We start from the raw sequence: 126,028 nt of genomic DNA on the forward strand, positions 1-126,028 counted from the left end.
GTCTTCTGAAGGCTTGGCAAGACCTCCCTTTCCTCTTAGAACTCCAGGAGTAGAGGGGAAAGTCTGCATGTGGAGCCCACATATGGACTACCCACACTCCATCAAAGAGATTTAAAGTCAGGGGCCTGTCCAGGGGCATCGTGGTGCCCAGGTCAAGGCAGGGCTAAAAGGCTTGGGAAATCAAACTGCAGTTTGGCTGGTTCCAGCTTTAAGGAGAGAGAACCGTTTCATGGTTCTGGTCTGAGCAGGCACACCAGGCTCAATGCCTGCTGGGGAGATCCGCACCCTTAGGAAGTGGCAGCTTTTGAACAAAAGATCTATGACTTTTAAGAGGCCTGTAGTCCCTCAGTGAGAGAACCGAGGAGGGACTCTAAGCCAAGTGCCCTCAGGTCTTCCTAACCCAGTCCCTCTTATGACTCAGAGATTTTTCTTTGTCCCATCCTGATTGCTCCTTCCCCTAGTGCCAATGCCATCTCTGCAGATGGGAACTCTTCGCCTCAGCTGCTTGCCCCCAGAGAAGCAGTTTCTGACAGAGGTACATAGGTGGTAGAGGCACTGTATGGAGAGGGTTTAGCATGGTGCCTGGCACATAGCAAGCACTCGGTACATGTCAGCTGTTATAATTAAGGCCTCACATAAAACCTAGACAAAATAGCCAAGGGACAACCAGGAATCAGACAATCTAACTTTGCAGCCAGGGTTTGCTCTCTGAGGCTCACAGTCTTTGTTCTTCCTTTCTCCCAAAGGTGGACATCAAATCAGGTCCCTCCCTGTAGGAACACCTTCCCCCTCCCCCACTCATTCCCTTGGACAGCATCAAGACCAGAGAGAGGCCAGCAGCACTACCCCCAGGATTCTACATCCTAGGCTTCAGCCATCCTCAGGCTGAGTGACAGTGAATATGACCAGTCCTTCAAAAGGAGACTCCACCCCCACAGGATCCCTTTGGGCCTCTGAGGGTAACTCTTTGCCTTCATTCCACAGGCACTTCCTGGGCACTCAGTCTGTACCAGGCACTGTGCCAGGTGCTTAGGATACCACAGTGGAAGAGACCCAGCTCCTGCCTACTTGGAGCTCACTATGTATCCAGGCCCATCTTCTCTCTCCCTGTTACCGCCTCCTCACCTCCATCTCCTTTCGCCCACCCTTACCCTCAGGGACCACAATCATCCCACCCAGAGAGCATGGGACAGCATGTGAATATACATACCAGCACAGACTCACAGCCAGTCAAGAGACTCACCACCCACTTTTAGGCTCCTCCCTGGCAGTGACCTTCAGAGACACACACAGCTGAGTCCCGGCCCAGCTGCAGGGTTGGGTCATCTCAGTCATGTTACTTGCTATCTCAGAGTCCCAGCTCCCTTGTTTTTAAGTCCAGTGGGGTGGGATATCATCATCTCTGGCTTCCCACTGTGAAATATTTGTTGAGCCTAAAAGTACGTACTTCTGCCTCCCCTCAGCCTTCTCAGATCCTGGCTTTCTCTGGGTGGATTTTATTTTTGGAAGCAGCCAAAAGCCACCTATAGTGCTAACTTTGGTGACTAAGGTGGGTGATGGTGCTGGGAGATGCCATGTTTGATCACAAATGGGGATGACTTGAGCCAGGCGCCAGTGGCTCACGCCTGTAATCCTAGCTACTTGAGAGGCTGAGATAAGGAGAACTGAGCCAAGGCCAGCCTAGGCAAGTAGTTCACAAGACCCCATCTCCAAAATAACCAGAGCAAAATGGATCAGAATTGTGGCTCAATCGGTACAGTGCCTGCTTTGCCAGTGGAAAACCATGAGTTCAAACCTCAGCCTCACAAAAAAGGGGAGGGGAATGGGAGAGGTTGATCTCTCATCTAGGCCCAGACTTGCCTAGCAAGCACTGAGGCCCTGAGTTCAATCCTCAATACTGAAAAAAAAAAAGGTTGAACTTACAGGTTTTTTATTTGTTTGTTTGTTTTTGTTTTGAGACAGGACAGGTATCTTTATGTTGCCCAGGATGATCACTTAGGGTCACTTGATCCTAAGTTCAAGTGATCTATCCTGCTTCAACCTCCAGAGATGCTGGGACTGCAGGCATGCACCACCTCACCCAACTTAGAAGTGTCTTGATCTTAAATTAAAAATCCATTTGTCTAGGGAGTTCTCTTCTCCTCTAAGGACCTTACAAAGCCCCCAAGCCCTTAAACTTCCACTCCTCTCCCCAGTGGCTCCCACAATCTCATGGTGCTGTGTGCTGATATGACCACCAGGTGGCAGTGAGGTTCTAGGCTGGAATTTTCATCAGCCCTCATTATCCTTGAGTGGCTCCGCAATTACTAAACAGCCCTCCCTGGGGCAGGCTCTACCGGTGGTCTTCCCAGACTGTAATAAATAGACAGGGGCCTCTGCTTGGCAGCAGGAGCCTAGGAGGCACATGAGAGTGATTCATCCCCAGGATTCCTGCAGAAGTCCTCTCCTCTCCCTTCCAGGCCCTCAGTCCTACAATTCAGGGACTTCAAACTCCTCAGTACAGCATTCAGGCCCCTCCTCCCTCAGGTCTCACTTACAGGCCCACAGCCTGTGCTCTGAGCCACCAGGATTTAAAGGAATGAGAGGCACAGTCCACACGTGCTTCTTGGCTGGGCAGCAGAGGGCGATGCTAGGAACAGGGTGTCCCGAGGCTCAGCCTGGAAAGAGGCCTGGACTAGCAGAGGGCCTGCGCCAGCAGCAGCTGGAGGTTGCTGAAGCAGAAGAGGCCTGTGGCTTCCTGTGAAGAACTGAGGAGCCATTTCCTTTAAGCAGATGGCTGGGGGGAGGGGTGAAAGATTAGGGAGCCTGGACTTCCTGGTTAAGAGGGAGAAAGGGTCCTGGGAAGGCCCCATGGAGAGGCTCAGCAGTCTTCTCTTTCCCTCTGGCATCTCATCAGAGCAGGCAGGCAAGACAGGCAGGGTCACGCAGGTGAAGCCACGCATTATGAAGCCACAGGGAAGACAGGGTAAGGAATAGGCTCTTCTCATTAGGTCAGTAAGGAAATGGAGCACTGATTATTCCAGAAAGCAAACCTAAGCGCTTAGCACCAAGTACCCAAGCCTCCGTACCCAACCTCAGAACCTCAGCCCTAAGGACTTGGCCTCAAACACCTGACCCCAGTTCCCAGCCCCAAGCCCCAGCTCCCAGTGGAGGACCTAGTGCCCAGTCAGAGGTTGGCAGGGGTCCAGTGGTTCTTCATCTGTGTGAACAAATGGCCCCACGGGACAGCTTGTCCCCAATCACTCTCCCAGGATGTATTTACTGGACTGACTCTTCCCCTGTAGTCAGCACCAGGGGAAATGCAGCCCAGCCATGCAAATAATATCCAAACACAAATTGGGCCAATTTCACTGCTTTTGTGCTGTGCACCACACACTTGCTTGTCCAGGGTGGTGCCAAGCCTCCACCCACTCATACCCCATTCATGGAGAACCAGATCTCCCCAACGGGGTCAGAAGCAGGAGATGCGGTGCGGGTGGGGGGAGGCCTCCTGAGACCAGCCTAAGGCAGAGAAGCAGGGGTTTGGTGTGGGGATTGCTACCCCTCAGCACTGCTGTATAACTGACTAAATCTGTCCCTGACTGGGCCTCTGTCACACCACTGTAGCTCTTGCCTACCTCTCTCAAGGGGTGGGGTAGGTGTGAGGAGGAGGAAGTAGTAGTGGGGCTGCACAGACACAAGTCACAGCAAATGGAGCAGGTGGTGGGGTGATGGTGATGCTACAGGTATTTTTTGGGGGGGAGGGTTTTTCAAGATAGGGTCTCCTGAACTATTTGTCCAGGCTGACTTCAAGCCATGATCCTCCTGGTCTCTGCCTCCTGAGTAGCTAGGATTACAGGCGCCCAAAGCTACAGGTATTTTTGGTGGACACCAGAACACAGCCACTGGTGCCCCTAAGTGGTAAGCATGAATTCTTTGAATTTTTTTGGTCGGTCAGGTTGATTTTGGTTGTTTTTTTGAGACAGGGTCTCACTATGTAGTCCAGGTTGTCCTCGAACTGGCGATCCTACTGTCTCTGCCTCCTGGGTGCTGGTGTGTGCCATTATGCCCAGCTCTGTGAGCATTCTTGCTTGCTTGCTTGCTTTCTAGTCAGTGCTGGGAACTGAACAGAGGGCCTCGCACATGCTAAGCAGGCACTCTACCACTGAGCTACACCTCAGAGTGATAATGAATTCTTTTATTTATTTATTTGTTTTTGAGACAGACTCTTGCTACATAGCTCAAGCTGACCTGGAACTCACTAGGTATCCCAGGCTGGCTTGGAACTGTCAATCCTTCTGCCTCAGCCTCCCAAATGCTGGGATTATAGGTGTCCACCACCACACCCAGCTAGCATGAATTCTTGCTCTAGTAGGGCTCTCACTACCCAGCACCTATAGCTACCATGAGCACCCAGATGCTGATCTGCAGAAGGGGCAGAGGGTCCTTACTCAGCCACAAGGTTTCATACAATCTCTTAGAACCTCCCAACCTAAGCCCATTCCTCCCTCAGTCTTCCCCACTGCAGACAGAGTTCTCTCCAGGTATGCAGGGGCCCAGGCCAGACCTTTTCCCAAAAGCTTTTCTCTTTGACTTTCCAATGATGGCTCCTTCTTTATTCTTCAGTCACTACTCAGATACCACCTCCTCAGAGAAGCCCTCCCTGACCAACTGTTTTAAAGTAGCCTTCTTGTTTCTTTCTACCACAATGGTTTCCAAACTTGTCTGTAACTAGAATCACCTGGGGGCTTCAAAAAATACTGATATCTGTGTCTTACCCATCGAGGTTGTAATCTAATTCATCTTGGATATAGACTGGGCTTTGGAATTTTAAAAAAATCCAGATAATTCTAATGTGCAGACAGGTATAGGAATCCCTCCTATAGCATATTGTACCCTGGTGTTTGTTTGTTTGTTTGTTTTGTTTTGTTTTTGCTGTTTTTAGAGTACTGGGATTTGGACTCAGAGCTTTGTGCTTGCAAGCAGGCACTCTACTGCTTGATCCATGCCTAGAGCCTTTTTTCTTCTGTCTGTTTTTGAGATAGGGTCTCTCTTTTTGCCTGACTGGTCTAGACTGTATTCCTCCTATTTTAGCAGTAGCTGGAATGACAATGTGTGCCACCATGTCCACCTTTTTCTGTAGGGATAGGATCTGGAAAACTTTTTGCCCAAGATGGTCTGGAACTGTGATCCTCCAGATTTTGACCTCTAGAGTACCTAGAATTACAGGCATGAGCCACCAGTGCCCAGCCATCACCCTGTTTTCATTCTTTGGCCTAAGGGGGAAAAAAAAATGGGAGCTTTGGTTACACCAAGAAGCAGGCCTAAACACCAGCCCCAATTACCCATGTTCAGGTCCCCAGTCTCAGAACCCAGATTCAAACACTCAGCCAAGGTTTTCCATATATTGACTTGTTTAACCCTTACAACAATCCTCTTAGGCATTCTTAGGATCCACATTTTACAGATGAAGTAATCAAGGCACAGAGAAGTTAAATAACTTCCCTAAGGCAAACAGCTTGATAGCTAGTAACAGGGCCAGGATTTGATCCCAGAGAGTCTGCCTTTCCAGAACAGTTTCTGGCAACCAGAGGGAACTCCATAAATAATTGTCCAATGAATGAATGACAATATTAACTTCCTTCTGCTTCACTCACTACCTCATTCAACCCATCAACCAGATTGTATCTTCTAATTTTTTTTTTTTTTGTGGTGCTGGGAGTTGAACCCAGGGCCTCAAGCATGCTAGGCAAATGCTCTACCACTGAGCCACATCCCCATCCCTAATTACTTCTTGAGTCTGTCCATGTCTCTCCACCCATGTGGTCTCCCTCTCCTCTAGCTTGCAGGTAGCAAGGTCCTCCTAACGGGTGTCCCAGAGTCCACTTTTGCTCCCCTGGGTCCACTCTTGTCTACTCTCCACACAGAGCTACAAAGGTCTTAAAACACAAAGTACCCTGTGGCTGCCCATCACGCTTAGAATAAAATCCTACTTCCTTACTATGGCCTTCAAGGTTTTAAACCATCTCTCCTGAAAAGCCTTATTACCTTGATTCCTTTCCCCTCTTTTACTGGCCCCCTTTTCCTTCCCAGAACCCTCCAGGCACCCACCAACCTCACTGCCTTTGCACAAACTCCTTCCTCTGCCTGGAACACTTCGTGCTTTAGGAATTCCTTCTCCAGGGACCTAAGTCGCTATCTAAATTAGAAGCCGTTGTTGCACCAGCCTGCACTGTATGTTCCTAGAATTGATCACGATTGTGATAAACGCCTGGTTGGTGTAAGCATTTTGTACTGTTAGGCTTCCTCACTACACTATCAATTCCCTGAGGACAAGCACAGAGTTCATCCTTATTTATCGCCAAGACTCAGCACAACGCCTGGAGCACAGAAGACGCACCCAATAACTTGGCTAAGTGGATGGACCGACAGATAGACATGGGTGATTGAAGAATGACTGAATAAACACATTTTAAAATTAGGAACCGATTTCCTTTATGTATCTCTTACGGCAGTTACAATGTGCACAACTCACATACATGAGAGTTATTTTCACTCTGCGAGAGCCCTGCACCCATTCCTGCCTAACCAGCGCCTTTCCCAGGCAAGACCACTGGGCGGGGCTTCCGGGACGGGCTGTGTGACGTCACACCGGGGCGTGTCTGGAGCTAGCCTCTGCTTTCTGATTGGTGGGCGCGGGAAGACAGCGGTCCCTCTCTTACAACGCTGCGGTCCGAGTGGGCGCGAGTGGGCACGGTGGGAGCGAAGGAGTGCGGCGGGACGTCCGTCGGCGTAAACAACCACGGGACAGAGCAGCCGCAGCACCAGTCAGCCTTGGTGTTGCCCAGGGGCGCGTTTAAGTAGCTGGCCAGGCGGAAGAAATGGGACAGCGGAAGGGACGCGCATTGCGGCGGGACCGCTCCCCGCAGCGAGTGGTGCAGAGGATGTGACCGAGCCTCGGCTGTGACCGAGCCTCGGCTGGTCACCGAGTGCAGCTATTTCAGCGACTCTGACCTCAGCGAGGAAAGTCCCAGAAACACAGCCCCGCCCTCCCCCTCACTGTGTGTGTGACTCCATTCCACCTCCCTCCCTCCCCCTCACTCTGTGTGACACCGTTCCGCCTTCCCCCACTCCAGACTTGTACCCAAAATTGCTGGGGGAGCTGTCGTCAGCAGACCTGGTTCTGTTTTTTTTTTTTTGGTGGGATTGGGGTTTGAACTCAGGGTTTCATGCTTACAACGCAGGCGCTCTACCTACGGCTTGAGCCACTCCAGTCCATTTTGCTCTGGTTATTTTGGAGATGGGGGTGGGAGGGGGTATCACAAACTGTTTGCCATGGCTGGCCTCCAACCGTGATCCTCCTGATTTCAATGGCTAGGATTACAAGGTCTGCCCCGGGCCAAACCCGGTTCTTAGCCCTCTATGACCCTGAACAGAGCGAGGCCTCCTGAACCTCAGCTGCTCATTTATGCCGTGAAGCCATACTTGGCTAATTGATAGTACGTGTAAAAGTTCCCTTCATTCCAGCACTCAGGAGGCTGAGGCAGGAGAATCTGGAGTTTGAGGTCAGCCTGAGCTAAAGAGAACTTGTACAGAAAGTACCTTGCACATACTAGTTGTTCCAAAGATGAAGGTTTGTCTTCCTGATCCTGACCAGGACACTTACTTACTCTAGCCTAGAGCAATTTTCCTTTTTTTTTTTTTTTTTTTTAATTTTGAGTGGCACTGGGATTTTTTTTTTCTTTTATTATTCATATGTGCATACAAGGCTTGGTTCATTTCTCCCCAAAAAGACGGTACTGAGGACGCGGCACTGGGATTTGAACTCGGTCTCTCATTTGCTAAGCAGGCATTCTTACCGCTTGAGCTACTCAGCCTGTCATTTTTTGTGATGGATTTTTTAGAGATTGGGTCTTGAGAACTATTTGCTTCAAACAGCGATCCTCCTGATCTCTGCCTCTTGAGTAGCTAGGATTACAGTGTGAGCCACCGGTACCTGGCTCTGTTTTGTGTCAATTTTTTTTTTCTGGTGGTACTGGGGTTTGAACTCAGGGCTTCAAGCTTGCTAGGCATGCACTCTATTTCTTAAATCACTGCCAGCTAGAGCAATTTCAATTAATGTCTGGGGGCCTCACTTCCCCTTATTCCAGGGCTGGGGGAGCTAAGACCTTTTGGGTCACTGAATTAGTGGTGAGTGAGACCAGGCTGGCCATGATGTGGGGGTGACCTCTTTCATGAACTCTCATTTTCTTCTTTCCTCACACATCCCTCCTACCCCAGCCAAGGGCCCTCTAGCCTTGTGACTTCTCTGAGGTTCCTCTGACAAACGAGTTTCCTTATTCTTCCTGAGGTGGCTCTAATGAGGTTTTCTAAAAGAGGGCTGAGTTCCCCAGAGGATTCCTCCTCCTCCGTCTTCCTGTTTGGGATTGATCTTAGGGGCTCATGCATGCTCCTTAGGCTCTCCAGGACTGAGCTACACCCTTGACCCTTCCCAGAGTTCCTTTGAGGTTTTAGTGTCTTCAGGGACCTTTAAGAGCATCCCAGGGCAATGTTTCTCCTAGTTCCTACTGAGGGTGGGTCACTTCCCTGCATAAAATCCTATGGCTCCCTATTGCTACAGGCCACTCAGTAAGACCTCATGGCCACGTATGGGTCTCTGGTCTCATCCAAGGTCCCTTCTCTCTCTCTACCAGGCTCTAGCCAGGCTGAGCTCTGTCAGCCTTTCCTCCAGATGTTTGCATCCATGCTTCCCTCTGCTGAACCTCTTCTTCCCTGCCCAATCTCTTCACCTTTCACCTAGCTGACTCCTTATCTTTGACCCTCAGGGGAAAGTGTGACCCTAGGACTGACTGTTCATCTGAGGACTCCTGACCCACCCTTCTCAGCCTTTCCTCCTCTTATCCTTCCCTCTGGCCAGACTGAAATTTCAGCTCCTTGAAAATGCCTAACAACTTCTTGGCTTTGCACTTTTGTCTCTGCTGTTCTCACACTCTTCCTTTCCTATTTCTCTTGTACTAGTTTCAACTCTTAGCCTAGAAGTCATGTCATCTAGGGAGAAGAGCGATGGGTTCCATGGCCAATGTCTGTTGTATTCAGCACAAACTTTCTTGGCACTATTTTTTAGGATGTAAGTTGCAGAAGAGTAAGGATGCTTTGTCACTGTGTCCCTCAATGATGGGCACAGGGTCTGGGCCAAAGTCAATTCTCAGTAGGAGAATTGTTGAGTGAATGAAGAAGTGGGTATTTGTCCAGTCTCAGCTTGCTTACCTCCAGAGGCAGGGAGCTCACTAATTTTTTTTTCTTTTAATTTTTTTTTAGCTTACCACTTTTGAAGTAGCCCACTCCATTTGCTTATCAGAAGGACTCCAACCCCTACCCACCCCAACCAATGCCCAAGAGATTCCGTAGAGCTGACCCAGAGAGAGACAGTACACTGTCTGAGGTACACAGTGCAGACCCAGGGCCTGCTAACCTGTCCTGAGGATACATGTGAGACGACCAGGCCCTAATAGGACCCACAGGTGTCAGAACTGGTCAAATGGCCCACCACCTGGATCTACTTGTAGCTCTGGGGTTCTCTGGGCTATCACAGCTCAGTTCCCCTTTGTCCAGGGTCAGCTGATCAGCATCTGCTGGGGACAGACATATCAGGTCCCCAGTCTAGGAGTGGGAAGGCCAAGAAGGAAGTGCACTGGTTGTCCCATTCAACTCCCATGCCAGGCAGGATACATTGTTGCCATTTTACTGATGTACAAACTGAGGTTCCTGGAGGGATGCTATTTACCAAAGGTCACACAGTGAGGCAGTGGCAAAGCCAAGCGTTACTTCAAAGCATGACCTCTTTCTCCTGTCCCTCAGTTAGTGCCTCTCACCTACCTGTCCCCAGACCCATTCTGCCCAATGCATCTTTAATCCTAATGGGTTTCATGGCTCCTGTTCCACACAGCTGGGTCCCATCCCTGGTGGGGACTCCCTCAACAGCTGTGACTCGGCAGTGGCTAAGGGCTGGCTGCATACCAGGAGTCATTGCTTCCTTCTGCACTTGGTCACTCCCTGGACTTCAGAAGGACCCAGACAAAGTTAGGCAGAGGCCAAGAAGCTGTCTTGCAGAGACCAAGCCGGAAACTGTGCTGGGCCACTTATGTGCTGTTTGGTCCTTAGTGGCTTCCTTTCCTTTTGAAGCATCACTTTGTCATCTGGAAAGGGGGCAAATTGTCCTTTGGCCTCCTCACCCTTGAACCCTCACCTTGAGGAACAGAGCCCTCCTCTGGGATCCCTGTGGTGGTAAAAATGCCACATAAACTGACTTTCTTCTCTCTCTTCCCTCCCCTCCATTCCCCTTCCCTCCTCTCCATTTTCTTTTATTCTTTCTTTATTTTTTGCAGCACTGGGGTTTGAACTTAGGGCGTCATGCATGCTAGGCAGGTGCTCTACCACTTGAGCCATTCTGCCATACCACCCAGAAGTGGGATATCTGAATGCATTTGTAATTTTAATGGTTTTCGCCAAGATGCCCTTTTGGGAACCTTTAGCAATTTTTGTTCATACATGTGACAGCACTCTCTGAGAACATTTGTGACAGTACTGTTTCCTTTAGAAATGCTCACAGAATATGTTCTGAACCTTCTGGACTTTTCACTACCCTGGTAAGAAACAGGACTCTGGTGTAGTTGTCCTGGTTTGCGTTTCTTTTGAATGAATTTGAGTTTCTTTTTCATGTGTTTAAAGCCATTCATATTTGCTTTCCTGGGAACTGTCAGTTCATAGCCTATGCCTGTTTCTATCAGGCTGTTGGTCCTTTTAATCAATTTCCAGGAATTCATTCTAAATTAGAGAAATGGCCCTTTGTCTGTAATCTGAGTTACAAATGTTCCCCTTGACCACCCCGTTTGTCATTTGTGGTTTTTACTTGACTTACAGTATTTTCCCATGCAGGAGTTTTTGGGTTTTTGTAGTTGACTTTACCAATCTTTTTTATGTCTTTATGATTTTTGAGTAATGAGTTAGCCTTTTCCCTGTATGAGATTATAAATACTCCCATGTTTTCCTCTAGTGCGTTTATGGTTTTATTTTGGGGTTTTCTAGCACTTAAATCTTTGATCCCTTTGGAGCTCATCCTGGTGCTCCATGTGAGCCCAGATCTACTTTTTTCCCAGTTGGCCACCCAACTGTCCCTGCACCATATATTAAAGAGTCCATTCTTCACTTGGAGATGCCATCTTTATCAACTACTAAATTCCCATGTGCAATCTGGTCTATTTTTGGACTTTCTATTCTAGTCCATTGGTCTGTCTCTGCCTGAACCAAAACCAAGTTGTTTAAATTATTGAGGCTTTTTTTGTTTGTGATGCTGGGAATCGAACCCAGAGCCTCACACATGCTAGGCAAGCACCTTATCACTGAGTTATACCCATAGTCTGAGGTTTTGAGTGCTACCATTTAGTGGTAGCAAGGTTGGTGTTGGTGTTGGTTTTCCTTCCTCCCTCCTTTCCATTGTTTTTCAGATTTTTCCTTGTATATTCTCATTCTTTTTATCTCTCTCTCTCTCTCTGTCTGTCTTTCTCTCTCAGGGTTGGGGACCCTCAGGAGATCTCATGGAACTTATACTCCAGTAGGGAACAGAAAATAAACGAGTAATTTCATGTCATTTGGTGGTGCTAAGAAAAGCAACCATAAACAGGCAAATTCTCAGAGGCAACTAGCACACAGCATTCAGCCCTGCAGCCCCCGAAGGCTCTGGATGAAGTGGACACCCTCACAGAGGAGGGAGGCCACACAGATACCTGGAGAAAGACAGTCCTACCAGGATGAGGACAAACACAAAGGCCTGAGGCAAGAGCCTGGCATGTTGAAAAACAGCCAGGCACAGCAAGAATGGAGCCCCAGAGGGGAGAAAGGAAGGGGATGAGGCACAGGGAGGGCCTTGGAGGTCACGGCATGGACACCAGCTGTTCCTCTGACACCAGGAGCTCTGAGAGAGGGTTAGTAGAAGAGTGGCATGATGTGACTCTGTTTCCACAGGATGGCTCTGGCTGCTGTTGTGTGGAGCACAGACGGTAGGGGTGAGGGCAGCAGCAGGGAGGGCAATGGGATTTGGGAGGGGTGAACGAACTGTACTTTGGTCTTCTTGTCCATCTCCTCCACTCACATGCTTTGTGAGGGCAGGCACTGAGCTTTTTCAGCTAAATGGGCCCAATGCCAAGAACAGAAGGCATGTAAATGCCTTTTGGGGAGGGAAGGAAGGACAGAGAGGAGAGAGAGGCACAGAGGCAGGGTCCCTGGAGAATGGTTTTGCAAAGGCCACAGAAAGCAGAGGGCAGACATGGCAAGAAAGCCAGTTCCCCAGCAAGAGCCAAGGCCACAGGGCCTAAAAGATGGAGGGCGCGGCCCCCAATCCAATGCCTGCCCAACCTAGACCTGTGACCCCCATCAAGAACCAACTTACTAGCCCAGGCACTGTGACTCACACCTGTAATCCTAACTATTTGGAGGATTGCAGTTCAAGGTAAGCCAAAGCAAAAAGTTTGCAAGACCCCATCTCAAAAAATGTCCGGGTGTGGTGGTGCATGCCTGTCATCTCAGCTATGCAGGAAGTGTACATAGTCAAGATTGGGCGTAAACACCAGATCCTATTAAAAAAACCAAAGAGCTGGTGGAGTCGCTCAAGTGGTGGAGCACCTGCCTAACAAGAGTGAGACCCTGAATTCAAGCTCCAGTACAAGGAGAATGGGACAAAAAAAAAAGGAGATGGGACAAGACTGCAGAGCCCTGGTATTTTGCAGGCTTTTGGGATATTTTTCTTTTTGAAATATATGAATGTATTATCTATTCAAAAATTAAATTAACAATTATTTTAAAACATAAATCATATTACTCTCCTCAGAAACCTTCCAGTGGCTTCCCATCACATTCATTGCAAAATGAAATATCCGCACTGTGAACAACCAGTCCATGCCAACAGAATGGGGACATTCCTCCCCAAACACCTTTCAGCTCATTTTCCCCTCATTCTCTTCCAGCCACACAGATTTCCAGGCATACTCCCACCCCAGGGCCTTTGCACTAACTGTTCTCCAACTTATATTCAGATCTCTAAGGGTCACCTCTGCAGGGAGGTCTTCTTTCATCCCTTTCCTGTCTTTTCTTGTCTCACCCTGAGAATGTCTCTGTTGACTGAGACATTCCCAGAGCGGAGGGATTGTGCTCCTGCAGAGTCCTCCCCCTAGCACAGAACCTCACGGTGGTCAGTGAACACCTTTTGAATGGATGAGCTGCTCTGCCATCATCAAAGTGCTGAGTATGACTTGTGGCCCACAACAGAGGTTCTGTAAATGTGACTTCCTCAGGACAATGTCACACTCTCCTCGCCCCTGCTCCTCCAGTAAGACCTCCCACGTAACCATGTGAGCTCCTCTAAGCTTGCAATTCCTTTTTCTCTCAGCTCTACTCTCTCCTTTCCAAGTGACCTTTACATTTGGCTGTTGGCCTAAGGCTGTGACATGTCTCCTCTACTAGACAATGGTTCCCTGCGCAGAAAGTGTGGAAACCATACTTGCACCTCACTCAGACACCCTCCTTTCCCAAGTTCAGCCTAGGAAGCTGCCTTCAGGGATCACTGTGTCATTTCCTGACTCTGGTAAGGAATTCCTCCTCGGGCTAGTTCCCCCTTTCTGTCAGTAAGTCCCTTCTGCAGTCTAACTGGAATCATTCTTGCTGCAATAAAGAATGTGTTTCCTCTTCATTTCTCTGTAATCTGTTGTTGGTTGTCAGGATTGGGGAGGTGACCTCTCATCATGGAGTCTCCAGTCCAAGTCCTCAGGCAGAACCACACTGGTCAGCTGTTTCACAGGAAAACTTTCCCTGTGGAATCAACAAGCCCTGCAGAGCTGCCAACTCCCCAGGATTATAGTCTATCAGGCGTAAGATGTGGTGGGCATGGTTAAGGGAGTTAATGAACCTGGATGAGAGACTGGCACCTATAACCTTGACAATGTTACTCCCATCTCTCCCTTCTTTCTTTCTTTCTTTATTTGCAATGCTGGGGATTGAATCTAAGGCCTTGTGCATGCTAGGCAAATTCTCTACCACTAAGCCACATCCTCAGCTTGCTTTTTTTTTTTTTTTTGCAGTCAGTTCTGGGGTTTGAACTCAGGGCCTATACCTTGAGCTACTCTGCCAGCCCTTTCCTTGTGATGGTTTTTTTTGAGATAGGGTCTCATGAACTATTTTGCCCAGGGCTGGCGTCAAACTGCGATCCTCCTGATCTCTACCTCCTGACTAGCTAGGATTACAGGTGTGAGCCACCGGTGCCTGGCTCAGCTTTCTTACTTTAGCCTTTCATTCATTAAGTCAGTACAGAATAAAAAAGTCAGAATCACCAACTGTGCTCAGCACTCCATGCTTATCTCCTAAGCCTCACTTTCCCTGTCTGTTACATGGAAGGTAGTGCCTCACTTATATATCCATTGTGAGGATTAAATGAGCTCATACACATGAGACGTTTCCCATATATATGACTCATAGCAAATATCCAATATGTTGGTTTTCAATTCCTCTCTCTCTCTCTCTCTCTTTTTTCAGAGCTGGGATTGAACCCAGGAACTTGCTCTTTGGAGGCAAGCTCTAAAACTGTACCACTGAGCAACGTCCCCAGAATGTTTCAATTCCATCAGCAAATCCTCAGAGATGCCATTCCTGGGCCAGACCCTCAAGGGTCCAGCAGTAACGGTCAAGGGATATTTATGTAGAAGTAGGGATTTACTTAAGAGGATCATAATCCAGGCCATCCTGGGCAAAAAGCGAGACCCTATCTCCAAAATAACCAGAGCAAAAAGGACTAGAGTACTAGCGGTAGAGTACCTGGCTAGCAAGTGCCAAATCTGAGTTCAAGCCCCAGTACCACCAAATAAATAAGCTAGTCCCACACCTGACATTAACTAAGAAACCACAGCATCATGAAAACTCATTGCCCCTAGCTCTGTCCTAGTAGAGTGAGCTGCCAGGCCATTCACCTTTGGGAAAGGGGAACATACCAGGTGTGGCTAGGGAAGTTGGCACAGTCCAGTAGAATGTTGAAAGCAGAGCCCAGAAGTTAGTTAATGTTGCAAATGGTGTAAGGACAGGAGTTGTCCCCAGGGGGGGCCTGACACCCCTCAGAAATGGCACCCATCTCTTCCTCTGCCACCCACTGACACTTTTCTAGCACAGAGTACTGGCCCCTAAACCCTGATTGCTCATAGGCTGCAGGAGTCCCAGGACCACAAAGGCAAGTGCCTTATAAGCAGGAACTGAGCAAGGACTGTACACAGGCTGAGAGGAGACCCCAGGGGTGCTCTCAACTTTCCCGGGAGTCCCACTCTTGGGAGAAGAAAGGGACTTCTGCCCAGAGGCAGAGGGACAGCCAAATTCATCTGATCCTTCCCTACACTGGATTTGGCCACTGCTAGGTGTCATTGACTTGTTGGCAGCAACAGCAGACATTGGTCTCCCAAGGTCATGGTCACTGGCATTGCCTTATAACCCATGCTATTTAACTGCTGTGTCTGAACTGGAGGACTCAGCCCTAGGGGGACAAGAAAAAACACAGGACCAGACTTCTAGAAATTCCCACCCCCACTCCAAAAAAAATCCTTAAACAGCAGACTCAGGGCTGACACCACACACTGTGCCACTACCATTCTCGCTCACCTCTCAAATATTCCAGCCCTCACTGTAAAAGACTCCAGCCCCCCAGTAACTATTCCTCTTCCCTCTGAAGTAATCCAGCCTCCCCCTAGAAAGCTCCAGCCTTCTCTATGATGGTCCAGCCTCCCTCTGGAATACTCTAGGTCCTCTCCCACCCCCATGATGCTCTAGAACCTTCTAAAATAACCCCACCCCCAGTAGGATACCTTAGCCCCCAATGTGTAATGCTCCAGTCATCTCTGAAGTACTCAGCACATCTCAGAACAATCCACTGTTAAACTTCAGCCTCCACTTAAACATTTTTCTCCCATTGCAACACTCCAGCCCCCCACCCACAAAATATCAGCATCCATTATACTCTGCACCCCACTTTAATACTGCAGCCCTCATTCTCATTGTAGTTCTCCACTTCCCGTGAAAATTATATAGCTGCTTCAAAACCTCCAGCCCTTCTGTAATGTTCTGTCCTGACCAATGGAAGGATAGGTGCCAAGGCCTGCCCAGAGTATACTCTGGTGGTACAAATCTGATTCCTGCTGGATTTCATGGCCTCCTAGTCTCAAAGGGCCCCTGGGTTGGGAGTGTAAGCATTGCCCAACAGACTGGCCTCTGAAAAACCTTCCCCCTTCCCTAAGAGCCCAACAAACCAGAAATGCATCAGCAGTTAACAAAGGTAGGGACAATCAGTCTCTGAGGGATGACAAAGTCTTGACCTGTCATGCAGACTTGCCATGAGCCCCTGAGCTGGGTCAGGCCCCCAGAAGCAGTACTGCAAGCTTGGCCCTGACCCTGGACCTGGTTCCCCTTTGTGCAACTCTTGAGACACCTGTCCTGTGGCGCCACTGGTGTGCTGATAAAAAGGCAGCTAAGCCAAGGCCAATGTCAAGCTGCCTCCGCCAAGGAGTCACTTTGACCCCACAGGGGCTCTGGATCATTGGGGAAAAAACCTGGATCCTGTGGCAGGCTAAGGAGAGCTCACCTGACCTGCTTAGTGTTTGCCAAGTGCTATACCCTGGGCTCCTCCCATATATGAGAGGAGTGTAGGCAGAGCCTAGCAAATTCCTGTCCACCAGGTGGTTGCACAAAAGGGGGTGTTAATGATGGGTTTTGCAACTGGAAGAAGCTGAGTTTCAAGTTTAGATCTGCTGTGTTACCTTGGGCAAGTCATTTTCTGTCTCTGAGTTACAATGGCTTCACCTTTGAAACAGAAATAATACCCTTAACTTGCCCCTTACCAGTTTGCTTCAAGGTTCAAGTGAGATAAAGACTACAGAATGAAGCTTTTGTTCAATAAATGTTTATAGAGCATCTACTATTTGCCGGGTGCTCAATCAATAAGGCCTGTTTTTGTTTTGTCTTTTTAATTTTTATTTATTTATTGTTTTGGTGGGACTGGGGTTTGAACTTAGGACTCCATGCTTACAAAGCAGACTGTCTACCACTTGAGCCACGTCTCCAGTCCATTTTGCTCTGGTTATTTAATTAATTTATTTATTGTGGTACTGGGGCTTGAACTCAGGGCCTTCACCTTGAGCCACACTCCACCAGTCTTTTTTTTTTTTTTTTTTTGGTGATGGGTTTTTTTTGAGATAGGGTTTCTTAAACTGTTTGCCTGGGCTGGCTTGGAACCACGATCCTCCTGATCTCTGCCTCCTGAATAGCTAGGAGTAGAGGTGTGAGCCCCCGGCGCCCGGTGGATGGTTATTTTGTGGTGCTGTGGTTATTTTTGTAGATGGGGGTCTCACAAACTATTTGCCCAGGCTGGCCTTAAACCATAACACTCCCAATCTCAGCCTCTCAAGTATCTAGGATTACAGGTGTGAGCCACTGGCACCTGGCTTTTGTTCACTTTTTATATACAGAGCCTTTCAAAATTCTTATTGCCTTTAACCTCCTCCTAAGAATCAGTTATTATTGTTTCAGTTTTATTGATGTCGAAATGAAGTCCAGAGTTGTTAAGTAACTTGCCTTAACACAGCAGCAAATTGTGGGTCCTAAATTTGAATCATGCTGCCTTTACAAGGAACCATAGCCCCACCACATTTGAAGAGGGTGGGGGTCAGGACTTTTCCTGGGATTCTGACAGGATCCTCATCTAATACCATTCCTGTCCCCCAGGAGTGTTAAAGAGGACCATAGGACCAGACTCTATGTAAGATATTTGGAGGTTGAAAGATGTCGGGGGGGCATCTTATCCCATCCTGTCCTGGTACAGATTAAGAAACAGAGGCTCAGAGACAGGCAGACACTTGCTCAGGGTCACACAGCCTGTTGGAGCTCCTACTTCTTATCCAGGTCAAAATCTTGCCTTCCCATAAAAGGCACATGGAACTTGCCCCCTGGTGGTGCAGGCGAGAAGTGCTCAAAGGAGATGGGCATGGTGGTACACACCTGTAATACTAGCACTTAGGAGGCTGAAGCAGCAGGATCACGAGTTTGAGGCCAGTCTGGGCTAACACAGGAAGACCCTGTCTCAAAAAGAACCAACACGAAAAGGGCTGGCAGAGTGGTTCAAGTGGTAGAGTGCCTGCCTAGCAAGCTTAAGCTTAAATTGAACCCTGAGTTCAACTTCTGGTGCAGAGAGAGAGAGAGAGAGAGAGAGAGAGAGAGAGAGAGAGATGAAGGAGGGAGGAGGGGGGAAGAGAAAAGAAAAGAAGGAAAGAAATTAAAAAGAAAAGCATATTAAGTAATATACACGATGACAGCTGAGTCTTTTCCCAAAAGAAATCTACACAGTTGCTTTGGTGGTGCTGTCTCTATGAAGTCTGTTCTAATATAAAACAGTCACCACATACCTGGCTTTCATTCTTTTCTGGCAACAACTTTTTAAAGTGATCACTCTATATCATAGAATGTTCTACAGGGTAAATGGTCTGGTGGTTTCCTCAGTATCAATTTACCATATTCCTCTATATGTTGATGTCTCTCTTGTCACTGGAACTTAGGTCTAGAGCAGAGCCTGGTGAACTTTTTCTGTAAAGGACCAGAAAGTAAATATTTTTGGTTTTGCTGGCCACACAGTCCTGGTTGCAGCTCCTCCTTGGCTCTGTCATGGTAACACAAAAGCAGCCACGCATGGTACATAAATGGAACCTGGCTGTCTTCCAATGCAACTGTGTTTTCGGACGTTGAAATTTGGATTTAACATGATTTTCTTCTGTCATGAAATATTATTCTTCTTTTGATTTTTTTCAATCATTTAAAAATGCCATTAAAGCTGGGAGTGGTAGCATATACCTATCATCTTGGGAGACTGAGGCAGGAGAGTTGCTTTGAGCCCAGGAGTTTGAGGCCAGCCTGGACAGCATAGCAAGAGCCTGATTCTTAAAATTCTTAGCTCACTGGCTACACATATGCTAGACAAGGGCTCTATCACTGAACTCCATCCCTGCCCTAAAGCAATGATTTAAGCTGAGTTACAAAGGTGCTATTTCTAGTTCTCACATTCCTCTTGTATCAGCTGGCATCTTTTTTTTTTTTTTTTTGCGATACTGGGGTTTGAACTCAGGGCCTCATGTTTACTAGGCAGGCACGCTACCACTTGAGCCACTCCACCAGCCCTTCTTTCTTGCTTTCTTTTCTTTTCTTGAAGAACAATTTATTTTATTTTCTCACCTTTCTGGAGACTGAGAAGTCCAAGGTTAAGGTGCTGGGGAGGTAGATTTTATTCTAAGGCCTCTTCCCTGATCCTGTAGGCAGTCACCTCCTGTGGTGTGCTCACATCTAGCTCACATTTTTCTTCAAAGAACAGCTTTCCCTCAACTAGGAAAGCGCTACAGCTCCTCCTAAAAGGTAGGAGACGTGTTAAATTCTCCAAGGGAAGATTTTTGGTTTTTTTCTTTTGAAATGAGAGGTTCTACAATAATGTTTGTATGCTAAGAGGATAATTCTCTGACAGGGAGAGATGGATGGTGCAGAATAGGGGATCACAGAAAGTGGGGGAGGGGAGAAGTTGGAGGACAGAACAAAGGATGGAACCCACCGCCCAGGCACAAATACAGGGTCAGTTTACCAAGAGAATCTCACCAGAGGTGGTGGTGGTAGTGGTGTGTGTTTGGTGTATGGGGGGGGATGGCTGGTGAGTTTCTTTTGCAGGCTGAGAGTTGTGGCCCTGTCTGTGTAGCAGGTCGCTTTCTCCTCTTCTCTACAGAAGGTGGATGTCCTATGGGAGGGAGTTTCCAGGTAAGCACCCTTCAGGGAGATGGCAGCGGAGTAGTGCAGTGTCTTTGCAAAAAATGACTATAGGATGGATAAGAGAAGCAGAAGTGAGAGGAGAGGGAGGGTGGGATGGGAATGAGCTTGCTGGGCTTTGAGTTTTGGTTTTGGTATCAGTTTTTGGAATTGGAACTGTAAAGGGAAAAGACTCGGTCAGAGAAAGTGTGGCCTCTTTGTTCTGTCATTTGTCCTGTGCCACATGGAGAGCAAGTGTCACACAGAGGACAAGGACTGGGCATGATTCCTATCTGAGTCTCTAACCCTGGGCCTGGCACCAAGCCGTGACTCAAAGGTTTGAGATTTGATTGCATGAATGAAGGAAGGCAAGTAAATGCTTATATGGCATTTCCTTGTAGCAAACATGAGTCAACACCTTGCTGATTTCTCCCAAGACTTTTGTGACATGGGCCAGTGGGTGGTGTGTGTGTGTGTGTACTATTATCCCCATTTTATGGATGATGAAACTGAAGTACAGAAAGGACAATAACCTGTCCAAGGTCACACAGCTAGGAAGAGGCAGACTTGCTCTACATACCCAGGCAGCCTGGGCCCAAACAGCCTGGGCTCAAAGTTTGTGATTTTAGGGCCCAAACAGCCTGGGCTCAAAGTTTGTGATTTTAACCAAGGTTATTCTGCATGGCTAACTGAGAGCTAAAAATTTACTGTCTCTCTTCCAAGAAGAGCTGGTGTCTCCTGAGGCCAGAGCCCTGATCTGGTTAAGACAGTAAAAAATTCCAGATTGTGATGGCCATGAAGGAGAAAAAGTGGGTGCTGAGACCCAAAACAAAGGGCTCTCCTTAGGTGAGGTGGTCAGGGAAGTCTTCTCCGAGGAGGTGGCACTTCTAGTGAAGGAGAGAAAGAAGTCAGTCCTGGGAGGAGCCAAGGGAAAAGGGAACAGCATTTAAGAGGCTCTGAGCCAAAAAGGCAATGTATTATAGGAATTGAAAAGAATTCAGTGTGGCTAAAGAGGATGACCCAAGATAGGAATGGATAGGTGGCAGGGGCTAGACACACAGCACTTGGGAGTGTATGACACGCTCTTTGGATTTTATTATTCTTCATTATTATTGTATTATATTTTTTATTATTCTAAACAAAATGAAAGACAAATCATTGAGAAGTTATAAGCAAAGGTCTACTGTAGGCCAAATGTATTTATTTATTTACTTATCTTTTTTTTTTTTGTGATACTGGGGTTTGAACTCAGGGCCTACACCTTGAGTCACTCCACCAGCCCTTTTTTGTGATGAGTTTTTTCAAAATAGGGTCTTGAGAACTATTTGCCCAGTCTGGGTTGGAACCTTGATCCTTCTGATCTCTGCCTCCTGAGTAGCTAGGATTACAGGTGTGAGCCATGGGCATGTGGCTTTTTTTTTTCTTCCTTCTTTTTATTTTTCTGGCAGTGCTGGAGTTTGAACTCAGGGCCTTCACTTGCTAGGCAGGACCTCTACCATGTGAGTTACACTACCAGCCTGGCTTTATTTATTTTACTTATTTCTTTATTGTTTGTAGTGCTGGGGATTGAACCCAGGGTCTTGTGCTTGTTGGGCAAATGCTCTACCACTGAGCCACACCCCCAGCCCCAACATGTATTTTAAAAAACAGAGGCAATTTTGTTCTTCCATTCATTTGATTATTCAGTCTTTGTTGCTCAAATTTCTTCATTCATTCTTACCTTCAAATACTTATTTTCTCACTGAGCTTTCATTTGTTTACATGTTAATGCCTTTGTTTCTTGGATGATCCGTGTATTTCTATGTTCCAAAGAACGTACTACCCTGTGCCAGGCCCTTTGTGGGCACTGGAGGCGTCAAAAGCCAGACTCAGCGCCTTGAGAAAAATACACCTCATGCCCAACCCCCTGGACCCAGTGGCACACCTTACAGGAGCTGCTGAGTGCTCTGCTGGGAGGGGGTGGCCATCAGGGGAAGGCCTCCTGGGGAGATGGCTTGAGCCAGACCTTGAAGGATGACAGAGCAAGTCTGATCGATTAGAGGATCCCCCAGGAGCAAGCACCCCTTCCCTTCCTCTCTTCCTTCTTCCTTTTTCTTTCTCTTTTTTTTTTTTTTTTTTTTTTGAGATAGAGTCTTACTATGTAGCCCAGGCTGGTCTCCAACTCAGTCCTCCTGCCTCAGCCTTCCTAGTGCCACCCCACCTAATTTTTGTTGTTTGTTTGAGACGAGAAATTGCTGTGTTGTCTGGGCTAGTGTCCAACCCCAATCCTCCAACTGTAATAATCCTCCTGCCTCAGTCTCCTGAGTAGCTGGCCTAGGTGTCAGGTGGGATCAGTCTCTTTCATCTCTGTGTTCCCTGAGGCTGGCACCTAACTGGCAATGATGTTTGTGAACTGAACATGTGGATGGATGCTCAGAGGGCAGAGGTAATACCGCCCAGCCAGGGTGAAGCTGCCCTCCTCCACTGACTCCCCTGTCCTCCTCCCTCCTCCCATTTTCCTAAGAGAGAAGCTTTCTTATCTGCATCCTCCACTCTCCTCACCCACAGTTGTTACACTGTGACACTCCCGAGCTTGAGCTTGTGCTGGCACACACAGCCCTGCACACCCCTACAGGCACATAGGAACACACCTGCCCGTGTAATGTGTTCCAGCTGTCCATTCTAAAACCAAAGTTGCCATGTAATCACCTCCACTCAACTGCTCCCTGACTTGTGTTTGCACACCCCTCTCCTCCCCCCACCACAACCCTACACACATGAACTTTACCAAACAACCCTCCCTCCACACCTCTTCCTCTCCAGACAGGAGGGGTTTCCCTGGCCCTTGGTTTAACCCTGAAGAAATAACATTGAGGGAAGGGGGGCTCCACTTGGGGGGTCAGGGATCCCTAGTAGGAACTGCGATAAAGGATAATACTCAGTTTTTCTAAAACTTGGGTGTGTGTCTGTGGCTTTTTTAAGGGCATGGTCATCCCCGAAGTCCATCTTCTGCAGTCCTGTGCCTTTGGTGCCCAGCCCCTGAGCAAAGGAAGGCAAGGCATGGTGATAGGATCCATGTGACTCTGGTGACAGCAGTCTGAGGTCAACTGGCCTTGACAATTTGGGAAAGGCTAATCCTGATCTGGGCCTCAGTTTTCCCAGCTGGAAAAGGAGGGCCGGGCTGGGGTGCTCAGTGATACAGAAAGCCCCTCTTAACCTCCGTTCCCCTGACTGTGAGAGGTAAGTCCGAGGGTGGGCAGCCTAGCCCTTTGAGGGGGTATTTGGGAAGGTTGTGTGTGTGTGTGGGGGGGATTCAGGTCTGGGGAAGGAGCTTGGGGTTCAGGGAGAGGGCTGCAAAGGTCTGAACCCATAACCCCAGGGAAGGCTGGAAGTGGGGGCGGGCGGGCCTGGGATCTGCTGGCCCCTCCCTGCTGCGGGCAGCTGGCTTGGGGCTGGGGTGTGACTGCAAATTCTGCGCCCCCCCCCCCGCCCGCCCCCAGCCGCAGCGGCCACGGCCACCGCCACCGCAATAAGAGAAGTCCAAGGTGACTTCCTTCTCCCTGCCCAGAGGGGGCGACGGGCAGGGACGGGCAGCACCCCAGTTGTCCCCCACGTCGGCATTCGTGGCAGCTGGGAGCCGAGACTGGCTTGCTCCGGGTCGGTCAGAAGCGGGTTCCCCTGTGACCAGGTAGGTGGCCGAGTCAGGTGGGGACTAGGAAAGGCAGGTGGCGTCCCGCCCCCGCTCTCCCGGGACCCTAGGGGAGATGAGAAGAGGGCTAAACCTGAACTTTGGGAGGAGAACTAAGGAAGTTAACGACCAGGGGACCCCCACTGAAAAGGGCTTAAGGAAGAAACTAAGGAGATCTCGATAATGATGAGACTAATAAAACTTGGGGAGAGGGCTGAGAATAGGGAAAGCAGACTAAAGCTTCCTCCCCCACAAAAAAAAAATCTGCCGAGGAAAAGGACGGAACCTGCAGTGTGAGATTTATAGAATTTGGGAAGAGCTGAGAGTTGAGGAAAGTGAATAGGAACCTCCCCCCCCTAAAAAAAAGGGTCGGGGGAGAAGAGTAAGAAAATGTGGAGGGGCTTGAGGGACGTGGGGGAGGGGACCTAGGTGGGGGTACTGGGAGGATCAGTTGAGGGAGTTGGCGGGAAGGGGGTCACGGAGAACGATTTATGGAGGATGCAGAGTTTAGGGCGCAGTTGCTGGGGTTCCAGGAAGGCTCCCTATTAGAAATCTGCAGAAATCGGGGTGAAGCCTATAGCCTGCAGGGTAGGGGAGGCGGCCGCGACTGCTGCCCCCAGACCCTTGCGTCCCCGCACTGGTGGGCGGGTTCGGGTCCGCGAGGAGACTCCCTCAAGGCGCGGGAGACGTGGGTCCCCGCTTCCTGGGGAAGTCCTCGGCCTCAGCACCGATGGGCCTCCCTGGGCGCCCCCGCCCCGCCCGAAGCCGCGGTCTGGGTCGGCGTTCCCCTCGGGATCCGGGAATTGCTGGCTGCCCCGACGGAAATCCTGCCTTTGACCGCGAATGCCCGCCAGGGCCGTCTCTATGGCAACCTGAGGGTGGAGAGGCTAGCTTGCGCTGGGCCACTTTGGGCTCATTGCTGGAGGCACTTTTGGTCCCTGCCGTCGTCGCACTTTGGGTCCTTGGCGCTGTTTGAGGCAATGGCACTCAGTGTTCAGGGATCCTGGTGGGGATCTGCAGCCTCAGAGTCCTTGGCTAGACTGGGTCCTTAACTGCTATGCAGGCAAGTTACAAGGCTTCTCTCGGTCTCCTTTCCCTCAGTTGAACTATGGGCAGAAATTATGCTTCCCTTATGTGAATCACAGAAAGCAGGTTGCTCAAGAAATTTATCACTGACCTAGTCAGCCTGACCTTCACCTCAAAACATGGAGGAGAACAAAAAACCTGGGTCTCTCCTCCAGGGACCAGCACACCGTTAGCAGCTAATAAATAAATGTCGGTGGATCTGTGGAGAGTCCATTCTGGGGAGGTCAGCAGGGTTCAGATCTGATTCCAACCCTCAGCAGTGCCATATCCAGTTGGCTGCTCTTCAGGCATGTAGTCTGTGGAGGGATTTTTTTTTGTGTGTGGGGGGTAGTGGGGTTTGAACTCAGTGCCTACATCTTGAGCCACCACTCCACCATCCTGTTTTTGTGGGTTTTTTTTTTTTTTTTGAGATAGGCGCTCTCTAACTTTTTGCTCAGGCTGGCTTCGAACCGAGATCCTCCTGATCTCTGCCTCAACTGAGTAGCTAGGATTACAGGCATAAGCAACCAGAGCCCTGCAGTCAGGCATCTTTTAAAGCCTTTGGCATCTTTCCAGCTGTGGTGGGGATGGGAGAACAGGGCTCTGTTACCACTTCATAGATGGGAAGACGGAGGCTTGAAAGTCAGTAGGGGCCAGGGCTCCTTAATGTGGGGAAAAAGGTAGTTAAGAGCTGAGGCCTGAGTCCCCACCTCATCCTTGGCCAAGCTGATGTGGCTCTCCCAAGAGAGGAATGGAGGAGTGGTGGAGGAGGATGTGGGGTTCAGGGGTTCATGACCAGCTGTTGCTCCTCAGTGGGGGCGAAGCTGTGGTGGAGGATATGAATGTGGTTTGGGCTCTGAGTGAATGAGCTTGAGCCTGTGAGCTTATGTGTGGTGTTTGGGTGTTCTTTGCAGCGCCCTGGGGCAGAGGTGGCAAAGGAAATTGACCAGATCTTGGCAAGCTGGGTAGGGGTCCCTGAGACTGAGGGAGCCAAAGCCCTATGCACACTGAGCATACCGGGCTGACCCAAGGTGCCCCCCGTCCCCAAAGGCCTGGGAGGGGGCTTCCTGTCTGGCCACACTGTAGAACCAAGACTCTTATTCTCTTAGCTCCCCATGGACCACTCATGGCTTCCATCTCCTGAAAATCCCCAAGTCCCATGCCAGGTGGACTTAAAGACTGCTGTTTTAGAGGCTGGTGGGTGGGTTTTCAGTGACAGATGGAAAACCACTTTTACCCACAAGAAGTGGAGAAAACTGAGCTAAAACCCTCAGCACCATGTGGAGAACAGAGCTAGTATGGCACAGACACACACACACACCCCCCTCACCAAGGTGTGTAGTTTGATGGGGGCATGTCTTATTGGCCCCTGGAAGGGGGTGAAAGGGAGGTGGGGGTCCGACATGGGGCTCAGTAAGATCCTTGGAGTCCTGTGGGTGGCAGGGCTCAGTGAGAGGGCTGTGGGCAAGTATGGAAGCCCTCAGTCAACAATCAGGGCTCTGTGAGGGATGGGGCTGCCTGCAGACCTGTCGGCAGACCTTTGACTGGCTTCCTGTCCCTCCAGCCCAGGCCTGCCCCTGCCTAGCCCAGAGCCCTGAGGAGAAGCCGGAACTCTTGCAGGATGGTGGTTTCCTGTGGCTGCCCAAAGTCCCAGTTCCTTTTTAGTGAAATCCCCAGGCGAGCTGGGCCCTCCCACCTCGCCTGGGAACTTCTCTTTCTTCTCAGCCCTGCCCAGCCCTGCACCCCTGCCCACCCCCACCCTGCTTTAGAGGGGCCTTCCTCAAAGGGAACTGAGGGAAGTGAAAGTTCTCTGAGCACCTACTGTATGCCTGGTGCTTTCAGGAGGTTAAGAGCATTTGATGCTCAGGAGTAACCCAAGAGGAAGATTGCATTTCTGTTTCGTAGACGAAACTGCATCTCAGATGGATAAACTGACTTGCCCAGTGTCTCAAGCCACTTGTCAGGCAGGAGGAGGATTTGAACCTAAATCTGTCTCTGGATCCTCCAGATACTTGGTGGGCATTGGGAAGGGCAGGACATTCTGTGTCTACATCAAAGCTTGGACATGACTTTGGAAAGTGTGGCCCTTGAGAAACAGTGGTTAGGCCTGGGGTTCCTGTGTCCAGGAGTTAGGGGTGAGTGGGAGGCAGGTTCCCTGCTGGGTGGCCAGCTGTCCTAAGACAGGGGTTCAGATGGCCAGGGACTGGATAGGAAGAATGACATTCATCAGTCAGGGACAGCATACTCCTGCTCAGGCTTGGAGAACACAGCCACAATGCCAGGAGCAGAATTCTGGACCTGAATTAATAGTCTTGGCTTTGAATCTTCTGCTTGGCTGTATGACCTCATGGCAGTCACTTACCCGCTACACGCAAGAGGCAGGTGGGTTGACGAGTGTCCCTTGGGGCCATGCTGTTTTGCTGCTTGTGGCTCCCAACCTAGCTTGGCCACTGCACACTGAGCAAGAGTTGCGTGTCATGAAGCTCTCACAGCTGCTCTGCACAGAAGGTGCAAACAAGTACACTGGGGCTCAGATGCCTTGTCATTCATCCAAGGCCACAAAGCTGGTGAAGAACAGAGCTGGGAAGCCAGGCCATGGTGGTGTATGCCTGTAATCCTAACAACTGGGAGGCTGAGGCACCAGGATCACAAGTTTGAGGTCACTCTAGGCTATGTAGTAAGACCTTGTCTCAAAAATAAAAAAACAAAAGACCCAAAACAACAACAACAAAAAACTGGAGAGGGGTACATAGGCCAGATGTTAAAGTGGGAGAGTATTGTGGCCCAGGGTTAGAACTCAGGGGCTGGTGACATGGCTCAAGTGGTAGAGCACCTGCCTAGCAAGCACAAGGTCCTGAGTTTAAACCCTAGTGCTGCCAAAAAAAAAAAAAAAAAAAAAAAAGACCTCAGGCCTGAGTCCTCCCCTCCACCCCCAACCTGATTTTGACTGTGGTGAGGCTCTGAGAGCTGATTCCTGTCAACCAGATGTTGAGGAAACCTATTTGGGTCTGGGGTAGAGGGTATTTGCAAGGCCCAGCACCAAAAAAAAAAAAAAAAAAAAAAATAAGCCCAAGTCCCTGCAGTGCCCAGCAGGCCATTGAGCTGCTCCCTTTCTGGTGTTAGCAGACAGCCAAGCCAAGTTCACTGCCTCTGAGAAAAGAGGGCAGATGGCTTTCTGTGTCTGGGCCATAATTAGGATTTAGAGCTTGTAGCACAGGGCCTGGCTCACAGTGGACACTCATACGGAGACAAACATTATTCCTTCTACTAGGACTGCAAAATGGAACAGTACTTGGGCTGGAAGCATGGCTCAAGCAGTAGAGTAGAGGTGAAGCCCTGAGTTCAAACCCCAGTACCATCCTCCCCCACCAAACAACAACAACAACAACAAAATGGAAAGGTGCTTAAGGTAGGCTTTGGAGCCAAAATGATTGACATTGTGTTTTGCTTCCCTTACTCAAAACATAACCTTGGGCAATTTACTTAACATCTTTGTGCCTCAGTTTCCTTATCTGTAAACTAAGGGTTAAAAATAAAACCTACCAAGGAAGGGAAGGGAGGGCAGGAAAAACAGAGGAAAAGAGGAAGGGAAGGAAGGAAGGAAGGAAGAAAGAAAGGAAAGAAAAAGAAAGAGAAAACCTGCATCAGAAGGTCACAAAATAAGACCACACACTGAAGTCACTTGGCACAATGCCAGCCACTATATAAATGTTTAATAAATTAGCACATTTTCACTAATAGTTATTGCAACCCAGACTTCTAGGAAGTCCACTAACTCCCCAGAGAATTGGCACACTTTGAAATCAGAACAAGAGAAGGGTGAAGAATGGGGGGTAAGGGGCTATTTTCATGCAGATGCTTGAGCAGAGAAGACCCAGCCTGCAGTCTCTCCCCCCCCCCTTTTTTTTTCTCTTGGTCTTTTTAGTTCTCTATTTGTCTCTGACTCTCTTTACCTGTCTTTTTTTTCTTTCTGTCTCTCTGATCTTTCCCTCCATTTTTATTCTTGCTCTGGGGATTAAACCCTCAAACTCAGGGCCTTGTGTATGCTAGGCAAGTGCTCTACTACTGAACCCTGGTTTTTTGAGACAGTCTTGCAGTGTAGCTCAGGCTGGCCTGGAGCTCGTGATCCTCCTGCTTCTATCTCCCAAGTACTGGGATTATAGGTGTGTACCACCACACCTGGCTTTTGTTGCTCTTCTTTACCTCACAGTTCTGTTTCAGCCTGTCTCTTTGCCTCAGTTTCTTTCTGGTGGTGACATGTTGCCACTGGCTCAGGGAAGTTGATTTTACCCATCCCTTCCCAGTCCAGCCTTCAAGAAGTCACTTTGATATTAAATCAGCTATGGTGGGGATATTTACACTATGTAAATCAGCAAATTATACTAATCAGGACCTTGTGGGTTGTTTGCTTTATTTTTCTGAGAGTCAGTTTACTAGCAGGCCACGCTATGTTTCTATTTGTCTCTGTCTCTCCCTTCTGTGTTTCTTTCTCTTTTTTTTTTTGGCAGTACTAGAATTTAAACTCAGGGCTTCATGCTTGCTAGGCACTGTACCACTTGAGCCACTCCGCCAGCCCCCTTCTGTGTTTCTTTATGTCTCTATATCTCTCAGCTTGTACCTTTGTCTCTCTCTCTTTTTGTTGCCTCTCCCTACCTCTTTCTGTCCTCTGAAGAACACAGTCACATGCAGTGTGACCCCTCCCTGTATAGGGTCATGCAGATACTATGTAGGATGTCCTGTGTTCCACATCCTTTTGCTCCTCAGTATATTGGTGCCAGAGAGCCCAGCCAGCTGGAGACTTGGGTCCCTCAATTCGGGGGTGGGCGGTGGTAAAGCCAGAGAGCTGCTTACCTCCGCTGCCACACTGTCAGCCTTGCCTTATCCCCAGCCACAAAGCTTTCAGCCTCTATCTCAGAGGCTGCCAGTCTCAGACCCTGCCCCAACACCAAGCATGGAAAATGTGGGGTTTCCCTGGGATGGATGTAGATATGGTGTGGCAGTGGCAGTATGCACTGGGGTGTTACTGGAAGTGGTAACATTGCTCCTGTATGTGGAGAGCTCCCTGTAGAGGAGAGCTCTGTGTGGGGCTGTATCTCAAGGGGGAGGGATATGTGTATCCTTGTGTATCACTCTGAGGGCTCTGCACTTGCAAATGCTTTCAGGAATGCCTGCAATTGTCCACCTACCTCTGTGACAGACAATGGAGAGGAGTGGTTGAGAGCTCAGATTCTGGATCCAAATGCCAGGATACATTATCTGTGTTACTGTGAGCAAGTGTCTAAGCCTTTCTGTGCCTCAGGTGTCTCATCAGTAATAATACCGGCACTCAGCTCCTTCAGATTTTCTTGCATGAGTGAGAAATGATGTATGTATGGTTATTCTCTGCAGCACTGTTGGTGGTAGGAAAAGATAGGAACCACCCAAGTGTCCATTGGTAAGGGGTTAGATTAGGTAGAGTACAGACCATCTACACAATGGAATGCCACTCAGTGATCAGAAAGAATGAGGAAGCTGGACATGATGATGCATGCCTGTAATCCCAGCATGGGATTGGGAAACTGAGGCAAGAGGAACTCAAGTTTTAGGCCAGCCTGGGCTACATAGGGAAACGCAGGGTCTCATGGCTATAATCCTTGCTCCCTGGGAGCCTGAGAACAGGAAGATCACAGTTCAATGCCAGCCCAGGCAAATAGTTCGTGAGATCCCCATCTACAAAATATCCAGAGCAAATGGACAGGGGGTGTGGCTCAAATGGTTGAGTGCCTGCTTTGCAAGTGTGAAGCCTTGAATTCCAACCCTAGTCACACCCAACAGTAATAATAATACTTAAAGAACAGGGTGGTTGTGAGGATAAAATGAAGTGGTATGGGAGAAGTGCTTAATTTAGTGGCAGGCACATAGTAAATGCTGTAAATTCCCTACCTGTTATTCTTGTGTTCTGCTGAGAAAAACTATATGACAAAACTGTTTTGGGGACCTGTGTGGATCCAAGCATAGCTCAGTGTACTGTTTGAGGTATGTGTTTCTCTTCCTGTGAGAAGACCTTTATTCTCACCCTGTAACCTTGCTTTCATATTAACCTCACCTCTCCTCTCACCTTCCCTGAAATCCCTTCAGCGCGGCCATGGGTACCGCCTCCCCTTCTTTACTCTGCCCTGGCCCTAACCAGCCTGGCATCCTGGGGCCTATCAGACACACTGGTTCCACCCCCACGGGAGGGGTCCTGAAGTGAGATCTCAGCTAGGCCTAGTGAACAGGGGCTATTTTAGGGCAGGCCTCTCACCACAGCCCGCCTCAGTTCACCACACATGGGTGTCACCCCCTAACCCCACACAGAAGAATAGTTCCAGTAAAGGGTGAGAGGGGCTGGGGGCTGGGGGTGGGCGGCTAGGATGCAGGTCAGGACTCTGATGTGACAGAACCAACTACAGGCAACTGGACCCATTAGATCTAGGAAGGCTTCCTGGAAGAGGTGAGTATGCTGTGCTAGGAAGGTCAGAACCTAGAGAGAAAAGGAGGAGGATATCCATAGGAGGAACTGGCCGGGGGGGGGGGGGGTCTGAGAGAAGCAAGTTGGAGGCCCCATCCCCAGAATCTTCAGTGTCCTTCTTGGGGAAACTGGGGTTCACTGGGTTGGCCCCACCCTACAATTCTCCATTGCTCTCGCATCTTAGGAAACCAAGCCCTCTCCCCAACCAGTTCCTCTCTGAGTGTTGCAATGGCAGAGTTTCTGAGCTGGGGGAGGGGAAGAGGGGTGGGGACCCTTGCTCAATGATCTGCCTGCTGAGTTGCTTAGAGAACACAACTACCAGGGAAGGCTTGGCTCATTTGGGGAGCTCCTCAGGGAACTCTGATGGCCCCAGCTCTGACCTGGATGTTTCTCTGATGTGGGGATAGGAGTGGTACTCTGGAGGTAGGTGTTCACTTTCACCCTGGCACCAGAGGTGACCCTGGGTCTGTTCCAGACTGGGTAGTAGAGTGGGGTTCCCGGAAAAGGCTTATTTTTAGGAGACAGCAACTTGGGGAGGGGGAGCGGTGAATGAGCTGAGCATGCCTTGATGAAAATGCAGTTTAAGAGATTGGGTTTAAATACAAAAATATGCGTGTCTGAGTATGCGGGTCTGTTAACCTGAGTGGCAGCCAAATGTACACGTCTAGGTCTACGTGTGTATTCGGCTGTGTTGTGCACTGTCGTACATCTGTGCTTGGTCTTGTTCAGAGCCACACTTGTGTGCGGTGATGCTGGCAAGCACACTCACGCGAGCATATGCTGTGAGTGTTGTGTGACTTTGCTGGGTGTGTGTTCATATGGTGGTGTCAGGTGGGAATGGGTGTGAGAGAGCTGGAGTGGGTGGTGTGTCCTGAGTGAGGGTGGATGTATTAAGTGTGCCAGGGGTGGGGTAGGAAGGAAAATGAAGGCAGAAGTCATGCTGGGGCAGAGCCCAGGGCTCTGGCTTCCTGAAGAGGGCAGGAGCTGGGCAGCTGGCTGGCAGGAACATTGGCAGGGCCATCGTCTTTCATGTCCTTCTGTGTTGCCTTCAGGTCTCCTGCCCCTCTCAAAGGACCATGCAGCAGCTCTATTGACCCCGGAGTAGGGGCCTGAGGGGTGAGTGGAGTGGGGAGTGGACTGAGGTTTTCAAGGTCAGGAAATGGGGTGGGGGTGGCCTTTCTGCGCCCCACAATGCCTGCTCACAGCCCCCTCCTCCTACAAGGGCCCTGTTGCTAGGTAACGAATGGGGGAGTCAGAGAATGAGGCAGCCTGAGAGGCCAGAGTCTGGACCCACGACAGGAAATGGCCTTGATCCCCCTCTGCAGGGATTCTCCAGGTGCAGGCTCGCAGCTCTCTCACACACTCACATACAAACCCATGCAGATACACAGACACGCATCCACATGGAGACTCACACATACCCACACATACACATGTACTCACATGGATACACACAGAGATAGACACATGTGCTTCCACACAGAACTGCATACATGGCCATAGTTGCACAGACCAAAGACACCTACTCACACGGACTTGCAGGCACACACACACACACACACACACACACACACACACAGATACACAGATACACAGATACACTCCCACAGAAACACACACACACTCATGGAGACATGCACACATAACTAAACACATGCACAAACATTAACACATACTTCTGTGCACACACATTGCCTGCACACACAGACACCAAGAGCTGCACACACACAAACACATTTAGAGACACACAAAGACACACATGCACAAGTACCTGAAGAAGATGCAGACCCATAAAAAACATATCAAAGCAATAGGAGGCAAAAATAAATAAGGACTGGCAGAGTGGCTCAAGTGGTAGAGTGCCTGCCTTGCAAGTGTGAAGCCCTGAGTTCAAATCCCAGTACTTCCCAACATAAATAAATAAATAAATAAATAAAACACAGCAAGATCCCAATGTTGAAAACCAGCCCCAGGGGGCTGGCAGAGTGGCTTAAGTGGTAAGAATGTCTGCCTAGCAAGTGTGAGACCCTGAGTTCAAACAATGCTCCCCCCCAAAAAAAAGTGGAGACTCAGTCAGGTATGGTGGGGCACATCTGTAATCAGAGCACTTTGGAGGCTGAGGTAAGAGGATGTCAAGTGTGAGGCCAGCTTTTGCTACATAGCGAGATCCTGTCTCAAAAACAAAGCTGAAAATGTTGAGATTTTTGAGCTGGCAGAGTGGCTCATGCGGTAAGAGTGCCTGCCTAGCAAGTGGGAGGAGGCCCTGAGTTCAAACTCCAATGCCGCCAAAAACACAAAAAACAGCCCCAGGGATGCAGACTTGAACAGATGGGGAGACAAGAAGCTCTACGGAGACACATCCTCTTTCCAAACACCAAAGCAGCTGGGAGGCAGACTCCAGGGTGACCTTACTTGGGAAGACCTTACTCCAAGCCCCTGAGTGGATGATTCTCATCTGTGTGTGTGTGTGCACACGTGCATGCATGTGTGCCTAGGATGGGGTGCCTGCCACATGCCTCCCGAATGAGGCATGTCCCCATTCTTCAGCAGGGTACCTGGAATGGGCTGCGTGTTCTGCAAGAAGTTGGAGCCAGCGCCCAAGGAGGATGCCGGCTTAGAAGGAGACTTCAGGAGCTATGGAGCCTCAGATCGATATGGCCCTGACCCCACTCAGGCCCGGCCTGCATCCTCCTTTGCCCACATCCCCAACTACAGCAACTTCTCCTCTCGGCCCACCAGCCCTGCCTTCCTTGATGCTGGTACCATCAAGGGCATCTCAGGTGGGTCTTGAAGGCTAGAGGCAAGGGCTGTCTGACTCCTGGGAGAGATTGGGGGAAGAGGAGATGGGGACTTCTTGGAAGCCTCCAGAATGATGTGGGAGCCACAGCTCCGCTTTTCAGCTCACACAAGCTGAGGATTGTGTGCACAATCCTACCCTGAAAGCCCAGGCTGAGCTCCTGTTATCACCGATGGCAGATGCTGGTGGCAAAGAGATCCATCTGGTCTCTTAGGTGTCACTTGCCAGGTGGGAAGTCTTCTTGGTGGGGAAGAGAAGGAGTAGACAACTTAAGAGGCTTCCAGAATGAAAAGGGCATGAAGCTATGTGTGCAATATCCCTGGGGGCCAAACTGTGAAATTCAATTAGAAATCCACCGGACTCCAAAGGAGACTGAATCTGTGTGTCAGTGGGGAGGAACAGCACCTGACTGGGGAACTAGATTCTGGGCATGCAGCCCCCTTGGCGCCCCATCCTATGCCCTATTTGGCTGAGTAGCCCCAACTCTGCAGGCACTGGGGTGACCCTGTTCATCGCCCTGTATGACTATGAGGCCCGGACAGAGGATGACCTTACCTTCACCAAAGGGGAGAAGCTTCACATTCTGAACAATAGGTAAGTGACCAGGTCACCTCTCTCGGCTCAGCTCTGGGCATGGCCTGGACTGGGAGCAGGATCCAGAAAGCTGGGTTAGAAAGCTCCAACCTAGTTGGGTACACATATGCATGATAATAGAAACCCTGAATGAGGGCTAAAGGCCTAGCTCAGTGGTAAAGCATTTGCCTAGCATGCACAGAGACTTGGGTTTGAGCCAGAGCACCACAAAGCAAACAAACACAACAACAAAAACCCTGAGTGATGACTGCTATGTGGGGAGAGGGAACGTGAGGAATTATGGGCACAGAAAGAACAACAAACATGGTTCCTGGAGCTGTGGTGAAGGGGCAGGCTTCCTGGAGGAGATTTTTAAGCCAAGACTAGAAAAATGACTAGACAGCAAAGGAAGAGGTGAGAAAAGAGAGGATGAGAATAAATGATGACTTCTGGAAACCACCAAGTGATTCTGTGTAGGTGGATCATAAAAAAATGAGATTCAGGACTTGGAGTATGGCTCAGTGGTAGAGTGAGGCCCTGGGTTCCATCTCCATCACTGCAGGAAAAAATTAAAATAAAACTAATGTGATGCAGAATGGATCGAGTAGAGGCCAGAAAGGTAGGCTGGGCAGAATCCAGAAGGCTTTTTAAGTTGTGCTGAGGAGTCTGGATTTAATCCAGAAGGAAATATGTAGCCCTTGGGGGGTTTTCAGCAGGGAAGTATCCTAGTCAGTTGTCCACTGTAGCCCCAAACTCCAGCCCAGTGGAGAAGTGAGAGGAAGAAGTCAGAAGGTGCAGGCATCCTCAAATTTATTCCTTCTTCAGGGAGGAGCCCTTCGGGGCAGTTACAGTGGCTATGGCAGAGAAGACACCTTCCTTCCTCCTAACCCCATGGATGTCCAAGGTCAGGGGTGACAGGGCCAGTCTCCAGCTGACCTTCTGTGTGGCCTGCAGGCCTCTGGCTGCCCAGAGGTTGGAGTTGCTACTGACCATCCCCTGTTCTGTACCTACAGTGAAGGTGACTGGTGGGAGGCTCGGTCTCTCAGCTCTGGACATACCGGCTATATTCCCAGCAACTACGTGGCGCCTGTGGACTCCATCCAGGCTGAGGAGTGAGTGGGGACTAGGGTGAGGCCAGCCCTGTGGACAAGACCCTGGAGTCCAAACTCCAAGGCTACCTCTTGGACAAGTCATTTCTTTACTCTGAGTCTGCCTCCTTATCTCAATTGTATAAGGTCTATTGTATAAAAAACGTGGGGCCTGGGTGCAGCTCCATGGCAGAGTGTGATTAGTATAAACGAAGCTAAACAACTGCAAGGAAGCATTGCTTGCAATTAATTCTTTAAGGAGGCGGGGAGGGGCCTGGTGTGTAGCTCCGTGGCAGAGCATTGGCATCAATGAAGTGCCTTGATTCATTTGGTTCTTACAATGATATTACAATATTGATAGCCCCAATTTACAGATGAGGAGACAGGCTTTTAAAAGCTTTCTAACGTCTATCTTTTGTGTACCACACACTATAAAGGAAAGACTTTGCAGAATGGGAATTCCCTGGACTTTGCCGTTGACCTATGGGGAGTGGGAATAATCAAGGGTGACTCAAAGTATGGCTCAAATAGTAGAGTGCCTCTTCAGCAAGTGAAAGGCCCTGAGTTCAAGCCCCAGTACCGCCAGAGTGACTCAAAATCTTGAGGAACTGAGTAGAGCAGTGCTAGTTGCTAAGATGGGGGATGCAGGAGCAAGTACGTGGGTTCTGGGGGGGCTTGTTGGATTGAGGTTCCTGGAGAGGAACAGCCAGGTGGAGCAGGCTGCCAGCCATTAGCCCAAACTTTGCTTGTGTCAGAGGCACTGCACCTGCCTGTGCCTGGCCTTGTCTGCATTAGCCCCTAATTGGTACTAAGTTTTCTTCGCTTGTTCACTGTGGCCCCTGCAGGTAGTACAGAGTAGAAATGCTAACTCAAACTGCATAGGAGGGTGAAGGAAGAGGGAGGCAATGAGACAGAGATTTGGGGGAAAGTTGCCCCAAAAGAGGAGCCATTGAAGAAGTGAAGAAAACTAGGACAGACCAATGCAGAACAGCCAGAGGGGTGAGAAGAACTTTCAGGAAAACAGGAGAGGGAATGTCAGAGGCTCATACCCCTGGACTTGGCAATGGGATAACCTTGATGAAAGATTCCTGTCTCATGGGAAGTGGGGCAGAGGCCAGATAGCAGAGCCTGGGAGGGTGTGGGAGGGGAGGAAGTGGAGGCCCAAGTGTGAAGTGCATTTTCAAATGAAAGCAAAGTGAGAAGACAGCTGAATGCTCCAGGCAAGATGGGATTTAGGACTTTCCTTTGGGGAAGGGAGAGACGTGGGCATGTTAGAGGCTGGTGGGAGGGAGAGCTGGGAGGATGCTGCTCATGGGGTAGGGGCACAGAGGGAAGTGGGAAGGATCTGGAGCACAGTGTCAGAGATCTTAAGTCTCAGGAGGGTGGTAGGAAGCATGAAGGAGAGGAAGGTTTACTATACCCAGGGCCGGAAGCTTGGGGTGGGGAGTCATCCTGGGTCCACAGCTTGGGCATGGTATCATGACATCTGACAGGTGCTTGGTGCAGGGCTGTGGTTAAGTGCAGTGTGGTGGCTAAGAGCATAGACCCTACAGCGACAGCTTGGGTCTTCTAGCATTACAATGTGGCCTCAGACAAGGTGCCTAACCACTCAGTAGCTCACTTTCCTCATCTGTGTAATGGGAGTTAATAATAGCCTTGTTAAGAGAAGTAAACCAATACACACATGTATAGAGCAGAGCCTCCCACAAAGTGCTATTCCTGTTATATTGGTTAGTAAGTAGCTAATGTCATGGGGTGGGTGAAGGCAGGGCTTGAAAAAACTTGGGAATGTGTCCTTCCCCTTCCTGTCTGCCCTCCTAGACACTCCCTGTTCCTCAAACCGTGCCCAGTACCCAGGTGTGGATTGACCATTCCAAAGTTCACTGAGACTTTCACCTCCCTTTATTTGAAAATTTTACTTCTTTTATTTCAGTCAAATGATCACAGGCATGGGTTGTGGCTCAAGCTTGTAATCCTAGCTACTTGGGAGGCTGAAATGGGAGGATCACAGTTTGAGGCCAGCCTGGGGGAAATAGTTCAAGAGCCTCCATTTCCAAAATAACCAGCAGTAGAATGGACTGGAGGTGTGACTCAAGCAATAGAGTCCGTGCTTTGCAAGTACAAAGTCCTGAGTTCAAACCCCAGTCTCACCAAAACAGAAAAGGCCAAAAAAAAAAGGTCAAATAACATGCAAGTTTTCTATAGTACCTGTGGTACTTTTACAGTTGGTTTAAGGCTACAGTTCAATCCCAGAAGGAATCGCCAAGAGAAAGCAGGAGGGGGTAAGGCCTGAGGTTGAAGTTGAAGTCTTTAGGACAGCGTCCACATTTAAGAGATTGTGGGGAAAAGCAGCAGTCAGAGCTGGGCTGGAAACAGTCAGAAAGAAAGAGAAGTAAGAGAGGGTGTTCTGAGGACCAGAGGAGGAATGAATTTAGGGCTGGGGGTGGAGGAAATGTCTGAATCATTGCTTGGGGTGGTGGGAAAAGAAGTAGGGTGAGTGGCAGAGGATTTTAGGTGGCGCACATTGGCCAGCCTTGTTGGCAAGTCACTTCCCCTTCTGAGCCTCAAGTTCCTCATCTGTAACTTGAGTACATGGGGAGTGTGACAAGGACTAAGGGACCCAAGGCACCTGAGTTCTAGTAATTTTTTTTTTGTTGTTGTTTTGTTGAGACAGGGTTTCACTGGTATAGCTCAGGAGGCTGACTTTGAACTCATGATCCTTGTGCCTCAGTCTCTTAAGTGTTGGGATTATAGGTGTGTACCACTACACCTGGCTGGGTTCTTGCAATTTTAATTCAAGAGACACCCAATGGGTAGAGGAGAAGCTTAATCTTTATTAGGCACCTACCGTGTGCCAGGCACTCCTCTGTGATCCTTAGGCCCAGACCGTGAAGCAGATGTACCCATTTTATAGGTGAGGAAATTGAGGCTTGGCTTGTGAGGATGACTGCCCAGGAGGCTGAGTTGGGGCTTAAAGTGAGTGTACCATGCTGGCGGCATGGCTCAAGTGGCAGAGTGCCTGCCAATCAAGTGAGTGTACCTTATTCTCGCCTGTCTTTCTCAACAGGTGGTACTTTGGAAAGATCGGGAGGAAGGATGCAGAGAGGCAGCTTCTCTCATCAGGCAACCCCCAAGGGGCCTTTCTCATTCGGGAGAGTGAGACCACCAAAGGTGGGCAGCACTGCATGCCAGGGCACTGGAAAGCCCAGGCAATAGAGTTGGCAGAGTGGTGTTTGGGTCAGGGTAGAGAATGGGATCAGGGAGAACCAAGACCAGCTCTGGGCTCTACAGATGTGGCCCTCAGACTTAGGGTCCCCAACCTTTGGGGTCTCTTTTTTTGCTCCCAAACTGAGGGAGAGAAGAGTGGCTCCTCAGTGATCCTTCCCCTTAGGTGCCTACTCCCTGTCCATCCGAGATCGGGACCAGACCAGAGGCGATCATGTAAAGCACTACAAGATCCGCAAGCTGGACACAGGTGGCTACTATATTACCACAAGGGCTCAGTTTGAGACGGTGCAGGAGCTGGTACGACACTACATGGGTAAGCCAGTGCTTCAGATCCTTGAGCCAACCCAGTGATGCATTGTGGCAACAGGGAGACTGAGGCCCAGAGAAAGGAAAGGTCTCCCAAAGTGGGAGTGACCAGGCTAAGACTGGAACCCACCTATGGAGATTCCCAGCCCGGCATCCTGCTCTGTGGGATTCAGAGGAAACTGAGACCTGGAGCTGCCCATGGCCTTGCAGCGCCCCCTAATGTCTGAGCAGGCGTTGGGCCAATTTCTTGCCTCAAGGCCTGAGTCTGTGGAAATTCTATGGAGCTTTTGTGTTCTCTTAAATAGCCTATCAAGGCACCAGGGCTGGTGGCCAGCATCACAGGGCCCTGAGCAGGGGTGGTCTGAGCTTTGGTGAGAAACTGGTTGTGGGTGGAGCTTGGATGCCAGGGGACAAGGCAGAATGAGGGTCTGTTAGGAGTTGGTGGTCATTGTCCAGAAGAGAGGTGATAGTGGCCAGATCAATCAGTGAGGAAGCAGAAGCAGGTGGTGATGGGCCTGACTGGATGCAGGACTGGCTGTGGGGTTGAGTGAGCATCACTGCCCGAGTTTCCTCCTTAATTGGTTAGGCAGAGGATGAGGTTCATGGAAGAGAGTCGGCCTCCTATCCGCAGCTTAGCCTCTAGTCCCCAACCCCATTTCCACCTGTCAAAATCCTACCTTATCCTGAAAGACCCCAATCCTTTCAGGGGTCATCCCTCCCTCTGGTTGCTACTTCACTCCCTGGGCACCAACATGTTCACCTGCTCAGTGGGCTGAATTGCCTTCTGTCCTGGTCTGTGATCTCCCCTGGCGTCTCTACTTACAACAGATCTTGATGGTCTGGTGCTGGGCTGGAGTAGGGGAAGTGTCCTGGCCTGACTGTGACCTCCCTCCATCTGCCTGCCCTCCCCAGAGGTGAATGATGGGCTGTGCTACCTGCTCACGGCACCCTGCACCACCATGAAGCCGCAGACGCTGGGCCTGGCTAAGGATGCTTGGGAGATCAGCCGCAGCTCCATCGCGCTCGAGCGCCGACTGGGCACCGGCTGCTTCGGGGATGTGTGGCTGGGTATGGAGGTCCCGGGAGCAGGGGCCAGGGGATGGGGCGAGGGCCTGGGCTGGTGGGGAGCGGGGCTTGATGAGTCGCGGACGCTGAGCAGGCACGTGGAACGGTAGCACGAAAGTGGCCGTGAAGACGCTGAAGCCGGGCACCATGTCCCCGAAGGCCTTCCTGGAGGAGGCGCAGGTCATGAAGCTGCTGCGGCACGACAAGCTGGTGCAGCTGTACGCGGTGGTGTCGGAGGAACCCATCTACATCGTGACCGAGTTCATGTGCCACGGTGAGGGGTGGGGTCAGGAGACTAGATCAAAGGGATGGGATTTGGGGCGAAATTAAGCTGGGCCGCCACTTTAAGGGGACTACGGGCAATGGGCGGAGCCCTAGGGTAGGTGCTGGAATGCGCGAAACCCCTGGAGTGCAGGAGTTGGGAGGGGCCAAGTTAGAGGAGGCGGGGTCTGAGTGGGGCGGAGCGTTTGTGAGGTGGTGCTGGTCAGTGGGTGGATCCGGTTTGGGAAAACCAAGGCAGGATCTAGGGTGAGGGAGGATCTTGGGTGCAGTCTAAGTGGTCGCGCCCAGGGGGACGCAGACAAAGACTTAACAAGATGTGGGCAAAGTCTGGCAGAGCCTGGGTGAAATACTGAGGAGTTGAGGCATCCTGGCGGGATCCTGAGAGGGGGTGGATCCACATGACAGGATTGGGAGCCTCAGGAGGAGGGCCAGGCTAATGTATCTGGGCTCAGGATAGGGGCAAGGCCTATCTAGAAAACAATGACCGGGAGCGGGGTCTTGCTGTTGATTTTTATGGCTCCCTCTCCCCAGGTAGCTTGCTGGAGTTCCTCAAGAACCAGGAGGGCCAGGACCTGAGACTGCCCCAACTGGTGGACATGGCAGCCCAGGTAAACTGGGCCAGCAGCCTTCATCTCCTAGACCTCCCTCCTGGTATCCTCCCACAAATCCCAATGCCCTCAAACACCTAGCCGTCCTCTGGAAGTGCTGCCGAGCTAACCACATCAGCTGTGAAGCAGGAAATGCCACTCTCTGATCACCCCTAATTATCCCCACCTGGAGAGTGGGTAATGCGTGAAAATGGTCCCTCATCCCTTACACAGGCTGTGGCGCTGTGAGTCCTCTTGAGCTCCCATCTCTCCACACCCTTGCTTCCCCACACCAGGTAGCAGAGGGCATGGCCTACATGGAGCGCATGAACTACATCCACCGAGACCTGAGGGCAGCCAACATCCTGGTGGGGGAGCGGCTGGTGTGCAAGATAGCTGATTTCGGGCTGGCTCGCCTCATTGAGGATAACGAGTACAACCCCCAACAAGGTGGCCTGCCTCACCTTACCTCCCTATAGATTCCAAGGGTCTATCATGGGGCCCCACATTCTCAGGAACCCTTCTCCATCCCTAATCATCCCAGACATTCCCATCCTGATGTGTATAATTCTGGGTTCAAATCCCAGTTCAGCCACTTACCAGTCATGTGTCTTGGGCAAGTCATCCAACTTCTGTGAGTTGCCATTTCTGACCTGTAAAGTGAAAATATTTAGACAACAGCAAGTCAATAGATAATTGCCAAGCACCTAGTATGTACCAGGCACTGCTATAATTCTTAGGCGTGAGCCAATGGAGTGTATAGAGTGAACTCTGTAGCCAGACTGCCTGGCATGACTCCCAGCCACTTGTAGGCTGTGTGAGCTAGGCAAGATACCCACTTTTCCTCACCTGCAAGATGGAGGCAATAATAGCATCTACCTTGTTGGGTTTTTGTTCAATGAGTTAACGCATGTATATCACCTAAAATGTGCCAGGGTTAGGGGTATAACTCAGTGATAGAGTGCTTGCCTAGCATGCCTGAACACAGGAAATGCTAGCACGTTATAAAGTTTTATGAGATATGCTATAATGTTAGGGAAGAGTCCAGCACTGTACTAGACACATAGTAGGTGCTGACGAGATACCAGGCCCAGGCCCATGCTGTCTGTGCCCAGAGACCTCTATGCTTAGGATGCCCAATGTACTCCATCCTAAAATCCCCATTCTCTTAACCCAGCTGTTCCCATGGACCCTCCTCACTAATTTTGCCTTCTCCTTCAACTTCTCCAGGGGCCAAGTTCCCTATCAAGTGGACAGCCCCAGAGGCTGCCCTCTTTGGCAGATTCACCATCAAGTCAGATGTGTGGTCCTTTGGGATCCTGCTCACTGAACTCATCAGCAAGGGCCGAGTCCCCTACCCAGGTGTGTGGAGAGTGGGAGGAGTGGGGGGAAGGACTTCTTATGTGCTGCTCCTGTGGTAGGGGCCAGACCCCCCTGACTGATGGAGCCCCACCCCTCAGGCATGAATAACCGGGAAGTGTTGGAACAGGTGGAGCACGGCTACCACATGCCATGCCCTCCAGGCTGCCCAGCATCCCTATACGAGGCCATGGAACAGACCTGGCGTATGGACCCAGAGGAGAGGCCCACCTTCGAGTACCTGCAGTCCTTCCTAGAAGACTATTTCACCTCCACAGAACCACAGTATCAGCCTGGGGACCAGACATAGCCGGATTGGGCATTAACCCCTTCTCTGGGGGTGCCCCCAAGCCTTGCCAATCCCCAGGGCTCTGGTCCCAAGCTTCCAGGATTAGAACCCTATAGAGTCCTAGAGAGGCTCTGACACCATCTTGGGCAACCTACTTGTTTTCTAGATGGGGCAAATGGAGACTAGGAGCTCACCTCTCCCCTACTCTCACCCCAAGCACTATCTAAATCTAGGGCCCCCTGCCCATTTCACAGATGGAGGAAATGAATGCTCAGAGCTCATCTCTCACCCATTCTGACCCCAACCACTATTTCTCCCCTTCCACTTAGGTCCCTACATGCCACTAGCCTGTCTCCTCCACTGCCCCAAAATGCTCACACCTGGTCTAGTTATTTATAAAATTGTATTTTCCTTCCCTCACTTTATCTCCTTTCCCTTCCTATCCTCCCCATCACCCTACTCTGGTCCAAGCCCCAAGAATTTGTCTCCTCCTCTCGGCTCTCTTGGGTCTGTAAGTTACAGATTCAGGGAACGTCTTGGACTCCTTCCTGTTGGCTGCATGCTCTGCTCCAGGACTGAGGTCCAGACCCAAGTTTGAGGGGGAGTATTGCTGAAGGCCACCAGCTCTCTGAATAGTGTGTGTTTATTGGTTATGTAAATAAGGAAAATGATGATACAAATCCTTGAACCATGAAAAAACTCCCTGAGCCTCCTTTTTCTTTTCTTTTCTTTCTTTCTTTTTTTTTTTTTTTTTTTTGGTGGTTTTAATGTTTGAATTCAGGGCCTCAAGCAACTGGTGCTCTACCACTTGAGCCACTCCACCAATCCTTTTTTATAATTTTTTTTTCTTTTTGGTGGTACTGGGGTTTGAACTCAGGACTGCATGCTTGCTAGACAGGCACTCTCCCACTTGAGCCACTCCTCCAGCCCCGCTGAGCCTTCTTTCAGAAGGTTTTGTGCTTCCAATAGCCAAACAAAACAGGTTTGGCTTTTGGGAGCAGGAGAGGAAGGTGAGAGAGTGGGTACCTACTACAGGGTACCCAAGGTGTAGAGTTTTAGGACACCCCAAAGTCCCATTGATTATTCCCATGTGACTTCAGAATGAGGTGAGAGATGGCCACACAGACAGGCAACTGAAAATAGCTGGATGGGGCTGTGCACAGTGGGTTTGCTAATTCTTAGCCTGATTTCAAGAGATTTTACCACTCATCATAGGAGATCCGGGACAACCTTAGGTCTCCCTCAACTGAGGCATGGGAGAAGACCAGAGCAGACCCTCTGTGGCTGTCAGATTCCCCCAAAAGGGCAGAAGAAAGCAGGGGACAGGGGAGAGGCCTGGAGATTGGTCTAGCTCATTGGATCTCACTAGGGGAGTCTATCCCCACAGAGCAGTTCTGAAGTAGTTTTGTTTGTTATGATGACTGGGAGCTCCTCCTGGCTGGAACCCAGAATGCTAAACAACCTGTAGTGCATCTGTGCATGAGAAATTGTTCCACTCTGAGGTCCTCCTTTAAGAAACTGGCAGCTGATGTGCCTCCCTGTGGAAACAAGGGGAGCAAGAAATAAGGATTCCCACTTCTCTCTATAGGAAATGTTTGTTGACCTTCTTACTTATTAATGGAATAGATGAGGAAGGAGTCTGGGAGCTGGAAATCATGGCTGCAGTTGGCAAGCAATTACTAGGTATTGGCTCTGAGATGGGCCTTTTGCTAAGCAGGACCCTGGGAACACAAAATGAGTAAGACCTGTCCCTGCCCTGGAAGAGTTCAATAGGCTGGGGGGAAATAATGGTAATAATAATAGCTCATTTTTTAAGTGTCTGCTGAATGTCAGATGTGTTTACATCCTTTTTCTCCCACCATCACTTAATGCAATGTGGAGCCTATTTCTATGATTAGCCCCACTGGTAGATGAGAAAACTGAGGCCCAGGAATTACATGAGATACCAGGATCACACAGCTGTATCTGACACAGCTAAAGCTCATGGTCTTTTCACTCATTGCTTGGAAAGGGAGTATATCTGTGTGTGATTGTTTATGTGTGTGTGTGTGTGTGTGTGTGTGTGTGTGTGTGTGTGTGTGAGTGTGAGTGTGTGATATTCTGCCTCTCTAGTTACTGAAGAAAGATTCCCTAGAAATCCCCCCAAACTGAGAGGCCTAAAGGAAAAGGGACAGGTGGTCAATGCAGATTGAGAGTTCCCTGTGCTCCATTGTTTAATGAGTCCAAGTGGCTGTTCAGACAGGTTGTCATACGGGTGGGAGTCTCAGATCTGCAGACAAACTCTCAAGGGCCAAGGCTTTGTGAGGGCCATAGTTTCTAGCTAGCCAAACTCACAAAAGCCTGATATATAGGCTGATGTGTAAGCAGGTAAGAGCACAGCTCTGGCATTGTAGTGCCTGGTGTGAATCCTGGCTCCCTCACTCACTGACTACGTGATTTTGTGCAAGTTATTAATCTCTGCAGGCCTCAGTTTGCTCATCTGTGAAGTAGCAATAAAATGCTCAATACTTGTTAGCTCTCTTAGTCACTACCATTTACAGAGTGTTGACTCTGAGCCAGGCTCCCTGTTAAGTGCATATGGCCATTTCATCCTCATGGAACCTAGGAAAGCGAAAGCTCTTCTGTCTTCTGTCTAAACTGAGGCATAGTAAAGTAAATCAACTTTTTTTTGTGTCTCTTCTTTTTTTTTGTTTTTGGTTGTTGTCTTATTTTGTTTTTTTGAGACAGGATCTTGTCCAGGTTGGCCTTAAACTCCCCCTGCCTCAGTCTCCCAAGTGCTGGGATTACAGGCATGATCACCATGCCCGGCTTAAATCAGCTTTTCAAGGTGTCCATGGCATAAGTGGTAGAGCAGGGGCTTATACAACGTCTTCTGTCCTTCAAATCAGTGCTCTTAGTCTGTGTAGTCTTTGTGAAACCAGAATATTCTTATCTGCCTCTGGGGCTGTGCCTGTTGTCTGGATGCCCATGTGGTTTCAGTGAAGGCCCAGTAAGGCAGTGAACCATCTGGAGTTCACCAGGCCCCTCACTGCTCTTCAGGAGACCAGAGCCTCCCTGTGTCTACCAACTCTCTCCCTTGGGAGCAGCTGGATGAATCTCTCTTGTTCCCCCCCACTTTCATATAACCTTCTGTTCCCTTCAGATAGAGCACAATGCAATTGATTAGGCTTCTGCTTTCTCAATTTCAATCACATCCTCGCCCTGCCTCCCTGAGATTACAGGCGGGTCACCTTGATTGCGGTTTGCACTGTTCACAAAACTCTTCAGTCGTTTACAAAACCATCTCTCGCCTCATTCACTCCCCCACCTGGCTCTTCTCCTCTGTGATGCGTGGATTTTACTGGCTTAAGACTCAGAGGGCAATTTTATTTCCAAGTTCATGCTGGGGGAGGAGGACACCTAATAGACTAATGCTGTGTGTTTCGCATGCATCATCTAATTTGATCCTTACAATGAGGCAGTGAAGTGAGATTATCACTATTTTACCAAAAAGGAAATGAAAACTCATAGGGGCTCTGACACTCGCCCAAGGTCATACAGTTAGATAACAGAGCCAGGATTTGAACCCAAAGTCTCATGCATCCCATTGTGTCACATTCTTCTGGCAGAGCAGCATGGGAAAGTATAATACTGACTGGGAACCAGGCTTAGGGAGGGCATGGTGCAGATAGGGGCCTGAGGTAGCCCCATTGGTGCTGAGGATTGTATCATAAAAGAACTAAGTTATTTACTATTTTCATGCACATTTGTTTTTTTGGAGGTGAGGTTGTTTTGTTTTGAGACAGGGTTTTGTTATGTATGCCACGTTGGCCTGGAACTTGCTAAGTAGCCCACACACCTCAAATTTGAAATCTTCCTTCCTGTCTCCTAAGCGCTAGGATTACAGGCATGCACCATCATGCCTGGCCAATTTACTCATATTTACTGATGTCACCTATAGGGTGGTCCTATCCAGAAAGCAGAACAGTAAACAGTTACCACACTTAGGGGCAAGGCCATCTGGAAACCCAGGGAGGTTTCTTGTGAGTATGTGAAAGAAATCAGTCTGGTAAAGCAACCAGAGTGAGGTCATCTCTAGCCAAGGGAACAGCGTGTGCAAAAGCCCATTCAGACAGGTGTAAATAATTATGTATGAGTGGGTTATGGGTGTAGATGAGGCATGGAAGAAGAAGGTTGGAGGGTTAGAAGACAGTAGAAGGGTAAACACAAAGGGCTATGGCCCCTGAGTCATTCGGGAAGTCAGAAAGAAATCTGTAGGGCCCAGGATCCACTGGGGGAGTCTCTCCTGAGTCCCACTGCTCCAAGATTGAACAAGGTGGGTCCCTGGTCCTTTCTAGTAGTTGCTTCCCAGGTTCAGAATGGAAGCCTCCCTCCCACCCACCAGCTATCTTGCACACGTGGCCTGGATGGTCCTGCAGCGATGTTTATACTCCCTCTGGTGGACACTCTGGGCACTCCATCCAAAAGTGCAAGAAACTTTTCCCCAGGTATGGGAGGGCCAGGTTCCTTCAGAAACTTCCCATTCCAGCACAGTTCCTGCTGTTAGAGAGCACGGTTTAAAGGTAATGGGGAAAATCAGTGGACAAACAGTCAAAAATGACAATTCAGGCTGTGCAGGAGAACAGGGGAGGGTCCTACTCAGCTGAGTAAAGGGAAGTCTGGAAGGCTTCTCAGAGGAGAAACTATATCAAAGTCAAAAAAAAAAAAGAGAAAGAAAGAAAAGTTGAGAGCATAGCTCAAATGGTAAAGAGCCTGCCCAGCAAGTACAAGGTCTGGAGTTCAAACCCCAGCACCTCTAAAAACAAACAAAAATTCTATGCTGGGCGCTGGTGGCTCAGGCCTGTAATCCTAGCTACTCAGGAGGCAGAGATCAGGGGGACTGGGAGTTCAAGGCCAGCCAGGACTACAGAGACCCTACTGAGAGAGAGTGAGAGAGAAGGAAAGGAAGAAAGAAAGAAAGAAAGAAAGAAAAGGAAGGAAGAAGAAAAGGACATTCCAGACTGGACAGAATTAAGTGAGCTCAGAGGCAGGAAATGGGACTGTGCAAGGAGTTACAATTAGGTAGTTGTAACTAGAGTATTAAATTGGAGAGGGAGTTAGTGCCTAAAAGTGAAGATGGTGAAGTAGGTGGGCTTCTGGTTCCCTGTGCATTTGGCTGGGATTCTAGACCTTGGGCAGTGGGAAGCCCTGTAGGATTTTGAGCAGGGGAGTAACACAGTCACATTCACTTTTTAGAAGGAACCCTCTGGTGACCAGCATGAAGGAAAGATAAGAGAAGTAGCAGGAGAGGGCCACCCTTTTGGGACACAAAGAACCACACCAGGTCATACTCATAACAAGGACACATAACTTTGACCAGGCTTGTGAATCAGGCATATCAATATGCTCTATGATACCTACAGGTGACAGTGAGGTCCCAAGCTAAGCATCCATAGACAGACAACCGTGCACTGATGTACAGTCAGACAAGTAACTTCATTCCATGAATAGAAAGAAAACCAAGGGCACACACTTACCTCCAGACAGAGAGCCAGGATCATGAACACCCTCCCTGATGGACACAGGAATTCACACACATGCAGTGTGGCTGTCAAGGGCCCTACCCTACCCCCCTCTGTTTTCCCCAGGTCCCTCACCACCTCTAGCAGGAACAAAGCTGACCTTTGCCCTGTGGCCTCTGGCCTCTCCTCCCACACCCCTGCCCCAGAGGGAGGAGCTGTTTGAAGTCTGGGCTGCAGCTGGGGTTTCCTGTTGCCTGGAGGAATGTGGGAGGAATTGTGCAGGGGAGGGGAGAGGGGCCAGCCCAGGAGAAGGGTAATGGGGGCCAGAGGGCCTTAGTCTCCACTGTGCCATGGTGAGGGGGGCTTCCTGCTTCCATGGTCTCTTGTGCTCCCCCACTCCTGCCCTGAGCTGTTCCCATCCAAAGGAGGGAAACCGGGGCCACAGTGGCTCCAGTACAATGGGCCTCTTGCTCTGGATCTGTAGCTCACTGGCTTAGGATAGGCCCACAAGCTCTCTAGGCCTCAGTGTCCTCTTCTGTGGACTGGGCTGAACCACTCTCCCAATCCACACTTCCCTAAAGCAGCCCCAAGAGTGGGGCCAGCCTCAGAACTTCTGTATTGAGGTAGGGTAGCATCTATCCTTACCCAAGGCTCACTTCACTCTGTGTGACCTGTCAGTTATTGTTATTATGACTTGAAAATCTCTCCAGCTTTCATAACCATGTGCTCAGTGAATTTTCTCAATAGTTCTGCCCCTATTTTACATACAGGGAAACTGAGATTCAGACAGGTTGAGGACACACCACAAGTAAAAGCAGATCAGGAGCAGGTGTGTCTGTGGCCTCTAACACCTGAGGCCACACAACTTTATCTTTGGACTTTCACGATACTTTCTAGACTCTGGCTATCCAGTTTATCCTTACACTGAAACAAGTGTTTGGAGTAAGCTGAGCCTACAAAGCTGTTGCAGGTTAGAAAACATGGGGTGCCTTCCTCAAATCCTCTTTAACTTGAACTGCAGAAGGTGACACGGAGATTGGACATTAGGTGGCAGCAGAAGCCCACAAGAAGACTCTCCATGGGCTTCGGGGGGGATCCCAACATAATTTGTAGGCTCCATAAGAAAAACGAGCCCCCAAATGACAGGGAGACTCTGCAGTGCTTGGTTTCCATTGATGGTCAACACCTTGGGGGGCTAATTATACTCGTTTCTTCTGGGGAGGGGACAGCTGAAGCAGCCTGAGGTGGGAGGGATATGTTTTTATTCCCCTCTCACAGAGACATGAACCTTCTTGCCTCTGCACCTCATCCCTTAACCTCCACCCTTCCATGCCGTTTGCAAACTCCCCTTTATCCCAACTTACCTGCGGTCTTTATCTCTTGGAAACACTGTCCTGTATGATCCCACCCAACTCTTCCAAAACTTGATTCAGACAGTAGTAGTTTCTTCATGACCTTTGGTGAAGGGAGAATGGGGGGGCATTAAAGAAAGGGGAATCTGGGCTTCTCCCACCCTCCTTAATATTAATGTCTGTCCTGGGGTACTAGGGGGGCAGATAGGGAAAAAATGACAAAGCCTCATTTATTTGGGATAACTTCAGACTTGGACTTTGAAGCTACAAAAGGTGTCAAATGACTTTGACCACTGCTTTTTATTAATATCTGACCTTATACTTCAGTGAATAAATATTTGAACCCAAGGCCTATCTTGAATTCAAGGAGAAACTGCTCCCAGATGGAGGCTTCTCCAGTTTTCCATGCAAGCCTTCATGCCAAATCAATAGGTACACTGTTTAGAGTCTTTCATCTCTCCTATTATGGCTGCACCCCTGCCTAGATCTCCTTTTGTGTCCTCTGAGGGTTCCAGGCTGTCCTATAGGAGGGGTTTGGGAGTGGTGAGGAAAATGGTGATAAGGAACTGCAGTTGGCAAAATGTCATCACCTGACTTTGACACATGCTGGCCATCACCCTGCTGGGCCAAAGGAGGAGTCAGAAACAGGCAAGCTGAGGACAAAGGCATTGCTGGAGGAACTTTAGATATGGGGCAAGGTGGACTATACCAGCAGACACCGGGGCAAGGAATGTCAGATGCACTGATGAGGTGCGGACCAGTGTAGGACTAGTCAGGGTTGGTGTTAGCAGACAGAGGACAGGACAGCAACCGTACATTATTCATCTCTGTGTCATGTCCCCTGCAAGCTCTGCATACCTCAGTTAACAATTTCGAATGGAAGTGCCAAGAAAGGAACAAACATAGGGAGAGGTCAGTCACACAGACAGAAAGGGGAGAGGTGGGAAACCCAGGGGTTAAGCGGGCTTTGGAGACAGCCAGACTCTGGTTCAAATTAGGCTGAGCTCTGCCACTTCTAATCAGGGGACCCGGGTTTCAGTACTCCCATATCTAAAATGGAAATGACGACAGTACAACTTTTGGGGGTTGTTGCAGGGTTCAAGGGCCCTGCGGTGCCCAGTAAATGGCAGTCAGGGTAGTTCTCCTTCCAGTGCTGTCCAGTCACCTCCCTGGGGTGCGCAGCGCACATTCCCATCTGTGGGATAGGCCAGGCAGGGGGCCCGGAGCCAGGGGCTGGAGAACAGATGTGACCTGAAGAGTAGGTAGGTGAAAATGCTGAGCCCAGCCCCCCGCCACAGCAGGAGCTCAGAACTGTTGCCTCGGAGTCCTGCTTGCTTTTGACACAACGCAATTACTCAGTCGAACGGGGGGGGGGGAGGGGGGAAACCTACGATCTGTGGATTATCCAGGACTTTTGCGCCTTCACTGCCTTGGAAATCTAGGAGAATGAGACATTGGGACTAAACCCAGGGCTCAGAGTTTGAGGGAAGAGGTCACCGAGTGCAGAGGAGGCGCTGGCTGGGGCTTTGAGGTTTCCTGAGCAGTCTTCTAGCCAGAAGTCCTCTCGCGTTACTCAGCAGCAAACATTTTCAGAGAAGAAAACGTCCCCAAGTTGAGCGAGCCGGTCCTCTCCTCTCTCCTCTTCCCCTTTCACATGAGTGCGACGCCCTAGAAAGTCGCAGCCCCCTTGGCTGGTCCTGATTCCCTATTCCACTTCCATTCCATTCTCAGACCCCGCCCCTCCACTCCCACCCGCAACCTCCGCGCAAGCCGAGCTCCCCCCACCAAGGGCCATGGAACTTGGGGAACACTCCTAACCCTCCGCGGGCATTGGTGCCCCTTGGTAACCAGAACGCACCCCAAGCCAGAGAAGCCTGGGCACAGAGTCCCCGCGCGCTTCGGGACGCGCCGTCGGAGCAGCCGGCGCCGCCCCGCCCGTTCCGCGCGCCCAGCGGCCGGGGTGGGGACTACAAGTCCCGGCGTGCCGCGCGCACGCTCCCCCCTGGGGTTCCGGATGGTGAGCGGTGAAGGTAAGGCGAGCTCGCAGAGGCAGCGGCGGCGGCGGCGGAGACGGAGAGAGGCAGGCAGGCAGGGCGAGGGCGAGAGACGGAGGGAGGGAGCGAGCGAGGCAGACCAGACAGACAGACAGGCAGGCGGGCGGGCAGAGCGAGCCACCCGCCAGGCTGCGCTCAGCCCAGCTAACAGCGGAGAGAGCAGAAGGCAGGAGGAGGGAGGGGAGGAGGGAGGAGGGAGGGAGAGAGGGAATCCAGCTACCACCACCCAAAGCCAGCGTCTGCTTTCTGTCCTCATTTCCTTTTCCCACCCAGCTCGGAGAGCAGAGAAAGGCAGAGAGAGCGAGAAATACAGACAGGCAGACAGACAGATAGACAGACAGAGAGAGCGGGAGGGAGGAGGGCGGAGGAGGAGGAGCAGGAGGACTACGCGGGGCGCGTTCCCTCCCAGGTTTGCAATTGGGGGGGTGGGGGCGGGGGTGTCCAGGGCTGTGAGAGTGTGTGTGCGGCTGGGGGAACGAGGGGGGCGCAGAGAGAGAAGGAGTGATCGAGGTGGATCGGGAGCGGGGGGCCGTGTCCAGCGGAGTTGGCGGCGGAGAATGTGAGCCGAGGCGTGAGCCATGCTGTCAGCGACGGCGGGCGGCTCAGGGCTCCTCTACGACTCCTCTCCCCAGCAGCCGGGCGCCCGCGTCGCTGCCGCCGCCGGAAGACAGACGCCCCCCAAAGCCCCTAGCTGGCTCGGACCCACGGAGCCAGAAGCCCAGCACTCCGGTGAGTGGCGCCTCCTCCTTAGCCCTAGACCCCTGCGGAGGACCGGCAGACCGGGCTCTTTTGTGCAGCTCACCGGGGGGGCCCCGCGCCCCCTGGTCCGGTCCGCCGGACCCCGTGGTTGCGGTGCCCGTGGTGCGGTCGGTCTTTGTTTCCACCGGGGCCCGCGGCTCGGCTGGGCTCGGCTCGAAGCCTGGCAGGCAGCGCCGGGAAGGGGGAGGGGGAGGTGGACAGGGAGGGGGGGCGGGGAGGGGGGGTTCTCGGGTTTCCTGGCCGCCCCGCGGCTCCCCCGGCTCGGGGGCGAGGTGCGCGCCCAGTGCTGCCGCGCACCCCCTCCTCCTTCCCCCTCCCTCCGCCTTTGGATTTAAAACTGCAATTTGCTTTCCAGCTTGCTGAGAATGGGGGGGGGGGGGGATGAAGGGGAACCGTGGGAGCGGAGAACAAGGCTGGATTTTAGGATCCGCGCTGGGAAAAGGGGAGACTGCGGAGGGAGGAGCCCCTCCTCTCCAACCCCCAAATCCCAAGGTTCCGCTGGCGCTCAGGGAGTTGAGGGGCGGAGACCTAATGACCCAGAAGGGGGTGTGAAGCGGAGGAGGGATTTGGGGGCGGCCAGGACCGTAGGGGTTGGGCCGCGTGCCCGGTTACCTGGCGAACAAAGTCGGCTCACTTTTGCATAAATAAATAAATAATCGCCTACCAATGCGTTTCCTCTGGGGCTCTGATTGAATGGGCCCCCTCTTCCCCAGGGGGTGGGGTGCTGAGTGACAGCTGTCAGACCCCTAGGCGGGAGCTAGAGGTGAGCTGCTGAATCTCTGCTTTCTGGCTGAGGGCGCCTTTCCCTGCTGGGTCTGGGTCCCCGGGCAGACCCAGAGGGGCAGGGGGCTGGCTCTGAGTCTAGGAAATAACCTTGTTTCCTGTTCTACAGGAAAAGGGACAGCAACCTAGAGTTTGGGGGCTGGGGATGAGGACTGATGGAGCTGGGGGGCAGGGTTCCCCAGCAGCCTGACCCCCCAGCCTCCTGCCAGGCAAAGGGGCCAGCTGAGGGAGGAAGGATGTGGGCCTTGCTGGCCGGAGGCGGGAGCTGGGGCTGTCCCTGAGGCAGGCAGCGGGCACAGAGCAGGAGGAGGGAGAGAGAGAAGCGGGGGCGGGAATTCTCTACCGCAGACCCTGGGGGCCAGGGCCAGATGTGGAGGGGTAGGGAGTCTCCCCTCCCTCTCAGCTTGGGGGCCCTGGGGCTGGGCTGGGAGGGGCTGAGCCTGGTGCCCTCGGTTCTGCACCAGTGCCTGACTGGCAGGGCCAGCTGAATTTGGGCCCAGGCGTCACCCTGGGAGGCACGACTGGGCTGCACCAGCCTGGTCCCTGAGCTCAAGGAGGGACCCTTGGGGGGCCTGTGCCTGTCTGGCTGGGCAGGCGTTTCCCGCTGGACCAGTTGGTGTCAGGCGGGACTTGGCCCCAGCTCCCTGGGCTGAGCTCAGGGTGTGAGGACAAGCTTTGCCTCCGGGTCAGGGTGGACACATTTTGTCCGCTGCTGCCATTGCCTCTGGCAGAGCAGGGGCATGTGCCCAGGCCTGGGCAGAGTCCTGCCAGGGGCATTTGGGGTGTTTCTATTGTTGGCTTGTTCCTGTTCATGTGGCCTGGTGCGTGTGGCTGTGTGAGCTCGGGCTGTAAGTGAAAGATTACCAGTCTGTCCACTCCCCCCCCAACATGGGGAGCAGGCAGGCTGGGTTGTGGTAGTGAGCTGTGGAGGGACCTCCCAGGTGGCATGTGTATGCTGCTTGCCACCTTCCTCCTTTGAGCAGATGTATATTTATTTTTATAGTAATGGAAAATCAAACTGGATAGTAAGTTGAATTCATTTTTTTCACCTGCTGTGTCAATAGTTGGAGTAACCCCCAGAGGCTAGTGAACTTACAGCCCCAGAGCTCCCACTTTTCAGAGATTGCAAAGACCAGTTAAGGGCATGAGTTTTGGGGGACCAGTGAGCACCAGTCCAAACCACTGACTCTTCTCCCTCTTGGTCTGGCATCAGGGCAGGTGCACAGGTGGGCAGGCATTGCCTCCTCCCAACCCCCCACCCAATACTCCAGGGTGCAATTCGACCACTCAGCCACCTCCGTAGTCAGTGCCTAAGTTGTGCCCAAGCCCTCAGGGACATTCTCCTGGTGGGCTTTCTCCCCCGCCTGGGCTCCCAGCCCACGTGCTGATATTTATTTTCTGTAGTAAAATCCATTTTTAATGCCGTTACTTTTGAAATAATATAGAGAGAAACAAATGTGATGTGTTTAAGTTGCCCTCTGTGAGTTTTTAATGTGATCTATGGCTGAGGTAGTGATGGAAGGAGCTGTTGGGCTTGGAGAAATTTGGTGTCATAAAGAAAAAGAGCTTGCTGTTTTATATGGTTGCTGGGCTGGGGGGGGTCTGGAGCAAGGTCGTGGGGGCAGGGACCCCAATACCCTCAGGTGCTGTGGAAGGACAGCTTTGCTTTTCCATTTTAGTGTGTGAAGGTTCCAGAATTATATTGTGTTGCTCCCCAGCCCTTGACGTGAAGGGGCTTGGGAGCTGGGGGCTTTGCTCCTCCCAATCTAAGTGCTTAGCTCTTGGCAGGGGGACTCCTAGAGCCCCCTACTGAGTTAAGCGGAAGTATAACTGTGGGGTGGTTGGATTTGGATTCTGAAGGAGATTAAGGGATGGGGTCTCTACCTAATTTTTGTGACTGTGCTGGAGGGTACTGGAGGGTTTGGGGCAGACTGTCCCTAGCAGGAGACATTTGGGTGGGGGGCTGCTCTGGTAGAGCTCCAGAGGGACATCAGCCTGAAGCACTGACTTTGACCCACTCCCTCCTGTATGCCTCTCTTCCCTTTTGGAGAGGGAATTTGTCCAGGCAAACCTGAGCTCCTTCATTTCCCCTTCTTCCCCCCTCCCCAACCCCAGGTCAAAGTTGAGTGTGTGTGTGTGTGTGTGTGTGTGTGTGTGTGTGTGTGTGTGTGTGTGAAATACAGAGCTCTGTGTCTCATGCCAGCCACCCAAGACCAGAGGGTGCCATGTCTGCATACCAGATGCCCAGACCCTTCTGATCTGGCTGGGTGAGGTCAAGCAGACTCACTATTATGGGATGGAGCCAAGCCCTGTCTCTGGGTCCCCAGGATCTCTTGGGACAGAGGGAGGAGGAGCAAGGCCAGGATGGGGTGGAGATGGGGACTGCCTGAGGGAGTAAGGGTAACACTGTTGCTAATGTCAGCAGATGGGCCCCCCAGAGAGAGAAAATGGGTTGGGGGGGGGAGTCCCAGACAGCCACATGCTGGTGAAGAGAGGAAAGATGGAGACTGAAGCTACTGAAGAGAGAGTAGAGAGAAAGCAGGCAAGAAGTATGGGGATCACAGGGCCCAGGCATATCCTGTTGCCTACCCTGTAGCCAGAAGTGTAGAGGCACTGAGGGTCTCCCACTCATGACCAAGTGTTGGGTTGGTTTTGGCAGAAAGATAAGCAGATGTCTCTAGGAAGAGGGAGAAAGGCAGGTAGGGAAGAGAGAGAAGGAAAAAAATCCCACAAGACAAGGGAGAACATGGAGAAAGAGGGATTCCAGGGATCTTGACTAATGTTCCTAGGCTTGGGGCAGCATTTCTCCTTCTTCCCCCACGTGTCTGGGAATCCCACTGAGTTCTTGGGACCTAGGGGCGGGGCCTAAGATAGGTAGAGCACTCGGAATGTTGGCTGGTACCCTGTGCCAGGTGGCACCCATATTATAAAAGTGGGGGACGTTAGTGCCCCAGAGATGCCAAGGGCATTATTCATTTGGGCCCCCCCCAAGCAGTTTGACAGGAGGGATCCAGGGAGCCACAGTTAAGGGTCACAGAAACTCTCAGCAAGGCCAAGCTGAGACCCAGTCTCTTGCACACTACCTCACTGTAGCTAGAGAATTGGAACAGCTGCAGGGGGCCTCCTGGGTACAGAGTGGGGCTGGAGCTTGGGGAGTAGAGCAGGCAGGCACCCTTGTGGCCAGAGCCCACCCCCCCCAGGGGAGGGGGAGGCGCTGCTGCCGGGAGAGAGAAGGAGGGAAGGGAGAGGAGGGGAAACAGTGAGTCAGGCTTCCATGAGCTGAGGATGAGAGAGCCAGGGCTGGGAGGGAGAGGGCAGGGAGAGCTGCTCTGAGGAGGGGTGAGGATGGGGGCCAGCTAGGGGCAAGGAGAGCTAGGGAGGAAGGCAGCCAGCCTCTGGCCCTGGCCAAGCTTGCAGAGAGTGCAGCCAATATGGACTTTGCCCACAGTGGGTCAGGAAGGAACTCCATTCTGCCCTATACCATCTGGTTCTTTCCTCGTTTCTCATTTCTGATCCCAGGGTCTCAAGAAGATGACAATGTTCTCCCATTCCATTCCTCTTGGGCCTCAGTTTCCCTACCCATTTTGGGATTTGGACTGTGAGCTTTTGGTAAGAGAGTAGGGAGAGTAGAGCAGCCTGGGAGAAGGTTGAAGCTATGGCTGTGCACTGGGGGCACTGTGGGAGCTAGTGCCAGAGCAAGGTAGAGCTCAGGTCTGTGGGAGCAGAACTCCCTATTCAGCCCTCTGTGTTTATGTCATTATGGTGGAAGCCGGTGGGCAGGCAGTGGGTGCTGAGATGGTGGGTGCATGTGTGTTTGAGGGTGGGGTACTGGCCTGGCAATGGTGGGTGGGCTGTGGGGCCTCAGAATGGCCAAAGCCTAGACTGGGCCAGGGTCTGCACATGCCCAGAACCAGCCTCCACTGTTGCTGGGAAGACTCTTGTGTGATTCCCATGTCCCTGTTCATAGCTGGGAGGTAGAAATGCCTGTGAAGCTGGCAAGAACTGCCTGTACAGCCCCTCATGCCTGGAGCTGGGACCAGAGCAGGAGAAATCCCCAGGGACTGCCTGGAAGGGAGGAGGGAAGGAACCTTCCTTGCTTCTGCCCAGCTGACAGGAAGCTCTGGTTCCCAGTACCTCCTTCCCCTGTCCATCTCATCTTTCCCATTGGCTGGGGCATAAGGACAGTGGTTACTGAGGAGCCCACTCCTGCAGGGCCTGGCTTTTGGGGAGAATGGTGAAGTAAGAGTAAAGGGAGGCCTCTGTTACCCCCTCCCCCATACACACATGAACAAACTCAGCTGCAATGAGGCCCTGCTTTCTCTCTTTCTGCTCTGGGGTCCTTGGCCTGGGAGCCCAGGGGAGGGGCTGCTTTTGCAGCTGGCTGTCCCCAACTCCCAGTTCAGCCCAGCTGCTACTGAAGCTTCTAGAAACTGTAGCTCTATACCCTCCTCCCTACCCTCTGAACCAGGAGACGCCTTTGCTCACCTGGAGGAGGGTGCCTTGGGGAGCAAGTGGGCACCCATAGAAGGACTAACACAGACAGCCAGACAGATGGGTGGTGAAACAGATGGACAGAGACACCCACGCACAGACAGACCGAGAGAGACGGACAGATGGATTGGGACAGGGAGAGATGGACAGACAGAGGTGCTGGCAGAAAGAGGAGTCAGAAAAATGGAGGGGCTGAGGAGAGAGAGACAGAGACTTAGAGACAAGACAAGAAGGGAGACAGAGTGAATGAGGACAGAGATGGGGAAGAGAATAAGACAGGAAGAGATAAAGAAAGGGGGAAACCCAGAGAGAGAGAGAAGAAAAAGGAGAGAGACTAAGAGCTACAAACCACAAACAGGGATTTGTTGAGAATCTGGAAGGTGTTTTCTGCTTCTTCCCTCCCCAAACCCCCAGGCCAGCCAAGTCTCCATTCCTTCCACCCCCGGCTCAGTTTCCAGCTGCTAAAGAGGTCAGGAAGAAAAAGGGGAGAGAAAATGAAGGCTTACAGAACCCCTTCCTCCCTGCTTTTCTGTTGAGGGGGCTGCTGAGAGGGCCCCCTGGACTGGTGACATTGTCTCCTTGTATAAATGCAAACCTACACTCACACCTGTACACATACATACACACATTTTGTAACTTGTAGGTCTCCACCCTCACTCTCATTCTGCATCTCACAGTATTACCTATGAACATGAACCTGGGCCTCCTTACCTGTCCAGGTGATATACACAGATCCTATCTTGAGGTCTCAGGACATAGACTCATACCTTCACACATACAGTGACAATCACACCTGAGCAGAGAGGGCCACCACTGTGACCCAGCTGGCAGGGCAGGGAGAGAGGGGGCCCCTGTCAGTCAATGGGCACCTTTGTAGGAAGGTACAGGTGGCCTGAACACAAAGAGGGCCTGGTAGGTTGGGTAGTGGGAAAGAAACATCTGAGAGTGAGCAAGGGTGTATGTGTGTATACAAACATGTACATACATGTGTCTGCCATAGTGTATGTGAAAGAGACTGAGCACATATGACATGGGGTATGGGTGTGACAGTGTGGGTGTGATAGCTACTTGTTAGATGTGGATGTAGATGCCCGTTTCTGCCGTGGGGGTGTGTATAAGATGGTGCAGAGCTGTAGGGAGTGTGTCTACGTGAGGGTGTAGCTGCAGATGTGAAGCTATGAGCCTGTTGCCTGGATTGGAGGGGTGTTTTCCAAGGCCCAGGCTCTACTTGAACAGGAACCCTCAGCACCAACACCTGGGAAGGGGCTGTGGGGCTCACAGGTGGGCACTGACCCACACAAACACCCAAGGACAGACTTGCCCGCCCCTGTCCTTGCCTGGCATCAGTGGTTTCCAAAGGAGCCTCCATGAGGACTGTGTGCTGTGTAGTTGTCCATCTCATCGTCGTTCCCCACCCCCACCAGCCTGCGCCTCTTCAAACAGAACGCCCTCCAGGCAGCTTTGTGGAGGCTCCTGCCTGGACCATCTGAAGGCAGATGGGTGGGCTGGGATCTGTTGCTGACCCCCAGGGAGTGAGGAGGCAGCTCTATTCCTGTGGCCTAGGCACAGGCAAAGACAGATGAACTGGCTGTCTCAACAGTCTCTACCACAGCACGGGGGCTCAAGGGGGCAGACCCCACTTGGGCTCCTGAGCAAAAGCCAGTACTCTGTCCTAAATCTCCCCAGAGAGCACCCACCCTCCCTCACGCTCCAGTCCTATCACCTCTCTGAGCACAGGACACCAATAAAGCCCCCAAATACCTCCTAAATATATAACCACCCCATGTACACATGACAGCTGCAACACCTTCAAACACAACTGCTAAACACACCTCCAAACACAGTCCCAGCACTTCCACACACACAACCGCTTGACATGAACACCTCCTTGACACCCACCTGCCTGACATACACACACAGCCCAGTACAGCCCGAGACTCAACACCAGAAACCCAGTTTACCCTTATACTTTCCCATACACGTACTTTATAGCCCACAGTGTCTGTTACCTTTCGAAATACAGAGGTTCTGCTCTCCAGCACCTTCCCAAACAGAGTCTCCTCACCCTAGTCAAACCACAGCCTCTCCTTAGTTCCAGCACCTTCCTGAGTCCATCAGTAAAAGTTGCAGGAACCTTTCCAGAGTCACTGTCCCAAATCCTTCCCAAACATCAAGTGGCATGAACAGTTACCTCTTCCCAAACATATGTGTATAGCCCTGGCTCTTAACCAAACCCTGCTTTTATGCGCTTTTATGATCCCCCTAATTGATCCCCAAACACCCCAACACACACACACACCCTACCACATTCCCAAGCATATTAGCTCCCTCTCCAACTCCAGCACCCTTACCAGATCCACTCAGGATTTGGCTACATCCCTAATACCTTCCCACACACACAGCTCCAACAAAGCCCCATGCACACACATTTCCCCCAGCTACAGCCTGGCACCCTACAAACACGGCTGCCCTATTCCTTTCCAGACAACCTACCCCCAAATGTGTGTGTGTGTGTGCACATGCACACATACATGTGCCACACTGCAGTACCCACTCAGTCAAGAATGCTCCCTATAAGCCACAACAATTTACCTCAAACTCACAGACCTAGCTTTAGTTCTAGTCTGTCTCCAACAGACAGTGCTGCAGAGCGTCTAATACCCTCCCCAGCATGCAGGTACACCGGCGCATTCTCCCCACATGTCCCTATGCCTCTAAGACAAACCCTGCCTAAGTCCCAGCAACACCCTAAACATAGAGTCCAGCTCTGGCTCCAGGACTGCTCAGCCTTGAAAAGGCCAGGGGACAGCCCTACACCTCTCCAGACACCCTGCTATCTACTGCTTATCCAAGATGTGCATAGCCTTGGCTAGTCACAGTCCTGACCTTTGAGTTCTGCACCCCATGACACCCTGTCACATACCCCGCCTCAGTTCTGCAGCCCTGGCTCCCACCAGTCACACATTCCAGCATACCCTCCCTCACCCAGCTCTCCCCCCAGACAGCCTCGCCTTTCACACACATTGCTCTCTCTGCTTCCCCAGCTTCCCCCACTTCCCAGAGCCTCCTCTGCTGGGGGAGCCATCCCCACCCTGTCGCTGCCCCAGGCCATTCATTCCTGGACAGTGAGAAGGCCGGACATCTGGTTCAAAGCTGCCCCTGCAGACCCTGGACTGTGGACAACACTCTGGCCTGGGCTTAGGGGCTTGGGGCCCCTTTGAGGGTGGGCAGAGCCCCTTGGCACCTGATCACCCTGGTCTCTCAGCCAAGAACTCTAAGTACCCAGCCCTGCCTGGGCTTTGGCATGTATATGGGGGCAGGGAAAGTTACCCCCATCCTGCACTTTTCAAGTGCTTGCCAAATCCTCCCCTCTTGGCTCACCTGAGAGGGACATGGGGTGGGGCTTCAAGGAAAGGGGTGGGAAGGTGATGACTTACTGAGCACCCCCCCAGATCCAGGCTTGTGGGGCTTGGTCTCCCTCAGAGTCAGTTCCGACAGTGAAGGTTACTTTACTAGATGCATGATTTTAAACGGAATCTCCACCATCTGTTCCACCCCCTAATTACACATGCACAGAATCCGCCTCAGAGGGCAGCGTGAGGGGAGTGATTTAGAGGCTGAGTTGTTTCTGCCTGCGTTAGGGCTGGGGATATGGGGGGGGGGTCTAGTATTACAGACAGCCCCCCATCCCATCTCTTTTCTGGGAGTCCCTGATGCCTCTTCTCTTACTGGGGAAGGCTTATAGAAGGGTTCCCTAACCCCCAATACCTGAAAGAGGGAGCAACTGCAGTGCTGTGGGAGGGGTTCCCAAGATGTCACCTGTGTCCCAGTCCAGCAAGTTCTGGGATCCAGGCTCCATTAGGCCCTTAAAAAATTCAGTGGATCGATCTCCTGCCTGTCTTTGTGCCCTGGGGAGCCATAGGCACTGGTTTATCCCAGCTGTCTGCCCACCCTGGAGGGTAGCAAGGTTTGGTGAGATAGGGAAGGGTCAGAACAGAGGTGGGGCAGCCAGGATCTGGCAAAAGAGGGCATGGGCAGGTATCACCAGGTATGTTTGCACATAGTGCCCACTCACCTTGGCACAGCTGGCATGCCTGACCCCAGCTGGAGCCATGGTCTGTGGGACTAGGTTAGCACCAAGGGTGAGAGGGGCTGAAGGATGTGGAGCTACACCCTAAGGATGGCTCATCTTCACCCATGGCACCAGACCTGGGCCCTGGCTTGGCGGTGGTGGCAGCAGCGCGACAGCAGTGGGCACACTGCAGTAGACTCTGGAGCATTCACTGCGGGAAGAAAGGGAGAGAGGTTGGGCTGGAGGAATTTTAAAGATTGCTGCAGGCAGGAGGGTCTCGGAACCCTGTGGAGTGGGCAGTCATGCAGAAGTAATCCTATCGATGCCTGCCTGGAGGACTGGAGATGAGAGGGGGCCCAGGAAGACAGGGAGGCCGAGCTGCTGCCTCTCTGCCACCTCAGCCTCTGCCCTAGCCAGCCCTGGAGGGAGCCTGGGACCCTGGGACCCTGGGGCCTCCCCTGAGGAAGCACCTTGTCTTCGCTGTCCCACTGTGGCATGTGCTCCTGGAGAGCCAGTGCCACAGCTGTTGCTCAGCTCCAAGCTCTGGGTTTTATAAATAATGCAGCTCAGAGGTGGGGGCCAAGTCAGCCCCCAGTCACCTTGGGTCACCCAGTGTGGTGCCTCCAGCTGGCAGTCCTATGGCAGAGCCCCTTTCCCTCTGGCCTGCTCCTCCTCTTCTGCTGTGTGAGCTTGGGCCAGAGGCCAAGCCTCTCTGGCTGCCCCCCACCCTGACAATGGAGTGAGCAAGAACCCAGAAACCCCTGTCCTTTTGTCCCACCTCACAGCCTTTACGGGTTAACCGACAGCTGGCTCAGCCAATCCAGGCTAGAGAGGGCCGGCCTGCTTTACAAGGGCCTCACCCATTCCATCCCCTCCATTTTGCAGATGGAGTAACCGAGTCCAAAGGCAGAAGGATGGTCAAGGCCAGCTAGCTGATGAACCTCCTCCTTCCTTCCTGCCCCATTCTGTTGTCACTCAGGCTCTTCTCAGCCTCAGCTCAGCTAAGAGCAGGGCCTGGGGGGGGGCGGGGCGGGGGATGTTTGGGAAAGTGGTTGCGGCTGAGAGGTTGCCATGGCGATACTGCAGGATGCCGAGCTGAAGTGGGGGTCCTACAGGGTCTCTGGGGCCCCCAGCTCCACACCCCTGTGGTCTTCTCCTCCCCATCTCCTGTCCCCCACCCAGATGCCTGTCAGGCGGCTCCAGTGACAGGCTGGGTGGGTGACAGGTGGTGCAGGTGATGGGCTGGGTGGGTGATGAGCCTGGGTGGGTGACAGGTGGTGCGGGTGCGAGGCAGGCAGGTGACAAGCTGGGTGGTGACGGGCTCTGTGGATGACAAGCGGGGGGTGTGGTTGGCGAAGATGCTGTCTCCTGGCTGGTGGCCTATTGCAGCCCCCCTACCCTCATGCGTGTGCACACACATAGACTCTGGGCTTAGAGCTTGGGGCTAAGATACTAATGAGGCTTATTACGCGTGGAGGGGCAGGTGCCCAGGCTCACTAATGAGAGGCCTTTAATGAATAGGGAAGACAGCTGGGGGGCTTCTAGGAATTTGGCTGGCCTTCCTGGGCTGAGGCCCTGGGGGGGGGTCCCAACCTGGCTCAAGAATAAGACTGGTCTTATCCTCCAGCCAGGTTGGGACCCCTCTTTCCCTTTGCCTCTGGCTACTTGGATTTATGTTAATACAGTATTAACCACAGTCATGATAGCAACCACTGTTCAAGTGCTTAGTGTGTCAGGCACTGGGCCAAGCCCTTTACATATATTTTCTCAACTCAACAAATCCTAGGAGAAAAGCACTATTAGCCCATTTTACAGATGAGGAATCTGAGGCAGAGAGAAGGTAAGAGACGTCACATAACAAGTTCCTGGTGCAGCTGCGATTTCAATCAGGTCCTTTTGTCTGCAGAGCTTGTCTTTTTAACTACCCCACAGGAAGACACAGGTCTTGTGCAGCCTGTTAGCCTCTCACAGGGCTAAAGTTTCATTCTTCTGGAAAATGGATGGGGGGAGGGCAGGTAATCATGTAGGTTTTCAGCTCTGATTTAGGTGACTTCAGGAGCCCCTCCAGCTAGCTGCCACAGCCTTACCTACCTGGGGCTGGGATGTAGCTCAGGGCCTAGCATGCGTGAGGCCCTGGGTTCGGTCCCAGCACCAAAGAAAAAAAAAAAAAGAAAAAGCCTTACCTATCTGGCCCAGATTCTGGTGACACCCCTGCACTGGAGAGAGGGCAGGGGACTGAGGGGGCTAAGCTCTGAATGGGGGACACCTGGGCTATCAGAGCCACTTCCTGTTGTATGTGGTGGGGAGGCTGGGGCCCTGAGAAGAGCAGCAGCCGCCCAAGGTCACACACCCTTTGAGCTGTAGGGCCTCTTGGGATCCCAGGTCTCCTGGTCTGTTGAAAGGGTGGGGCAGGGTGTGGTGCCAGGGCTGGGAGGCCACCTTCTCCTGGGCCCCACCCACCAGCCTACTTTCTTCCCTTGGAGGTTGTGAGCCCCCAGCTCCATCTATGAAGGGGTCACGGTTTTTGGCTGACTCTTTAGGGCCATGCACCCTCCCATCGATCTGGGTCCCTAGTGTCAGTGAAATCCCTCCCTTTGGAACCCGCTGGGGTGGAAACTCCCTGGCAACAGCTGATGGATGGGTTAGGGCCTTGACATTGGCCTGGGGCCACAGCATAGCCCTGAAGGGACCAGGCTGGGGCTGGGGGGCTTGGAGGGGAATTTAAGGGAGAAGAATGAGACTTATAAATCTTGGAGTAACTCCCTTCTTCTTGACCTTAATCTCTTACCAAACCTGCTCTTCAGCTGCCTCTGCAAGGTGCCCACTTGCCCACTCCCCTCTCTCTCCAACTGAGGCTTACCCCTCTGAAATTGCATGCATGGGAAAGAGAGGTGCAGCCACTGTCCTCGGGTAGGATTGAGAGAGTGCATCCAGACTACTTACTGGATCTAGCCTCTTGACTTCTTATGGTAAGTAGGGCAGAAGGCTTCACTGCCTCAGTTTCCCCAACTTTGGGTTGGAAATCCTTTCCTGGTCAGTTCTCTCTTCAGCTCATTCCAGGAGAGCTGAAATCAAGAGGATTTAGCAGATGCAGGACATAGCCTTGTCTTCAGAACCCCCCAAAAGCACAGCCCTGCCCTGTGTGCTGCAGACCCTGAGGTGAGGTCTAAAACCCAAGCTGTGTGTGTGCTGAGGTCAGGTGGGGGTGGTGCTGGGTGGCTGGCCTGGGAAGGCTTTCTCAAGCAAAGGCTGAGGCTTGGGGGAAGCCAGAGGAAGGGTGGTGGTTGGCCTGGGGCGGGGTGGTGGGGGGGAGTAAGGGGGATGAGGAGCCATCTTTGGTTAGGAGTCAGGGGCCTGGAAGGGTCTAGCTTTCCCACAGGCCCAGGCAACAGTAGATTGGAGTTCTGGGGCCCTCCCAGCTCCCCAGGGAACCCATTGCTGCCTGGCCCCGGGGACCCAGGCGTCCTGACGGGTGAGGGCGGGTCTCCAGCAGGCGCCCTGCCAAACCCCGCAGCCTGCTCACCAGGAATCTTGTTGCTGAGAGATGGAAAATCCCGGCTGGGCCTGGAGCTCATCCCTCCCCTCCAGGAGGAGGAGGGGCCCAAAGATTCCTTCCTGTATCCCCCTCCCATCTGGGGCAGGGCCCTCAGCAGTGGGTGGGGCTGGGGGGCCCAGGACAGGCCTCTAAGGCCCAGTCACATGTCCTGGAGGCCTGCCCAGCGTGCAGTGGGCACCAGGGCATTCTGGAGGCAGAATGAGCCTGGTGCAGCAGAGGGTGGTGGGGGTGGGGTGCTGAGGCTCTAAAGGGGCCTGGGGAGGGGCTGGTGCCTGGCCCTGGCCCCACAGGCTCCCCCAGGGCGGAGGGTGAAGAGTTGGTTCTCTCCTTGGACAGGAAGACGAATGATCCCATTATGGGAGCGTGATTTTATTCCACGTGTCAAGGAGTCTGAGATTAACTTGCTCACCAGTCTGTGACAAACCCCTCACACCCAACACACATACATACACACACACACACACAGAGGCACAGATACACACATTCTCAGTGTCACAAACACAGATCACACAGACACAGATAAGCATTTCTGTAGTATAACACATAGCATGGGCTCCCACAGACACATAAGCTATACACACATACTTAGCTACACCAAGATCCAGACCCACAGCCTCAAAAGCATAGTGTGTCCTCACACTGAGGCTACAGAGTCCCACAGATGCAAACAAGCAGTCCAGGGGGTCACTTGCACCCACTACTTAGACACGAAGAGTCAAGGACACATGGTAGCCCCTAGACACAGACATACTCAAAACTATACCCTGTCATGCAGACAGGCGTAGACCAACAGCCACACTTGAGACAAAGGCCCAAATATGTACAGAGACAAAGACAGGCACAGACACACAGCCGGCAGGGCTCACACAAGCACAGGCGTGCACACCCGGACACAGACAAAGACAAATAAATGCCCAGAGGTTTTGTTGTGGACAGATGTAGAGGCGCACGCACATCTGGGCCTCCTCCTCGACCTCCCTGCCTGGGGACATGGTAATCTGGCGCCTGTGGCTCCAGGGAGGCTCTGAGGAATCTTCTGCTGCATGAGAGCCCCCAACCCTGGGCCCATGACCAGCCCCTATCTCTGGCACAGGCCTGTGGCTGAAGCCACAGTAGCCACACCTGCAGCAGAGCCCTGACACTTCTTACCTTCCCTGTTGGTTACACCATTTTCCACTGTACCTGCTCACCAGAGCTCCCCCACTTAGTCTCTCACTTAGACTCCCCCAGTCAGGTACCCCCCTCATCTTTCTCAGTCACTCCTCTCTCAAGCAGATGTGTACAACCTCTGTCACATATACATGGTACCCCATGCACACACATAGCCTTCCTTGCTGATGCATAGCTGCAGAATTCATGGCTTGCATGCAGACACTCCCCCCCCTCACACACACACATTCCCTCACATAATTCCTTGCCTTCTCACACAGGCTAATTCACAAATGCAACACATACACATATTCCTCACATGCATCCTTACCTCTCGCGCGCATGCGCGCACACACACACATACGCACACACACACACACACACACACACACACACACACACACACTTTCCGTGCCTCCCATCACTTTCCTTCCTCTGTCTCTCACAAACACTCCCTCTGCCAAGAGTGTAGTTCGGCTGCAGATTAGCCCCTGACGGCATTTGTCACTGTTCTGCACCATGTCCTTGGCCTTCCTGGCCTCAGTCCCTCCTCCTCCACCTCTACCTCTGGCCCTGCATACTGTGGCCTTGTACTCTTTTGTCACTTCTCTGTTTGGTCAACAAGTGTATGTGGAGCATTCGTTCATTTAAGAAATATTGATGGAGCTCTGGGGAGACTGCTGACCAGGACAGACATAGGCCCTTCCTTCATAGAGCTCTCATTTGGGAACCAGCCTGGTGGTTTGTTGCCTCTTTCTTTTAACTAGGTTGGATCTTGGCTGTTGAGGGATATGTAGGAATTCATAACAGGAAAATTTGGGAAGGGTATTCCAGGCAGAGGGAACAGTATACACAAAGCCTGGAAGTAAATCAAAGTATGGTGTGTTGGGAGAATGTAGTATAGTTCAGAGACCAGAGGAGACCTGTAAAAAGGAGCCCAGACTCAGGGATTTGAACTTTGTCCAGTGGGACCCAAGGAATCATGGAAGTCTTTAGTGACAAGGAACAAGTCTTTAGTGACAGACTGGAGCCAGTTGGGAGGTTTGATTAGCATAGGTGATAGGTGATGGTGGGTGTAACCTCAGAAGGGGCGTTCAGAATGGAGAGGAGATTCACTTAGGGTCAAGGATCAGTGTGGTTCAGGAAAGACACCTACCTCCATAAGCAAGGTCCCTCAGGTGTAGTGGTGCATTGGAGGTGCTGGGCTTACAGTAGATGCTCAAATAACAATAGCCATTGTTGTCAGGTAGCAGTCAGACATGGGGGGAGGCATCAGATGAGATTGACTCAGTACCTACTGAGTGTCAGGTCTGTGCCAGGTGCTGGGGCTGAGGCAGCTCACCTGATAACAGCACCAGGCAAACAGCAGAGAGGCCCAGGTGTAGGTAGAAGTGAAGCATTCTGGGAGCTTAAAGGATGAGGCAGTTCCTCCCTCCAACTCTCTGCAGGGCGTTTTGAGGAGCTAGTGTTCAGCAGCAAGCTAGGCTGGCAGAAGTTGGGGGAGGAGCTTAAGGTAGATTGCACTCTGATCAACAACCTGAGGGTAGGGATGGAGGGATTGGCTGAGTCTCAACCACTATGGTATAGGACAAGGAGGGAGAGTTGCAGGCTGGGGTTATAGAGGCAAGGCCTTGGGGCCCGGCTGAGAGGGGGTCAGCATGGAGCCAAGCTGCCCTTGAACTCTGATGTCTTGGTGGTGACTTGGAAGATGCCTACTAGATTCAGGTTCCACCACTTGCTGGTCTTGACCTCAGTTTCCCCATCTGTGTGAAAAGCTGTTGGCTTGTGTAGGAGGGAACTCTGGCATCACATTCTAGAGGCTGGTTTAGCCAACTGGGGCAGGATTTTCAGACTTGGGATTCTGGGACTTTGCAGCACTTTCTTCCTGAGTATTCTGAGAAAAGAACAAAGTGAGGGGTCTCCAGAGATAAATTTTGGGCACCCTGAAGAGGGACCAGAGCTCAGCATGGAAAAGAGGAGTCTTTCCGGGATCAGACTCCAAGCCCCAGAAGGGACCCTCCTGCCTTGACTGTGGTGATGGATGTGGGCCACATGCCCAGGAGGGCACAGTGCCCAATCCCTGACCCAGAGGGTATCAGGACCCTTCCGGCCCACTGGTGGGGAGCAGGGCGTGGGTTCAGGAATGTGACCCATGACTTGGAGTGCCCTGGGGGTAAGGAGCCAGGAAGACAACTTTGGAGTGGCAGAACCAGGTGAATGTCCTGGGTAGCTGGATTCTGCCATTGATATTTGGGGTTGCCAGGAGTTATGGTACAAGGTAGGTTCTAATGAAAGCCCCCTGCCCTAGCTGCCCTGGTTCCTGCCTGCAAGTGGCCCTTTAAGCATCTCACCTGTGAGGCAGGGCGGGTAGAGATTTAATTTCCTATGCTATTTTAATTTTGCTGTATTTAATTTGCTGTTTATTTTAATTAATTAACAGAGGTAATCGCCTCTCCTTACTTGCCGCCGGCTTCTCTTCCTTTTCAGAGTGGTGGGAGGCCAGGCCAGGCGATACTAGGTGAGCTGTGGGGGAGAAGGAGGACCTTGGGGGCACACCCCCTTATGCCCCTTCCATCCCAGAGTCTTCCCCCACTCCCTGCTTCTCCCCCACCCACACACTGGCAACCCCCATACCCTCCCTCTTCTCCCCCAGGTCTGCTTTAGGGCCTCAGCTGTAGCAACTGTGTACTTAAGAAGCCTGACATGGGGCACTTGCAGTATTTCAGTGTCATAAGATCAAGACAGACCACATCGGTGGTGCTTAGGGACTATTAGGGAAACTTTTGAAGTGTGTGTCAGTTTTTATTTGCAGCCCTCTTCCCTGTCCCAGTGCTCCAACAGCATGCCCATCCCACTGGCCAGGCCTGTGGGGCACTAGCATGTTCATAACCTTGTGGATGCACCCGAGGACAAGCCTGGTGTGTGGGGGGGGCAGGATTAGTCCCTTGTTGAGATGAGGAGGTGAGGCTCTGGGAGGCTAAGTGACTGGCCAGAGGTCACTGACAACTGAGAGAAGCAGGGCCTGGATTCCTGCAGAAACCTGTCTGGCTGAATGGAAAGGGGTAACAGTTGGAGGGAAGGCAGGGCAAGAGGGGAGGGACTACTGTGTGTGGGAGGTAAGTCAGAAGTCTGATCAGGCCAGAAAAAGGGGTTCTCTAGTTCTGGAGGATGTGGGGCTAGGGACTGGGTCCCTGCCACAAGGGGCTTCCCAAAGGAGTAAGGTTTCTGCCACTTTTTCCATTTCCTGTGTGTCTTCAGTTGTCTTTTTGGAACTGGGGTTTGCTTTGAAACCTACCAGAGGGACTTTTTTTTTTGGTTCTGGGACTTGAACCCAGGACTTGGTGCAAGCTAAGCACAGGCTCTGCCACGGAGTTACGCCTCAACCTCAACTTTTATTTATTTACAAAAAAAGTTTACCATGTCCTAGACACTCCTCTAATTTTATAAATTAATATTCATTTAATCATCATGACATCTCTATTATTGTCCTTATTTATTTATTTTCTGCAGTGCTGGAGTTTGAACTCAGGGCCTATACTTTGAACCACCCCACTAGCCTTTTTTTGTGATGGGCTTTTTCTTTTTTTTTTTCTTTTATTATTCATATGTGCATACAAGGCTTGGGTCATTTCTCCCCCTGCCCCCACCCTCTCCCTTACCACCCACTCCACCCCTTCCCTCCCCCCCCCAATACCCAGCAGAAACTATTTTGCCCTTATTTCTAATTTTGTTGTAGAGAGAGTATAAGCAATAATAGGAAGGAACAAGGGTTTTTGCTGGTTGAGATAAGGATAGCTATACAGGACATTGACTCACATTGATTTCCTGTGCGTGTGTGTTACCTTCTAGGTTAATTCTTTTTGATCTAACCTTTTCTCTAGTTCCTGGTCCCCTTTTCCTGTTGGCCTCAGTTGCTTTTAAGGTATCTGCTTTAGTTTCTCTGCGTTAAGGGCAACAAATGCTAGCTAGTTTTTTAGGTGTCTTACCTATCCTCACCCCTCCCTTGTGTGCTCTCGCTTTTATCATGTGCTCATAGTCCAATCCCATTGTTGTGTTTGCCCTTGATCTAATGTCCACATATGAGGGAGAACATACGATTTTTGGTCTTTTGGGCCAGGCTAACCTCACTCAGAATGATGTTCTCCAATTCCATCCATTTACCAGCGAATGATAACATTTCGTTCTTCTTCATGGCTGCATAAAATTCCATTGTGTATAGATACCACATTTTCTTAATCCATTCGTCAGTGGTGGGGCATCTTGCCTGTTTTCATAACTTGGCTATTGTGAATAGTGCCGCAATAAACATGGGTGTGCAGGTGCCTCTGGAGTAACCTGCATCACAGTCTTTTGGGTATATCCCCAAGAGTGGTATTGCTGGATCAAATGGTAGATCAATGTTTAGCTTTTTAAGTAGCCTCCAAATTTTTTTCCAGAGTGGTTGTACTAGTTTACATTTGTGATGGGCTTTTTCGAGATAGGGTCTCATGAACTATTTTCCTGGGCTGGCTTTGAACCACGATCCTCCTGATCCTGAGTAGCTAGGATTACAGGAGTGAGCCACCAGTGCCCAACCTATTGTTCTTATTTTATATACACTAGTACCCCCATAGTCTCCTCTGTTTAACTTTTATTTTCAGTTAACTGTGGTCAACTAAAATCCAAAAAAAAATTAACTGGAAGATTCCAAAAATAAGCAATTCATAAGTTTAACTAACTTTTATTATAGTGTATTACAATTGTTCTATTCAATTATTAGTTATTGTTAAATCTTAGCAAGCCTAACTTATAAATTAAACTTATTACATGTATGTATATATATATGTATGCATAGGAAAAAACATAGTAACTATAGGATTTAGTATTATGCATAATTTTAGGCATCCATTAGGGGTCTTGGCATCTTTTTCCACAGATAAGAGAGGACTACTAAAGCCAGGCACTGGTGGCTCACACCTGTAAATCCTAGGTACTTGGGAGGCAGAGATTGGGAGGTTGGAGGCCAGGCTGAGAAAACAGTTCACATGACCCCATCTCCAAAATAACCACAACAAAATGGACTGGAGGTGTGGCTCAAGTGCTTTGCAAAGCCCAAAGCCCTGAATTCAAACCCCAGTCCTGCCCCCCACAAAAAAAAAAAAATAGAGAGGGCTACTATATTAGAGAACTGAGGCTTAGAAAGGTTAAATGACTTGCCCAAGATCACGCAGAGCCAGTACTTTTGAACTTGGAATACTGGGAACTGAACTTGAATCACCATGTTATCCTGTCTCTCTATGCCCTAAGTAGGACTTGAGCGCCCTGAACTCCCAGGAGATAAAGCATCTTGGGGAGGCTCCTGCCGAGATTGAAGAGCAGACCAGCCCTGGCCTCACCAATTGTTCTATTCAATTATTAATTATTGTTAAATCTTATAAATTAAACTGCCTGTTTGAAAGGCAGATGTAGTCCATGTAGCAAGACCCATGATGGGGGAAACAAGCAGAGCATCAGGTAGGCCTGGCTAGGAGAGTGTGAAGCAACAGCTAAAGAGCCTTTGTGGTGCATGGCCCAGCTGTTAGGTCACTGACTGGGGACATGGAAGGGGTGACCTCTGAGAGCTCGCTATATAGCTGGAGAAACAAGGTAGATACATGTGAACAGTTTCCAAAAGTTGTGTAAGATGATGGGGAAGTCAGGTATGGTGGCTCACGCCTGTTATCCCAGCTACTTGGGAGGCAGAGATCAGGAGGATCGAGATTCAAGGCAGGCCCAGGCAAAAAGTTAAGTGAGACCCCATCTCAACCAATATTTGGATGGTGGTGCACATCTGTCATCCCAGCTATGCAGGAGGCATGGGTAGGAGATAATGGTCCAAGGCCAACCAAGGCTATTACAAAAATAACTAAAGCAAAAAGGGCTGGAGGTGTGGCTCAAGTGGTAGAGTGCTTACCTACCAAGTGGGAGGCCCTGAGTTCAAACCCCAGTACTGCCAAAAAAAAAAGATGGTGGGATAAAAACACAAAAAATAAGATGCAGCTGGAAGAGTTTGGGCTTTGGATCCTGTGTGTCCTTAATTACTTGACTCCTTTCTGAGCCTCAGTTTCCTCATCTATCAAGGGAAAATAATCATGGCACTGATGCCATAGGGTTTTGTGAGGCTCATATAAGATAAAATATGAAGGGTTCGAGCTCTGAAGCAGAAGCTCAGCGTCTATCTGGATGCTATGGTCCAATTACTGAAAAAAGAAAGCATCAGCCCCTGGACTGGCAGTCGACCAAGTCAGGATAGGAATAATAAGGATGGGGAAGGGGAGATAAGTGACAAACCCAGCTTTGGAGTCAGACTGGGTCTAAACCCCATCCATGGCAAGTGGCTTGCCCTCTTTTCAGCCTTGATTTCCTTGTCTGTAAAATGGGTATAATAGTAATCCTCTCTTCTACCACAGGGTATAGTAAGGATTTAATTTATTTATTCAACAAGTATTTTGGAGCACCTGCTAGATGCTAGACATGTTTCCAGTCACTACAGATAGTAAAGGTGATACATTTTAGCAATCTTATTATTTTCCTAATCTGGAAAGAGGGAGACTGTTCTAGAAGGAGGAACTGAGTAGGCTGAGACTTTTAGAGTGGAGGTGAGCAACACAATAAAATGCCATGGAGATAATAGCAGGCTGATATTTATTGAGTGCTTACTCAGTGTCAGGCACAAATTCACTCATGAGGCAGGTGCTTGTATTATCCCCATTTCACAGATAGGAAATGGGTTCTGAGAGGTACAGTGACATCCTAAGCTGTGTAGTTGAGAGACATGAAAGCCATGTTTTTAATCACAAAGTTTTAAAGTGGTTTAAGAGATGGACCTAGGGGTGGTGGCAGGGAGGTGGTCTAGTAGAGGGAGGAGGGAAACCTGGTCCAGGATGGTTATTGAGCTCAAGGAAGGCAGTGAGTGAAGACTGGCAGGAAGATTTCCCAGAAGAGGTGGTTTTGAGAAATGGGTGAGTTAAGAGATGGAAGGCCAGAGCATTCCAGGCAAGGCACAGGCAAAGGCCCTGAGGTGAGAATGAGTAGCATGGCTTAGGGCTGAAAAGTAAGAGAAAATGGAGCAGCTAATGAGGGCTGGGAAGATGGTGGCCTCAGGGCTATAGGGAGGGAGACAGCCCCAGGGAAATAAGGGGGCTAGCGGATTCAAGAGACTTAGGAAAGGGAATAGAGCATAGTGATCAACCGGGCAGCTGCTTCTCACCTACCATTTTGAAAATGGGGAGGTGCTGGTAATCAAGTACCTGCTCCTCAGATGACAGAATCTGTAAGCAGTGCTTAGCACACACCTGGCAAGTAGTCCATATGTGGCTCATTCATTTGTTCTTTCACTATCAAGTGCATACTTGGTGTCAGGTCCTTTTCTACACTCAGTAGTGAACAAATTAGATTGGAAAAGCCCCTGCCCTCAAGGAGCTTACGTTGGGAGGTTGAAAGGCAGTTCACACAAAAACAAGTAAAATATATGGTTTGTTGGCTGGCCATGCCTATAATGCTAGCACTCAGAGGCTGAGGCAGGATTTGAGCTCAAGGCCAGCCTGGACTACGGAGTGAGATCTTATCTCTAAATAAATAAATGTGTGTGTGTGTGTGTGTACATGGTTTGTTAGATGGTGATAAGTGCTGAAAGGGAAAAGAAAACAGGCAGGGGCTTAGAGAGTGCCAAGGTTATAAGGTGATTTTATATTTTTTTTATTCATTCATTCATTCATTTGGAGACAAGTGTCTCACGATGTAACCCAGGCTGGCCTTGAGTTCCTGGGCTCAAGCAATCCTCCCATCTTGACCTTCTGAGTAGCTACAGGTGCACACAGCAAGCCTGGCACCGTGTATATTTATTTATTGGTACTGGGGCTGAGTATAATCTTAAATGGTTACAGATGGAGGCTATGGTTACTATTTGTATTATTTGCATGTTTTAGTAGTAAAAGCACCTGCCAGTTTACATGTCCTTCATGAGAATCATGTGACGTATAGATATTGTCACTATCTTTTAGGTGAGGGAGGACACTGAAGCTCAAACGGGAGACTGACTCAGGAGTCATGACTTTGAGGACAGTGCTATGCTGGCTGACCCTGTGGGCCCCTGTGGTGAGGCAGCAGAAAGAGAATGGCTTAGAGAGGACGGGCAGTGCTAAGGTACCCAGCATCCAAGCATGGAGCTGAGCTGGAGAGCAGGACAGAGGCCTGTTTCCTGGAGCCAGAGCTATGGTCAGCATACCTCAGCCTGGCCTGCTTGGGGTGAGCTGAGAGAGTAGCTAGGTCCAGGAGTAACCCTGAGGGCAGAGCAGGGACAGCAGGCTAGGCATGAGACACTGTGTGACTGAGCAGAGGGGCAGAATCTGTCCAGAACTAAGTAAGCATGTGGGTGGCGTTGCAATTGAGGGGAGGGAAGGGAGGAGAGGAAGAAGTCAGCCCACTGACCAGATGAGAGGGAATAGCAAGGAGGTCGGCAGGGTCAGAACTGGCTGTGAAGGCCCTTGAATGTCAGGCCAGAGACCTTGGCCTTGATGTTGTCGTCAGCAGTAGGGAGCTATTAAAGGTTTCAGGGCAGAGACACAGTGTCACGAGAATGGGATTTGAGGAAGATGTATCTGGCACTAGGTGGAGGAAATTCCACAGAGGCTACTGGAGGTGGGAATCGCACTGGGAGGCCGTCAGAGTTGAGCAGGTGAGAAATGATGAGGTCAGATCCCAGAGACAGCTTGGACTGGTGAAAGGGGCAAGGCCTGGGGGATATGACTCCTGGGTGCTAGCCTTGAGTCTACTCAGGTTTTTAGAGGGACCTGGGGCTGGTTCTTTCCTCCCCTCTATGTGCCTCTGTCTGAGGCCATTTGAACTAAAGGCCCCTTCCTTTTTTTTTTTCCCCTTTCTTTTTTAACCTTTCAGGCTGAAATACAAGCTTTGCTTAACATTTTGTGAGGTTTACAAATCTGCCAAAGTCTAACCATGGAAGCAAGCTAGATGATCAATATTAATAAACAGCAGCTAGCACTAAGTGCCTGTTATGGCAGGTGCTGGGTGAAGTGTTCTACTTCATGATCTTGTTAGAAGCTGTATACCAATCCTATGGAATAGGCACCATTGTATTTATTCTGCTTTATAGATGAGAAAACTGAGAGGTGGCCTAGAGAGGTGAGTTGCTCAGAATCAGAGCGGGGATTTAAGCCTGGGTTTGTCAAATGTATTGCCACTAAGATTAGCCTAGGATTCTAGGATTGAGGAGGGAGAAATGGCAGGGAAGTGGGCAGGTATGGCAGGATTTTCCAAGAAAGCCATGGAGAAGTTAGAGCAAAAGGTAACAGAAACTGGAAACCGGGTAGTGGTGCTAGCTCAGCCCTGAGGAGAGGCGTCAGGCAAATCAGAGGTGAGGGCTGGTGATAAGATTTCATCTGCAGCTCCCTGACCTCACTTCCAGAGAGCTTGGTATCTGTCCCACGTGTTCTTGAGCTAAGGAACTTGGTCTGGGGTCTCCTGGGAAAGAGTGGAGTGTGGGTTACTCTAGTCTCAAGGCCTGATTATGTTTGGTCCCTTGGCAGGGGAGGGCTTAGCCCTGACTCTTTGACTCAGCCTTCAGTGCTGTCTCTGGAATCTACCCTCCCTTCTCATTCCAAGGCCATTGAGAAGGACCAGTGGGCCTTGATCTCTTTAGGGGAGTTCAGAAGTAGAGACACTCTTTCCATTCCAGAGAGGAATCCTGGGGCCCATTTGCTGAGATCAGCAGTCTCAAGCTGCGTAGGAGCCACTTTAGGCTCTGGTTTAGATCCTGGTTGGCAGCACCATCTAGAAGCACAGCAGTAGGTGATCTAGATTAGATGAGGCTGTGGTCTCAGGCAGGAATCTAGATTTATGGTGAGTTGGACTTGGTCATTTAGAACAGTGTCTTTCTGTAAAGAGCCAGCTACCAAAATTTTTAGACTTTGTAGGCCATTCAGTCTTTGTCATGATACCTTGAAAGTAGTCATAGACAATACGTAAACAAATGAGCCGGATTCTGTTCCAATCAAATTTCAGTTGTAAACAGGCAACAGACTGGATTTGGCCCATGGGCCACATCTCCTGATACTGAACCTTATTTCTCCTGAGGGGTATGCAGGTTTTAAACCTTATCAGTCAGTGATCTAAGCAAACAGGCTTGGGGTTTCAGGCTGGAATCTGGATCTATAGCAGTTAATATGGAATGTGAGCTAGAGCTGAGTATTGGAAACTAGTGAATAAGCAATGTAGTATATAATGGTTTCAAACAGACTTAGTTAAAATCTCTGGCTTAGCTTAAATTTACAGAAAGCTAGGGAGGGATGGTATTGGGGCAGTAAGATTTAGACCCACACATAAGGCTGTGGTCTGGATATGGGGAAGTGGGTGAGCTAAAGCCACACAGATATCAATCTAGAGCAGAAAGAGCTTTGGTCTCAAGCCAGAGACCATATGATCTAGAGCACCACTAGCCAATAGAAATGCAATGGAAACCACGTACAGAATTGAAAACTTTCTAATACCCACATTAAACAAAGTAAACTTAATTTTAATAATGTATCCTATCTAACCAGTATATCAATATTATAATCTCAACATATAATTATTGTAAAAATTATTGAGATATTTTACATTTTTTATAGCAAGACTTCTGAACCTGGTGTATATTTTACACTTATAGCTCCTCCCAGTTTGGACTAGCCACATTCTTAGTGCTTAGTTAACTTCATGTGGTTGGCAACTACCATAGGGACAGCATAGGCTTAAAAGCAGGTTTTACTTTGGGACCAGGGTGCAGAGGAGTCACAAGCAAGGGTGATCTGGAATAAATAGAGCTGGACATGCCAGAGGTCGCTGAGCAGACTTGAACTGGTGTAGACTAGCCCAGCAGGGGAGAGCACCTGGGCTCTGGGTTGAGGGGTGGGGGTTCCCTCCCTTGGAGTTCTGACCCAGTGGCATCAGGTGGGATCTCTCACAGTGGGAGACTGTGGGTACTCTCACAGTGTTCAGCATTATGTCTGGGCCCCCAGCGCCTCCTCCTCCCAGTGTCACCCTGACTCCGGAGTCTGGTCTAGCCTGGCAGGTGGGGGAGGGCAGGGTGGCAGCTGGACCCTTGAGGGAGCTAGAGCTCCACCCCTCCAAGCCAGCTGCTGCCAGCCTTCCTGGACTGACTCTGTGGAAACAGGGGGCCCAGAGACAGAAATAAACTGCCAGGTTTCCGGGGTGGAGGGGGGTCAGCTGCCAGCCTTTGTGCTTCCTTGCTGGGTTGTGGGGGGAGCAGAAAGCAGCTTCGGGCCCTGCCCCAAAGAGTGGAATGTAGCTGTTCCCCCCTGTGTGCCCTTCCCTTCCTTCCCACACCCCTTACCTCTGAGGCTGGGTTGCATCTAGAATTTGATGGATTAGTGAGCCCTAGGGGTCCAGTAGTCTGAGGGCATTTGAGAGAAAAGGCTGGTCCCCTGGCACCTGGACACAACTTGGTGCTCGTTTCTAGCTGTTCCATCGTGGGAACTGAACAGATTCAGAGGGCTATTGTGGGCACTAGACTGGGAGTGGGAGGATTTGTGTTGGATGTCTACTTTGCCACTAACTGGCCAAAGGCAACTTTGGACAAATCACACTTTGAACCTCAGTTTCCTCCTCTGTTCTGGGTGGGTGCAGTGTTTGTCCAGCTTGTGTCAGGGCACTGTAGTTTAGTGGTCTAGTCATCTGGAGCTAGTTTGCCTACTTCTGGGCTATGCCATTTTGTGACCTTTGGCCAGTCACTTAACTTTCCTGAGCCTCAGTTTCCTGGTACACAAAAAGGATAATATTTTTTTTTTTACCGGGATCTTGTAATCAAGCGAGTTAATGCATGCTTATAATGCAGTGAAAACGCATTGTTCAAATGTAAAGGATTTTCCCCTGCAAAAGGCCTTCTTAGACCCCCTCACTTTATAAACCGAAAAACTAAGCACCCCCCCCCGCCAAAAAAAAAGCGTGAAAGCATTTTGCTCAAGGAGAGGCACACAGCAAGCAAAGTCTTTATATGGTATCCACCACATAAAGCCAGGCAGCTCATCCCAACTTACAGGTAAGGAAATCGAGGCCGATGATTGGCCACTGGTTCATAGTAGCGCTATCCAGTGAGGCCTGAGTCCGCCGCTGGGGAGGGAGTGCCCAGGCTCACCGGAGGAGGGGCGTGCAGGTAGCGGGCGCCCTGCAGCCACCACCCGAGCCAGGCGCGCTGTTTATTAATAATCCCTCCACTCGGCCCGGGCAGAGCGCGCAGGTCCGGACCGCGGCCGGGCGCCTCCCGGGGCCGGCCCGGGCCGGAGAGGGATCGAGGCGGCCCTCCCTTCCCTTTACACGTGACTCCCCCCTCCGCGGATAGCCGAGGGCCCGGGCTGGCGGGCCGGGGGCCAGGAAAAAGCCGAAAACACTGCGGCTGGGCCGCTCCCCTCCCGCTCAAAATAGCCCCCGGCCGGGGCTGCCACGCATTCCGCGGGACCCGAGGCGCGGGAAGGGGCGGCCGGCCCGGCCCCCGCCCGGCCCGACGTGGCTGCCCGGCCGGGTTGCACGGGGTGGGGGCGAGGGCGGGCCGCGCGGCCGGCCGGCATGTGGCTCTCCTTCGGGGAGCCTTGGCAGCCCGGGCTGCGCGCTGCGCCGGGATGATGGAGAGCTTCTGGAATTTCCTGCAGCTGGAGAGCGCGGCCGGCCGGGGGAGCGGGCTGAGCGCGCGGCTCGGGAAGGGGCGCCTAGCCACCCGACCCTAGGGGGCGCCTCCGCGGCTGGGGTGGTGGGGGAGATCTCCCCGCCTGGCCCCAGACTGCGGGTGTGGCAGGAGGCTCCGCTCCCCTCCCCCGCCGCCCTTTTCGGGTCTGGCGGGGGTCCAGGCCCGCCCCTCCCGGCCTGGGCGGAGAGGGGCCAGGTGCAGGCAACGCCCCTCCCCCAGCCGCCTGGTTTCCCTCTCCGCCCGTCACCTCTTCCAGAAGTCAGAAGCCCTGCGGCCTCCTCCGGGAGGGGGCGGGGGTGGCAGGGATCAGGGGGCAGCCAGGTAGCCTGAAGGGCGGCGGCGGGAAAACTCGGAGGCGGACTCCTCCGCCGGAGAACAGCTGGACCTGCAGACCTGCGCCTTCAGCTCTAACCGAGGCGTCGAAGGGCTTCTAGGAGGGAGGCAAGGCAGTCATCTCCCAATTCCCCTCCGCCCCCAGCTACCGAGCTGGTGGCGGGTGGACTGCTGGAAAGATCTTGGATGATGTCCCCGACGGTGGCGATGGTGTAGCTTTCTTTGGGGGCGGCTCTGCACCTTGCAGGTCCGGGAGTCCAGAAAAGGGCCCCCGGGAGGGAGGGGCTTCCTTTTGCTGAAACTTTGAGATCGGGGGAGTAGGTAAGTGACCTCTGTGGGGGGAGGAAGCGGGGAAGGGAAAGAGGCCTACCTTGCCCTTTGTGGGGGAGGGTAAGGGATGCTTTCCCACAACTTTTCTGGATTCCAGCACCATTTGGTGCTCTGTAGACCGACGAACCTAATTAGCCGTTTGACAACTCAGTAAAAGTTTCTTTCCCCCACCCCCATTGGCCCCAGACAGGGTCCAGGTCCCGTCCCCACCCTGCACATCTTTACACGTTAAAGAAAAGCCTTGGGGATAGGCCGGTTTGGAATGCTTGTCACTCACTGGCTGTGTGACCTTGGGCAAGTCTTTTCACTTGTGAGTTTCCCTTCCTCAAGAAAAACTAGATGTTAGTAGGCAGGCCATAGCCTTGACCTGGGACTTAAAATTGCACATTTAACTAATTAGCATAGTGTCTGCTTGCAGTAAGGGCACCTGTGCCATGTCCAACCCTATCCAGGGGCAGCCCTCAAAAGTGTTTGAAGTCCCATACCCTCTAACAGCCCTGTGAACTGTGGCTTCCCAAGGTAAGTAGCACCTCTCAGGTAGACGGTAAATAAAGCCATTGGCTTTTTGGGGCGCTCATTTACTAAGTACATATTTACTGTTAGTTACTCCCTGCTAGCTCTGTACTATGGGGGAGACCTCTAAAGTTGTTCTGGGAGATGAGAACTATGACTGGTTGCAATATATATACAATACATATATATGTATATATATTGTTTTGGGGAGCTTATTGTGTTGTTTGTTTGGTGTTACTGGGTTTGAACTCAGGGCTTGTTCTTAGTAGGTAGGCACTCTACTGGTTGAACCACATCTCTAGCCCTGTCACTTTTTTTTTTTTTTTTTTTTTTTTTTTGATAGGGTCTCACTGTGTAGCCCAAGTTGGTGTTGATTCTTCAGCCTCCTGAGTGCTGGGATTACAGTTGTGTGCCTTGGGACCACACCCACCAAAGTATGTTAAAGTTGGAAGAACCCCTATAAATCCTTCCTGCCAGACCAGCTCTAAGTGTGGATTGGGAAACTGAGGCCAAAGGAGGGGGCCAGACTCCTCACAACCTCCCACTGTTGTTACACTGGGGGTGGGGTCTGGCAGAGAGCACTGGCCCAGGCAGGCTTGAGGATGGTGGAGTTCTGCTTTTCCTTTCCTTCTCAACCCCTTCCTGACCACTGATACCCAGATTCAAATGCAGATGCCTCCTCTAGGCTCCCCCTCAGCCCAGGGCTGCCTGGGCCTGTATTGTTCCCACCCTCTCTCTGCCCCCACCTCCCTATTTCCTGTTTGATTAGCCTTCCTTATCCACTAGGAAAGATTCTGGTCTACTGGAAGGAGCTCAAGGTTCCATTTGTTGTCTATGTAAACCTGAGCAAATTACCCCACCTCTGTGAGCCTTAGTTTGCTTTTCTGCAATATGAGGTTGAAATAAAACTACCTAGGAAGGGCTAAGGGTGTAGCTCAGTGGTAGACCACTTGCCTAACATGTACAAGGCCCTGGGTTCTATCCCCAGCACCCCCCACGCACACACAAAAAAAAACCACATAAAACTACTTAGGAGACCACCTCTTCACTCATCCCAGAGGCATCCTGGCAGAGATCTGTTTAAAGTAATGCATAACAGGCATGCCCTGGAACTAGAGGGAATTTGCCTGTAAGGCCACATATAGAGAATAGAATAACCTTCCTTTTGGTTCTGGGAGGCAGTGCTCTGGGGCCCTGGGATGGGAAGTTAACTTGTACCATGGCTAGAATGTGGTAGACCAGAAGTCCATGGTGAACTACCACAATGGGGCACCCTGTTTTGCAAGGCAGAAAAATGTTGCAGGTTGGACTGAGGACTTGTGTCAAATGATAGAGTGCTTGCCTAGCAAGCTCAAGGCCCTGAGTACAATCTCCAGTACTGCAAAAAATAAAAATAAAAATGTGTGTGTTTGTGTTTGCAGGCTTGGGCTGTAGAGCGGGCACCAAGGCTGTAGAGCAGGTCCCATTGGAAAGCAATGCAAACATACCTGGCCAGTTTCTCCAACTCAGAGAGAGTTCACAGGGAGGGACTAAAAGAAAGGCTGTGTGACTTTGGACGGGCTGCTTCACCACTCTGGTCCCTCCTGCCTAGTGGGGGGAGGCTGAATTAGTGACTCCCTCAGGCACACTCTAGCTCTTGACAGGCTCCAAGGCTGTGTTGACTGATGTATCCTAGGAGATAGGAGCACAGAGAGAACCAAGTTAGCTGGGAGAGCCCTGTCAAGGTATCTCTGCCCTCCCTACCCCCACCCCCAGAAGGCTGGAGTGCCTTCCTTTCTGAGACACACCCTGGCAGAGATTGTGGTGGGTGGAGGAGGCTTGTCACCTAATCGAGTGGCACTGCTGATTCCCAGGGTCCCTGTTGTCTGGAGGGAGGCCTGTGCTCAAGAACAAGAGCTTATGTCAGGCCGGGCTGTGAGACTGCATGCTTCTAGGGGAAGACAATGTGTGTGTGCCAGGGAGCAGTCAGCCTCCAGAGATGGGGTGCTGGGCATGAGGCAGCTAGCTTGTGAGATGGTGGGCCCCAAAGAGTGATCACAGGGCAGTGTATCAGAGTGTGTGCAAGACAAGGAGACTGGCAGTGGGAGGGAGGAAAAACCATACCTGAGCCAGGAGACCCAGCTTTGGGTCAGGGCAGCTGCTGGACAGGTTCCAGCCTCATGGGGAGTGGTGGAAGAGTTTGCCTGTGCCCAGGTTTGTCAGCTTGTATATGGAGTTAGCTGAACCTCACTGTTTGGATTGCGGTTGTCATATTCTATCTGTGTAGATATACCTCTATCTGTGTAGAGGTGTTGTCAAGGTTTCCTAAACAGTGTTAGGGTGTGTGACTGTAGGATGATGTTGTAAGAAGACAGCGGGCAGTACCTGGCCATTTGGGGTGCTATCAGGTTGTACTGGGGCTACTGATTGGTATTTTCAGGCTGCCACTATCCTGGCTAGGTTTTGGGTGCCTCTTTCCCTCCACTCCCCACACAGAGGGAGGCCCCAGGATGCCTGAAAGGAGGCCTCCCTCCTGCTTTCCTTCCCTCCACAGGTAGGCAGGCAGCTGCAAGCCCGCTCATTCGCAGTAATTTTACCACGGTGCCTAAGTCAGGAACAGGCGTGAATTGACCTTTTAACCCCTTCCCCACCGTGGGATTAGACTCTGTTTCCTGTTCAATCTCCTCCAGAACCAGTTCCATCCCGCCTGGGGCCCCCCAACAGTGGATAAGCAACCTCCTCCATCGCTTTTTTCTCCCTCCACTAGTACTGGGCCTTGGGGGCGGCCCGAGGGCCAGGCTGGTGCAGGGTCTGGCAGAAGCTGAGGGCCCAGGCGGGAGTGATAAATATTGAAGAGGAGGGATTTCGGTGTGGGCTGGAGCAGCTGCAGTGGTTCGAGTGTCACACTATCTCTCCCCAGGTTTACTGACCCATTTCCATTCACGCGGCTGCTGGTTTCCTAGCAACGGCAACAGTCCCCCCAGAACAGGCGGAGTGTGTGTCTGCCATTAGCGACTGCTGCAACTGTGTCAAGGTTACCCCGCTCCCTGCAAACCCACCCCTGCGGGTTTGTTTTCTGCCAGCGCCTGGCACACACCACACCGTGCCAGCCAGGCAAGGGGAGGGAAGGGGGCTGTGGGCCAGCCCAGGGGCTTGGGGGGTAGGGTGAGGAAGAGCTGTGGTTCCCTGTCTGTCCAGTGGGAGCTAACTTGGACTGAGTCCGAAGTGCCCCCCCCTTGGTGGAATTCCTGAGTCTGAGGGGAGCAGGGGGTGGAGCTGTCCCTCTGCCCTGACCCCCGAGATTCCAGAGCCTGGGGGGAGGGATGTGGGCCGAGGGGCCTCTGGGAAGCCTGCCCGGTCTGACCCCACCTGGCTTGTTCTCCTGCCCTGGCTTCCTCCCACTTGTGCAGCAGCTCTGGGCTCTCTGCTCTCAGCTCTTTGTCCCAGCCTCTGTGCTTGGTCTCCCCCATCAGACTCCCCAGGGTAGGGTTCTATTTCTCCCATCAGACTAGGGGCTCTTGAGGTTGGGGTTCACTGATCCCTCTTCTTCTCTGCCCTGTTTTTCCACATGTCATGGGAGATAAGATTTAGGGTGGCATGGGATAATTTCTTAATGAGGACTAGCCAGGTACACTCCCCTGTGCTACCCCTCTTGCCTGCACTCCTCCCACCCAGCAACCCTCCTATGGGATTGGCCTTAGGAAACAGAATACCCATCTTTTTCTTCCCAAAAGTTAGGATACAAAGGGTTAAGGCAGTCGTCGCCCCCCCCACCACCAATGTCTTGGTATGTGAGCTCCCCCAGGCTGGGGGGGATGGTAAGATGGGGGTCTGTCACCTTATAGCCACTCATGTGGTCAGCTCAGACCTGACCAGTCACATTCCTAGCCAGGAGGGCTGGGGCTTGAGGTTTAGGGCCGGGGCAGAGGCCTGGAGGGGGGCTGAGTTTGTAGGAATGGAAGGCCCCAGGGTGGGAGTGGGGGTGGAGACAGCCAAGAAGCTGGGGCAAGGGGCAGCTGGGAATAAAACCTGAATCTACCTCCCATTTCTCTAGGCCTCAGTCTCCCTCCCTTAAAACCTTCCAAGGGCCCACTCATCTGTGACGTAGGAACAGACCTGGTGCCAATTCTAAACAAAGAGAAGAGCTTGGTAAAGGCAGTTTCTGACACGCAGGGTGGCCCGGGGACTTGTGGGTAGCCTCTAGTGTGACTTTCTGGTACTTGCGGGGAGGTTGGCTAGGTCAGAGGCTCTGGGATCTAGGGTACAGAGTAGGCTGTGCTTGACTGTAGAGACACCTGGGCGGAGAGACCCAAGGAGCCTGGTTCTTTGCCCAATCCTGAGGCTGGCTTTTCCTGACCTCAGTCCCCTCATCTGAGGGACTTAGGCCAGTGGTCTCTAAAAGCCTTCCTGTCCTGTCAGTGGCTCTGGGTGACAGATGAGGGGTTGGGGGGCAATGGTCTGGAGAGGTATGGGAAGCTGCCAACTTAAGGGGGAGTTGCAATGTGATCCTACATCGAAAATAGCCCAGGTCATTTTCAGCTGCTTGGGCGGAGGTATCTGATCCCAGTAGGGCAGCTTGGGCAGGGGGCAGGGAGGAGCATTCAGTAAAGCTCTCTTGGGAAACCGGACGCTAGGATGGGAGGCTAAGGAAAGGTTGGCATGCCCCACTGGGCTTCCTAGTACCTACCCAGCCTGGGTAGAGGCCCAGGAATGATGAGGAATGCAGAGGGTTAACAGGAGGTGAGGGCTGGACTCCAGCCCCCTTTGGGTCCTGGCCTGGATGAGGTGAAAGGTCAGTCCCAAGGAGTTCAGAGCACAGCTGGGGAAAGAGTAACCAGATCCTTCTCCTGTAGCCAGGCTCTGGGGATCACAGCACCGCCTCCCCCAGGGAAGGTGCTTTGACATCTCCAGGAAGGAGTTTATTTCCACTTGTTCTCAGCAGGGGTGTGGGCTAGGGGAAGATCCCAGCACTTGGGGTCAGGAAGAGTTGCAGGCCCAGTGCCCCAGCCAGTATGACAGGGCTTTGTCATCCTGGGGTCAGGGGAGGTGGAGGTGAGCCTTGCTGCATAGGTTAGAGGTAGCCTGTTCTGACCTGACTCTGACCTTGGGCCTCATTTATAATGACTCGGTGGGATGAGGACAGTTTAGAGTTAGGAGACCGTTCCCCCAACACTGTCAGATTATAGAGAATGGCCAGCCTGATACTAGACTTGACATTGAGATGTGTTTGGGATGGAGAATTACTCCTCCACTCAGAGATGGCTTTGCTGTCTGTGGTGTGTGTGTGATGGGCTGCTGGGGTGTAAGATGGTGTGATGGGAGGCAGAGATGACAGCACATGGAAAAACTTGGGCTCTGAAGTCAAGCTTGGCCTAGGTTCAGATCCTTGCCTCCATCTTAGGCAAGCGGGTAACCTAACATCAGTTTCCCCATCCACAAAATAGGACAAATAGTACCTACTGTGTAGGGTAATTACGAGAATCGCACAGAACAGGTGCTCAGTAAAAAGTAATGGTGTAGCAGAGTGTAGCACAGTGGTAGAGTGCCTTAGCATGCTTGAAGCCCTGGGTTCCATCCCCAGCACTAAAAAAAAAAGGGGGGGGTGGCAGTAAGCCTTATTTGGTGCAACAGTCACACAGTGTGGAACCTGATTGCAGCTAGCAGAGGGACTCCAGAGCAGGAGTTGCTAAACCACAGACAGGAGGAAGATGGTAGTTTTGAGAAATGGGACTAGGTTAGTGTCCCAGGGCTGCACATGAGGCTTTGTGGGTATCCATAGGTGACTTGGGGTAGGATGGGGTATGGTGAATGGAATTGAGTATTTGGCCTGGGGTGGTTCCAGACAGGGTTGTTTCCTACTGCAGACCTCTGGGACTGGTGACGGCCAGTCCTCCACTCCCCACCCTGGCAGGCTTTGTGTGGCTGTGTGGGTGTAGCTGTCCCCGGAGTGCAGCTGTAGGTATGCTTGAGAAGGCGCAGGCATCCCAAGAAAGAACAAGTTGCCTTTTGTATGCTTCCAGCCCCTAGCTGGGCTGGGCCCTCTCTAGGGGATCCCCTGTTTCCGCGCCTAGGTCCCCGCCCACTGACAGCGCCCCAGTCCAGCCTGCCACCCGTCCCCATCCGAGGGGTACAGTATGAGCGCCCCCTCCCGGGGACGGGGATCTGCGCCTAGGATGTGGGGAAGGGGGTCTTGGGAAAGGGAGTGTGTCTGAAGCCCGGCCCCGCCCTCGTGACATCACTCCAGGTGCTACCAATCTCCTGAGCCCGGCCCGCGGGCAGCCCGCCCCCTCGCAGCCACTGTTTCCCCAAGTGCAGACCGCAGTGGGTGGAGTCGGCGGGAGGTGCGGGAGGAGGCAGGCATGAGGGTGGGCGGGGAGACCGTTGAAGGCCTCACCCTTCCGGCTCTGAGAGAGGCTTAACACGCGACCCTGAGACAGCACTCAGCTCCCCTTGAGGAACCTCGCCAAGACCCCTCTGGAGCGCTCTGCCTTCTTGTCCACCTGTCCAGATCTTGCCAAGTACTATTTTCTGCAGGAAACCTTCCCTGAACGATCTCCAATTTTTTTTTTTTTTTCTGATTACCTTTGCCCTTTTAGTGTCCCTCTAAGCACTGGCAGTAGCCGCACTACTAACACAGCTGCCACCAGCTGCCGGCTACTAAGCAGGTTGCTGTGTACCAGACATTGCCCTGTGGTTTTCATGGGACACCCTTACCTGACTCGTCTTTGTTGGCTTCCTGTCTTGTATTATTGAGCCCTGCTCACTACTGGATTGAGAGCTCCTCTGGACAGGGGCTACAGACGTGGTCTGGCTCAGAATAAGCACTGCTAAATGTTTAGGTTGGGGGATAGATGAGGAGATAGGCCTGTGTCCAAAGTCACATAGTAAGTAGGTAAAACAACCACTGCTAGAAACCAGGGTTCCTGGCTCCCTTCAGGCTTTTGCCTCTGGTATGTGACTAAGAGTAGAGAGTTGCACAGAGAATTGCTAGAGGCCTTCCCTTTTCCCATGGGAGGGTCTCTGCCCAGTCCCTCCTCTCCATGCAAAAATCAGAAGAATCCTAGCTCCATCTTTCTGTGCAGTCCACACATCTTGTACCAGAACCTCTGACTTCTGGGAAGAAGAGATGTTGGGGAAGCTAAAAGGGCTTGTGCAAGCCAAGGGAGTAGTTCTGGGCTACATGGTTATTGTTAGCCCGGAGACTGGAGGATACTGGTTCTGGGTACATAAAAATGTCCTGCCCAGGTGGGAGGTTCCAAGCTGGGCAAAGAGGAGTGCGGGGAGCCGAAGTATGTGGGGGGTTCAGTGCAAGGGAAGTAGGACTATGCTGGGCAAGCACTCCCCCCACCAACGAGTGGCCCAGTGGAATGCTGGGAGACCCCAGGGATGAGGCCAGGCAGCCAAGGTGTCTCCGGTGGCACGGAAGCAGTTAAGAGCTGCCTCAGCCTGTTCCTTCAGACAATTAGTGACATCTCGCTTGACAACACCACACTGAGCTGATGCAGACCTCAGCCCCCCTCCCGGCCCCCCCATGGCTGCTTCAGCTGTTTATTCTTGGGCTTTAACAATTGGGATTCTGACTTGGAGGAGCGGGCGCCCCGCGCTGCCCTCTGACCCGCCGTCGCCTTGGCAACTGGAGCCCGGTAGGCCTGGGCTCTGCGTTAGGATTACAGATCCTGAATTCACAATCTTGCTGCTCCCTGCAAGCAGAAGCAGCAGCAGCAAGCTGGATCTTCAGCTAGACTGGAGGGGACAGAGGAGAGTCCCCAAGGGCCGGCTTGAGGCACTGGTGGGAACCTGGGTTGGTACAGGCAACCTGGAGAAGGGTGCCCCCTGGGGTCAGGCAGGGCCCAGAGCTCAGCTCTACTCCCAGTATCTCCCAGCCGGTCTCTGGAAACTTTCTTCCTGGTAGAGCCCTGAGGGCAGGGGTAAGGCTTCATCACCCCCCTTTTTCCCCTCAATAAGCCCCCTACCATGCCCAGAGCTCTCAAGTGCCAGCAGACTGTGCCCCTGCCGTGCCCGCTGCCATGGCAACAGGCCCCCCTCCCTTGCCAGCTCTGCTCCTTTTCCCCCACACCCCCAGCAGCCAACTGCCCCAGCTGAAACCGGAGCTGATGCATCTGTGAGCCTCATGCCCAGACCCACATTCTGTTTCTGTCCTCTGTACCCCCCAGTTCTGGCGACATCTCCCCTCCTCCTTCTCCTCACGCCCCTCCCTCTGTGCCTCTGCCTACTCCTGCTGTTCCCCCCACACTATCACTTATTGTCTCCCCCTTGTTCCCACCCCTTTTGTGAGTGTGTCTCACCCTCTCAACTGTCTCTTGGGCTCTGGGTGTGTCAGTCCCTCTGTCTGTCTCCAGCTCCCTGGGTCGCTGTGCCTTGGCCTGTCTGTGGCGGGCTCCTTCTTCATCTCTCTCCCTCTGTGTGCCTTTGTCTCTGCATCATCCTGCCTGTCTCTCTCTCTGTCTTTTTCTTCCTCCTTCTCTTCTCTCTCTTCCTGAGTCTCTTTCTCTCTGTCTTCCTTCCTCTGGCATGCTCTTCCCCTCTTCCCAGCTGTCTCCAGTCCCCTCCCTCTTTATCTTTTTCTCCTTAAGCCCTGTTTTTCTTGCCCCCATGACCTTCCTCCTTCTATCTCCAATTCTCTGCCTTGATTTCTCCCTCCCCTTCTTTCTCTTCTCTCCGACTCTCCCTGTAAAGTCATAGTTATTTCAGGTCTCCCTCTATTTCCTACTTGAGTGTTTCCCTCATAGCCCCTGATTGGGGAACTGAGGGGCTATGAGGGCCCCTGGCTCCTCAAAAGAGCCCCTTTCTACTAGGGGCTATATGTTCTGAAAGCCCCATGTGTAATTGAACCTGAATGGGGAGAGAATTGAAGATTAAAGAGCCTCCAGAAAGTGGGGTACAGGAAGCAAGAGTGCAGGCCTCCCTTTGCGGGGTTTTGGAGGGAACAGGCTTCATCCACCTGCTCTTCCTTCCACCCACCCAGGTAAGGGCAGAGGGCAGTTGTGGTCAAGAAGGCCTCTAGCTATAAGGCCTCTAAGCCTCACTGATTCCTGGGATTTGTCTCCTCCTACTACAATGATGGCTGTCTTAGACTGTGCCTTAGTTTCCCACAGTGACGCAAGGAAACTCTACCCTTGCTCTAGCTCTGACTTCTTTGAAGTACTTTTGAGTTCCTGGAGCAAAGTCAAAGTTATGAGGAACCAGGAAAGACTTAAGTAACTCTCGTCTCCCTGCTCACCAACACCAGGACTCCAGCCCAGAAGAACCAGAGGCCTGGTAGAATCAGGGTCCTGTCTCCTTAAGTGCTGGGTGGAAGACAGTACCCGCCTCTCCTCAAGACTGGCAGCCCCTGTTGTCCTGCCCTCCCTCTGGGCTATGGCCTCTAGCCTTCCTCCCGTCATCCTCTTCAAGGGTTGAGCTTGGAGTTACAGGCAAACAGGCACTGAGATGGGGAGCCAGACCTCCAGGACCCAGTCCTTGTCTGTGGGTGTGGTGTGGCCTGGTCAGGCAAACAGTTCTAGGACCCTGGGGTCTGGGCACTACTCACCAAGGGGCCAGGCAGGGGAGTAGGGGTTCTTGGGGGAGGCGGGTTGAACGCAAGGCATGCTGGGCCCCCTCGGCGGGTGGGTGGGGGGAACAAAGCTGGCATCGAGGCCTCAGCTAAAATTAGCTGCTTCCCTGCGCGGGAGCGAGCATGCCTGCCAGCCGCCCAGATCGCCGCTGCCTCGGCAGGCCATCTGTCGCCACGTTTTGCTAAGTCCCCCAGGGCCCCCTAGCTCCAGCCACCCTCAGGGGCTAGAAAGACTCTGCTCTCGGCTGTCCCTGACTAGAGCTCTGGGCTCTGCTGCTGTCCTGCTGTGTGACCTCAGGCTAGGCCTGTCCCTCTCTGAGCTCCTGTATAATAAGAGGGACCCCGGTCACTGCCGTGGCAGTTTCCCAGTCCTTCCAAGCAGCAGGTGCTGTTGTGGGTCATGCAGGCTGGGGTATGGGCTACCTCCCTCCCTTTGAGCTGCTGCTGTGGTCCAAGGTTTGAAGGTGGGCCAAGTGAGGTTTATGGTAAAGGTGAGGGGGACAGTGGGCTCCTGTCTGATGCCTTGGACTTAGGGAATTCCACTCTATATCCACCAACATCCTCCGCACACTCCCACCCCCCACCCCCACACACGCACCTCCAAGCAGTCTCTGTTTTTTTTTTTCTTTTGGCGGTACTGGGGGTTGAACTCTGAGCTTGCTGGGCAGGCACTCCAGCGCTGGAGCCCTCCAAGCAATCTTAAAGAAACAGGCCAGGTAGGAAGCCAAGTGATGGATGGAGTGCAGCCATCACTTTATCTGCTGGGAAGGCCGGGCCAGTCTCCTACCCACTTCGTCCAGTTCTCCCTGTCTCCAGTAAAAAGCTTCCCATTCAACTTTACGCTGCGTGTTTTCCTGAGGCCTGCTGCACAGACGAGGAGACTGAAACACAGGACGATGAGGCTCCTTGGGAGGAAATAGCAGAGCAGATTGGGGAGTGGAACCCACTGGCCTTCCCAGGATCTAGTCCCCAGCTTTAGCTTGTGACCCTGGCACTTCCTTGGCCACCACCCCTTCCCTCTCTCTGAGGCCAAAAAGACTGAGCCACTGCTCCAAGGTCACCCAGCTTGGCCTAGGAGAAGCTCAGACTTGAACCTGGGCCTCTTGGCTTCTGGCCTCCCTCACCAATTCTGGCCAGCAGGCCAGGCCTTTTCCCCGGGTGAGTCATGCCCCTGGATTTTGGCTTCCTTGTCCCCAGCTTTGTGGCCTGAAGTTTAGAGAAGGGCTGTTAGAAAGAAGGGTTCCCTTTGCAGCAGAAGGGGGGGTCATTATCCCACCCCTCCTGAGTGCATGGTGACAGCAACCCCTGAGGGTCTCTTCCCCTGTTCCCCCGGCAGTCTAAGCAGTCTGACAGAAACAGCCCCAGGGACAGCCCTCCCTCCACTACCCATTCTGCCCTCTCCCTAGATATATAACCACGTTGAATTTGAAATGCAGTGGGGTGGGATCTTGGGGAGGTGGCATTTCCAGGTTGTCTGTGTGCCAGACAGCTTCTTCCCCAGCACTCCTCTCCCAGCACCAGGGTGCCTGGCTGCTGGGTTCCGCAGGCAGGAGGACACAGCACCTCCCTTCCTGGTGTCCAGGGAGCAAGGTCACACCCAGAGCTGTGTGTGCCTCCACCTCCTCCTGGGGCCAGTGGTGTTTGTCGCTGGGGCAACGTGTAGCTGTGCCCGACTCTGGCAGTGCCGGGGTGACATTCATGCCCTGTGAGCTGTGACGCCTCTGCAGGCGGAGGACACACCACCCAGGCTGGCGACTGGGATGGGGGAGGGGTGTGGGTGGGCTGTCACCTGTCCGAAGCAGTCTGGGAGGTGGCATGCCTATCCTGAAGTCTGGAGAGAGGATTCAAGGAAGGGGTGAGGTTGTGTGCCTGCCTTACAGTGTGGCACTGAAGGGGCTCTCCACACCCATTACCCCCTCAGGTAGAAGAGGCTGTCCCATGTTGGGGGCAGTGACTGTTTTGCTTGGCTTTGTGTGTCCCACATCCTGTGCATCCTACATCCTGTCAGTGGGTGTGGGGTGCCTGGGTGGCAAGTGGATACCTGTCTCATACTGTCCGGGGGTGTCAGATGTGACCATCTCACACTTGCAAGAAAGCGACAGGTTATATGCTTCACTCCTCCTGTGATGAGGGTTGTCACTGACTCTACACCTGTCTTTCTGACTGTTTTGTATGTGAGAGAGATGTCACCATGTGTCCCTCTCTTGTTGTTGTGGGGAGTGACATGTGATTATCTCATGCTGCTGAGAAGTTGTCAGTAACTCAGGAGTTCGTCCCTCCCACTAAGGAAAACATGTTATCCAGTGGTACGGGGCTCGCAGTTGGCAGGGCCTCCCCATACAGACCGCAGGACCTTAAAGGGCTGGCCAGAGGCTTATGGTCTCAGTCCTGAGTGATCTACTGTACCTTCTGACTTAGGTGACAGCGCTTGGGACTGTGCCCTGGGAGGAAGGCTTGTGTTTTTTAAATGGCGTGGAAACAGGTCTCTGAAGCCAAGGCAGGTTGTGTGACTGAGGAGGTGAGGCACCTGACAGAGTTTACATGAGGGGCAGTGTTCCCATGGGTTGGGGACCCTATTCCCTGCCTCCTCTGTCCCCGAAACTGTTAAACTAATTAAGGCTGTGGAGCTGCAGGATTAATCGGGGCAGCTCAGCGCGGGCCAGGAGCTCAGGTAGTCGATTAGTGCGCCGCGGAGGATATTGGATTTCTGAACCGCAAGTCAGCACTATTCGGGCCTGTTATCTCCGAGGCTCGAGGGTCAGCAGGCGGGAGGCCCAGGCGCTGGCTGCCCCCGCCTGCCCAGTGTGTCCACTCCCCTGCCCACACAGCCCTCACCTAGCCCTGCCCTGGCCCACCCTGTCTTGACCTGACTATCCTCTCCACACTCCTTTGAACAGCCTGGTCCTTGTTTGTCCCTCTCCACTGCCATCTCTGTTGGCTCTCTTCCCCTGCGCCTCTCTCCTCTCTTCCTCTCTCCCTCTCAGTCCTTCTTGGCCTGGACTCATTCTTTGCCTGACTTGTGCCAGCTCTAAAGCCTCTGACTGGGTCTCACCCCACCCCACCCCTGCACCCCACTGTCTCTGTTTGCCTCTCTCATAACTCACCTCTGTTCTTCTGGTTTTGAGTTTGTATGTGCCTATCTCATAGTTTCTGTCTTTCATGTTCCTTTGTACTTGTTTCTCTTCCTCCGTGTATCTCTCTCTGTCTCTTTGACTCTCCTCTCCTCTCTTCTCCTCTCAATCTCTTCTCTCCCTCTGGCTTTCTTGCTAGCTTACTCTCTCTCTCTCTCTCTCTCTCTCTCTTTCCCTCCCTCGTGCGCTCTCTCTCTCTCTTGTGTGGTCTCGGCTGGTGTCTGCAACCAGAACAAATCTCCCCCAGCCAACACCCCCTGTACAAGGAGGCCAGAGCAGCTAATGGGAAACATGTGATTCTGCCTTGTGCCTGGAGCACCGTGAAGGGAGCCTTAGTCCCAGCCCAGCCCTGCTCCCCCTTGCCACATTCCCCCCACCACTCTGCCCTCTGCCTCCCCAGCCTGAGTGGGCATGGTTGCAAGTTCCCCATTTACATGGAGGGGGACTAACATTTATCAGTTGGGGAATATCAGGCTGTGGAAGGGCAGGGGGGAGCTGCTCCTTAGGTCCCTGTTGCCCCTGGAGCCAGAGAGACCCCCATGCAGACTCCCCCCTCCCCACTGCCACCATATGTAGGAGAACAAGGCCAAGATGAGCTGAGCCATGGAGGCCTGGATGGGGGGCAGCCAGTCCACCCCCACCAGAGGGCTCTGGGGCCACCCAGATTTCCATCTTTTCCACCCTCCTGGGCCTCTGGGGAGCTGAAAAGGTGGGGGCTCCCCAACAGCTTGGGAGCTGCTAGGCTGCATTTCTGTGCCCACCCAACCACAGGAAGGGGGGGGTGGACAGATCAGAGTAGGGAGGCTCTGGCAGGTTGGAATTCTTCTCTGCCTGTGGATAAATTGTCCCTAATCCAGGCTTGGGGAGTTGTCTGGCTCCTACAGAGAGAGAGAGAGAGAGAGAGAGAGAGAGAGAGAGAGAGAGAGAACTAGCAGGAGATAGGCAGGAGGGAAGAAGGCACATATATACATAGTGACACAGACACACACACACTGTCTCACAAAGGGTCTCTCTTGTGCATGCATGCATATCAGTTACACAAAGGTACCACACAGACACTGAGGCAACCTTGTGCTGACCCTCTCACATATGTTGACACTGACACACAATTACATTGGCATAGACTTACAATGGCATAGCACAAGGACCCACCAACAGGCACAGAGATGCATGAGGTACACAGACACACCCACAAAGCACATACTGACCCCCTGGGAAAAACAGACCCACAGGGACACCTTGACCAATCATGCTGTCATGCCATGACCCTGAAAACCCACAGAAAGGCAGAGGTAGGAGGGAGGCAATGCTGATCTGCAGTGACACCAGTGCCCGCAGTCACAGGCTTCAAGATTGGAAACCTACAGGGACAGCAGAGGATCAGCCGCCTGCCTGCACCCCCCTGCCAAACACACATACAAAGAGCTCTGAGACAAGCAGGAGCCAGTTTGGCTCCTGACATAGTGAGATGCAGTCAGTCAGAGTGTACAATTGTAGGCACGTTCACAGCCTGACCACAGCTGGGCACACCTGTCACACACAGGCATAGGCGCTTATACCTCTGTTCTCATAGTACAAGCAGAGGCTCAGCTAGATCTATACACAAAACTGAATAGAATGGAAATACAAATAGTGCATATACCTCGTGTGTAAGCGAAGGTACTAATCCTGGGCACACACTTGTCCTAGCACACACACACACACACACCTGACACACCCACTACAACTGAGCAAACACACGGTTCCAGACATGTACACTTCTTTTTTTTTCAGTGCTGGGGATCAAACCTAAGGCCTTGGGCCTGCTAGGCAAGTGGTCTACCATTGAGCTGCATCCCCAACCCCCACACATGTACCCACACATCCATACAGAAATATAGAGATGCAATCAGACAAGCTAAGTAGAGCCAGAAAACCACATACAGGTGTATTTACCCAGATAACTGAATATTCACAGCCATGCATTTACATAGGAAAAATCTTTTATCACACACATCCATATTCCCAGGCAACCAGAACCTATAGACAGTTCACAAGGCCTGGTTCCTAGACCCCCTCTGGGCTCAAGTATAAACTTCAGGGAGGCATACAAATGGTCAGGAAGCAGGGATTGGTGAGGAAGGCCATGGTTATTAAGAAAACAAGAGATATAACCAGTTGCTGCTGGAGACAGGCAAGTACCAGCTGCATACACACCCTCTTGGAAATCTGCATCCACACTGCCCAGCTCAGAACAGCCACTCACACCTGTGCAGTAAACAAGCTCTTAGCATGCATAGCTTCCCCAGAATGCTTCTCCCCGTTCATAAGATGTAAGTCTTCTCATTCTAAGGATGAGAAAGCAGAGCACCTGAAAGGTTACTGGCTTAAAGAGTTGAGCCAAGGCCTATCAGACTCCCCAAAGGAAGGTTCCTTCCATCATTGTGTGTGTGTCCATGCACATGGTTCCCAACAGGAGCCTGGACTTTCAGAGGACAGGCTTACAACTTCCCCATGGTTACAGTTGGAGTTGGATTGGACCCTCTCTAGACAGCCTCCTGGTTCAATGTTCCTCTGCACCTTGCGCCCTGACTGGCTCACCCTGCATCTGTGCTTATGCCTGGTGTGCTGTGTTTTTCTTTCACAGATGGGAGCTTGCCTGATTGTCTACCCATTGGCCCAGACACCAGACACCACCCAGCTGAGTGTGTGTAGAGGGCCCCAGGTGAGGGGCAGCACTCAGGCCTCTGTGGAGACCACCCTGGAGACGCTGGTGGAGACAGGCCTTTTCTGCTGAGCCAAGCCTCTGCACAGCCTGCCCAGGTAACTGTGTGAGGAAGCCAGGCCTGGTCCTGGGCCAGTCCAACAGGGATCCCCTCCCAGCTTAGGTCAAATAGAGGCTCTTTAAGTCAATAATCAAGGGATATTATATAGCTGGGCGCCCATGACTCATACCTGTAATCCCAACTACTTGGGAGGCTGAGGTCGGGAGGATAGAGGTTCAAGGCCAGCCCAGACAAATAGTTTGGGAGACCCCACTCCAAAATAACCAGAGGAAAATGGACTGGAGGTGTGGCTCAAGTGGTAGAGTGCCTTCTTTACAAGTGAGAAGCTCTGAGTTTAAAGCCCAGTCCCACCAAAAAAAAAAAAAAAAAAGAAAAAGAATATTAACCCAGATTACTCAAGCTTCCCATTATCCAGAAAGGGGAATTGAGGCTTATGGATATACAGATTCCTGCCTTCTAGCCCTGATGACCTGAGAAAACTGAGAGAAAGGGGTTGTGACAATCAATGAGCAGGACTCAGGGCAGAGGTGGGTGGAAACCAGAGTGCCTGACGTGTGCATCTGACCCCTCAGGACACCTCTGTACCAGAGTCTGTGGAGGCAGACAGCTGGGAGGCTAAGGTGAGGAGCTTGGATACCAGAGAACTGGGAAAGGGCTGGGGCAGTAGCAAGACCTGCCCCTCTACTCCTGGCCCAGGTGAGGCCGCCCTGCCCTGTAGAGGCAACTCCCTGAACTGACACATGAAGCCTGGGGCTCCAGGAAGCTTCCTAGAGCTCAGCCTGCTAGGGACCCACCCAACTTCCAAAGGAGCATTCCTGGGGCCTGAGGTCTGGGGGTGGGGCCTCCTGGGATGGAAAGGGTGGGGAGATGGGGCTGTGGGAGGATGCAATGCTGGGTGTACCTGACTAAATATTCCTGCACTCCAGCTTGTGTACAAGCAGATGAGCATGTAGGGCTCTGTCCTTAGGTGCCCAGGGTTGTGTATACAAGAGTTATGTAAGTGGACTAGGCTTGCAGGGAATGGTCAAGGACTTTGTATGTGATATAGTGGAGTGGTGAGTGTGCGTGGGTGTGTGTTGGCTTCTGGGCAGGTGTGGGCTCAAGGGAGTTTTGTGTGGGCCAGTTGGGTGGTGTATGTACACAGAGTGCTTAGAGGACACTGGAGTTGTGTAGAGACCTGGGGTGGCAGGGTGTGTGCTCAGGGTTCTAGGTGCACAGTGGGATGGCATGTGCACATGACTCCGTTTGTGCTTTGGAGATGGGCCGGGCAAGCCTTGAGCAGAGCTGGGCTCAGCAGTGCCCAGCCTTGTGGCCAAATCACTGAAGTCACTTCCTTTCTAGCAGTGACTTTCCAGGAGGAGGAGTTCTTCAGACCTGGGCGGGTGGGAGGGGCGGGGCAGAAGCAGGCTCTCTGGGGATGGAGGTGGGCGGGGGGGTGAGAGGTGGGAGGAAGGCCTGGTGGGGCTGGAGGAGGGAGTCCTCTGGGAGACAGAAGGAAAGACAAGGACAGGAGTCTGGAAGGGCCAAGGGCAGGAGGGGATAGGGGCGGAGCAGGGCGGGAAGCACGGTCCCTGGGTGACCTCGAATGGAGGAAGGGAGGGCTGCTGGCAGGGTGACCCTTGGGTCCAGTGAGAGCTGGCAGTGGTGCCTGCACACCTGGCACCCAGGGGAGGGGGCTGGCAGGGGGCGGTTCAGGGACAGACCTGCTTGCCAGGTGCCCCACTCTGGACAGGAAGGGGGTGGGCAAGGGCTGCACAAAGGAGCTCTGTGTGGTTGGGGGTAGGGTAGAATGGGGTGGGGAGTGCTGTGCTGTGCTGTATTGGGGAGGGGTGTAGCGTGATGGCCCCGGGGGCGGGGCAGGACCAGCTCCCCTTGGGGGCATCAGTGGCTCCAAGGGGACACCTAGTGGTGAGGGAAGGTAGTGCATCTGGATGACTGAGGTGGGAAGTCATGGTGACTAGAAGCTGAGAGGAAAATAGAAGTCAAAAATTAGAACAGATAGTTGGGACTAGGACAGTTGGAGGAGGCAGGCTGGAAGGAGGCTGAACCTCTGGATAGTTTGGTTTAGAGGAACTCAATAAAACTAAATCCAGACTCCAGCAAAATTGAATGACATGGCTGTTTGTCCTTCAGGGAATGCATTAACCTCTCTGTGCCTATATTTAAATGACAAATAAGTGAGTAATGCCATGATTATTACCATCATTGCTACTTTTGTTGTGATTTGGGGCTGGAATCAGGTTGGAAGACCTGCAGGTGGGGTGGGCAGATAGTGGTTGAAGAGAAGGAGACCGAGAGGAAGATGCCTAATTCCTGGTGGCCGGGGCTGGTCCTGGGAGGTAAGGTCACAGAGGAGAAGGGAGGTAATGGGGGAAGGTCTCAGTGCTGCTTGCAGAGGGAGACATCCCTGGGCCTTCAAACAGGGTTGGGAGGGAAGTGGGAGGGAGAGTGCATGCAGGCTGGAGAGGGTCATGAGGCCGGAAGTGAGAGCTGGGGCTGGCAGCCTGGCTCCCCTGGGGAGGCTGTGGGTGGGGGAGGAGGGGAGGCCTGGGGAAGGGGTGGGGTGGTCACAGCCACAGCAGGGAGGGTGGGGCCAGGGACTCAAGGATGTGGGCTGGCGCTTCCCGGCACTGTGCACAGCAGGTTGGGGCTCTTTCCCAGCCCACTGGTGTCCCCGTGGGCAAGCTCAGACACACTGACCCAGAAGCAGTCAGGCAGACAGAAGGACCCTTTCGACTTTGTTCTCAAACGAGGACTAGGTGGTACTCTTGGGAGGGGGCCAAGAGAATGGCTGCCTGCCGGAGTGTGGTGGGGAAGGGAGCCAGCTGCTTCCCTCAGATCATGGAGGCTGCAAAAGAAAGCAGTGGACAGTAAGAAGGACGTGGCCAAAGGTCTTCATGGGTGGGTGGAACAGAAGCAACCACTGGGGAGGAGGTTTGTCTCTTCTGCCAGGATCACACCCTCCAGCCCCAAGTGGGAGGTCTCCAGAGTGGGAAGGCTTGGTGAGCCTCACCCACAGCAAGGGAGGGGAAGGGTGGAGAGTGGCTTCTAGTAGGTAGCTCAAAGAGGGTATCAGGAGCTAGGGATCCACCATTCTGTTGGAAATTGGACTGGGGGATTCCAGAGTCTAAACTCCTTCCCTCCTTTGTGAGGGTGTTAAACACAGTTCTCCCTGTAAGAGCACCAGCACTGACCGGGAAGGAGACAGGTCCACAAGCAGGCATGGGAGAGAGCAGAAGCCTGTGTGAGCCAGTAGGTGGAACAATAAGGAGCAGCTGAGGCCTGGGGCCTACAGAAAGGGAAGGGACAGTGGGCAGAACGAAGATCCATCTGGATGAGCAATAAAAGGGCTCTTCATATGCCATGTGTGGCCCTGGGCAAAGTCTGTTTCCCTCTTCCCTTCTCAGTTTCCTCATCTGTAAAGTGGGAGGGCATAAGATGGCACTAGAAGAATAGTGTACCTACTGGGATAGCGGATTAAAAATACAGATCCCCAGATGTCCTTCAGATGTGTGAGTCAGACTCCCCTGGACTAGGGCCTGGGTATCTGGAATGTTACATAGCTCCCCCAGGCCCAGGGTTTGGAAGCCAACGGCTTAGATAATTTTAAGGTTCCTCCCAGCCTGAAATTAGACCACAGCTTAGAAGGAGAATTTCCAGAAGTGGCCAAAGGAGAGTTGCAGGAGCTGGGAGTGGAAGGAGGCTTTGGCCTTAGGGCAGAATTAGGAGTCCTGCCTCTGAGCAACTGTGTGACTTCAGGCAAGTTTCACAAGGGCTCTGGGCCTGTTTCCCCGGCATCTCGAGGATAATAACCCATGCAGGCCTCCTGGGTTGCAGTGAAGATTCAGCAGTCATATGGGTCACAGAGGAATATCTTCTCCCACACCACCCCATCCCTGAGCCAGCTTTGCAGTCTTCCTATGGTGTGACGGCATTGAGCAATATGGTGGCCAGCGAGAGTCCACGTGTATCTGTAGGGGTGGACCCTGGGGGACCAGGGCTTGGTCAGCACCAAACACTCGACAATGGTCAGCATCAGTCTCTGTGACCTTCAGAGTAGTCAGGGCCTGCTCAGCTACTCATGATCCTAGTTCCTGGGGTATCAGTCCAATCCTGAGTCTTCAGGCTTCCTTGGGAATCAAACATGCCTGGATCTAAATCCTAGCACTGCCCTGACCAGCTCAGGGAGTCACTTCGTAAATATTTATGTAGCATCCATAGTCCAGGCTCTGGGGTCAGAGAATATGGTGGTAAACAAGAGAGAAGTGATCCCTGTTCCTGAAGAGTCCACATACTCAGAGGAGACACACTAATAGCCAGTCACACAAGTAATTGATTACAGTTATGATAAATACTATGAAGGTGAAATAGATAGGGCTCCAAGAGCATGTAGCAGGGGCCTGACCAGGCTAGAAGTAGAATGGGGCTTCAGAGAGTCTTTCTGATAAGGGTGGAAGAGGGTGGGGGTCAGAGAATTACCACATCTTTGTCTGTCCCTTTGTCTGTCAGCATCTTTATTGGGTCACACTTTTGGCTCCAAGGAAGAAAAAGAGCCTCGTGGCAGCCAGGTATAGTGGGACACTCTGTAATCCCAGCACTGAGGTAGCAAAGTGAGTTCCAGGCTAGCCTGGGCTACATATTGAGACCCTCTCTCAGAAAAGAAAGAAAGAAACTGGGCACACCTGTAATCCTAGACACTCAAGAGGCAGAGATCAGAAGGATTGAGGTTCAAAGTCATTCAGGACAAATAGTTTGCAAGACCCTAACTCAAAAACTTTACCCATCACAATAAAAGGGCTGGTAGAGTGGCTCAAGGTGTAGGCCCTGAGTTCAAGCCCCAGTACTGCCAAAAAAAAAGAAGGAAGAAAGAGCTTCATGAGGAATGTGGCTCTGTGTGCCACATTGATTCATTCATTCAACAAATACCTTTTTGAACATTCCTGTGGGCTACTTGCTGTTCTAGATGTTGGAAGATGTAGAGCAAAGGGGCCAGATATCCTTGTCCTCATAGAGCTTAGCATGGTTTCTGTAGAAATGGGGAGAATTGTATTGGTCTCAGGTTTGCAGGGGGATAAGATGATATAACCTATATGAAGTGTGTGGCCTTCTATTGGCCAACAGAGAAAGTATCCCCAAAGAATGGACTTCTATGGTCAACTCCCTGGTGAGTGCTAGACCTCTGACCTCAGGCACTCTTAACTTTCTCTTTGCAGTTCTTATCCCACTGGTTGTTAAATCACTTACCAATTATCTGATCAATATTTGTCTACCCAGTCCTGTACAAAGTAGGCACTCCATGAATAATGAGTATATGAATGAATGGTGTTACTTCATCTCTGAGCCTCCATTTCTTCATCTGCAAAATGGGGTTATTAATAGCCCCTACCTCACAGGATTGGTATGAAGAATTAAATGAAGCAATGCCTGGACAGCTTCCAGCCCAGTGCCTGGCGCGCAGTAGGTGCTCACTAAACCTGAGCTGCGATGGTCCTTTCCAGGCGCTGTCCACGCCCCGAGGCCTGGGCTCAGGCCGAAGTTGCTCTGCAACATCCCCAGCTGACAGCCAGCAACTGGCAGAGCCCCCAGGCACAGGGGCCCTTTCTCTTCCAGGTCAGCCAGGTGGGCACACTGGTGTGGGTGGGGTGGCACCTGGAGAAAGCTGGGCAAGTGGGCAGCAGGGGAGTGGGTTGAGTATAGTCACCAAATCATGTGGAGAATTCAGATCTGTTGCCTATCTTGTTGCCTACAGAGATCTTCAGTGTGACAGCCCAAGCGGCAGAGCCGAGGGTGAGTGACTGGGGTTTGGAGTCCCAGGGATGGGGGCAAGAAGGAGGGGTGCCATGCCCATGTTAGGACTTTGTTTAAGTTTGATCTGGAGTGATCACCTTCCCCTGTTGATGGGCCTCCTTGTCAAAGGCATTGGTCCTGCCTTCTTTAAACCTGTAGCCCGTGGAGAAGGGGGTTAGTTGTCTACAGAAACCATTGGGGCCCATAAGGGGTTTGCTATGCACACATGGTTTGGGAAAGGCTAGGGACCTGCAAGCAGCTTGGGTTTGGGGCAGGGCCTGGAGCATGGTAAGGAGAATGAGACCTTGGGGAGGGGTTCAGGGGTCCTGATGAGGACTTGGATGCTCAGCAAGGGTCCTCCTGCCTATCATTTCCTGGCAGGTCCTGGTCCCGGCTTCTCGCACCCTCATGTCAGCCCCGGCCCCGCCCGGCGGCCCGCGGAGGACAAGGTCAGGATGCGTGTGAAGCCCCAGGGCCTGGTGGTGACTTCCAGTGCCGTGTGCAGCTCTCCTGACTACCTCCGGGAGCCCAAGTACTACCCCGGCGGTCCCCCCACCCCCCGGCCCTTGCTTCCCACTCGGCCCCCTGCCTGCCCACCTGACAAGGCCTTCTCTACCCACACCTTCTCCGAGAACCCACGCCCACCCCCACGCCGGGACCCTAGCACCCGGCGCCCACCAGTCCTTGCCAAGGGGGACGACCCGCTGCCCCCGAGGGCAGCTCGTCCCATCTCCCAGGCCCGCTGCCACTGGGACAACGGGCGTGTGAACCTTCGTCCAGTGGTGCAGCTGATTGACATCATGAAGGACCTGACTCGGCTCTCCCAGGACCTGCAGCACAGTGGTGTGCATCTGGACTGTGGTGGGCTGCGGCTCAGCCGTCCCCCCGCTCCGCCACCTGGCGACCTGCAGTACAGCTTCTTCTCCTCACCCAGTTTGGCCAACAGTATCCGCAGTCCAGAGGAGCGCGCCACCCCTCATGCCAAGTCAGAGCGTCCTGGCCACCCACTCTATGAGCCTGAGCCTGAGCCTAGGGACAGTCCCCAGCCTGGCCAAGGCCATAGTCCTGGAGCCACAGCTGCAGCCACTGGTCTGCCCCCAGAGCCTGAGCCAGATGGTCCTGATTATTCTGAACTCGCTGATGCAGATATCCTCAGTGAGCTGGCCTCCCTTACTTGCCCTGAGGCCCAGCTGCTAGAGGCCCAGGCCCTTGAGCCACCATCGCCAGAGCCAGAGCCTCAGCTCCTGGACCCCCAACCCCGCTTCCTGGACCCACAGGCACTAGAGCCACTTGGGGAAGCTTTGGAGCTGCCACCCCTACAACCTCTTGCTGATCCTCTTGGACTGCCAACCCTGGCTCTGCAGGCCCTGGATACCCTACCTGACTCCCTAGAGTCCCAGCTGCTCGACCCCCAGGCACTTGACCCCTTGCCCAAGTTGCTGGACGTCCCAGGTCGCCGTCTGGAGCCCCAGCAGCCCCTGGGGCACTGCCCACTGGCTGAGCCCTTACGCCTGGACTTGTGCTCGCCCCATGGCCCCCCTGGGCCTGAGGGCCACCCCAAGTACGCCTTGCGGCGCACTGATAGGCCAAAGATCCTGTGTCGCCGGCGAAAAGCTGGCCGGGGGCGTAAAGCAGACATGGGACCTGAGGGCCGCCTGCTGCCCCTGCCTATGCCTACAGGGCTGGCAGCTGCCCTGGCTGAACCCCCGCCACCACCGCCTCCACCACCTCCTGCTCTGCCAGGCCCAGTCCCAATCCCAGAGCTGGAGCCAGAATCTTCCCAGACCCCAGCAGCCCCTAACCGCAAAGGCAAGTGCAGAGGCGTGCGGCGCATGGTGGTGAAAATGGCTAAGATCCCTGTATCGTTGGGGCGGCGGAACAAGACCACCTACAAAGTGTCATCCTTGAGCAGCAGCCTGAGCGTGGAAGGCAAGGAGCTGGGCCTGCGTGTGTCGGCAGAGCCCACCCCACTGCTAAAGATGAAGAACAATGGGCGAAATGTGGTAGTGGTCTTCCCACCAGGTGAGATGCCCATTATTCTCAAGCGTAAGCGTGGTCGCCCTCCTAAGAACCTACTGTTGGGTCCCGGCAAGCCCAAGGAGCCAACAGTGGTGGCAGCTGAAGCGGCCACTGTGACAGCAGCCACCATGGCCATGCCAGAGGTGAAGAAACGACGGCGGCGGAAGCAAAAGCTGGCATCTCCCCAGCCATCCTATGCAGCGGACGCCAATGATAGTAAGGCCGAGTACTCAGACGTCCTCGCTAAGCTGGCCTTTCTGAACCGCCAGAGCCAGTGTGCTGGGCGGTGCTCACCACCCCGCTGCTGGACACCCAGTGAGCCTGAATCGGTACACCAGGCCCCTGACACCCAGAGCATCTCCCATTTCCTGCATCGTGTGCAGGGCTTCCGGCGGCGTGGAGGCAAAACAGGTGGTTTTGGTGGCCGGGGTGGGGGCCACGCAGCCAAGGCAGCCCGATGCTCCTTCAGTGACTTCTTTGAGGGCATTGGCAAGAAAAAGAAGGTGGTAGCAGTGGCAGCTGCTGGGGTCGGGGGTCCTGGCCTTACTGAATTGGGGCATCCACGCAAACGGGGTCGGGGGGAGGTGGACGCTGTGACCGGGAAGCCCAAGCGCAAGAGGCGGTCCAGGAAGAATGGGACTCTGTTCCCAGACCAGGTGCCCAGTGGCCCAGGCTTTGGGGAGGCGGGTACTGAGTGGCCTGGGGACAAGGGTGGTGGCTGGGCCCCTCACCATGGGCACCCGGGTGGGCAAACTGGCCGAAACTGCGGGTTCCAGGGGACCGAGGCCCGAGCCTTTGCCTCCACTGGGCTGGAGAGTGGGGCTTCAGGCCGTGGCAGCTATTATGGCACAGGCACACCCTCGGGCCAGACCGAACTCAGCCAGGAGCGCCAGAACCTTTTCACTGGCTATTTTCGCTCGCTCCTTGATTCGGATGACTCCTCCGACCTCTTGGACTTTGCCCTCTCAGCCTCTCGCCCAGAGTCCCGGAAGGCATCAGGCACCTATGCAGGGCCTCCCTCCAGTGCCCTGCCTACCCAGCGGGGCCTGGCCACCTTCCCCAGCCGGGGAACTAAGGCCAGCCCAGTGGCGGTGGGCAACAGTGGGGCTGGGGCGGACCCCTCCTTCCAACCCGTCCTTCCCTCTCGCCAGACCTTCCCTCCAGGACGGGCAACGAGCTATGGGATAACCCCAGCCACTTCAGACTGCCGGGCAGCAGAGACCTTCCCAAAGCTGGCTCCCCCGCCTTCAGCTGTGGCCCGCTCTCCTACGACCCACCCACCTGCCAACACCTACCCTCCCCAGTATGGTGGCTATGGGGCCGGACAAAGCGTGTTTGCCCCGGCTAAGCCCTTTTCGGGCCAGGACTGTGCTAACAGCAAGGACTGCAGCTTTGCCTATGGCAGTGGCAACAGCCTCCCTGCCTCACCCAGCAGTGCCCACAGTGCTGGCTATGCCCCACCACCAACTGGGGGCCCTTGCCTGCCACCCAGCAAGGCCTCTTTCTTTAATAGTTCTGAGGGAACCCCCTTCTCTGGGTCAGCTCCCACACCCCTGCGCTGTGACAGTCGAGCCAGCACCGTCTCGCCCGGCGGCTACATGGTGCCCAAGGGCACCACAGCTTCTGCCACCTCTGCAGCCTCTGCCGCCTCTTCCTCCTCTTCTTCCTTTCAGCCCTCGCCTGAGAACTGTCGGCAGTTTGCGGGGGCTTCTCAGTGGCCTTTCCGGCAGGGCTATGGAGGTCTGGACTGGGCCTCAGAGGCCTTTAGTCAGCTCTACAATCCCACTTTTGACTGCCATGTCAGCGAGCCCAACGTGATTCTGGACATCTCCAACTACACACCACAGAAAGTGAAGCAGCAGACAGCTGTGTCCGAGACTTTCTCCGAGTCGTCCTCCGACAGCACCCAGTTCAATCAGCCAGTTGGTGGTGGTGGTTTTCGGCGTGCCAACAGTGAGGCCTCAAGCAGTGAGGGCCAGTCAAGCCTGTCCAGCCTGGAGAAACTGATGATGGACTGGAATGAGGCGTCATCTGCCCCCGGTTACAACTGGAACCAGAGTGTCCTCTTCCAGAGCAGCTCCAAGCCTGGCCGCGGACGGCGGAAGAAGGTAGATCTGTTCGAGGCCTCACATCTGGGCTTTTCAACATCTGCCTCAGCTGCCGCCTCAGGCTACCCATCCAAACGGAGCACCGGGCCCCGTCAGCCACGGGGTGGTCGGGGTGGTGGGGCCTGCTCAGCCAAGAAGGAACGAGGTGGTGCAGCAGCCAAAGCCAAGTTCATCCCCAAGCCACAGCCAGTCAACCCACTGTTCCAGGACAGTCCAGATCTTGGCCTGGATTACTACAGCGGGGACAGCAGTATGTCACCACTGCCCTCACAGTCAAGAGCCTTTGGTGTGGGAGAACGAGATCCCTGTGACTTCATGGGACCCTACTCCATGAACCCATCCACGCCTTCTGACGGCACTTTCGGCCAAGGCTTCCACTGCGACTCACCTAGCCTGGGTGCTCCTGAGCTTGATGGCAAGCATTTCCCACCACTGGCCCACCCACCCACGGTGTTTGATGCTGGCCTGCAGAAGGCATACTCGCCTACCTGCTCGCCCACGCTTGGCTTCAAGGAAGAGCTTCGGCCACCGCCCACAAAGCTAACTGCCTGTGAACCGCTCAAGCATGGGCTCCAGGGGGCCAGCCTGAGCCACGCAGCTGCAGCCCAGGCCCACCTGAGCTGCCGGGACCTGCCATTGGGCCAGCCCCACTATGATTCTCCCAGTTGCAAGGGCACAGCCTATTGGTACCCACCAGGTTCTGCTGCCCGTAGCCCACCCTATGAAGGCAAGGTGGGTACAGGGCTGTTGGCTGACTTCCTGGGCAGGACGGAGGCTGCATGCCTCAGTGCCCCTCACCTGGCTAGCCCACCAGCCACGCCCAAGGCCGACAAGGAGCCACTAGAGATGGCCCGGCCGCCTGGTCCACCACGTGGCCCTGCTGCAGCCGCTGCTGGCTATGGCTGCCCACTCCTTAGTGACTTGACCCTGTCCCCCGTGCCGAGGGACTCGCTGCTGCCCCTGCAGGACACCGCCTACAGGTATCCAGGCTTTATGCCACAGGCACATCCTGGCCTGGGTGGGGGCCCCAAGAGCGGCTTCCTAGGCCCCATGGCGGAACCTCACCCCGAGGACACATTCACCGTCACCTCCCTGTAGTGCCAACTGAAGTGCCGACTGGACCGTGAGGTTTTGTTCCTGGGTGAGTCTGGGGATGGGAGTGCAGGGCCATGGGCCTGGATGGTGGGGAAGATGAGGACGGGCATAGAGAAGAGCAGGAGGCATCTGTAGGATTTAAGGACAAGAGTGGGAACCCAGCAGCAAGGGAGGAGGGACTCAGGAGTAGAAGTTCTGTAGTCTTGGGAGGAGATGGGATATTTGTGGGGAACCCAGCTGGAAATTTGGGAGTCTTGATAATTGGAATAGTAGGGGAACCATAGACCGGATAGGGCCTCCTAGTTTGGTTCATCAAATGTTTGTTTCCTTCATTCATGCTAGGCCTTAGGCCAGAAGGCTCACCACTTGACCTCTTACAAAGGAGGGCGTTTGCATCGCCCTATGAGTTGACTGAAGGAAAAAGCAGGTCAGTCATCCACCCAGGGACAATCCAGAGTTCCAATCCTTTTGGGCACCCTCAGTGTGGCAGGTTCATCTTTGTCACATACTTTGCAAGGGCTTTACGAAATAGCCCAGTGTATTCCCAAAGGCTGTTTTTCAACACCTTTGGCCTGAGGTATGGTCCAAAAATCCAGAAATGAAGAAGGGTAATCCCATCATCCTTGGGAACCTGCCACCAATGGGTCTGTCCCAGGTAGGATGTTTTTACTCTAGAAAAGATAGTCCCTTTCCTCAAGCCAAATGCTTTTCAAGAGTTCAGTTAAATATCGTGAGATACTAAGTATTATTTCTATCAGGCACTAGGACTTCATAGTTGGGAGTCAGTCTTAATATTTTCAAGATGTAGTGTTTAGAAAAGGAAAATAAAAGACAAAAAAATGCCCCAAAATGGCAAAAGGGAGTAGAGTTGAAGGAACCATTTTCTTGAAGAACAACCTGTTCCAGAATACAGCCACATTGGCTCCACTTTTGGACAACAGATCTGTCTCAAAATTGACCCAGACATGGTAATGGACGATGGGGTGCACTGGCCCATTCTTCACCTCTGCTGCCCCAAAGCCTCCTAGGAGTTTCTCTTCCTAGAGATGGACTAGTGGGCCTCCAAAAAAGCCCCAGCTCTGTTTAGGGGAGGCCATTTGAGGCCAGGGTGACTCAGGGTCCTAACATAAAGTCAGTGGAAGCTTATATCCCCCTCTCTGCCAGACCCCAGCTGCCCTGGTGCCTAAGGGTGGCAAAGAGCAGCACGTGAGAGCCAATAGCAGCCTGGGGGAAGACCAGTCTCCCATTGACTACCTACTTGCTACATATGGTTGTGACCAAGCTTTTGCCCCTCTCTGGCCTCTGTTTTCCCATCTTTTCAAGGAAATTGACTTCAGTGATCTCTTAGGCTCTTGCACCTCTGTATGGCAGAAACAATGTACCAAACTTTTTTTTTCTTCCTTTTTTTTTTTTTCCTTTTGGCAGCAGATTTTCCTTCCTAATGAAGCCAGGCCAAGATATTTAAAATGGCCTTCCATTCCCCATGTGTCTCATTGCAAGCAGCGGAGCCGCAGATCTGAAGCAGGCCAGGGAGAAGCTGCTTAGGGTTTAAAATGTCAAACTCTTGATCCTTCTCACTGGAGAGAAGATCTCTCATGGATAATCCAGAAATGTGAATAATCCAAAAACCGTTCCTCCCAGACTCTGGGTGGGAAAATGAACGGGTGTGGGGGCTGGGTGTTTGGGCAGGTCACAGCTCAGTGCAATACATAATGGAACCACCCAGTGAGGCCTTAACACAGGAGGAACTGGGATGGCATCCAGCCTCACATTCTGGCCCTGTTCCCCACCTAGGGCTGGGAATTAACAGCACTGTCCTCAAACCAGTGTTTACAGTTGTTCCAGAGACATCTGTGTGACACCCCGTACGTGCCAGGCGTTGGGGGCACTACGGTGAATACCATAGATGAAACACTTGGTCTTCAGGGAGTTTCCAGTTTAAGGGGAAAGTCAGTAAACACAGCAACACAGAGCATTTGGTAGTTACAGCCATGGGAAGGACAATGTAAGAGAAAAGAAGCTAGAGGGCTGTGGGGCTGCAACAGGCTGCACAGACCTTGCAGCTGCTGCCCACAGTTTGAGGGGGCTAGACAGCTAGACCAGCTTTCTGGGCAGAGGGAACAGCAATGTGTACAGCCTTGAGGCAGGAAGGGACTTTGTTCTAAGGAACTGCTGGGAAGGCAGTAAAATTAAGTAAGGATGAAACAGGCAGGATCAGATCGAGCAGGGCACTGCAAGGAGTTTGAATTATTCCAAGACACATGGGGAGCCAGTGAAGAAGGGGTTCTCAGCTGAAATGGCAGGGGCACTGTGGAACAGGGCAAGCATTGAACTAGGGAGACCACCTGCAGTGCTTCAGACAAGTCACATCCCAGAGATGGTGGCTTGGGCCAAGGTGGCCTTACTTTCTTAAGCTAAGATGTTGCACAAGCTCTCCTGTCTAGGACAATCTTCTGGTGTCAGGGACTAGTTAAAATCATGGTGGAAGTGAGAAAGGGTGGGGGATATGGGAAAGAGAGTGGTGAGAAAGGAGAATTTATAGCAGGAGTCACATTGTCAACAGAAGTCTTAAACAGAGAAGACAATGACATGCTCAGTCACCAACAGGCAGTGAGAAGCTTTGACACAGAGCACTGGGAAAGCAGTAGTTCAGTTTAGCCACACATCTTAAGCCTCCCTGCTCATTCAATGCCAGGTGCTGGGGAGACAAAGCAGACACGGCCCCTGTCCTAGAGTTAACATCCACCCCAAGTATACAAAGGACCTAGAAACACCTGGTAGGAAGTGGCAGGTGCCCAGAGGTAGGTAGAAACAAGGACTGTGCACTAGGCACTGAATATTGTGGTCAGAAGTTATCCTTTGCCCTCTAGCTGAGAAAAAGGACACTTATTTGTGCTGGGCTCTTTGTATGACACCCCCCACAGACCCCTCACAGTAACCAGCAGTGTTGTGCTCCCTGCCTCCATTAAAGAGGTAAGGAAATGGAGAGACTGGGAACCTTGCCCAGGGGATCTGTAGTTAGTAAATGGTGGAGCCAGATTTGGAACATACTCTTGCCCCTTCAGAGCCTGCCACACAGTCACCCTTCTCCACCCCACGTCCCTGGTTTCCTGTCTGCAAAATGACAGGTCAAATTGGATGAGCCCTATGGTTCTTTTTGGGTCTGGTATTTTAAGTGGATTTTGTGGATCTGTACAAGAAGCTGCACTTGAGCTTGACCTTGAAGAACAGGCAAGATTGGAAGACAGGGAAGAGTACTCTGGCAGTGGGAACTATGGGCAAAGGCAAGTCACATCCCAGTGCCAGTTAGAAGACGAAAGGTCAGAGGAGAGAGTAGGGAATATAGGGCATGGCTGTCCTCAAAGCTGTGACTGACAGGATAGAGATGGGGACTGGTCATGAGAAGAGAGCCTTGGGACCATGCAGACATTTTCTCTGGTCTCCTAGATGAAAAGCAGAGCCAGACAGACTGGCTCCATGTTGGGATCCTGGGGACAGGGACGTGAAGGTAGAAAGGGCCTCTAAGGTGTTCAGGAATCTCTAGTCCCTCTCCCCTCCCTACTCCCTTTCAGGCCTGGAACTGAGGCCAAGAGAAATGTCACAGGTCCTCCAAGGTTACACCAGCTGGGACCTAACCAGAGCAGGAAACAGTTTCCAAGGCCACCATCCAGCCAGGGTCAACAGGCATGTCCAGGCCTGGGCCAGGCCTGGCTGCTCTGGGCTTTGTCTCTCTGAGTCCTGAATCCTTGAGAGGTCACTTGATCTTGCCTCTGGCTCTGAGCGAGAGGCCTCATGTCAGGACTCAGCCAGTCCTGCCCTGCCTCTTCTGGGCTCCAGCTCTTCTTCCGTCTCTGAGGCTATCCTCCCTACCATCCTATGCCTTGCCTCTCCCTCAGCCATGTGTAGGCTGGACCTTCTTGTTCTGAGCCCCTGTTTCCTGGAAATAACATCTCTCCATGAACACGCCTTTTCATGCTCCTTCTCTCCCAGTACCCCACATCACAGAGTAGAGCACCGAAACTGAAAGGCAGTGGCTAAGAGCCTGCCTGTAGTCACAGACGGTAACTTGGTTCCATCCGTTACCAGTTAGGTGTCCTGGTGGTGACTCATATCACCCAGTGAGTCATGTCACCTCTGCATCTCTTGTGAAAATTAAAGGAGATTACACGTGAAGGAAGCACTTAGCCTAGTATTGGCTCACAGTAAGCACGTGATCAGTGGGTGGTAGATGGGTATGAAGACACCCCCCCCACACACACACACAAAGCCAGTCTATGTGAGTTGTGCACCTCCCACCCTGGCTCTTGGACCTTGGCTTAGGCCAGAGTAAACCCTCCTGCCTCTGCAGCCTGCTGCTCTCTTAACAAAAACTTTGTGTTCTGCTGTGGATGTGAGGCCTTTGGAGGACAACTTTGAAATACCCCTGAGTTCTTTGCCTCAGCCACTGGACCAAGTCCTCCTGGGGAGAGGGGAAACACAGGGACAAGGTAAGCCCCCCTGCCCCCCGCCAAGGGCCCCTAAGCCTGATGAGCAGTAAGACCTAGACTCAGAAATGACCTGGGTCAGCCAGGAATTCTGTACATACCAATTTCCACCAATCCTCTCTCCCAACACACATAATCTGAAAAATACTTCCTTATAACTATTTTTTGGTGGGACTGGGGTTTGAACTCGGGGCTTCACACTTGCAAAGCAGGTACTGTACCACTTGTCTGTTTTTTGCTGTGGTTATTTTGGAGATGGAGTCTTTCCAACTATTTGCCCAGGCTGGCCCTGAACTGCTTATCCTCTCAATCTCAACCTCCCAAGTAGCTAGGATTACAGGCGTGAGCACACAGTTCCTTGTAATTTTGTAATACGTCCTGATTTCCCTGGGCAAATTTGCCTGCTTTGTCATCAGGCCATGGTCCCCTGAGTCTATGGGGAAGTGGGTGAATCTGTGTTCCACAGACAGGAACTAGCACCCTGTTCTGGACCAGGAGTATTGCGTGCTAAGGGTACCACTGACAAGACAGGCAGGGTCCTGCTGTCATCCAGTTTGCAGCTTGTGAGCAGATTTTCTTTAAGAACCACCATATGGGTTGGCGGAGCAGCTCAAGTGGTAGAGCACCTGCCTAGCAAGTGCAAGGCCCTGAGTTCAAACCCCAGTACTGCAAAAAAAAAGACCCCAAAACATGAGGTTATAAATGTAGCTCAATGATAGATAGAGTGCTCACCTAGTGTGCATGAAGCCACAGGTTTGAGTCTAGAACTGAAAAAAAAAAATTTTTTTTTTGAGCATGTAGGCATGGCTCAAGTGTTAGAAGCATGAAGCCTTGAGTTCAAACCCCAGTACTGCCCCCCAAAAAAGAAAAAACCTCCATGTGAGCACCACTCTTCACCAGAGGGACTGCAGCTCTCCCAAGAGGGATTTGCAGGGCCCACTCTCCTGAGCCTAGTATGCAGATAGGAAATGGGTCCTGACAAATTAGAGACTTCAGAGGCTGGAGCCCTACTTAGCCCACCCCCACCCCCACCCTGAGCCCATTTTCCCCATGGTGGCTGCCAAGTGCTTGTTGTTTAGCATTTCTAGATGCATGGTGTCTGGAGCCCCTAAAATATTTATTGGCTGAATTGATTAAAGCACATCTGCTCCTGTGACTCCATGCTTCACACCTTTTGATTGCATGCTTCCTCTCCAGCCTCCTTGCCTACAAAATTAGGCCTGACTTCCTGGCATGGTGCTGAAAGTATTCAGGGCTCTGTCCTGGCATCGTCTCTTTTTCATCCCCATCTCCTTCATACACACCCTTCCTTACAGTCTGAGGAGAGAATGTCAGGAAGAGGGTACCTGAGGGGTCTTTCCAAAGGTGCCCTAAGTTTTCCCTGTTCCCTGGCCTATGTTACCCTCTTATATCCAGCATGGTCTCCCACCTGTCAGTTCCTGTCTTTCACTCAGACATCACCTCCTCCAAGAAGTGTTCCATGATACTTCCCAGGTACGATTAATCTCTACCCTTATGCATACATGACAACCCTTCCTGGGAATGTCCTCCCCGTGCCATCAACCCCATTTGGCCACTTACTCATCTCTGTATACCATCCCTGCCACCTCCGTGTCTCATCATTCCTGGGATACGTCAGGAGTGTTTGTGTGTATGTTTTAACTTGAGTCAAAGATAAGCATGCAGAATGTGAGAATTATGAAAGATTGAACACTGGGGACTGGGCATAAGATAGTTTCATTGTCATCAGGAAAAGCTCCTAAAAAATAAACTGAGCAAGGACTGTGTGTAGATAAACCAATTCAAACTGTCAGGGCTGACCAGGCTTTTAGAGGTCTCCAAGCAGCACAACCCCTCCCAGTTTACAGAGGACTCCAGGCACCCGGGTCATCAAAGCACTGAACAGTAGAGCCAGGCCCTTGGGGATCACCGGCTTCCACTGTTCCTGTTTTCCCTCAGCCTTCACTTTAGCTTCATGTCCAACACATGCCATCAGTGACCCTGTCTTTCCATGGGACATCCCTAGCTGGGGGGATGAAGAAAATGTATACAGAAGCATGCGTGTGTGTAGCACGGGGGCCAGTTATAGCGTCCTCTCAGGACAAGTAAGGAATGTGAAGCTCTGGGAGGTGGGACACACAGGGTTACACCAGTTCAGTGGGTGTCTATGGATACAAACTCCATGTGGTCCCATTAGCAAGTGTTTTAGGTCTCCATGCTCTGCAGAGGGCAAAGCAGGAGAAGGTCCCTAAGGAAAATGACTGGCAGAGCCAGTGGACACAGATTTTGAAAAACTGGAGGGGTGGAGGGGAAGGAGGGACTCACCCCCAGCCTCCCTGGTCCTAGTTAGGAGCCTTCTTGTGATCCTTCATTGGACTCCAGGTCCACCCTATCTGACAGGATTTCTGTCAAAGCAGTATCCTCTCAGAATTTAGGTGCCCTCAGGCCTAACAACCTGAAAATGCTGGAGAGGTGTGGACAGTCTTCAGGCAGCTCCAGTTTGCCTCTGACCCTTGTCTTTGGAGTACCAGCTCTGTGCCTGAAGGTCTTCCTAATCACTTGTCAACCCCCTTATTTTGTAGAAATGAGACTGAAGCCCAGAAAGGGAAGGGCCTTGCTCTGGATCACACAGTGAATTAGTCTCAAATTCTCATGCACTCGGTCTGCCTTCTTCTCTGCTCTTTTTTTTTTTTTTTGCTTTGCTGTCTTGTTTGACATTGAGACCCCTTTCTGGAGGCAGAGACTAGTAGAGGTTAAATCTTAGCACGTAACCTGATGGTTAGTGGGTGTGAATGTATGTTTGCTGGTTGGTTAAGTGAATGCATGAATGTGGGCTCCTTTTGCGGGGAGAGTGGCCCTTTCTGGGCAACCTGATTTATATATCATCTCCAACACTTTGAATCTCTGCTCATGTACCCCTACTGCCAGACAAAGGGCCACTTAAGGTCCTGGCACATCAGATGCTAAAACTGCTGGAGCATGAGGATGCACTGGAATGTGGGTCTGAGGTTCCTCGTGGAGGCACTAAAAGGTTAACTCTTAGGAACAGTAGTTGGTGTCCTGGGGCAGGTGCATGCTGGGATTGAGGGTATAGAGGTAGCACACACAGGCCTCTGCCCTGGAGGGAATGACAAGTGCACTGGTAGCTATGGTAACAGGGTGCTCTAAGGAGGTGACCTGGAGGTGTGCAAATAGCTGAGCTGGACCTTGACACGCTGACTGGCCTTAGATCAGTCATCACTCTGTCATTCAATCCACACACATTCATGACCCCAGCATGTGCTGGGCACTGTGCTCAGAAGTGAGTTAAGAGCCACAGCCCCTCCTGCCAAGACTGGGTAAGGTGCCCCCCCTTCCCCCACCCCCGCTCCATTCTTCCTAATCCCCCCAGGACTTCTCATGGAACAGCCCCCATCTCCCTGCATGGAGTACCCGGTTAGGTGTCTACTGTGTGAGCCTCTCAAAGGCAAGACCAGAGCTGTCTGTTCTCTGCCTTGTCCCCAGTGCCCAGCACTGGGCTGCCTGTCACCTTAGCATTTGGCTCTGTTTTGTGAAGAGTTGAGCCTAGTGAGGTCTGAGTTCTATAGAGCTTCTGCTTTCTGCTCTCACCACTCCACCACCACCTCCCATCCCCCACATTCTGCCAGAGTCTCTGGCTGGCCAAGTCCTGAAAGCTGGGAGGGCGGTGGGAGGAGGAAGGTGAGACTCGCTGGGCAGCTTAGCAGAGGGTGAGAAAGCCTCCTGCTGCCTGGCCGCAGGCACCGCAGGAAGGTTCTGGCAGGAGCTGCCTGCTGGGCTGAGATCACCATGGAGACCTGGCTTGGAGAGGGTCACTGGCAGTGGCTAAGGGCTGGTGGGGGTGGGAGACACAGGGATTTGTGCAGTCTCCCATCCTGCCCCTGGCCCTTGAGGGGGAAAAGCTGGGGTTCGTCACTGTCTAGTGTTGGATGTTTGGAGCAGCCCACCATAAATCTCCCCTCACTAGTCACCCAGTAGATTCTTCAACTTGGCAACTGTCCTTGAACTGCAATAAAGCTGGCTTCTGGATAGAGGCCCCCAACCCTCTGCTGAACCTGGCACCCCAGATGCCATATTCCTACCACCTAATCTCTGCAGCTGGTCCTGCTTGTCACCTTAACTGTGGAGACCTGACATCCCCACAGCCCTCCCTACCCCCAAGAGCTGCTTTTCTGCCTACCACCCTGATTGTGATAGCTGTCACCTCACAGGCACACTGCTTGCCACCACCACCCTCCCCAGTACTCCATCCCCTATTGCCAGTGTCACAGCAGGCAGCCCCTGCCCTCCCCCATGCCTCTGCCTGCTGCTGATCACCAGGATGGGGTGCTGCCCCTGCCCTGCAGGAACTCACCTGATCTGAGACACACACACACACACACACACACACACACACAGCCCTTGGGGGAGTCCTGGCAAGTCCAGCCTCAGGACAAAAGTCGTCCCTGGGGCTGACTGCCCAGCAGACAGCAGCTGAGACTGAGCAGAATGTCAATGTGGCCCTGTTGGAAAGGGAAGCCAAGAAAGTACAAGGGAGGAGAGGCTTTCTGTTGCCGCCTGGCTCCTGCAGCTGTGGGGGAGGATGGATGGCTCGCAGAGGAGTCTTAGGAGGAGGCTTTAGCACCCCACCCCTTCCCCTAATTCTGGAGGAAATAGTCACACACTGGGAGTGGGAGGCATGAGTCCCAGGGCCCTGGGAGGTGGGCAGGCTAATGACCAGAGGTCTTAGGAATAACCAAGTCCACCTTCTCCTGTCCTTGGTCTTGTCACTCACTCCAGAGAGCTGTGAATCCAGAGGGTCTGGCCAGGCAGAGTTGGATCCCCCGATCATGGTTAGGACTGTCTAGGAGAAGAGGGTGCTTCCAACCTCCAGTGTCTAGTGTAGGGACTGAAGACTTGGGAGTTTCTGAGCTTCAGGAAGGCAGCATTCTATCAAACCCACATGGCCATGTGTTGGGCAGTTTCTTTATTCCTTCATTCAGACAGACTTCCTCATTACCTCATCCGTCTAAGTAGCAGAATGGCATGGGTGGGACTGGGAAGAGGGTCGGATTTAGAAGAAATTGAAGCAGTGGTTCACACCTGTGCTGTGCTGCAGCCTTGTCCTCTTCCTTATATCATTCTCAGAGCAGCCTAGGTTAGAGAAATTACTAAGTGGCTCCAGGAAAATAATTTATAATGCACTGTGTTCAGACTATACCAGAAGCAACTAAGGTACAGTCCTGCCAACAAACTTACGTGATTGTTCTAGTGCCCTCTTCTTCCATTTTTTTGTTTTGTTGTGTTGTTCTTTGAGACAAGGTCTTGCTATGTTGCCTAGGCTGTCCTGGAACCCTGGCTCCTTCTGCCTCCACCTCCCAAGTGCTTAGATTACAGGCGTGTGTCATTGCACCTGCCCCTTTTTACTGATGAGTAAACTGAGATTCACAGAAGTTCAACTCTTATACAAGGTGTTGTTTGGCACTTGAACCCAGCTGTTTCTAACTCCAGAGCCCAGACTTTAACAAATCCTACTGCTTGGGACTTTGACACTTCACGCAGCCCATCCCTCACCTCTTTGTGTGGACTTGGGCATGCCTGTTTTACAGATGGGAAACTGAGCTCAGAGATGGCCAGGTGCAGTCCCAAAGTCACATGGGGGCCAATTCTGGAAGAAAGGACAATATGGCTGGCTTCTCCCAGAATCCTGCTGGGAACTGAGTGGAGCCCCCTCTTAGGCTTCCTGGTTTCAGAGTTCAGTATCTACCTGCTGCTGACTTCTGCCTCTTTTCTTTATGTTTCTTTGCAGCTTTCAGAAAACCAACGCCAAGACCCCTCCCCGCGTCCACATTGTCCTCTGGCAGGAGCACCTGCCCCTCTGCCTCCCACCCACCCTCTGCAGCCCCATCTCCTCCCACCCCCCCATCTCCTCCACGCAGAAGCCGAAGGTGAGCCCTTTCTGCACAAAACCAGCAATTGTAAATACTTTTTAAAAATGTACAAAACTTAAAAACAAAACACAGTTTTAGAAAAAGACAAAAAAAAAAAAAGAGAGAGAGAGAGAGAGAGCGTGTGCAAGAGGTTGCGAGCAGGGCCTCGAGGTGTCCAGAGCCCTTGCAAGTATGCACTGAGAAATTTATCTACAGGTCGTTTGACAAAAATGAACAATATCCTATTTATTGTATATACTGTTTTATTATAAATCGTGGATTGTATATTGCATTCTGTAAACCTGCTGTGGTCCCGTGGTGTGCAAATTCGCATGGTTGGGGGGAGGGAGAAGAACCTCTTGCGGGAGCTTTTTTTTTCTTTCTTATTTTTCACTCTTTTGGGTTTTCTCTTCTGTTGTTGTTGTTGTTTTCTGTTGGCAGGACACACCCAAAGATCCAAGTTTGTATTAAAAAGAAATGAAAAAAAGCAAAAAAAAAAAAAAAAAAAAACTTGTGTCTTGTGAAAGGGGTTGAGTGAGGGTGGATGGAATGGAAGGGACACACAGAAGAGACACACAACTTGATTTTGAAATACCTACATATGTCCTACCTCTGATTCTCCTTTCTGCCTGAGATCCGGGTCCCCCATTGTACCTGCCTCTGAGCTTCCTCATTTTCCTCCTTAGGATTCCTGACCCCTAGGCCATGCATTCTGCCCCCAGGTTCAGGGAGTCTGTCACTTGGCCCTCTGTCCTGGGGCTCCCCTGACTATTCTATCCCAAGTCTCACGTCTTCCTTTCTTTGTTTTATTTATTTAATTTTTTAAGCTTTTTTTTTTTTTTTTAATCATATCGTTGTACTGGGGGTACATTGTGAGATTTACAGAACTGCTTATAATCTATCTTAGTTGAATTCACCCCCTCATCATTCTCCTTTATCCCCCTCCTCCCATCTCTTTCTTTGAACCCTTTATCTTCCAAAGCCTGCATTTCCTCTCCCTGAGGATCCCCCATTATGTGCCTAGTCTTGGCTCTCCTCTTTGGACTCCCCCATTCCAACCCAGGTCGCAGGGCTCTGCCCTTAGTTCCTTCATTTGTCCTGTGTCTTCCTGGTCCCACAGTTCTACCTGGTTCAGGGATACTCATTTTTGAGACACACCCTGGCTCAAGGACACCTTGTCTTTGAGACATTTATTCCACCTTAAGACAAAGAACCCTTTTGAGACCCTGTTTCCTCCTAGGACTGGAGTAGCCCTTACTGTATGTTTCCCATTCACCCCAGGTCCTGGGTCTCGTCAGCCTCCTCGTCACCCATTTTACCCCAACACACTCATATCTGTTGCCACAGAACCTAAAACATGACCAGGCCAATCACCCCAGTGTTTCTCCACCTTTCTTTCCACCCTAAGTCCCAAATGCTGGGCCTGTGTTTCCTCCCAGCTTTGGTAAACTGTAAAGAAAGAAAACCAATCCTGAGCCTGTTTCTGCCAGGCCTGGAAGGACTGAGCTGCTTCCCACTCCCTGACCTTAGAGAGCTCTTGGCTGCCCTTATGCAAACAGTGCCCACTTTGACCTCCTGGTCTTTAGGAGGAGTTTTTCCCATGACCCATTTTATGTTAAAGCTCTCCTGAGGGTGGCTTCCCCTGTCCCTCATCAGGGTCACTCAGGCAGACACCAAGGGACAGCTCCATGTGGCTTGGCCTCCTGGACCCCACCAGCAAGGCCCAAAACCTTAGGGTAATCAGAGGAACTCCGGTTCGAGGGGTAGCACACCCCACCTTCTGGGCACTGCTGCCTAAAAGTGGCAAGAGAACTCTCATAGGTCACAGTCCCTGAAAACTGCAGCCTCTGCTGGATATAAAGACTCATCTGCCTGCCCAGCCCCCTCCACAGATCCCCAAGATGAAGACCTTGGCTTTACCCTTCCTGTCTGTGGAGGGAAGACAACATCACGCTCAAGCTGACAGTCCCCTGTGGAGCTGGAAGTAGGGGTAGGAAGCAGTAAGACCTCCTGAAGGCTAGGGAGGGGGCCAGCTTTCCAGAGGAGGAAGCTTTTTAAGAGCCAAGCCTAGGGTGCTGCAGGAAAATGAGGGAGTTCCCGGAGGAAGAAAAGAGCATGTGTGAAGGCCCAGAGGTGGGAGAGTGTAGCAGGAGATGGAAGCCACAGTTGAATCTGTAGACACTGCATGTGTTCAGGGAGGGAAAGGGTTTTGTCAAGGTCACTCTGGGGCAGGGAGGAGGCTTTTTTTTGGTGGGGGGGGGGGAGAGGAGGAATAGGAACCCAGTGGAGGAAGTTGGAACAGGCCAAGCCAAGAGAAAGAAGTCTGTTTGCAGCCCCAAGAACTGCCTGCAGGGAAAAAATGAGTGTGTTCAGCAGCTGCTGAGAAGGCAGAAGAAACTGGGGAGGCTGGCCAGGTGGGGTTGGGATGAGCTGGCTCAGAGGGAATCAGGGTTCAGTCAGAGGGTGAGGCTTCAGAGGGACAGTGGGGATATTGTGCGGTAGAAGGGACTGGGACTCCATAAGAGATGGGCCTCAAGAAAGGAGGAAAGGTAGTGAAGGGCTGTGCACCACAGAGCTCAGGAGCTGTGGGGAAAGGAGACCCATGAAGGAGACAGGAGGTAATTACAGGACAGTGAGAGGCCTCCTCAACATGAAGGAAAGATGGGGCTTCACTGCAGAGAAGGGGCACAGAGAGAAGGGATGGGAGGGAGGTTTGGGGAAGAGAACTGGAGCTCCATGAGAGAAGAAGGGAAGGGTCAACAAGAGATGGGTCATCAGGGAGGACAGGAGAGGGGTCTTAGCTGGTAGGATCTGCTGCTCAGTAAAGGGTGAGGACAGCCAAGGTGTATTTTAGAGACTAGATTTAGGGGATCTGGACTTTGGGATGGAAGGGTTTTGTGCCCTTAGGCACTGGGGTCCCTAAGGAAAGACCCAGGTGAATGGGGCAGGAATAGGGATCACCCTGTTTAGATCTGTTCTTTTCAGAGGATGGGACTTTCCCCACCTCTACTTCCACAGCCAGGGTGCCACACCTGATCCCAGAAGGCCACACCTGATCCCAGAAGGCATCAAGACTACTAGATTATTTGGGTTTTGCCACTTTTTTTTTTTTTTTTTTTTTTGGTGCAGTTCTACAGTTTGAACTCAACACCTTGAGCCACTCCACTAGCTCTTTTTTGTTTGTGTGTTTTTGTGTTTTTTGTTTTTTGGGTTTTTTTTGGAGACAGGATCTGGCTTCGAACTGGGATCCTCCTGATCTCTGCCTCCTGAGTAGCTAGGATTATAGGCATGAGCCACCAGCACCTGGCTCCACTGTTTCTTAAACACTTCCTTGGGGTCTTTACTTTTCAGAATAATCCTTGAGATAGACAATAACCATTTACTATTTACAGGTGAGAAGACAGCTTCACAGATAATGGAGTGACTATCCTTGAGTCACTTATCCAAACTCACATGGGAAGTGACAGAAGTAGGTTGGCCCAAAGACTGACTTTGCTTTTTCATAGCATTTAAAAGAAAAAAATAAAGAAAAAGTAGGGCTGAAGGTTTGGCTCAAGTGGTAGAGTGCCTGCTTTGTAAGCATGAAGCCCTGAGTTCAAATCCCAGTTCCACCAAAAAAAGAAATCACTTTAGTACTGGGGGTATAGCTCAACAGAAAAGCACATGCTTAGCATGTGGGTTTGATCCCAGGTGCCCCCCCCGCAAAAATATTCTGCTTATAAAATCCAAAAAACCCATTCCATAATAAAAATTTCCTTAGAGCTAGGAATGCAACTTAGTGGTAGACTACTTGCCTAGCATGCTCGAAGCCCTGGGTACTTTTCCCAGTACTACAAAAATAATAAAAAAATTAATGATAGAAATATAGTAATAGCAAAAATTATACAGTACTTTCTATATACAAGCTACTCTAAACACTTTACATGTATAATAATTCAGATTCTGTCTCCACAACAATGCCATGAGCTTTCATTGTAACAATTATTATCCCCATTTTGGGAAAGGCAAGTGCAGAGAGGTAATTTGCAAAGAGTGTTCAGTAAGTGCTGACAACAGAGTTCAAAACCAGTAGTCGGGTTCTGAAGTCTTCACTACACTGAACTGGTACAAGTGAAAATCCTGAGCTGGTTTATAGCTCAGTGGTAGTGCTTGCCTATCTTGAACAAGGCTCTGGGTTTGATCCCCAGCACCAAAAATAAGCCAAAAACTGGCTTTCCACCCCTCCCCACCAATAGCCTTGTGTCAGAGTTTTCCAATCTATTCACCTGCAGCAGTGGTTCTCAACCCTTTCATTAAGAGGAATCACCTGGAGAACTTCAAAACGCTGATGTCCAAGTTCTGCTCCAAGAGATTCTGGTTTTATTGGTCTGGGGTGGGGCGTGGGCATTTTTAAAGGCTCCTCACACGGTTCTAATGAGCAACCAAAGGTGAGCCTCTAATCTGGCTATTGTACTGAGCGTTTGCACACAAGCAGCCACCTGTGCGCACACACCCATATTTAATGTGTCGTTCTAGGCATGCCTATGATGCTTTCCTGTGTGAACACTGTGGTGACATCCAGGAGTATCTTGGAAGTTACTGTGGCTTCTCTGAGTGACTGCTAAGAGACACTTTGTGAACATGCATTCAACACAAATTGCTTAAGCACCTGCAAGCTTCCAAATACTGGCCCAGGCACTTGGGGACCCAACAATGAGCTAGTTGGGACGCTGCCTTTCAGCATATAGTCTGATGGAACTGATGACATTTGATGGCGGCCTTCCCTGTGAGTGTCAGGGGTTTAGAAACCCTTAAGGGTTGCTGAAGGGTGAGTAGCTACCCTGGCAGAGCTTAGAATGTGAGACACAGCCCATGTGGCTGTGTGTGTGCTGAATCTTCTGGCCTTCTATGCACATGTGATTGAGAAAGAGAGGCCCAGGGCGTGTGTCTGGGTTTAAATGAGTGTGGCTGACTATGTGGCATGTATGTAAAAGTGTGCCTGAGCTGGGCCTTAACAATGTAGCCAATGTTGGGAGAGAGTGGAGGAGGGCTCTGCAAGGTAGGTACCATCCCAGAATGCCACACGGATGAGCGCACACACACACACACACACACACACACACACACACACAGCTGTGAGGAGGAGGCTGGGGTCCAGTCACACAGCCAGGAGAGCTTTGCTTTGGGTATGTGGGGGAGGCACAGCTGGGGCTGAAAGCTGGCGAGTGGGAGGGAGGGAGGCAGGGGAGTCACATCCTTGATCTCTGTTCTGTTTCAGCAGTTCCGGACTTGGAGCTCTGAGTCTCTGGGTGGCTCTGGGTGTCCCTCTCTGTAATGTCTGGATCTTGGCATCTGTTTTTCTTCTGGGTCTTGGGCTATGAGGCTGATCACATGACTCTGGGTCTCCACCTCTCCAGCCTCCTTGGCTCTGTGTCCCCTTCTGTCTCTGTCTCTTCCTCCATGTCTGCCTCTGTCCTTCCTTGTCCTTGCCAGGTGGGGGGAGGGGCCCAGTGTTCAGGGAGCAGGTGTGGGCTCACTCAGGCAGCAGGAAGTGAAGCCCAGGAGGGCAAAGAGCCAGCAGCCCCTGGACACAGACACACTCCAGGACACACTCAGCACTCACAGAAACACACAATGACAAAAGCTCAGAGATGGCTTCCTGAGGACTTCTATAGAGACGTACACACAGGCACAAAAACTGCACACACAGCCACTCCCAGAAACACACAAGGATACCAGAGTTTCACATGTAGATATCATGGATCTCACACACACAGAGACATGCATTACAGTAAAGGCACACACACAAGTACTCAGCCACACATCCCGGGGCATTCCTCTAGAGGAAAACCCAGAGCCATGAACACACAAAACATACACACACCTTCAGGCACATCCGGGGACACACAAAACAAAGAGAGCAGACGCAATCACAAAGTGGAACACACAAACACAAGGACACAGGTACACTCAATACACCTCGGCAATCACTCAGAGCCCAGTACTGCCAGGGCTACGGAGGCAAATGAGCACAGACAGGCGTAAGCCCTCAAGGACGGTAAGAGTCACGGGCACACTAAGGGACCCACGAGGGACACACCCAGGCACAGGCAGAACCGCCTCAGGTACACACCCCTCCCTCGGGGCTCATGCTGGAGCACCTGGGGACACGCCCCAGGTGGCAGAACGGGGACACGGGGCCCCAGAGCACCTGGCGCCCTCGGCGCACCCCCGGACGCCCGGCGGCCCCAGTGTGCGTGCCCGTGCGTGCGTGCCCGCCCGTTCGCGCCGCCACCTGTGGGAGGCGAGGTGCGCACTGCGCCCGGGGCTGCCCGGCCCGCGCGCGGTGGGGCGGGGTGGGGAGCGGTTGCCATGGCGCGCGGAGCGAGGCCGCATAGTAATGGGCGGCCACGGCGCTGCCCCCACAGCCGCCCCCCGCTGGCCGCTCTCTTCCCACTCTTTCCTGAGGCTGCAGCCGTCACCCCGGCCCGCGGCCTCGACCCACGCGCCCCACTCCGAGCCCAACCTTCGCCTGGGCTTGGGGCCTCGCCCCCCACCCCACCAGAGAACCCCAGAGGGACAGTGGCGAGGACGAGGGCGAGGGCCGGCCCTGCGGGGCTGCGGGCCTTGGCATCTGGGAGCGCAGGTGCTGCCTCGGAAATGGGGCGGCCATCCTGGGAGAGGGCGGGACAGGGGAAATAATGGCGAACTTGGCCCGGTGTTGCCATAGGGCCCTGTAGTGTGCCTTCCCCCCTGAGGCCTGATCCAGTGGCTAACACAGTTGCGCTCCTCTCCTGCTTCCACGTGCTCTGTAGGCCGGCTTTGACCCCAGGGGTAGGGGGTAGTTCCCACCACAGCTAGCTACTGAGGGGGTCCGCATCTCTCAGGACCTGCCCTCAGCCCCGAAATCCGGCCCTAATCTGGTGAGGTGAGGCTTGGAGAAGTGCACTGGGGACTGGGGGGTGGGGTCCGCAGGGTTAATACTCCACTACCTGAATACCAGTCCCAGAGCTGTCCTGACCCCCCTGCCCCCTCAGTCCCCGCTGTGATAACTGGTTTGGAGAGGGAGGCCTTCTGGGCTGGGGGCAGCCAGGAGAGGGTTTGCAGGTAGAGGCGGTGGGAGGGGGGCCTGGTTGGGGGGGAGCCAGGCGGTTGCCTAGCAACCCCACAGCTGTCTGTTGACCTAGAAGAAGCTGCGCTGTCTTGACACAGCTGGTGTTTACATGTAACCGAGGCTGTGGCTTAGCACTTGCTTGGAGGAAAGCTGAGGCAGGGCCCTCATGGCAGCCTGGTCCTAGCCCTGCCTGTCCTGGACTCCATGCCTGCCTGTTCTCTTTGCTTCTGTTTCCACCTCAAGTCAAACAGAGAAAGAGCGGGAGAGATCTCAGGGCTGGAAGCTTTAGAGCTAGGGAAAGTTGATGTACATACACACACCTGAAGCCTTCAACACAGAGTTGTGGGAGACTAAGAAAAGAAGGTGACTCAGATGCCAAGCACACAGAGAACACCCACATACACAGGGACACATGGATCACAGACCCCCCCAAAATCAAACTGACATAGGTACACAACACAAGCATAGAGAATCCAGTATGCATAATGACATCCAGACCGACAGACACACAAAAACTCACAGAATCCCAGTCATCAAGTGATTGAAACATGGACACACAGAGATAACACCCACAGATATCTGATTCAAAGGACAAACTTGACACTGACCATCCAACAGAAATATACTCAAACGCACTGACACTCAAACAGAAACCTTCACATTACGACCAACTCCACATATCCACAGCTCATTCCTGCTAGTGTCTGCAGACCTGCATGACAAATAGAAACCCACACACAGAGTCACCCATGTGCACCCACTTGCACACACTACAAGCCAGAGCAACACAAGACTCACCAGACTTTTACCAATTGCCCACAATGCCCTAGGCAGGCAGTGGCTGACACCATTGGCACAGGCACACATGCCCAGGAGCCCAACATATGAAGAAACACAGATCCCCAAAGGATCATGGGCCCAGGCATGTCCCACCAGCACCCACACAAGTACCTGTAGCCCAAACACGTGCCAGCTGAGGGTGTGGTCTGGGCAGAGCAGAGACTCCTCCCTGCCTACAAATTCTGAGTAGCAGCAAATGTGCCTTGGGGTCATAGGATCCTAGTGGCCCCAGGCGCAGGGCAAGATGAACCCACATTTGGCCTGGGCTGCACCCCTAACCCTCAGCCCTAGGGAAGAGACAGCACCAGCAATTTCTGTGGGAGCCCCCTGTCTAAAAGGGGAGACATAGCTCTGTCCTCTGGAGTCCCTGGATTGACAGAAGAGGTACAGTCCTGTCCCAGAAGCCCCCAGTCTTATGCCATTGCTCTCTCTTGGGCAGCTCTGGATGCCACAAAGAGGCAGATACACACAGGCACACAGAAGAAGAGCATGTGACAGTTCATGGAGGCTTCTCCAGGGCTTCCTGAAAGAGGTGAACCTGTGGCCTGGGTTTGGAGCCAGGAGGAAGGGGAAAGGGTGTGTACCCAGAAGGGCCTCCTTTCCTCCCCTGCCCCGCCCCTTCATCCAGCAGTCCCTCCTCCCCCAGGGCCCAAGGGGCCGGCTGGGGCCCCACAGTCCCATCAGCCCAAGCAGTGAGCAGAAGGAGTGGATATTTTTAGCTTCTCTGCCACTGACATTTCACAGCAGGCGACCTGGGGTGAAGCTGAGTGAGTGCTGAAGGCTAGGAGAAGACAACAGCGCCTTCCTGCCCTCATGCACACGCACACACAACTGTACACATAGCCACATCCCCAATGCTTGCAGTGCTCATATGGTGACACAGCTTCAGTTATACCATCACACATCTAGACACACACTTGCACCGTGCACACATCGATTTCAGGTACCATGTATGCCAGAAACCTCACATACCTGGACACGAAGAAAATGTA

At 52.1% G+C, this 126,028-nt stretch overlaps 2 protein-coding genes, 1 long non-coding RNA gene and 1 other non-coding gene across 22 annotated transcripts in view; 2 read left to right on the forward strand and 2 right to left on the reverse strand.

Moving 5' to 3' along the window:
* The window catches only part of LOC141424693 (uncharacterized), a 2,216-nt gene extending 857 nt beyond the window's left edge, over positions 1–1,359 (reverse strand). Inside the window, exon 1 of the long non-coding RNA XR_012449543.1 lies at positions 1,211–1,359. This is a non-coding gene — a long non-coding RNA (uncharacterized lncRNA). The remainder of the gene's footprint in view (positions 1–1,210) is intronic.
* Positions 1,360–21,384: 20,025 nt separating this feature from the next.
* Positions 21,385–21,457, reverse strand: Trnav-aac (transfer RNA valine (anticodon AAC)). Its single transcript has one exon. It is a non-coding gene; the product is annotated as a tRNA-Val (tRNA).
* A 1,866-nt stretch (positions 21,458–23,323) lies between these two features.
* Fgr (FGR proto-oncogene, Src family tyrosine kinase) lies at positions 23,324–45,295 on the forward strand. Of its 8 annotated transcripts, none has more exons than XM_074080865.1 (14): positions 23,325–23,500; positions 27,837–31,037; positions 32,108–32,171; positions 33,603–33,835; positions 34,344–34,446; positions 35,439–35,537; positions 38,581–38,684; positions 38,905–39,054; positions 39,960–40,115; positions 40,207–40,386; positions 40,926–41,002; positions 41,278–41,431; positions 42,212–42,343; positions 42,471–45,295. In XM_074080865.1, exons 4-14 carry the CDS (start codon positions 33,616–33,618, stop codon positions 42,743–42,745), a joined length of 1,650 nt encoding a protein of 549 aa, XP_073936966.1. In that variant the 5' UTR covers positions 23,325–23,500; positions 27,837–31,037; positions 32,108–32,171; positions 33,603–33,615; the 3' UTR covers positions 42,746–45,295. The 8 variants fall into 8 exon arrangements, with proteins under 8 accessions (XP_020034485.2, XP_073936966.1, XP_073936967.1 ...); XM_074080866.1 differs by having other exon boundaries at positions 33,606–33,835; XM_074080863.1 differs by lacking the exon at positions 27,837–31,037 and having other exon boundaries at positions 33,606–33,835.
* Positions 45,296–51,476: 6,181 nt separating this feature from the next.
* Positions 51,477–119,305, forward strand: Ahdc1 (AT-hook DNA binding motif containing 1). 12 transcript variants are annotated; one of them, XM_074080879.1, is made up of 8 exons: positions 51,531–51,945; positions 52,169–52,265; positions 80,578–80,668; positions 95,545–95,720; positions 101,182–101,293; positions 101,433–101,470; positions 101,852–106,738; positions 116,983–119,305. In XM_074080879.1, the coding sequence occupies exon 7, from the start codon at positions 101,926–101,928 to the stop codon at positions 106,693–106,695; it is 4,770 nt and encodes a 1,589-aa protein (XP_073936980.1). In that variant the 5' UTR covers positions 51,531–51,945; positions 52,169–52,265; positions 80,578–80,668; positions 95,545–95,720; positions 101,182–101,293; positions 101,433–101,470; positions 101,852–101,925; the 3' UTR covers positions 106,696–106,738; positions 116,983–119,305. The 12 variants fall into 12 exon arrangements, with proteins under 12 accessions (XP_073936972.1, XP_073936973.1, XP_073936980.1 ...); XM_074080877.1 differs by having other exon boundaries at positions 52,172–52,265; XM_074080875.1 differs by lacking the exons at positions 51,531–51,945; positions 52,169–52,265 and adding exons at positions 78,950–79,712; positions 79,908–80,240.
* The last annotated feature ends 6,723 nt before the right edge of the window (positions 119,306–126,028 follow it).

Source organism: Castor canadensis, chromosome 7 (genome assembly GCF_047511655.1).
Source record: "Castor canadensis chromosome 7, mCasCan1.hap1v2, whole genome shotgun sequence".
Classification (NCBI taxonomy): domain Eukaryota; kingdom Metazoa; phylum Chordata; class Mammalia; order Rodentia; family Castoridae; genus Castor; species Castor canadensis.

Coding starts and splice junctions, on each gene's coding strand:
- Fgr (XM_020178896.2), top strand. CDS start 33,616: ATGGGCTGCGTGTTCTGCAAGAAGTTGGAGCCAGCGCCCAAGGAGGAT. Junction 39,055..39,959: donor GCTGGTACGACACTACATGG/GTAAGCCAGTGC, acceptor TGCCCTCCCCAG/AGGTGAATGATGGGCTGTGC. Junction 41,003..41,277: donor TGGTGGACATGGCAGCCCAG/GTAAACTGGGCC, acceptor TCCCCACACCAG/GTAGCAGAGGGCATGGCCTA.
- Ahdc1 (XM_074080871.1), top strand. CDS start 101,926: ATGCGTGTGAAGCCCCAGGGCCTGGTGGTGACTTCCAGTGCCGTGTGC.